The sequence below is a fragment of the Pleuronectes platessa genome, chromosome 16 (assembly GCF_947347685.1).
Source record: "Pleuronectes platessa chromosome 16, fPlePla1.1, whole genome shotgun sequence".
Classification (NCBI taxonomy): domain Eukaryota; kingdom Metazoa; phylum Chordata; class Actinopteri; order Pleuronectiformes; family Pleuronectidae; genus Pleuronectes; species Pleuronectes platessa.
In genome coordinates this window covers 11,368,960-11,512,415 of record NC_070641.1, presented here as the reverse complement: position 1 = coordinate 11,512,415, position 143,456 = coordinate 11,368,960, and the positions used below count along the sequence as shown (strand labels likewise).

Here is a 143,456-nt window from a genome sequence, read left to right as displayed (position 1 = left end):
ACATGTCGGCATCAGCTCGTTGACACCTGTACACATTCTGCACGCTCTGGTTCACTTCCCCCATTTCTCGACTTCACAGAGATCCAGAGCATTTTCTTATGTGTTTGATCAAATTTGTTTCAGACAATGTGAAGCTGTACATTTGTTCCCTCTCTAGTGTGATAAATGTGTTCGCAGCCCTAATGACTCCACTTGGTCTTTAGACTTCCCTCCCTCCCTGATAAATAATGTGTTAAGCTCATTGAGCATGCATGTGGTATTGCACTGCAATACATCAAACAACTGCATCTTCCAGTAGGTGTAAGCGTAGAGGTCCTCGCCTTATAATCTGTCTTTGCTTGTGTATTTCTGCATTTATTTTGTGCAGGTACATGTATTTTTACATTTAAGTGATTCTCTCGCAGTATTATTCCTGGCAGAGACGTGGGTGCGGCAGTTTGGCTCCCTCAGCTCCTTTTGGTTTGGCAGATGTGTTGGGAACCGGGGGGCTGGCTTGTGCTGCATTTCTCTCTCCTTCTTCTTCGTGCTGCCTGTGGGCACACTGGGATGCCAAAGGCCATCACGGTACAATATCAGCCCCACCTTCTAGATGGCAGCAGGAATGATGCACTGACGGCTGCAGAGCTGCAGTGAGAGGCTCCGGGGTTTGGCAGCAGGTCCCACTCCCTCCCACTTCCAAAAAACAAACAGTGATGGCAAGGACAACACAAATAGGACAGTCGCTGCCTGTCATAGAGACAGTTTATTATGCATCGACTCCCATGTATTGACGGATTATGACACAGTTGGCCCCCATCCCAAGCCACCCAGACTGTGGTTGTCTCTTTTGTCGACACTTTGCATCTGGCTTTAGTCATTGTGTGACTCTTTGTGGTTGTTTGCATCAAGTGGACGTTTAATGTGTGTGTTTAGTATTTTGAAAACTTTTGGTGGACATTGTGTGTCTCTTAGTTGACATTTTATGTAAATTGTAGTTATTTAGCTTCACTTTTTGGTCACTTTGCATTTCTCTCTGGTCATTTTGAATCTGCTTGTGGGTCTTTGGGGGTCACCTTCAGGGACACTTTACAGATCCTGAGTCTGTGCCCAGTTCTGTAATCTATACATGCAGGGATGTCATTTCTAAATATACAGTCAGAGTATAGGTATATGAAGATTAGTATCCATTAATAATTCTTTTTTTTAAACTTTTTTGTTCATAAACCTTTTTCATATTAAAAAAAATGGAGAACAAAATTAAAAAACAAACAAATATGAGGTCATTAGAAAAAGAATCGAAGCCAGTTTGCCTTATTCAAAACATTATCTCACAGGATAAATAGGATTATTACGAGTGCATCGTCTCACTCGATGTATAATAACATCATTTTCTCCCAATTCTTTCTGGAGACTCATAAAATACGTTCCAGTTCTTTGTTAGATGATAAGTGAGGCAGTTTCACCGGAGCCAGTGTTTGTGATGAACTTTGTGTTTGCTGCTGGAAACATCTTTAGAAGATAGATGTTTTAATTTTTTCTCAGTCCGTGAAGAATATATCCAAGACGCTCTACATATATTAAGACGTTTTAAAATAATTGTTAACAATTACTTCCAGAATGTGGGAAGAACTAATTAGGCATTTAAAGTGTTGTATCCCAAGTCAGGCCGGGTTCCGACAAAAATATTGAAATGATGTTTGGGTCAGGTTCACTGGTGTTGGCTGGGCTATTTACTTGATCTTTCTTACGCTGTAATTGGGGAAAACATCTGGCTCGAGTTGGTTGAAACACAAACAACAGAATTCCTGACTGGGCGGATTTTCTCCTAGGCTCGGACAGAAAGTCGCCTCTAGGCAGAGTCAAGCACATTCCAGCGTTTTCATGCTTCTGTTCGTGGAGTAATGAAGAAGCAAATGAGATTCCACATATTAGATTCCAACAGACGTATCTCCAGACCTGGCCGATGGTGTGTTTCCCAGGCATTCAGCCACATGTTGCTATGTTCATTAGTCTTTGACATGTTGTCTTTATTGTCCGTGTTCCATAATGTGATGCCATGTTCTAAATACCTTAAGTGCTTCCTAAGTTATAAGCATCAGTAAATGTAGGAATATATCCCGCTGGCGGCTGTGTTGCATTAGAATCCATTTATTTTTCATGAGACTGCTTCTCTGACCATCTGTGATTCCTGCTCAGGTTATATACATCGAATGTTTGAGCATTGGATCATCTCACTGATTTCCTCGGATATCAGACGTTTCACTGACACTCTGAAACAAAGCTTCAAATATTAATACCATCATGGAATTATGAATTCACCACATGCTCTGGGGGGGCGTTTGTATGTTTACTGGCTTCATTCAAAGACGTTCTGTTTCTCAGATGTGTAAAATGCTAGAAAGGAGGTTGCCGAGGCCACTGAGGACTTTGCCTTATTGCTTTCTAACTTCTCCGGTGTTGTCTTTGAAACTGCACGGCTGCTTACCTCTGCGACGTGCCAATGCAACTTGAGAGCGGTGAAAGATTTCAATTGGAATAGGAGATCTTTAAGCTTCGCCGGGAGAAGCAATCATTATTTGCTTGTATGTTGACATCGACCGTATGTGTTTATATATTGCGCTGTATGCAATAACATAACAATGGCAAAGTTATATCGCAGACTTTGGGAAGTAAGTGAATAGAGAAGAGATTAGATGTGAGGTATTTAATAAATGCTGAGTCTAAGCAAAGTCCAGCGCAAATTGACAAAGCCGTCGCGGCTCACCGGGTTACCATTGATGCTCCTGTTGTTTGTCACAGCACAGCGCCTGTTGTAATGTAAGCGTATAGATAATCAATGTCAAGTATGGCGATGAAATGTCGAGGACACAAAGACGTGGCGCCCTTGTAGTTCTGCATCCCCACTGAGCATGTGCACTCTGACTCACTCACACAGACAAGGGGAGAGAGACGGAGAGGAGTGTCTTCATTTGAAGTTCATCCCTCCTGCATTAGTAGTCTGCTCGAGTTGGGCGTGTGAGCTTGTTAACCACAATCTGTTGTTGCACTGTGTGGAAATGTGGTACGGGGGAGAGCGGTTTCAAGTCGGGCAGGAACTCAAAGAGACGTCTTTTTTTCCTCATAGCGATGCATAGGCTGTAAAAAAAACAGCATATTGGCATCAGCTCACTGGAAGGATTAGTTGATAGATATTGACCGATAACTTGTATTTCAAACGTAAATGTTACAGCAGCTTACACATGAGGATGTTTCTGGTTCTTCTATGACCCAATAGTGAATATCTCTTTTTTGGTTTTGGACTGTTCAAATAAAGCTGGATGATGATTTATTATTATTTAAGTAATTTCAAGCAAATTTTTTTCAATATTCTCTTAATCTGCAGCTACTGTTAGTTAAATATCTGTTCAGGACCAAATAGTGAATATCTCTTTTTGGGTTGGGGCTATTGGTCAGACAAAGTAGGATCAGCAACAGTTTTATCATTTAAGTAATTTTTAAGCAAAAGGGCCCCAAAACACCTTCTGCTTTAATATGATTTTTAGACCAAATAATTGATGTATAACATTATCAACAGATCAATCTCCACCACCAAGGGGGTTATGTTTTCATTTGTGTTTATTGTTAGCAGGATTGTGCAAAAACTGCTTTTTGCAAAAAATTCTTGAAAGGTTGTTGACAGGTGTGACATGACCCAAGGGAGAATGGTATTTATGAATGTGAAAATTTTGGTGCAGATCCAAATAAAAAATACAGATCTAGTGAATTCAAATGAGGTTTTATATGAGGTTGGGCCTGGGCAGAGTTATGTGCTCTACAGAGAGCTAGTTAATAATAGGGATGTCCCGATACAACTTTTTCACTTCCGATACGATACCGATATTGTAGCCTTGAGTATTGGCCGATACCGATATCAATACGATACGATATAGGCACAAATCATACATATATTTATTCCTTATTTTGTTGTGTGGAATGTTAGAAAAGGCTTGATAAAGTGATGTTACTGTTACTGATGTTGTAGTGATATAACAGAAAACAATAGTCAGCAACAGTAGGTATAGGAAAAACTGACCCATGTATTATTAACCAATTGGTTACATAAATTTTAACCTTCAACATAAGAGTATTACCTCAACAAATCCAATGAAAACAAAATGTTATATTTAAAGTGCAAAATAACCACTGGTTACCAACATCATTATACAATTGAATAGAATAAATTAAATTTTAAAGTGCAAACAATTCAAGTTCACTTCAGTTATTTTTCTACTGTCAGCATATGTTGGAAACAACTGTGGGCAGGGACAAAAACAACAAAAACTATAGGAATAATGTAGCGAGGTTCGAGGTGCTCCATTAAGCGTTTAAACCCGACATTACTCACCACCGACAGGGGCTGGTCATCAAGCACAATAAACTGGGCTATCTTTTCTGTTATGGCCATTGCCTTTTTGCTGTCCCGTGGTAGTTTGTCATAGCCTGGATGCCAGACGAATTTAGCCCCGCCCACAACAGATTTGGTCGGGCAGTTCGGTCTGGGGTCGCTCCATTGGGAAAAAATTATGGCCGGACTGGGCCAATCAGATTGTCAGGGCGGGCTTTATACGATGATTGACAGATGATCAACGGTGACGTAATCAACCACGTCACCAAAGTGCCCTCGGGTTGAATTCGTTTTCAACAAACATGCCTGCCGCTGGCGAGCTGAGATGTGTAGATGCTGCCATTGAGTCTGTTTTAGAAGACATCGACAGCGCATTCATTTTGAAAGAGGAACACAGAACGTGGAGGCGACGCCAGAGCACCGCGCTAATCCCTATCGCCCCGGCGCTTGGCTGTTCACAACGGACACTGAAGCGACGCTGAACCGCCGGGCAGCGCTAATAATATCACCCGTTGATCCAGTAGATCGCTGCACGGCTTTGTGCCGGTCACACCGGAGGCTGAAGCACCGCGCTGCGCCAAGGCTGCCTCGCGGTGCTTCAGCCTCCGGTGTGACCGGCACAAAGTTTTAACATGGGAGTGGATGGGAGCCAGCTGTTATTTAAGGCTTGGCGCTGCGCTGAAGCGTCCGGTGTGAACCCGGGTTAGTAAATAACTCACAATGCGTTGCTTAGCATACGTCACATACTACGTTGCTCTGATTGGTTGTAGGTCTATCCAATTGAGCGAAATACTTCCACACAGCCGACATCACTACACCTTGCTGCAGGCACACACGTTGTCGTTGTTGTGATCACGTGGGCTGTGCATGCTGGATCAGAGACGCTCTTCTTCCGCGGCCGGCACCAACGTTAATTAAGGGGCATTACCACCTACTGTGTTGGAGTGTGATCAAACCAGAGTCACCTATTATAGAAGTCCTGTAGCGGTAAATGGACAGCTTATATCGGAGCGCTTATATCGGAGTTTTTAGATTCAGTCCGATAAAATCCGATATTCACTTTTTTGGCTGATATCGGACTGATTTCCGATATCAATATCGGATCGGGACATCCCTAGTTAATAATGAATATAAGAACTAGTTGCTGCCAAACTGAAGATGTCACCTTAGGCTTCAGATCATTGTAATGGATGTTTGAAACAAATTATCAATCTAACAAATTAATTGGAAGCCAAATGAATAATGAAATTAATATTTAGCATTTCCCTTAGCAAGTCTGTTGACTATTTCTATCAGATGTTTTCACGTTTCCTCTTTTGTCCGACTAACGGTTCAAATGCTAAACATGTTAAATTTAAATCGCCCTCGTGCAGAAACTGGAACCAGTGAATGTTGTTTTTTTGGGACATTTTTACTTGATAAACGTCTAGAACAGTTTGTCCTCTGCCGATCGAGCAGACGTCTCAGCACTACTATACTTTTCCTCCATATTGGTGCAGATTTTTTTTCCTGAGCATTTTATTTTATGCTTGTGCCCCCGAGTGTGTGTGTGTGTGTGTGTGTGTGTGTGTGTGTGTGTGTGTGTGTGTGTGTGTGTGTGTGTGTGTGTGTGTGTGTGTGTGTGTGTGTGTGTGTGTGTGTGTGTGTGTGTGTGTGCATGTGTGTCCCCTCTTCTGCTGTTTGTGATAATGACAGCCGGCTGCGTTTGAATGATTCATAGCTGAATACTAATGAGACATGCTGCAGATGTCTCGGAGAAGCCAGGCTGTGCCCTTTAGGTGTCGCTCAGCCCTCGGGGAGGCTGGTCACCTGCACACGTCGCTCTCACGGTTTTCCAAACTCGAAGAAGCTCCACGCAAAATGCCAACTGATGCAGCAAGTTCTTAATTTCCTTTTTGTCCCAGGCTTGATTTAACCTTTCCCAACTTTGTGCATTGGTATGGTAATTTATGACACTTGGCACAATGCGTACAAGACTGAAAGCAATATGAGCGCCAGATTGAAATAGATTAATCATTTCTGCAGACGCTCCCCCCGATAGATGAGTTGTTTGGGGAGCGAGTACGAGAAGAACTTACAGAAGAAGGTCACGGGAGAAAGAACATCAGTATTGTGCAGCCGAGGGAAGCAACAGAGCTGTCTGATAACAACAGGCAGCGGTGGTGGTCTTCATCGCTCTCTTCCTCTCCTCATGTCTTCCTCGGTCTCGTTTTGTCTTCACGGTCAAATATACCTGAAGCTTCCTGAGCATAGCATGACTCGATATTGATTTCTCTTCACGGTGCTCTGTCGGTGGGTGTTTGACGCAGGAGTTCAGGGACACGCAGGGCTTCGGTGTTGCCCTTTTGTTCCCTGTTTTTGTTCCGTCCTATCCGTATACCACAAGAAAATTGCCCGACCTCATGTGTGCCGCCCGCCTGACAGGTTGTCCTCTGAACGCTGGCCCTCCCTGGTGTCACACGGGGGCCTGCGGGACTTTCCACTGGAGCCGCAGGACCCACTGAATTCTCAAAAGGGTTTCTAAAAGAAGAAATATCCCAGTTATTGATTCCAGAGCACCTTGGAATTCCATGTATGTTAAACACTTTGAAAATGCAAAATTTCCACAGTGCACTAATGGACGTGTAACTAGTTGTCGATACAGTGACTCAGGTAGAGACCGGAGCAGAGAAGGGATAATGTGCTGTTTACAGCCCTGAGCCCCGATGTGGAATCACTTCACTGTCAGAGCTTCAAGATGGAGGTGGTTGCGTGGAGCATATGTACATGCATATGCAGAAAAGCCCCATACTTTGTTTACACAGTGCTGATGCTTCGGATTTGTTTATGTCACTTTAGATTTTATGTTTCCTCCCAACGACATTATTATTATCATTATAACACTAATCATAATGATTGATTTTAAGGCATTGTACTTGTTTTTTAGCACAAGATTTATGGATTTTATTTCTTGCGACAAATAGTTGGTTGACAAATTTTGAGCATAGGTTCATCAATTGTCTTCTATACCCTCTGAGGATATATGAGTAAGTCCGTGATTGGAACACCTTGAACTTATAGGGACCGGGACCCTGTTATTAGTTAATGCATTGTATTAGGCTAAACGGCTAAATGTCGGCTAATAACAATAAATTACAGTACAGAAACTGATGTTTTTTCAGGAAATTTACAAATATTACTGTCATTATATTGTTTGTCCATTACGGGGCACAGACAAGTTCAAGTTTTAAAAAGAAAACATTTTAGTCAAACTATTAAACAGAATATTTCAGGGAACTTTATCAAAAAAGGGAGCGTTAAAAATGAATTACATTAAATGTGATTGAGCAGATCCAACTTGTCTTCGTGAGCAGGTATCAGCTCTTTTACTTTAATGTTAACATGTCATGTTTGCCCCTAAGAAATTATGACGAGTAATGACATTTTATTGGCTGACAGATTAGGCGATATTGAAAATAACCAGTGGCTCTATAGCCGAAGTGCTATTGCGGCTGATTTTTATGCTGATCTCATTGTTGGTCAACTCTCTTTACATTCTGCTAACTTTCCTTCAGCCTCTTTCTGAATTATTATCACACCTGTCATCCGTCGTAATGAATTCCAGTGACACAGACTCTGCAGACCACTTAAATGGAAGCTTCCCCAGAGCTCCTGTTGTAAATCACTCCAAGAGAAATTAAGAGACATGAGCTGTGACACGTTTTGTCTTTTCACGGCTGGTGTGTATTTCACCGTTTCTGGAGTTCTAGGGTCGACTGTTTACTCCCCAACTCTTTGCCCCCTAACCTCCCGCCAAGTTCGCACCTGTGCCTCTTCTCAGAGAGGCTCGTGTCTGTCTTTCACCGTCATTACCATCATCATCATCATCATCATCATCATCATCATCATCATTTTACTCTTCCCCCTCTGACACATATACACTTAAAATGGACTGCAGCTGCGAAAGTGACAATTTTGTGACTGATAGAACATAAGAGAGGCTTTAAGCATGAATTGGTCTGAAACTCCACTGTTTCCTCTCAAATATACGAATAGGCTCAGGGGTTATAGCTGTGTGTATTCATGTTTGCATATTTCTTTTGGGTTGTCTTTCTGTAGATCTGACACGAAGCTCTCACTGTAGCCATTTTGTGTGCGTGCGTGCTGTGCAGCATCATCGGCGCTAGGGATGTTTCAGCACTCATCTCTCTCTCTCTCTCTTTCTTATTCCCTGTCACTGGCCTCTGGAAATGTAATTCACTACGCACCACAATTTATGTCTCATGACACGAGACGTGTTTACTATCAATCTGGCGCGCCGGTCAAATCATTTCAGTCACATTGATTTTAATCACTTTCACCCGAGCATCTTTGGCACATTTCAACTTTCGTTTTCATCCCAGAGCTGTAGAAAAGAAGGTTTGTGGTTACATTACACCATCATCACTCTAATATCGATCTGCAGCTTTTCTTATTGAGGAACAGACAATGCTGCGCTATTATTATAACCAAGACATATTGAGGGGGACTGTCTGTGCCTCTGTGTGGTTCTGCGACTGAAGGAAATAATTAAATCTGTACTTTCTTCCTATCCGAGGCTGATGATGTGTGGAAAAGCAAAAAGTATGATTCATTATTCTCTGAGTCGCTTATTGCTGAAGATGCGGATGTGGTTCAGAAATGTTCTTCCCTCCAAACATATTCACCCTCAGATGGAACCATTAGCGTTTTCCATGATCTGCACGGTATCTGCTAAGTTTGTCATGACCCAACGCTCCAAATACGACGATTACTGTTTAAACTCTTGATAAATGAAACCCAGAGACACAGACTCTGATCACGGCCCTAATTACATTGATTTTAAACTTTGCTTCTCTGTTGCATTTTGCCCACTGGAGCTGAAGTCGTCCTCTCAAGAACATTCCTGCTCGCCACGGAGAGAGGGGATATAGATTTGTCCTGGCGGTTATCGGGCAATACGTCTATTCCTCTTGGCAGTTAGTGCCCATCGTCTGGTTTGTCCTGCTTCTTCTCACGCCCGCCAAAAATAACCAGATGTTTGTGTACTGCCTGCTCTGTGCACCAGGCCCCAGGCCTTTGGCTATCATTAGAAAAGTGGTTTTATCATCGCAGAAGAGTGTGTGTGTGTGTGTGTGTGTGTGTGTGTGTATTCTGAACGTGATCATATTGTCACAGAAAGCATTGTAAAATGTAGGTGTATCTACATTGAGTGTCTGGTTGGTATTTATCTCATTCTGTTTCGTCTGCTGTGTCACAGCAGATTACATCAACTCCATAAGATATGTTACATTCATATTTCTGATTTCCTGTGTACGGCTAAAGTCTGTTTACTTCTGCAACATAAATCAGAGTGAGAAGTAGCTTGTTGAACTGAGCATCTCCCCCCGATGTCACCCGTGCACAAACTGCGGACAATGGCGGTGCACATCTTTTGTGGGGCGGATCGGCTCTGAGTGAGTAATTCTGGTAGCACCTTGGGCCGCCGGCGCTGTCTCTGCAATCACGCTCCCACCGAGGGCGGCCTTTCATCTCGGGCCCTTTCACAGAAAACCTTTCAGACGAAGAAAGAGGAAGATGGAAAGTGGGAGATCAAGGGGAGGGAGAGAGAGAGTGCAGAGGAACGGAGAAGGGAAGTGCTCCTGCAGCCCCGAGTGCTCGTCTCCAATCTTGACTTTGAATAGACGCGCTGCTGATGAAGAGCGCAGATGTTGAAAGAATACTTAGTAGTGTGTGTGTGTGTTAAGAAGAGACCAAGTACTGTCAGTGAAGCTCTCCTATTGTGTGTGCTCACTATGTAAACTGGCAGCCGTCCGGTCCGGGCCTCAGCTTGGTTTTCCAACTCCAGTATCTCTTTTAACATACTCATCGAGGCGTGATGCTTCTGTGGGAAGGGGACGTTCTTTAGTCTCAATATAGTAGATTACAGTAGAGCACAATAAAGTACAGTACTGGGATGCGTCCCCTTAGTTGAGGAGGGTTGTGCGGGTCGAGCCGATGGAGAGAGGGTGTTTGCTGGCGATGCAGGGGGAGGAGATGTTTGACGACGACTACCAGGTGTTCCTACCTGATGGGCGGGCAGTCGGCCAGGTGCTGGTGCTGGGGCGCGGGCATCCTGCTGCAGGAGGTAAGCACGTCCAGCCACTGGGATCCGTTTCTTTGGCAAAGCCACCTTTTTAAAATCTATTACTCTGCAAAAGAAACCTCGATCTGCGCCAGAGCCTGCAGGTTTGATTTTCAGGCCGCTCTTGAAATGGCAATGTGGGGCTCAGGAAAATATGAAGTTTTTTTTTTGTTGCCCAGCCAAGAACTTTCTCCTTCCTTTGCCATCATCGGGTTTGTTCGTTTTTGCTTTGTGTAGCATTTATCTTAAACAAACAACTGGCAAGCTTTGTTGCCTCTCATAAATCATTTAGGCCTATACTTTGTCTGCCAAGCGGAGCCTGAGAGAACATTTCACAGAAGTGTGACACTTTTTTTTATTTTTGCTTTTGGATTCTCTTTGCTCCCGTGTTCATACCCCTCTCTGTCTCTGTTGTTGCTGTTTATTCTATGTGTGAATTTGGTGCGGTCTGTCGTGCTCTGGCAGCTTTTTCCACGTGTGCTACCGAGCTCATTTGATGTCCGGGAGCCTCTTTGTGAGGCTTGGACAGGAGCGAATGGAGTAGATGCTGTGATTGATCATCAGAGAAGGAATAGGACAGGGATGTGTGACTCCCAGTTTTACTCCCTTCAAATGCACTCTCTGTCTCCATCCCTCTCATTGGCCTGTGTTGTATAGGCACAGAGTCTAATTAGCCTATTCCATCCCATTCAAAACATTCAAAAGACTTTGAAGTGAATGGGCAAACTGGCTGGAGTACAGATATGAGGTGGGAAGATGAGAAAACGATCGTGTCTCAATCACAATGGCAAATTGAGTTAAAGTATGTAGGAAGGACGGAAACTTTTTTGAACTAAGTACATAGAAAATAGTCTTCCCATTTGAAATGAGAAAAGAAATGAACCAATTCACTTCATTCATTTTACTGGTTTGTTTACCAAAATAGAACTATGGTGGCAACAAAATGAAAGTTCTTGTCGTTATAACCTCTGAGGCGAAGACTACAAGCAATCCTGCAAACCTCTCCTGTTTTTTCCTCTGGAAGTTAATGCCATCTCGACTTCCTGCACTTCCTGCATAGTCTGAACTATTCACAATTTTTTTTGCTCATGTTCTACGACAGCCCTCACACCCGATATTTTGGTTCGGACTAAACTGACAGGTCTGAACCAAACAAGGTAAAGGTGTGAATCCCCTTAAGTCTCGCCTCAATTAGCATCCTCATTGTTTTGTAACGTTGCCTCAGTGAAATTGGAATGTGAATTAAACACACATAAAGCCACATGGTGAACATCTGCTGGAGTTTTTAACCACTATATTCTGCATAGACAGAGAAATGGTAATGACTTCCACCTCTGCGCCAAGACAATCAGACGCTGATAATTAGTTCTGCCACTATAGCACTCTCAATCAGGAGGAATCCTCTGCAGCTATGAGCTACAGTACAGGGTGTGTGTGTGTGTGTCCGACTGTGACTGTCGCAACCATTTTGTTAAATTATGATTATGACAGTCATTAATCCTGATTATCAGCCTTGATGATTAGAGGAAATTCATCCTGCACTTTGGTGGAGTACATCATCAACCTGAGATATTTTAAAATGAAATGATCTATTTCACAGTGAAACTGCATCGCTGAAAAGGTTGGTGTCAGACGGTCTCCCGGAGATGAGGTTTTCTCACTTTAACCGGTGTGACCATTTGTCCTATAGGATTGTAAAAACCTTGAATTTCTTGCAAACTATTGTCATGGTCTCAGACTCCATGTACACCTGGCATTAAAATGCATTTCCTATCCAGATTGTATCGTGATACGATTGTATCCTGATTACATTTACACCTGGAATTACTACCTGTCTCCAGTGGTCACATTGAGATGTGATTGGGATCTGACTGTTAGACTAATGTTTTGCATTTACACTTGGTCACACTTAGTCACAATGCATTCCTGGCGACCTCTGGAGGTGATTCGGCTGATCGGGTTACGGTTACTTGAGTCAGGTATCAACCGAAAACGCATTCTAATGCCTGGTGTAAATGGGGGTACATGGTGTAGACATAGCCTATTAATTAAGCAGCATGGAATACTTTTCAAAGTAGCTTTTGAAGAATGAATGCAACTAATGCTTAATTTTGCTGTCAGTCATCATCAGGGTGGCAGATTGAGAAATGTCCCTTTGTTTGTATAACAAAAGTGAAGCAGGGCTGAGCTAAATGAAAGAATGATATTTTGCTTCATTATAAAGAGGGGGAGAGAGAGGGGGGAGAGAGACAGTGGAAGGGATGGCAGGAGTGTGCATGATTGAGATAAGCCACGGAAACGTGGGGAGCCAGGCAGAAGTCCTCTCCCACATACTGGGATCCCAGAGATACCTCCCACTGAAACGGTGGAGCACACTGCAGTTGCATTGTCACGCAAGGACATATGAAGGACACAGAGGGAGGGAGAGAAAGAGAGAGGGAGAGAGGATAGCTACACCTCCGTGGCAGAGAGCATTCAAACTGAGAGGGAATGATACCACTGTGGCTCATGTCCTCCATCATACAAACCAATTATTACTGAGTTCAGAGGAGAAATTGAAAAGTAATACCAATCCTTTCTTTTCTTTTTTACAATCTTGAATAAAAGCACATAACACAGTACTATGGTTGGTGATGGATCGAAATTATAGGGTGAGGACCAAACCATCACATAAGAGGGCTCTGTCCTCTGCCTTGACGACAGACCCTTCACCGTGGCATAGTTCAACCTTTCTTCTAAATTGATAACCTGTAGTTATCTGAAGATATCAGAAAGTGGAACACTGTTTTAAGGCTCATTTATGCTGCCTGTACGAGATACGTACAGGCAGTAAGTTTGTTTTAAATGATGTATCTGTCACTGACCACATATTTCCATGTATCCTTTACTTTGGCATGGTTGTTAAGTAATATATCTACTAAAGGGCTGAGCTGAGTCGAGTTATGTACGTCATAAGAAAGAGGAGAAAGCGACTGTGTCTGGGTAGTTTCTTACCAACTTACAAAGTCTATCCTCAAAAATCTTTGGCATTACACTATTCTTCTTCCTCGTGTCTGATGGTCATCTCGCTTGATCTATTAGCTAAACTGCCCTCTATGATATTTCGTGGTACTGCTTTGTATAGTCTATTTCATCTGTATGCTTAATCTATCAGAGGCAGTACACATTTACAGACAAAAACTAAAGCAGTACGGATAGGGGGCTCTGTCTATATTCATAGGCAATTTATATGAGCCTCTCTAGGAGTTTATATCTGCCCAGACTTTGGTCAAATTCAAAGCATACTTTGTTGTGTCATTGTAGAATTGGTCTTTTTTATAATGTTCATGTTTTTAGCTGAATTGTGTATTTTGTAATCTTACTAATTAATGTGTGAGGCATTTGGGTAAGATCAATGGAAGACTCTTAACTGACTGCATGTGTGAGTGTGAATGGTCGTTTGTCTTATGGGAGCCCAGGGACATGCTGGCGACCTGTCCAGGGTGTAATCTGCCTCTTTCCCAATATCAGCTGAGATTGGCTCCAGCCCCCCCGTCCCCCTACCCTCAAAGGATGTAGATATAGATTATGGCTGGATGCTTAAATGTCAGGCCTTTATTTAACCTTTGTGTGCCCACCACCTGAGTGAATGTCTACCATGCATCTGTCATTACAGTACCAGGACAGATTAGATGTCTAAGGTTCAAATAAGAAAAATAATGTCAACATTTCTTTCTACTAAATCTCTTCAAAATATGGCGTCTTTGCGAACTATCAATTTCCTTTCTTCCTCTTTCTGCCGACCGTTCTATTTGTTGTCATTCCGTGCACTGCTCTCACTAGTTCTCTTCACCATGACTAAATTGTTAATCCCTGTAAAGTGGCCATTTGATGGTGAGATATCAGGGTCGTTGCCAAAATAACTGTTTCCTGCCACTATTTTTGGCAATGCTGCTGGTGCGGATTTAGGGAGAGAAGAGTCACTTCATCAGTCCAACACTTCCCCTTAAATGTCTAAACAGAAATATCTTGATGGCTATTGGCTGGATCACCGTTTTGGCACAGACAAACCTTGTCCGCAGGGGACACATAAAAACAAAACAAAAAATGCTGATTCCCTGACTTTTCCTCTATTTTATGTAGTTCTTACTGAAACATGTTGATGCACAGTGCAGTGAGGGATGTTTGTGGGATGTTAAATAGAAAGGAGAAGTTTGAATAACATTTCTGTAAAATTACAATGGCTTTATTTTTTCGAAGTTGTTTCGTTTTTATCTTATTTTAACTAAGTGCTTTCAAGAAAGTAAAATTCAAATGACGAATGTGATAACATTAGGATTGAGCTCCAAGCATCTTGGTGCCCCCGAGGCCTTGTATTGACACTGTACAGAGGGAAACACATTTTTATTCTGATAACATTTGGTATAATAATCCAAATGTTACAATTACATATATTCACAAATGTTCCCCACTTAAAATTACTTTCCATTTTCTTCTCTACTTTGTTATTACAGCCTCATGGCTATAGATTTTAGTCTCCTTATTTCTTCTTCTGTGTCCCATCCTCCTCCATCTCCTCTGCTCCTTCTCGCCTGCCTTGGTAACCGTATCTATGCAAGGAGATGTGGGCGGAGCCACAGGGGCTTTTCTCTGATTGGCTTATAGCGTTTGTCATTTTTTGATCAGGGGACACATTTGACCATTTGACTGTGGACCACAAAGTTCAGTTGTCGTTGCCTGGCGCACACTAGTAAGCAAGTTAACTAAGCTTCAGTGGCCTTTATTCTGTGGAGCTGTGCATGAATACGTCAACACCGCACCAGTGGGTATCGGCCTGATGAGCTGCTTGCTGCTGGTTGGCTTTGCACCTCAGTGAGACTTCGCCCCTGCAGTAGCACAGGTTGAAGCAGTGGCTAGACTGTGCCCTTGGCCTCTTCTCAACATTGTCTGGGAAGCGACCTGGGAGGATCGCTCCCATGGGCGATTGGGGCTGAGATATCCTCATCATCTTACTCCCTGTCCTTGTCCTCACAGAGTGAATTTGGGTCAGACCTTGCGTGACGGACATCCTGCCATTATCACCACTCAGACACAAAAAAGGGAAAGGCCAAGAGCTGTAAAGTGCTGGGGGGCGGTGGTTGGTTGAGAGCAAGAGGATAGAGTGCTTTCCTCCTGTTTTCCCTGCGGCGGGGCAACAGGATTGGACGTCCTTCCCATGGGTGTCTTGCCTCCCTTTGACACATTCTCACCCTGCCATCCTCCCTGAGAGTAGAGGAGAAGATTCAGGCATGCACACACATAATGATATCACAGTAGCAAATCAGGGTCGTCAGTATGAGGACGAGAGTAGGATGTCTTAGAGACTGCAGGCTCTCATTTGTCCAATTCTCACTTTAATATCTCTGACTTGTAGTCATTCTGTGATTCACTCAATGTGCTGTCATCATCGTGACGCTGAGATGACAAGGCCGTGCACCCCCACTCTATTTCCACACTGTCAACAGATGACAAGAGTCGTACTCAGAACTAGCCTCGCCTCTCCGTTTCCCTCACTGTTCATGTCATCTTCTTGTTTTTTTGGGTTCCTAAAATCTGTCTCTTTCACATCCACAAGTCTTTCTTTGGATTTCATTTCCATCTCTTTCAAACCATGTGAAACTCCTCGTCCTTTACCCATACCCCTGTCTCCTCTGTTCAGTCATTATTGACGCTCAGCACACACTGCATGCTCCCTAATTTGTTCTGCCAGTGACACTGATGTGTACTCAGGTAGAAGAGTTAAATAAAGTGAATGTGGAGACTTTCCTGTGACCTGAAAAATTGCAAGTTGATTTTACCTATTTCAAGTTCAAGGTGAAAACCCACATTTTGCCGTGGGCTTCCCTAGGGTTCCTCAATCGCAATGCTTGAATCTATCAGGTATCCATGCCGTGGCAATAGCAGCAGTAGTACATCCAATAACCTTAATTTCATGGCCTAATCAAGCAACAACTTCCTGGTTCAAAGGTTCTTGTTTTGAAATACCAGTTCTGTTAACGTTTTTTTCTGTGCACTCTGAGTTCCTCCCTCAGTCCATAGGCATGCAAATTAGGTTAACTGGAGACTCTAAGTTCCCCCTACTTTAGAGGACAGGTCGGACAGGTTCTGCCCAGATTGTAACCCGCTGTCGCCCAATGTCATTTGAGATTGGCTCCAGCCCTCTGCTACCTTAAAGGATAAGTAGTATAGATAATTGGTGGATGGATGGTTGACTTGTAATCCCCATCCTTGTTTGTTTAAAAGATGTTACATGGAATTTATGTCAAATCAAACAAATGCTCTTAAACAGTTTGGATACACTCAGGGTGTTAAAGTTTGAGGAGTCAAATGATTACCCTCCGTTCCAGAGCGAGGCTACAGCCGGGAGCAGGGTTTTAGGTAAAGGACAGGAGTTCCTCTCGGATCTGTCAGGCTTAAAGTAATAAATCCTCACATCTCTGGCTCGGATTACTTTTTTCGGTACCCACCTGTTAACAGGGGAATGGCTTGCTCAGCCGTTGAGGAATATCACACAAGGTTTCAGTTCTTGAACAAAATAATTAGAAGTGAAAAGATGATCAAAGTCATCATCAGACATGACATGCACATTAAGTCATAGTCATTTCTGAGACGGTAATTCTTTAAAGCCCCTGGGAAACAACAGATCTGAGAGGCTGAAATGGTGTCTTAAGAAAAACACAATGTCTAGTCTGATCATTGATTTAAGTTGTGGATCTGTGTGTGTGTGTGTGTGTGTGTGTGTGTGTGTGTGTGTGTGTGTGCGTGTGCGTGTGTGTGTGTGCTGAATAAGTCAAACTGTTCCATTTCCTCACAATATTAATGCTGCTCTGAAAGCTAATGCAGAATACTTCCTGCACCAGGATATTGCAGAGGCAACTTCTGCCTCAACTCTTATCTACCAATATACTGAGGCCCAGTGCCAAACATAATCTCCTCCTGCACAAATGAAAATCTGCACAGCTCACTGCATGGAGCTTATTGGGATCATTGTATGTAAGTTTAAATAATGTGTTAATAAAGCTATGGACACAGACCTGGAAATACAAAAACTATCATTGATTGGTCAAAACATATCTTTACTATAAAACCTTAACCAATGGCAATCAGCGAAAGATTTAAATATGAAGCACAAGTCACATGCAATAGATCCTGCCCATTTAACTCAGAAACAGGAATATAATATACGCAATAAAAATTATGTCTTCAGTATGAGCCTCAGAGAATGGGACCGTTAAGAAATATCATAGGTTTGACTAAAAAGACTAAAGCCCATTTAGATGATAAATAAAAATGATAAATCGCTTATTCCCTTATCTTATTATCTTCGCATTGTATAAACGTGCAATATCTAACTTTAGCCGCTAGGCGTCTCTCCATCAAAACCATGACACAAGACCAGGCTGGATGATGTAATAAGGGAGAGTGGGATCATGGGAGTTGTTTTCTTCTTGATTTCACTTGATGCGTTTGTGCTGTACTCGAAGAGCTTTGACGAAATGGCAATTACTAAATGCGATCTGCTATGTCACACGTTGCTTTCCCACAAGTTACAGCAGAAACAGAATCAATTTTGATTGAATCAAAAGGCGACCAGATTGTAATGACCCGTGACCAATACAATTGGGTATTTCCCTAGGTCTGAACATTGTTGGAAACATTTCGGTTAATATAAGATTAATCATTTTAAAAATAATTAATATATGGCTAGTAAATGGTTTTGTATTTATATAGCGCTTTTCTAGTCTTGATGACCACTCAAAGCGCTTTACAGTACAGTTTTACATTCACCCATTCACACACACATTCATACAGTGCATCTATTCGCAGCATATTCTTTGTTATTCTATGGGGGGGCATTCGGGGTTCAGCATCTTGCCCAAGGACACTTTGGCATGCAGATGGGTCAGACTGGGAATCGAACCACGGACCTTCAGGTTGGAGGACGACCACTCTACCCCTCAGCCACAGCCGCCCTAGTAGTAGTAGAATTGTTACATCTTATATCTTTAATTGCGTAGGACGTGGAAAACCCACACCGAACAGACCCAGGATATGCAAGGCATAACAAAATAAAAACTGTGTAGATAGCAGAGGGCACTGTAAAGGCTGAAATAAAAAAATGCAGAGCGTTTTGTCAGTGGAAGCTGATAATGTTTTGGATTTAGCTCATTTAGCTACAGGCAAAACTGCAGAACTGAAATGCCCCCTTTTTTTGTCAGTTCTTAATTGCAGGCTGCCCTCCTCTGCGGTGAGGCTATGCAGATTTCTCTCCCAGATGACTGGACTCGCAGCCAGCCACCAGCTGAAGGGACAGAAATCTCCTCCCACATCACTCATGACTTTTATGCTACGGCAGGCCTAACCTGCCAGCCCACGTGCATTTTGAATGCTTCATTTGAATGACAGCACATTAATAATTGTCAGACTCAAATTCATACTGAGGTGTCACATATACTTCCATATTGGGAAGGGTCCAGGGTGGAGAAAACACCACCTGCGTCCCAGAGTCAGACTTGTTGTCACAGCAGAGAGGACTTTTCCGACGGTTTGATGCTCGATCAGTTGGGGTTAGTTGTACTTTTAGGAATTCTATCATTTATTAACATAGACGTAATTCTCCTTCTGCCTTTTTCGGACATTTTACATATTTTTGTTAAGGTGTGTAGTGCAAAATATAATAATGATAAGAATAAAGATTTATGTTCATTGTGATCAAGTGGTAAAACGTGAAAGTATCTGATGTTAGTGCAGTGGCCCCTCTATACATGCTTGTTTGTTCTTGGCCTGTGGTGATGCTGGTTGCAGATTTCTTTCTGAAACTGTCATGATCGACTACGTCACGTTGATGAATCCCAGCCACCAGAGCTGGGACTCAAAATCTGTTTATTCAGTTTAATATTGAATGTATCCTTGGGCTATTAACAATAGACATGCCTGTTTCAGACAGACAGAGAGAGATTTCTTGAATTATTAGATATCCAAGCTCACTTTCATTTCCCACTAACATCTGATTCTTGATTATAGCTGTAATTAGTCTTTATCAGCAAAGATGTTGTCTCCTTCTGCAATTTTCTGATATTTGGAAGATTCTTGTTCAGTTGTTCTGTGAAATTAGACAAAAAATAATAGCATGGGTGAAGGATTGAGTAGAAGGAGAGGAGTAGGAGGAAAATCAGTTTCAAGACGACGATTGAAACAGGGATCGTTCCTAGACGACATTTTAAGAACAATACAATCAACACAATGTTAGTGTTGATAATTATCATTAAGCCATTGATTAAGAAATAGGATTAAAGAGCTGAATGTTTAACAGTTAATTTGAATATAGATCAGGCCGATGCTGATTGAGGTGACGGACATCTCTCGCTCTTCAGTTTCCGAATCCTTTTGAACACGCTCTCCTTGGTTGTCATATCTATTCGGTTTTCTGTTAAACAACGAATGCTTTTGCAAAAGTGCCTCATGCTTTGTCGACGCTGTGTGGGTGTTGATGGTTGACACAGACCTGAGAATGAAGAGCCCAAATAAAATTTCATCAAGAGCCCCCAGAAGGCCCGGGACTGCCCTGTTGAGTAGAGAGCCGAGCATTAACCCTCCAGTCCCCCTCCACGAAACACACGTTTCATGCCCCGCTCACAAAACAGAATGAACGGCACATTCCCGTTTCATTATCTCGTCCTCTCTCCCCTTGCACCCCTGTGATAACCTCACCCCTCTCTTATATGGTATTCCACATTTCTACACAAGGTATCAGCAGATACGGCAGCTCATTACTGGCGATATTTGAGCACGCTGTTTGATACAGAAGTCTCTAACTGCAGCCAATTAAATAGCCAATTAGTGGATTCATTAGCGATACAGTCTGTTTTTTCATCGCGCAGATTATCGGAGTCGACATCTGCGCAGACAAAGCCTGAGCGGAAACTTCACTTTTGCTGTGTAAAACTCTTGTCGGGTTGTGTTATTGTCAGCAGAACGTGTTTTCTTCCCCCCTCCAAGGACGTCTGGATCTGCTCTGATAAGGTTAAGTAGAAGAGTTAAAAAGCTGCTCGCTGAAGCCGTAAAGCCTCTTAAATAAAGAAGCGCTCATAATTTGCCACTCTGGCTTTATTAGTACAACAATGCAGCACATCGGCATCCGGGGGAAGCAGCGATGAATGTGTGTGAGTGTGACATAACAGAGCAGGAGAGGTGGATGGAAGGAGGGTAATGGAGAAGGACAGGCTTCAGACATACAGTACAAAGGAGCAAATGCATGTGACGGTGCACACAAACCCATGCACGGAAGCATTAGTTTGGATTTGTGCTCTGCCCCCCCCCCCCCCCCCCCCCCACCCCCCACCTCCTTTTCTGAGTAGTTGAGATTCCTGTCGTCATAGCAGCGGTTTGACGTAGTGGTCCTCCCCTGAATGTGATGGCTGCCAGAGCGCAGGGCAGAATGTTAAGATCCAGAGTATCACAAATTAACAGCTGAAAAGAGGGAGTGACAGAGTGTAGCCGTGGTCGGTGATGGAGCCCGCAGTTCAGTACCGCGTCGCCAGTAGCCGATCGATATGTCACATCGTCCTGTCCGGCTTCCTGTTGAAAGAGCCGCCCTACTCCCTTCGGATCTCCTTCAGACCTCACCGAGTCTCCGTGTCTCCGCTGCTGAATGCTAATTCCTGCACTGTGCCAGGGGCCCGTGTGCGCTCTCTAACGGCCATTAAAAGCTGCTTAGGACTTCACAGAACGCTGCACTCCATTTTTTTTTTCTTTTTCTCTCCAAGCCTCACCGATGCTAATTTGGATGAGAGTGTTTAGTGCTTTGTGCTCCAAAATCGACATGATTAATAAACCTAACTGCATCATTGGGGTTTTATGCGAGATTCAACTTCTTCTGACGCCCTCATCCCGGGCGACCATCCTCTGTGGCGTTTAGTGGGTTTTTGAAGGATGAAAACTGCCTCCGTCCTCATCACAGGACCGGGCGGTCATAGGGGACGGAGGATTGATGGATAGACCTTGAGAGGGCAGCTACACAGAACTGCTGACGTAGTGCAGCAGCATGATTAATGTAAAGCCCTGGTTATTTGGGAGCATATGTAACACTGATGTACTTCTTTAGTATTTTTGTATTGGATATGGTTATTTTTCTTAATACAGCATTTACCAATTTATTTATTATTGTTTATTTAAGCAGGCAAACATCATATATAGAAAAACACTTGACAGTTGGATTTAAAAAATACAATTTCCAGAGCAAACACTCTTAAATCTAACTGTTTGCTTGTCAGTTAACTTCCAGGGACTGAGGTGCATAAACAGCAGCTCATTTGAATTTTCTTCTTCTTTTCCACTTTGTGGGATATTTTTCAGAATTTTTTACATAGCAAACCGAACTTGTTCTCAATAATGTGTTTTGAGTCACAATAGGAATCTTTAATGCCTTAGTGGAGACATAAAATGTGAATCAAAAGTTGTGGTTGCTTTTCATACTGTATCATATGCTGGTTGCTCAGCTTCAGACAGAAAAAAAGCTCTAAAGAGGTTTATTGACACAGCACACACAAATCAATGTCTGGCCTCGTCCCTCACAACAACCAGAACCTGTCCAGAGCAAAAAAACCTTGTCAAAGACTGTTCTCACCTCAGCCACCACCTGATGACCCCCTGCCCTCAGACCACCAGCCTCCTCAACTGTTTCTTTCTTTCAAACTCTCAATCAATACATATCATTAACATTTTCACTACATTATATTTTAAACTGCAATAATTATGTGACCTCTGCAACAACGATTATGTGGACTATGCAAACTGCCCACTTACTTATCTATATTAGGTTGTTTTAACTATGTTATTTGTGGAATGTGTTCTTTTCATAGACATGTTTATAAAGACACATGACAGCTCCCCAAAAGTGAAGCCACAAGTCACAATCACCCCCTGGTGGCTGGCTTCAGTATATAGGTCATAGCACAAGACTCTCTCATGCGAGTGGATGGGACCTGGAGCAAATTAATAGGTCCAATCAGCAGTGCTACTCCTGGCAGATGCATGAAAGTAGAACAGTTTAAAAAGAACCACAGGATTTATAGTAAGATGGAAGAGGCATCTCCACTTCTGCCATCTTGCGGAGTCAGAGTCTGCACAGTAGCGATTAGGGGAGGGAGCCATGGGAGCGAGGTCCAACCTATATATATATATACCTACTCATATATTGCTAGTCAATGCAATTTTCATTGTATTATATAACTAATTTAAACCAAACTTGAACAAACATCAGTGAGATTTGAAATGCCTATCATAACAGAAACAATACAAGGACAATAATGACATTTTACTCTATTCTATTGTGAAAGTTGGTAATAATTGATACAGATGAGCCTGAAGAGTTTGAGGGACAGTGTGTTGGATGCAGAATTGTTTGTTGTTTCTGTGATACAGAATCAAATATTCTCCGAGAGCAGTGTTTGTGATTAACTTCCTCATGAAGACTCTTAAAATGACAAACTGAAGCAAAATGTGAAAGTCTAACGCTGCGCTCCCTCCTCACACAGATGGATTCTCTCAGTGATTTATCTAGAGTCAAATAATGCACTTCAGTTGTTTTCTTGCTTCTCGGAGAATAGGCCCCTCGGCTTAGAATGAGAGCGAGCAACAACAGGAATCTTCCGCATCTCTTTTTTTCTTTCTTCGTTTACTTTGTTGTGTGCCGTTGCGGAAGTCTTTTACTTAAGCGAGAGGAACAGGCTGATGGGAGTTTCCCTTCTGTGAGAGCAGAACAAACAGACAGCCTTGTGATTCACTCACATTGTACCATTCTACAAAGCTAACAGCCCAACATGGCTCCGCTGTCTGTTTTGAAGTCCTGGTGGACCGATCGCATCTAATGTTAATGTTAAACCTCAGCAGACGCTCGTCACTGACTGAGAAACTCACCCACACGATGACGAGCGCAGACTGACACGTTCGGCTGCCAGGAGAAATACAAAAGAAGTTGATTTTCATCTCGGCCTTTCAAAGCGGCTGACTCATTTCTGCCATGTCTGACTTGGGTCGTTTGTCATAAGGGTGCAGGAGCCAGGGCTGTGGTCCCCCTGATCCCATAACACTGAGTTATTGCAGCCCCAACAACATTGGATTACTGCAGTGTGGGCCACAGTACAGTCAACAGCACCTCTGAGAGGTACTGAGGGGAGGAACAAAACCCTTGATGCTGTCCGGGATGAGGAGAGATAAAAAACAGATTAGTGGAAAATATAGAAGAGGGACAGAGTCATAGAGAGTGTGCAGAGCCAAAAGAATGAGTGCTGATGTACAGGAGTCTGTGTATGAGTGTAAATGGCCCTACCCAGGGCAATAATATTGGTGTGTATGCGGGTACTTGGGTGTATGTGTGAACATCCGAGCAAAGGTTGTTCAGGGTCGCTGGCATTCATTCTCTTGTTCTGCCTCCAGTGGAGGATCAAAGATGGGCAAAAGTCCAGAGACACTGTGGTGTCTTCAGACTCTGTGAGCTGACCTCTCGCCACGTCAGCTCAGACACCCCAGGGACGCACAGAGCTGCAGTATTTTCTACACCGCTCACATCGTCAACGTAAAACACTCGTCTGTATATAAGGAAACTCCTTGTAATCCGTCTCCTTACAGACCGCTACGTCCCCATGACTCAAATCCATTGTGAGTGCGTCAGAGAGATTACCTAAATGATACTCAAGTGTCCTTCAATGAGTAAAAACTGAACAGCCCTGCCGATCTATTACTGTTAGCGTCATGATTAGCTCGCAGCCATTTACTCAGCAGATCCATCCATCCCCTCTCCCTCGGCTCTCTTCCGCCTTCGCCTCGCTGTCGAGCTCTTCTTCCATTTTGTCAGTTTTTTCTTTTTTTGCTGAGTCCAGTTCTTATCGGCTGAACGTTCTCTTCCAGCTTCCTCTTATCTGAGGCACAGCTCATCCCTGCGGGGTAGGGAGTTGTCCTGTGTGGCCAAACCCAGGGTATAATGAGACAGATGCCTCTTCCTCGAGCAGCCACCCTCTCGCGCGGAGATACCAGCTTCATCCTTCTCCCACCAGCTTTTTTTTTTTTTTTTATCCCGTGTAAATAAGATCTGGTCCAAAAGATTTGCTGTGCTGCAATGACAGTCTCCCTTTCTCTTTATCTCTCTGTATCCCTCACTCTGCCAAATGTCAAGATGTTAAGGACATAGACCTTGTTGAGCCTGAACTGCTCAGCGTTAATTAGCTGCAGTTCTTGGCGGCCGGCTTCATCTTCCCCTTCATAGCGAGACACCGGTCAACCTCACCCACGGCAATAGGTATTACTTCTCCACTTCTGAGCCGTCAGCTGATGCTGCCTCCACTTACAGTTTGTCCACCTGAATGAGGTGGTTTCACTTTGTGTACAATCAGACTTTGTAATCCAGAAGGCAATAAATCAATGTGTGTATGCATATAGCTTTCTTTGTTAAGGGTTTTCAGTAATACGATATGCTGTATTGATATACTAGATGCATACAGCTATACCATCAATATCTCTGGGTTTGTAAGGATGAGATAGGCTGTTAAAATAATTTAAGCTATTATTGTATACTTGAGATTTTTCATTTGTCGGTTAATTCACCTAATCAGCTAAAAACAGACATAATTGCTGCTATAGCACAACATGTATCGTAATTGTGTTTTATGTCCCCTATTTTATTCATATTCCCCCCTGTTACTTGCCGTGGTTCTGTTGCTGTCTTCACCAGGCCATCATCTATCTAATCTATTTTATAATTCCAGTCCGTAGTAGTCTTAGATGCGATACGTTAAATATTAATATAATGAACTTCACTACTACAAACTGATTCTCCAGTTTGAGGCTCTGCAAACTGAGTCGAGCTACACTTAACAGATGAACAGCTCTTTGTGCAGCAGTGGGGGTGCAGCTTCAGGTTTCTGTCCAGCTTGTTGCCGCTCAACTACTGCAGTCAACTTTTCAGAAAGAAAACTACAACCAGTATCACCACAGACCAAACAGCTCCTTCCAAATAGGCAGGGTTTAAAACAGGCACTGCACGTGTTAGTAAGTTACACAGAAACACATCACGATTAGCTATAGTTCTTTTAATACATGGCTAACACGGATTGTTGCTCTCCATCTGTTGCGCTGGTGGTTCAGGGTATGCTGTATGGTTTTGAGGACTAAGGTGTACATCAGAAATTTGAGTAGTTTTTAGGAACCTGCTATGTATGAAAACAAGCCAGTGCAAGTAGTCAGGTTGGAGGGACAGGGGACGTTTGAGGCTGAATTTAGACTCAAAACTTCTGGGTTAGTGCATAAAGTGGTCATGGATGGAGTGGGCCATGGGTCAGCCTTTTACCTGTCTGATAAACCTGGAATTAACCTAAATGGAAGCACCTTACATAGGACTGCTACCTTTAAGCTTTCCGCTCACACGTCACATTGGCGCCGCATCTCCTAGAGCACAAACACACCGAGGCTGAGAGGAAATGTGGAGGAAAAGGAGTCAAGCGGAGGCAAGATAGTGGGGAAGAAAACAATTGGAGGGAGATGGATGGAAATGGAAAGATGCAGGACTGCGATAAGCGAGGCTGCGTTCAAGAGCGGAGACGTAGCGAGCGCTCAGAGGCGGGCAGGTGGGACAGACGAGGGAGAAAAGGGATGTGGAGGGTAGGACAGTGGAAAGGACGGGAGAGTTGAATAAACACGGGGATGATTGAATGTGATGGAGGGAGGCGGAGACGGGCCCTGTTTTCCAGATGCCTCCCTTCTCAAGATAAAGGGAAGGAGGGAGCAGTCGTCCTCTCCGGGGAAATGTTTAGAAGAAGGAGAAAGGGGACGTGGGGAATAGCACGAGGGGGCAAACGGGGGGCAAGTCGAGTTCTATGGTAATACGTGCAGCAAAGAGCGGGGCCGTGTGTTCAATGGCGCAAGAGAGATGGACAGTGTATGTAGCCAATGCCCCATAACCAATTATGGCCTGTAATGGACAAATAATTTATTTGCTGATAGAGCATAATTGCACGTCAGAGGGTTTGACTGGTGGTAACTGAGCTAATAAATCTCAGATGATTTACTACAACCACACACACACACACACACACACACACACACACACTGGATCGTTTAATATTCACAAAAGAAGAGAGTGTTAAACTATCTGCTTCCTGTATCACAATTCCCTCTCTACTGGAACATTAAGTAAACCTGTGAGATGCTAATGCAATTAATGCCCGCTTGCTCTGTACACAGATCAGAATAATTAAAAGGTCAAAGAGGACACAGTCAGCCATTAATATCTCATCTGTACGTGTTTGTAGATGCTAAATTGCTCGGTGGGCAGAGGGTTGTTTTTCAAAGGTAAACGATACGCTGTTGTGTTTACTTGTTGTTTACTTGTCCTTGTGAGCCATTAGCTCACTGTGTTACCTTAACAACCTACTTTTTTCCCCCTGTCACTTATCGAGACACACACTCACACACACACACACACACACACACACACACACACACACACACACACACACACAAAGTACCGACATAGACAGCATAGGCACTCACCTGCACAGCACTGCAAAACAGGCATGTGCTTAGGCTGCTAAGATGTGCGTGTGAACTCTGGGGGGAGAAAAGCTGCACGTTCAGCAGTAGCCAAGCCCTATGTGGCCGTTGTTAACCTTGCAGCACTCAGCAGGTGCAGCCGGTGAAGTATCTGTGGGTGCTATCTCCACTACAGCAAATTTGTTGGGTGGGCCTTCGTCTCAGAATCACACACACACTTACACACAGACAGTTTTTATGACAGCCACTTTAATATGTGCCTTTAAATCATGCACGTACAGTAGCCGATGTGTGACCTCAGTCCAAACAGTCAATCAACATTTCTGCCACTTTTACAACATGTCAGTTTCTCCTGCACTTGCAGGGAGTGACGCTGAGCTTTTCAGAGTTCAGATGATTCTTTCCGTATTATAACAATAATTACTGGTTTTGATTCATTGGAATCCTCCCGTCTGGTTCATGCTGCTCATTAAAAGAACCATTACCCAACACACACCCAGTGGAAGTGATGGCATGGGGATTGGCAAAGGTGTATTCAATGCCTTGTTTGCATTCAGTCAGTGTGACAGATAAATAAATAAATAATCTTTATTTTTAGAGCACTTTTCAAAACAAATGGTTCAAAGTGCTTTACAAAGGCAGCATAAAAACAGACAGGTCATAAAACATCAGGTTCAGAAGAAACAGGCAAAATACCTTAGTTGATGAAATACAAGTGCTGTGTAAGATGCTCAGTAAAAGTTCTAAAGAAGCCAGTTCTAAAGAAAGTTACGACTGACCTGATCTCTCCAGGCAGGTTGTTCCAGAGCCTTGAGGCCCGGACTGCAAATAATCTGTCCCCTTAGTTTTTAGCCAGTGGCCTCCGGAACAGACAAGAGACCTCCAGCCGAGGATCTCAACGTGCATGCTGGTGTGTATGATTCTAAAAGGTCAGCGCTGTAGCAGGGGGCGAGGCCATTAAGGGCCTTGAAAGTGATCAGTCAAATCTTAAAATCAAGTGATCCTGTTTCTTAGTTCTGGTTCTGGTGTCAAGCAGACACCTTCCAATGTTGGATGTCAACTTTAATTTGTTCCTAAGGTTCGAGCTACTGCAATCGAAGTCTAGGGAAAGAAAAATAAGGAATCTTATTTAATCTAACTGCAATAATAAAGAATATGCTTTACCTCCCATCTTTTACATAGACATTGCATCAGAAATTATTCCAGCAAGAATATTCACATTAGGTGGGATTGCAAGACGGATTTGAACAGGGTTTGTCAGGGTTTGAGGTATGGTATATGTTTATGAAAAATCCACAGGTTAAGTGCTAATATATCACCCAGAGGCACCAGTCATTCAATAACATTTAGGTATTCTGTTTGAATATGATTAGGATAATTATAAAACTAGAACTGAAAATAGCCAATTAGCTTATGTAGCCTGTTTTCAAATTATGAAATAATAAATTCAGGGGTGATAAGCAATAATTATTTTCATAGTCTTTTAATCAGTCAACCGTTTTCCATTAAAAATATTATTGAATACTGAAACACATTTCTTCATGTCTGTTGACCTGCAGTTGTAAATCCAAAGATATGCTGTTTACCCAAGAGTTTAGTTTTCAGTCAATCACGGGATTAATTAAGAGGATAATTGTGCGGAATATGTAATGTTGCGATTTATATTTCAAACAATGCACAGTCTGACCAAACACACACAATAAGTCCCAGCTGAGCATTAATTCTAAATCATCTCTCACATCCAGAGAAACACACAAAGATTCTAGCTCCGTGCAGAGATTCCTTCCCTGCATGCACTGCTTTGTGTTCGAGGGGGGGGTCATCACCCTGACGGCTGCCTTGACCTCTCGCTGCTTCTCATGACGGCCTCTCAGGTGCAGATCCAGACTGGGTCTAACATGTTAATTAAACATCTCTGTGCCAGGAGAGCAGAGAGCAAAGGCTTCGCCTTCATCCACCTCTGATCTGAACCGTGGCGGCTGCACGGTTGACGTGGACCTCAGCTCAGGCCCAGTGGTGCTCATTAATGCATAAATCCTCTCGCTTCCCTCAGCCTGTGATTGGCTCGCTGTAACTGAGCCAGGAAGCACCCTGGGGGCATTATGTGTATATACACCACTTCGATGGGGCTCTTTTTATTAGAGCAGGGTTGTGACGCAGAGATTGGCGATCTTCTCTATTCCTGTGGGCATGCGAGGAGTGAGCTCTGCCGCTATAGATTTCAGAGATGGACGAAAATTAAATTTAAAGACTCTTACTCAGGGTTACTAAGAGAGGGGAGAGGCGGGGAGAGAGGTCGGGGGGGAGAAGTGGAGGCAGATGGAGGCGGAGGGGGAGGATGGGGGAAGTAGGCAGGGAGCGGAGGTGTTGCCGGGGCGACAGGAGAGAAGGATGAAGTGGGACGTGCCAGTGAAGCGTCAGTAATCTGCTGCTCTGGCTAGCTGACAGGACACACGCTCTTGCACACACACACACACACACACACACACACACACACACACAAATGGGTTTACACACACAAACACACTCCTGCTCGATCCATGGCCTCCAGCACACGACCAGTGCACGCAGGTCTGCAGTCAGTGGCCAGCAGGAGGTGGCCAGTCTGCAAGGTGTTTCAGGGCCACGAGGAGCCATGTTATCTCCTGTGAGCTTGGCACGACCACTCACATCGACATAATGAGGGGTATGGAGAGAGAGAGAGAGAGAGGAGTGAGCGAGACCGACAGTCAGGGACACACGATCAGACAGAGAGAAAGAGACAATGTTCAGAACTGGCAGGCGTACTTCTCTCTCTCTCTCTCTCTCTCTCTCTCTCTCTCTCTCTCTCTCTCTCTCTCTCTCTCTCTCTCTCTCTCTCTCTCTCTCTCTGTCTCTCCTTCTCTCTCTGCGTCCTCCGATACTCCTCCTCTCTCCCATCGCTTCCACTATACTTTTGTCCCTCCCTGCCATCCCACTCTTTGAATTTTGTAGTTTTGCTTTTTTGTTGCTTTTTTGCCAAACACAATTTTCGATCTAAGCCAGTGTTTCAGTGAAGTGGGGACAGCAGGCGGGGGATGAATGAGGAGCTGGGTCGAGGCATGGATTGACCCAGACGTGAAAAGGGCAAGGCGTAGAGGGCTGAAAGGAGCGCTAATGGAGGATACTGGGATACCCTCAGGTGGGAGCATCAGTGGTCCCCTCTCCTCGTCCTGTTTGTCCCGGTCTCCCTTGTTCTTCCTCTCTTTTTTTCTTCTGTCCCCCCCCTCTCACTTTGTTTCGGGGCGTCCTTTTTGTAGTTGGCACATTTGCTTGGATATTCGTGGTATTTAATCTTGATAACTTGCAGCGTTGAGGGGACTCTCTCTGGATGCTTGTGTGTGACAGTGTGTTTGTGTATTTGTGTGATTGCACTTATTGTCATGAGAGTCACGTAGCCCTGCTGTCTGCCTGTGCCTGCCTCCTGTATGTTCAAAGGCTGTGGAGCTCGGTGGCTCCTCCAGGACTCAAGCTGCGGCTGCTGCCGGTGCCTCACTCGTGACAAGCGTCTTCACAAACCCTGTCATGGCTTCCCGTGCGCCCTGTGGGACTTTTTAAGTCATTTGTAGCCAGTCAGTTTTAGTTTATTTGATTTCTATTGTTGCCTCTTCTGCTGCCACTCTGATTCATATGTGGATGCTCGCGAGAGGGACGTTTTCTTTTTGTTGCTGTTGGAGCTAATTTGGATTCAATGTTTGCCTCTTGCTATCCCTCATATATCGAGCATGTCTGTTTCCAGGGAGATGTCAGCGCGCCAAAATAAAAGCCCCCAGTCAATCAGCGTTGCCACTCCCTGTTCCAAATCTCTGAACCTCTGTCTCATATTCAGTGACAGTGTGCGGTCTGAGCAAACTAGTTGGACGATGTGAGCAGAGCAGCTGGGCCAGCTAGACTGGTTGTTCTTCATAATTATACCACTCTAATGAGCTCAGTGGCATTGCAGCTCTGTAACCACGAAGCTCACAGAGCGATAAGAACACTGACAACCAAGTGGGGGTTTCTCTCTCTAGATATTTGTTTAAGATGACCTACTCGCCGCCTTCGCTCTGACATAGCAAAATGACGGTAATGAGTGTGTGTATGTGTATTTTGTGTGTGTGTGCGTGTGTGTGTGCCTGTTTGCCCGTGTGCTAGAGTTCTCATTAGCCCAAAGTCTTTGGAGTCAATAGAGGCCAACACCTCTCCTCCCCACTTTTGTCTTTCGCTTCACAGCACACTGAATCGCAATTTAGGATGTGCACAAGTGAGAGAGAGAGTGCTGGTGTCTATATGTGCAGTGATCCCTGATGTACTACTTGGACTCTCTTGTGTTGTTGCTTCTTGAGAAGAATATTTCCCCCCTGTTAATTAGTCAAGGGAATCTCCAGAGTTTAAACCATTATTTATTCATCATGCCCTCAGTTCGATGTTATCATTGAATAGAGTGTGTGTGTGTGTGTGTGTGTGTGTGTGTGTGTGTGTGTGTGTGTGTGTGTGTGTGTGTGTGTGTGTGTGTGTGTGTGTGTGTGTGTGTGTGTGTGTGTGTGTGTGTGTGTGTGTGTGTGTGTGTGTGTGTGAGTGTGTGCGCACGTTTGGGATCAATGCCAGGAGGATGCGGGGTTCAGAAAGTCAGAGCATAATACACACAGACTCAGGTGTTCACTTTTAGCGAAGCAGCCGCGACAGAGATTAAAACACAGTGAACTTTTCCTGCATAAATGACTTTTCCACATTTACTTCTTCCAAACACACCTAAGCTGTTGTCTTCATAAAATGAGTTTAAAGGATTCGAGACAGCTGGAGATTCGGCAGTGGGAGATCAAAAGTGAGCGGCTGACATTTGCATTTGTCTTTATTCCTCACATCTGTTGAGCAGAGGCAGGCACTATGTGCGAGGTGATGGATCATAGCCAATATGGAGGTGTAGGTATACGTGTACGTGATGGAGGAAGCTTGTGTGGCTATCTTAATATAACACTACCTAGAAGTAAAAGCTTTTGTGTATATGAATCAGGATATTCAAAGTTAAATTTTCTGAGAGGACAATATGGATGCGAACCTTGAAGTGAGTGGGAATGTGTCAGTTGATAATCTTTTTCTTCAAGAAATCCCAGCTACATAACTTGGACATTTTTACAGTTTCCACCCATTTATTACAAAGTCCAGTTCACTAGTGGTGCATACATATGAAGTGGTAATGCTTTGCATGTATGAAGCCCTGGTTTCAATCCCTGTTATCTGCACTTTATTAAATCTTTGCCATTGTACCCCACTCATAAAGGGTCACTCTACATAAATATAGTCTGCAATGTGTTGGACAAAATTTGGGGGCCCGGAAGCTTTCTGGTTTCCATTTCCAATTTAACCAATCGAATTTGAGCAGGATTTGATCGTCTGCAGGTCCAAACAAAAGAAGCACAACACATTGATTGAAATGCATTTGGCTATTATCTGCATCCATATGCAAAAAGCTGTTGTCTGCACCTAAAACACCTTAAAAAAAGTATTGCTGTTTGTGTTTGATGTAGAAAAATGACCTTTGTGATATAAGAAAGTCGTCAGATGCATGAGTCCAACGTTTTCACCTTTATGTTTGTTTGGTATGTGTCACGTGACAATAACAGATTTCCACACAGAGAACTATAAAAGTATACATTTAGCAGCCAAGTGACTCAGCCGGAAAAACTGAGTCACACTCGTCTGGTATGTTTCAGAAGTAGCATTGCAGACTTTGTTGCACCAGAGCTGAGAGCATCGGAGTCGTGCCACTCTGTGTCTTGATTCAGTTAACAAGCTGTGAGTTGAGTCTGGGACTTTTAAACTAGGGATTTAAATCATCGGCTTTCAGGTTTCAGGCAGATTGACAGAATGGTCATGATTTTCTAGTGCCCAAGGATATATCTATAGACTGCACTCCATAGCGAAAAAGCCTGTATAGTTAAGAAAAGTGTATCGTACAGAAAAGCATCAAATTCTCACATCGGAGGAGCTGGAAATATTGAATGCTGCTGTCTCTGGTTATCGACTTTGCTCGCCCTTGCCTTTCTCCAGGCACGGGTTGAGCTTGGAGCTCGGGATCTTCCTTGTCACAGCCAGGGAGGAGAGAAGCGAGATGTGAGGGGGAAATTGGTCGTGAAGAGAGAGGAGATGATGAAGGGCTGTGGTGGCAGTATTTCTGAGAGTTCCCACTAACCTCTACTGTGATGGTTCCTCTTCATAGATTCTCTCTCTCCTGCATTGTCACAGCGACTGTGCGGATGAGAAACACATAGGATCTACATTAGCTGCAGCAATCTTCTTGAAAAATAGTTTTACCTCTGCTGCCGCATTTGGAGATGTTCCAATGGATGCACCGCACATTAAATCATATTAACAACATGAGATGCTTCACTGATCTTTATCAGGAAGCTCTTATCCGCTGCCTTCCCTCCACAAAGGACATCCGAGCTCAGTAAGAGACTCTCATGACTGAAGCTGATGACTCAGTGTCTTGTTCAAGGACATTTCAGCAGATTACATTAAACTCTATTCAGTTATAACTTCATTGTTGCACATAATCACACAGTGCATTCAAATGATACATTTGTAAAACAACCCATTAACATCAGACATCTCTAAGTATCACTAATAAGAATCTGTTGGTTGAAATGTTGTCGTTTGTAGCTGGTTTGAAAAACAAAGCGGATATTCATTGATTTTTATGGTCATGTGGGGAGTTCAACACAATGTGGAGGTTGTACTCTAATTTCATTGCGAGCATGAAAACTTTAAAATTGCAAGTTTGACCAGTGGTTGGTGCGAGATTCTCTCCATGCAACAGAACCGAACACACTGTCATCCAGGTTATTGTTATGTTTGCTATGAGGCAAAGGAAGGTTGTTATTCAAAAGCTTGCGCCACTTGCGTTAATAAAACACTAAATTTAATGTTTTATTAACGTTGTCTCAGTTTCCTTGTTCAGATTTAATGAATCTCTCAAATCAGGACCATACAAATCCATGTAGGGATCCCTGGTGCCACTGTCAAAACTAAACAGCCACACAGGACTAAAGCAAGGAGTCGTTCCTTCTCACTTCACAGGGAGTTTTGTCTTTCTCCATAGGAGTAAGAAAAATAGGAAAAAAAATGTTGTGAATTTGCTAAACATAAATGTCAGAAATAGAACAGGGAATTGAGAGAATTTAGAATTGACATACCTGCTGTAACAGATTTATTTGCCCCTTGGAAGCAGAACACAGACACATCCTGATTTCTGTGTTGATGTGGCAAACGTGTTAACAAACCGTTGTTTATTTACACATGTGAGGGATGACGGATGTACTGTAAGCCCGATTTTCACTCTCCGTCAACTCTGTTGTTGTCTCTACCAAGTCCTGAGGGAAATATCTGCTAAATGCTCAGCTACATTCACCAGCTGGCATGTTGCTTGGTGCTGAGCAGTGGGTTTACTGCTGTGACCAAACACGAGGATATGAGGGCGGTGAGAGTGAACCATAAGTGAGCAGAAAGTCTGTCAGGCTGAGGAGAGCCCGATTCAGGCGAGAACTGTAAAGGTTCATTTATATATTGCCTCTGCCTCTGAGGAGGGTCATGTTGACATTTGCGTTTGTTTTTCAGTCTGTTTCTTTGCAGGATTACACAAAAACATTTGGTTTATCAGAGTTGGTGAAAGGATGCAGTGTCGGGTCAGGAAAGAACTCCTAACATTTTAATGCAGATCCCGATCAAGGTGTTCTCGTTTTCATTTTGTAGGTGTATATATATTTATGTGTTCACATTATGTCTCTATGGATTCTATCACTTGGGGAAGTCCGATATCACTAGAGGGAGGTGGCACTGACGAGAGACCAGATCAGACAGAATCATTAAACCAGTCATTAGTAATGATCACTCCAGTTTAAAGCAGCCTGGGCTGAGCTATTTGCACACCGCTTCAGGTTGTGATTGAGCCATAGCTCTGTGCCTCGTTCATTCACTCCCCGGGCCCAGCGACAGCTTTATGTCCCAGTGATCCACTGGTTAGTGGGGTGAAAGGTCAGAGGTTAGCAACAGGTCTCCTCAGAGACAGAGGTTTTTGGAGGATCCACGCTGATGCTAAGAGGAGTCGCGATCTGTGGAGCTTGAAATAGGTTGTGTTCGGTGGGTGATGAGGCCGAGGCCAAGCTGTAGCTAGAGGTGCCATCTACAGATGGGGGGAAAAAAAGAATGGAGCATTTGCACACATCTGCTCCGAACTGGCTGCAGGGTGAGAGGAACAGCAGGTCATAACCAGATGTCTGCTGCATGAATAATTACAGGTCGTCAGAGTGTTGCATTTCAGGCAACTGTATAGAAAGGCTGCAATTAAGAGCAGAGCGAGTCGAAGAGAGACAAAGGAGTTGGAGAACATGCCGTGAGTGACTGACAAGCTTTGAAGCTTGTCAAGCTGGGAACTTGAAATATCTCAAAGGCGTCCAGTGAAGCATGAAGAGATCTGCAGTCAGAACTCGGAGGGAAGTGAAAAGGCGACCAAAAAGAAGCCGGGACGGAGAGATTGGAGAGAGGGTTATTGCTTTTGAAATTTTAAAAACAGAAATGTGTAAAGACAGTGGCTTCTAAAGCATCAGATAAAGGTCAGGTTTGTGTAAGTGCCAGGTAGATATGAGCAAGATTCCGGACAGCGTAAAGAGGCTGTGAGAGACGGTTGATCTTTAGGGCCGCTGACTGATGAAGTACTTCCTTGCTTTTGGGAGACCCCGTCTGTTTGTCTCTCTGGAGTTCTCCGGTGAGATTTATGTCCTGCCGTCAAATCGTAGACACCCTCCTGTCAAACACTCGCTCCAAAGACTGTTTATAACCAAACCACTACTCACAAGCACTAATCCGTCTACGGGTTTCAAATGGGTTTAATGGGACACCTTGCAAACTCAGATTTCCTCCCTACCATCGCTCACCCAGCCCATGGCCCCAAAGCCCAAGTCTTCCTCAATTCTTTGCTTTGTTTTATTTGCGTATGTATAAACCACCTCCTGACCCTGTTCTGCTCACTCTTCATCCTCCCTCTTCTCTTGGTTTGCAGGCCTGTACACCACTACAGATCCATTTGTGTCCTCTTCACCAACCCCTCTCTGCCAGCCTCTGTCTTCCCAGTTTTGTCCGTGGCTTTCAGTTATCTTTACTTAGCTTCACTCGCTCTCTGTCGCTTCCATTGTCTCTCGGTCTCCCCTCCCTGTCAGTCCCCATCTCTTTTCTGCCTCTCAGCTAGTTGTGAGTCAGTGCTACTGCTTACTGGATTAGCCACGGGCCCGCTCTGCCAAGTGCTCTTGGGCTGTGGGGCAGAACACTTAACCACTGTCAGATTTTCGTTTCATTGAGCCAGCAGGTGACAGAATAAAAGAGGCGCAACAATTACTAAAATAGAGACATGTCTTGACGTCTGTATTAATATTTTATGTTGCTCTATTCCAACTTTTTTCTGGGGCTGGGTCTCCACAGGAGCCCTGCCTAAGCCCCGGAAGGAGTGATATCCAATCTGTGTGGATGTGTCCAGAGAGACAGATTTCCCAAGGGCGTGATTGGCAGCGTGAGAACTGAAGGAAAGCATCCAGTAAAACAGCCCTCAGGACTCATCGTGAAATGTCAAATTTACTTTCGGAAATGTTACTCGGTGCTGTGAGTGTCAGGGATTTGGGAACGTTAGCAATTGCACACCAGTGCCCGCCGGCTATTGATCCCATTGTACAATGTGTCTAAAATATAGTCAGAGCACAATGCACCTTTAGTGATAGGAACATTGTGCTACGCTTTTGACTAATTATTTTTGTTTTGCTTCTCGCTCCCAATGTCAGCTGGGATTGGCTCCAGCCCCTCTGCATGATTAAAAAGCAATACTAAAATAAAGAAACACAAGTTCATGTGAACTTTTTCTGTTTGGCTTGATTGATCTTGAATGCAGCCTCCAAACAGAAGTGTCGATGTGGCAGCAGCAACATTCACTAATCTTCGTCCTGCTGCAGTAAGCCATTTGAGAATGAGCTGAGACATTGAGGTTAGTCCGGAAGGAGACACAAACCTTTTGCTGCTGTTTTTCTAACTTTCACCAACTAAAGCTGTAGCCACGAATAATACTTTATTTTTTTTAACGCATCTCAACACATTATTTTCCATTTAACAAGCCCGACCTGCGGTTTGTTAACACTCCCCTGCGGGTGAAAACAGAGTGGACGTCTGTTTGGTTGTTGTTTATCACACCAGGGTTGTCAGGGGGGGTTGTCTCTGTTGTTTTTGTTGTTGCAGTGGGCGCCGTGTTGTGTTGGCGGTGACAGCTTGTTAACGTCTAACTCGTCATCTTCTCCTCCTCTTGCTCGTGCCAACTGGCTGTTCTTCCTGCGTTCACCTGCAGCACATCGCCACAATAAACCCACGCATCCATCTGTACGGATCCGTGCCCATCTGTGCCCCCCCCCCCCCCCCTCCCTTCCCTCCGCAACCCAACCCAAATGAGACGGTCCGAACACGAGCGGGCCCGGTTAGTACGGGAAATGGTGAGGGAAAGAGGCATGAAAAGGAGGGTTCAGGGGAGGATAAGAACACAGTGTTGCTTTAAGAAGCAAGAGAATGATGCCTTTAATGCGTGTGCACAAAGATCAATGGGAAAATCCTGCCTTCAAACATAGTCAGACACACGTGATGTGGCATACATTACTGCACGGCCATTAGTGTGTGGGCTAATGTGGTGCATTGCACAGCCAATCAATCGAGAGGGAAGTGATGGATAAGCCGGATCTGCGCAAAAAAACTATTTCCATGAGTCAAGTAGGGTCAAGATTACAGTTTGTAGAAAGGCTTTTCACAAGCCCAAGGACATGGAATAATGATGCAGATTGCAGAAAATGCAACATTATCATAACACAACTCTGTAAGTGAATACAAATTAACGCAATTAGCAAATATTCATCACGGGGGACGCCTTCCAGTTGCCCTCTAAACAATCCTCGCTGCTGTGTGAATACTGACATGAAATGTGTAAAAAGTGTCCACAAAGATTCTGGCACCGTGAATTATTACAACTAGTTCAGTGGTTGTTCTAAAATAAAAATGCAAGCCCCACATACCAGGCGTCATAAGACACCTAAACATTGCTGTTGCAGTACTGATACATTTGCCTGTCATGAATATGCAGTAACCTAATGTAAAACCGGCTACAATATAAATAAGAACTGTGGCTCAACAAATAAAGCCTGTTAAATCAATGGTTCTCCTCCTGCTTCAGTTCTTTAAAATCATCCATCCAGGAGAACCGAACAGAAATTAACATTTTACTGTAAGTTGTGACCTAAATTCCTTAATCAAAATCTTTTCTCTTCAGGGAGAGCAGTTAAATAAGTCTATTTTTATAGCGAATGGTACTTTACCTACGTGTGCAGACGGAGATGTTAATAGGCTTCCTTTTCACATAAAGCTCTTTTCTATCGTTTTATTTCAATTAATTATTATTTCTTTATACCGAACAACAGCATCACACAATTTTTCTCTATACAGCAATTTGCTCTCAATAATATCCTATAATCCGTATTAGAAAATAAAAGCTAAGTCAACCATGCAAGGTAAAGATTCTTTCACCGGGGGATGACTCAGTTTAAGATCTTTCTAATGAGCTGCTGTTCAGCTACATTCAGTCGAATCATCTCTTATTTACATCTGACGTTCAGAGATTCCCGACCCGTATCAGCACTAATGACCAAACCTGATGTGAGATTATGAGCTCTCGGGTTTATTCATGAAACCTGCAGCCCTGCCATAAACAAAACTCCTAGAAAATGTACATTATTGAATCCTTGTGCACCATATTTCTCACAGTAAATGTATTATACAACAAATAGCCAAAGTACGGCTTCTGTGGCGGCACATCCAGAAGGTTCTGGTTTCGACCAGGGCTTTCTTTGTGGAGTTGGCATGTTCTCGAAGTGTCTGCTTGGGATCCTCCCGTAAACTTCCTCCCACACTCAATCTACAAATTATTGACTCTTAATGTGAATAGTTGTTGTTGCCTCTATGTTTGGCACAGTGATATCCAGGGTGTACACCGCCTCTAGCTCAATGTCAGCTGGGATTGACTCCAGCTCCCCCTGTGACCCTCAAAGGAATAGCTGTAAAAATCTGTTTTCAGTGGCTGGCGCTCTAAAGAGAGTCATATCCTGTAAAGTAGAAAGTAAAGTTGGACTTTTTGTCCCCTCCTGTGTGACAGAGACAAAGAGGCAGGCAGCAGAGGGTGACGGGAGAAGGGAGGCAGAAGGTGGGGCTGCTGTTTTTTTGCGGAGACCCTCCCTGCAACACGCTTTGTGATGCCCCCCTGGGAAATAGTGAAACAGGCAATTACTCTAACATCCCACTAGGGACTGCTGTGTGCCGCTGATCGGCCCGCTCACTCCTGGATCACAAACAGGCTCGACAAAAGCCCTTTCTTAACAGGCTCAGTGCCGGGGGGGTTTCATCCCTGATTTGTGCACAATTTTTACTTAGCATCATAGCAAAAGAAGATGGCACCTTTTGTATTTGTGACAATGTTTCAACATATGATTTTTCTGATCTCTCTGTCAGATCTCTATCGCAAAAAGAAAATGATTGCAAAACACGATGTGAAGATGAAAGAGTTGAGTTGAATTTGGAGGTTGGAACTTCACAGGCTTCCGCACCGAAAGCCATTTCCTGCAAGGCAGCCACAGGAACCCTCTGATCCTCTATTTGTGTTTTCTCCTTTCTCTTTCCTCTGATGCCACTTGACAGAGAGCAGAGTTTGCAGGGTGACACATGACTATCGGCATCAAAACACAGATCTGAGTCATGTTGACTCGACAACTTGTAATCTGTTCTGCCCTGCCTGTGCCACATCTGTCACCGTTTGTGTCAAACGTGTGTATACGCCTGTGTATATTTGTGTGTGTTGGGGGGGGGGGGGGGGGGGGGGGGGGGTTGCTTGCTAACTGCTGCTTGTAAAACAGCTGACCCATTGCCAAGGCAACCGATCTGCAGTGACAGTCGCTGTCAGGCTCATCTCGGCTAATGTTATGATTGATCCCTTCTTATTTCCTATTCAGTTTTTTGAAGGTATTTTTTGCCTCTTGCTCTTTTCCAATTAAACTGTCAGGCTAATTCCAATCGAAGAGGAAAATTATTCTGATGATTTGACTCTGCGTATCATTAATGCACCAGGTCACAGACAAGAGGATACAGCCTCTTTTCTGACGGGCCTCGAGAACCTGCAGGGAAAGCAGTGCAACAATAATTTGCTATTTGGAAAATAATGGACTATTTTCCAGAGCACCTGACGCTGACATTTGCGTTCTCACCTACGGCCCCTCCGGATTAAATTTCCGTAACCTTTGGACAGGTCCTCTGCTTTGTGTTTCGTGTTTCCAGGGCCTCAGCTGGTGCTGCATAGTTTGAAGCTCTAATCACCTGGTGCCCAGCTCCCTCGGCAGCCCGGCCTTCCCACCACATCTGTCACCAAGGAACATACCACCTGTGTGGTTTAATAGCCTCTCTGCATGCCTGCACACTTCAGCGGAAGCTACCATACTGTACTTCACTGTCAAATATCAAATCAAGCAAACTGAGTCCATTAAGTGATGTTGCTGAAATGCATCTAAACTCTGTGCCAGGCGCTCCCTCCCTTTATTTTCAGCGCCAGATGAACTCCCTCATTTCTCTCAGTCGCTTCCGTTTGCCTCGTGCAGCTGAATATGCATCCTCTCCTCAACATCCCCCCTTGTCTTTTATTTTTTTCGACACCTCTCCACCGCTCCTGCCTGTCTGCTCCGGTAGATCATTTAATCAAGTGATGTAAGTCAGGGGTTTTCAAATTGGGTGAATGTGAGCCTCCCCTTAGAGTAGGTAAGGACAGCCGAGCCTCCCCTCAAAAAAAATGAATCCCGTCCGCCTGACCTAACCCACACACGCCTCTTCAGTAAATGCCATCTTTTGTGTGTTCCAGGCAATGATGATTTTCAATAACTAATCAAATGTAATGTTGAAGACATTTTATTTCCACAACTTTTTTAAAAGTGCATTCATAAACGATTCTTTGCAACCGCAAATCATTTCCAACTTCATGCAGGCCTAATTGAGGCTACTTTTAAAATTAGGCCTATCCACAAGTCAACAAAACATGCTTAACATGTGTAATCGGCGCCAAAGCTACAACCAACGACATCCGACGGCTGAAATCGGTGCTGTGTGACCGGGCTTTAAGCGCACATTTGAAGGAGATGCACATCGTCTCGAAAAGAATCTGCACAATGGACAACTCTCTGATCAATGAACGACAACGGCATATTATCAGATCGAACAGATTCACATATTTTCATGAAATTTGTTAACGATTTCAGCCACGTACAACCTCAAATTTAAACAACAAAAAAAATGCGTCAAATTCACATCATTTGCGCTACGAGCGGCATCAACCCTATGGCCCACCCAATTCATGGATTCAAGACAACACAACATTGACTTTCAATTGAATCGTCCATATCAGTGGGAACAATGAGGTCTCGCTTTTGATGCACAGAGGTGTTCGATGCGGGGCTGCAGTGCAGAGAGAAATATACACAAGTCGTCCTCCACCTGCAGCCTTGATCTGTATTTGTTTTTAATCACGGTCAGTGTGGAAAACCCACACACACACAAGTACGTGGAGGTAAAGGGGATTAAGACTTCCATAGCCCTATTGGAGATCTGGGGGAACTCGCTCTCCACAGACAACCAGAAACGCATTCAAGATCATTTTTCCTACGTTTTTTGCTGGGTCCTGTCTCCTCCCTTAATGCTGACTCCTGTTGACTTGGGACAGGGAAACGATGCATTTTAAAACTAATACAAGCACGCACAATTATCGATATCACTAGAGCTGCATACAGATGTGTATTTTGTTTTTGCGAGTGTCTCGTGTCGCGCCTCCCCTTTGGCTCTTTGGCGCCCCCCAGGGGAGGCGCGCCTCACCTATTGAAAACCACTGATGTAAGTGATAAATGAATTTCAGTTTGGAATGCAATTCACCACTTTGATTGATAACCCGTTGCCTGCGCCCAACCAATCTGACAACAGATGTGTTCCTGTGGGAGGGTCGCTTGTTAGGGTGGCCGGTTGGCTCCGTCTGATGCAGGAATGGAATCATGCTAATGCTTCAGGTGGCTGCCAAGGGGGCGGGCAACAAATACGTGTAAGAACCGTCCTGGTAATCCCGCCCTGTAGAAGGAGAAGTAACTATACCAGCGCTGCTCCACCAGCAGCCGAGATCCTCTTATTTAACCGGCAACGATGACAAGATTTACTGCAAATTGCTCCTCATTACACGATCATTAGGAAACCTTAGGCTCCCAGTCTGAGCAGCGCGAATCGTGTTTTGGCTTTCACTTAACTCAAATGATATTAGAACAGTAATGATCTTGTTAAGGGTGTTCTTTTAACAACAACAACAAAAGCAGCAACACGACAACAACAAAACAATGCTGAAGATGCTCTCTGCAAATACCTTGCGTTTCTACTGGAGAAGTGTGTTTTTACGTTGCCAGTCAACAGGGCTTCATTTTATTCAGTGATTCATAGCTAAATTTCAGTGAAGTCATTAGTGTTGGCAGTCAGCCTTTTAACATTAAATGAGCAATTTCATTAGTGTTTGGTCTGTTCAGTCTCAGAGTTCAGCTGTTATTGGAGGAGGAGAGGGACAGACAAAGTGTTTCTTTCAGTTTTTTATTTCTCAAACAGCTCTTGTTGTAATTTATTTAATCCGTTACCCCTTTACGATAGTGGCAGCACTACAAGATGATTTCTTTCCCCTCGCCCACTTGAGAGAAAACACTTATCAGTCTAACATTCTGTACACGAGTCGTGATGTTACATTTTCATTATTTCACACTTCTCATTATGTGTCTGCCGGTTGTTCCTCCGGGAGCTTTTTAAGAGATTAAGAGCTTGAAACTTGGTCCCTGCGATATCTTTTTAAATATGTCAGCCTGGATCTCTCACAGCACAACATCCAGAGTGGAAGTTTTGACAGCTGCGGTTTCCCCGACCATCAGTGCTGGCAACATGCCTGCAGAAGGTTGTTGTGTAATCAGCCCGATTCTGTGAGCGCGGGGGAGCAGAGAAACGGACAGAGGCTGTGACCTGTCCAGAGGCAGCTTAATGAACCTGCAGAACGTGATGGACAGTAACAAGAAGCGGACTGCACAAGTATAATGGGTTTGCTGGTTTTCTACAACAAATGTAGTCCCATTGTTTTCCATTTCACTAACAATTGATTGATCTTGAGTAAATTGGTTGCCCACATTACAAACAAAATACCTACTTTTACCTAAAGGTGCTTTTTGGAGGTTGTTAAGAGTTTCTGTTTACATTCAGTTTTACTCACACTCACATTATGCATCATCCAGGTCTGACTAACCTCTAACTCATTAAGTTTACTTGGCAGCAGTCGACTTCCCTGCATTTCTTTCTGGTTCTTGCTCTGCCGGTAGTTAAGTGAAATAATGTGAATCTGTTGGAAGAAAGATGTTTCTTGTCACTCTTATGGTTGTATGTACATCCATTGTTTCATTGTTCTACTAGTCATCAAAAACTCTACACAGTCCTTTAAAGATATAATATGTACATTAAAAAGACTAACATCAACTAGATCGCTCCTTTGTTATATATTACATGGATAAACCTTTGTCACATTACCTCATACGTGGACATGAATTGTGCCTGAGTCACATCCAGTACCCTAATGGTGGTAAAGACAACAACTCCCATGATCGCACACTGCTTCATGACGTCATCAAACTAAGTCTTTTGTTATTTTGATTGAGAGACCCTCTTGGGGCCAAAGTTGCATATTGTACGTTTTTAAATCTGTGTATAGAAGCTATACAAATACAAGCTGAGAGAAACACTGACCGGACATGAACTAAAAGTGTCTAGCAGGCTCTATAGAGTTACAGACCCTCTTTTACTGGTGTTGCCCCCTCCTTGGTAACAACCCTGCACATCTCAGGAAGCTGACGCTCGGTGATCTTCTCTTTAAGTCGTCAGATTTCATTTGTCGATTAAGATACTCCAAAATTTCACTCCATCGGTGAAATTTCAGTTAGTGAACGCTTTGCACGATTTGTTTGTGTGTGTGTTTGTGTCTGTGTGTGTGTGTGTGTGTGTGTGTGTGTGGCTGTGTGTGTGTGTGTGTGTGTGTGTGTGTGTTAGTGTGTGTGTGTGTGTGTGTGTGTTTGTGTGTGTGTGTGTGTGTGTGTGTGTGTGTGTGTGTGTGTGTGCGTGCGTGCTCTGGTGTTAATAACACAGGGCCTATGGGACAGATAATGACCTATGAAACCTGAGAGATTTAATATAGAGTCCTTGGGAGTTGTCACGGGAGGATGTCTATTATCAGTGACCTCCACCTGAGTGGTTTTCAAACTGCTTTTTATCTCTCACTTAACTGTAGCTCCCCCTGTCTGTCAGCCAGGGCGGTGCAGAATAGTAGCTGGAATTCCTTTTCTCAATGTCTGCCCATTTTCTTTGAAGTGGCAGCGCTTTTCATGTGTGTCAAGAATCCCTTGAGAGAGATGTGTGGCGACATGTGAGCGAATGGACAGTCGCTGATTGGCTGAGAGTTTGCTTCCACCTGCTGCAGCCGCCACAGTTGACCTGTTTTCACAATAGAGTCACGTCCAACCCCTGAGGAAAGTCTGGCTCTTCCAGCCTTGATTTGATACCGCTCCCTTTCCACAGCCTCATTGACTTGTTTGCTTTTATGCAATGATATTTGTATTTGCTACTTTTTTTGTGTTTTGCGTTTAAAGCTTTCATACTGTAAATGGAGAAAAAAATCATTACATTTTCATATTTGTCAGCGGTTCAAAATACAGCACTAAGTATTTTCAAATTAAGACATATCTCATAGAAAGAAACTTGGCTGGTGGTTGTAGGATTTCAGCGTGTTCGTTTAAGGATATGAAAAGTCGGTTGGATGGTTCCGCTGGTGACTCGGTTCCCCAGCGTTTCTCCACCATCACTCTCCTCTTTCATGCCTTGTTTTGTTGCTGCTTTCATCACTTGGCTCTGCGGCTCAGCAGCGTGCTGCGTTGCACTGCTCTGATGAATCCATTAGCTTAGATCAGCATGAAGCTACATCGGGCCCTATCTCGTATTAGACGTAGTACCTCCGACAGCTACAGGATAAGCTGAACGTGTGTAGATGGATTTTTGTTTCTCTCTCTGTGGCTGCAGATTGTTGCTTCTGTCTGTGAATAATTATGCGTGAAAGAGGCTACAAGTCCAGTTTGGGCTTTTCTGCTGGCGCTTGTAGATTTGAAGTAGCGGAAGGTGAATTAAGGTTTATCAAATGTGGTCTGAAGTACCCTCCTGTTTCTGCTCTTCCTTGCTTCATTTCACTTTGCACACAGGAGGTCCTCACTGGATTCACTACACTGCAGAAAAAAGGGCAATGGTGTAGAGTGAGAGGCACTTAAAGTACACCTTGATCTGCTGCCTTGACACTAATATCTTACCGGCACTAGAGGCTTTTCTGTAACTGACACTGTGCTCTGATGTGGACAAGGTTCGGCAGGTAGAGACACATCCAGCAGGGATCATTAACATATCAGATTAATGATAGTAATAATTGCAGTAATAATCATAGACCCCGCCTCTTGCAGCAGTAGCACTCACTGGTGAAGACTTTTACTTTTAATACTTTGAGTATATTTAAAATAAAGTACTTACTTACTTTAACTCAAGTATAAAAGTTAATGTGGTACATTTTCTTCATTGTACAGGTATTTTTGTAAAGGATCAGATGTTGTACTAGATTCATGGTTATACCCACGTTCCAGTTTTAGCTTTGCTTCAATCTGTTTTCCTTCTTGTCAGAGAGCCACTGGTTTCGTGTCTTGTGTGAATGCACTGAGAAAACACGGAAACCTACTTTTCATCACAAATCCATCATAAGGAAAAATCGGCTTTCATTTTTGTCACCGTTTTTTTTGTTGTGCTGCCTTATAACATTGTTCACACTGATGGATTACCTTTGTCAAACAACAGTCAGGTCTTTGAAAATTGCTTTCTATTAAAATAATTTGAAATGGCAGCAGGGATTTGATGTAATTTGTGTTAAATAATGATGTAAAAAATACCGGTGGTGTTTTCTAGAATAAATGAATGCTAATTCATACTCCGCTGCCTCTCCCTCTACACGGTGCTGTTAAGGCCCTTTGACGGAGGCTTCCTCCACCTGTGACTATACCCGCTGCACCCTGTGGAGATCTGAGGTCCAGGCTCCACTGACAGAGGGAGGTGCGGCTCTTTGATGTAGCTCCGTCTGGAGGCAGCCGTGGAGCCTCCGCGCTTTCCAAACATCCTGTTTTCCCATCCACCGCCTCTTTAAACTCCATTAGCTGGGCAACGTCTCCATCCAGCCTCTCATTCGAGGTAGCATCTGCCTCCCCGGTGAGCAGGTCTGATGTTACAAGGTGTGTTTGGAGAGTGTCTTCCTCTCCCGTCGCACTACGGCTATGCGGACCGACCTGCTTTAACAAAAGGCTGTAATTAAGAGGCTCTCTCCCCTTCTGCAGCTATTCCACAAACAGACAGGCTGCTTTTACCAGGATGACAAGTGCCTGCCACCCTCACCCGCCTCACCCCCCTTCCCGCCTGCCGCTGCCACATTTACACATCATCTCTCGAATTCATCCTCCAGTTGAAAACACACGCACATTTGTCGTGCTCAGATTCAGAAAGCCCCCAGAGATGTTACGCTGGAGCCGTAGCACGCTCTAATTGTCTGAGTATGTGCCTTTGTGTATAAGCAGGTGCTTTTCTGCCTCCGCAGTATTCTCCTGCAATTTTTTAACTTGGCTGCCTTCATAGTATTCCCCAGCGTTGCCCCGGGGAAACAAAGTTTGTCGGTGGGAGGTTTTGTGGGTGGGGGAGAGACAGATTAAAGATAGACAGAGGAGAGCGATAGGTGAAAAGATGGGCGCGCCACTTGTTGTTGTGCATGCTTCAAATGATCGAGGGGGTGTTGCAGCTGTCTGTCAGTCTTAAAGGTACGAGTCTTGTGATTGTCTCAGCCGGTTACGTCCGGCAGCTCAGACGCGCACGCTGACCTTCTCCTGATGGCTCACCGCCCACCCACCAATTTCACCCCTTTTAACCCTCCTCCACCGGCCCAGCGGTGCCTCTGAGCTTTTCGAGATTACCTTAATGGAGAGAAAAAAGGTGAAATGCACATGCCTGCTGGGTTGTGTGTCTTTCTTACCCAGAGCCTCATCGTTTAAAGTGTGTAGCGGCGAGTGAGATCCCTGAAAAAGCGAGATCAGAGAGGAGGAAACAAAAGTTCCTGTTTTCAAGTTCAAAGCCCCTTTCGCTGGCTCTTCGCTTAAATCCAAATTTTTCTGCTTTGGTGTAACTTCGGGAGTCGATTTCAAGGTCTGTGTGACGGCTCGCAGTTATAACGACGAGAATCACTTTTCAGAACCTTGTCCCTTTTGAAGGATTAGTGTTATGTTCAAATAAACGGCTTTGGAATAAATATGAATTGAACACATTGGATATATTCTTCCTTTAATAAGAAGCATTACGTACGAGTATCGTGTAACCTTGCATATAATAAAAAAAATATGGAATTTGCTCAGTACTGAATAATAAAAAGTGAATTGGTTCATTTCCCTATAACGTTGTGAACCAGGTGGTTCTTGAGTTGTGACCTTCAGGGTGTTTAGAGGCCTGATTGGTGCTTTTTTTTTAAGGTTATATTTAGCGGCACCGTGCCCCTCTCCCTTTCTAGTTGTTTGTTTTAACTGTTCCCATTGGGGCGTATAGACTTACAATCGCCAGGAGCTGTAGGCCCGCCTGATTGGCTTATTTCCTGTTGCCTGCAGCCCTAACAGACATGCCAGATTTGCAGTTTGCTATTTTCTACCTTGTTCTTCCCCATTTTTTTTTTACACCCTCTTCCCTCTTTCTTGTCTGGTTGATATTCAGCTGGCCTGTCCTTCCTGTGCTGTCACAGCTGGCAACCCAAAAGGAGGCCTGCCGTGCTTGCGGTAAATTGGGTTGGGTATCAGAGGGAATAGTTCACCTTGCCTCCCCCAACCATCTGCATAACAACAGAGGTTCTGGTGAGGAGCCTGCACCATCATGAACCGGGTGGGGAAAACAGGCTGAACTGCACCCAAGTAAAGCGTCAAAGTGTTTGAAGTAGCTGTGAAATAATATGTGGCTTTTAAAAACTCCATAGCTCTTTGCATGTGTGCAGTCTGCAGCTTCCTTATCAGCTTCTCTTATACCCTCCACTCTGTGTGACCCACTTGTTAATACGCCCCCAAAATATGAAGCTCCTCCACCTTCCTCTTCCAAATCCTTCCAAGAAACGCCTCTCCCTGAGTTGAACGTCCAGCTCAGCAGGTGACTGTCTGGATATAAGTAAAGTGCGCACTTCAGCATTTGGCTGTGGTGATAGAGAATATAATTATACATGTGAGTTGATAGGTAGCTGGGCGAACACCTCACGTACTGAAATTACAGACATACTGTATATAAATAAATCGCTGAAGATGGAGGAGACTGGGTGACTCAAAGCTAAAGTTGGGTAGAATATGGCTCAGTGAAGTGCAGGAAAGGAGAATGAAAATTGATAACGTTTTATGAAATACTAAATAAAATCTGTGGGTCAAACTTTGCTGATGGAAGCACAAATATGCCCAGAAAAAGACCAAACTGTTCAATCAGGCTGCTCTGTTGTTTTTCCTCTTTTTTCTTTTCTTTGCAGTATCTTTTTCTCCGAGCAGGTTATTTCTCCTCCAGATTGTCTTGTCTAATCTCCCGGTGCATGCCCTCCGCTTGCAGAGCTCCTCTTTTTATTCACTCAGGTTAATGCTCTTGAGTCGGCTCTCTGTCTTGACGCTGCAGCCCGGGCCTCATTGGTTGATCTCGCAGATCTTATCGACTCTGATTGCGGCTTCCCGTTGTCATTCACGACCTCCTATTATTCAGTGGAGCAACGGGCTGCCACCTTTTTTCCTGCAGGCTGGGAGTCTTTGTTGCGGTTTGGCGCGCTGCCGACCGCGACCTGCTGGCAAACGCTGCTTCCTCGTGATAAAGGGGTTCACCAGGAATGCCCCCCCCCCCATCGAGGTCCTTTTAAGGCGGTTTAAATGACACTGGTGTCGCAGGGACTGGCGCAGATTGTTTTGGCTCCCACAGTTGTTGTCTGCCAGTTTATATGAGCTGACAAAAGTAATGATGAATAACGTCTTCCCATTTATTTTGTGTTCTAATTCTCTCCTGCCCACGCAACTTTTTTCTCCTGCTTTGTTTTAGATGCTTTGTGTACAGCTTTGCAAAGAGCATTCACAAATTGTAGTTTGGAAAGTTTTGGGGATGTACTCCAAACCAATGGCTCTAAGAGACATTTTAACACAACCAAGTTCATTTCTTTTGGGGTGCATTTTAACTTCTGTCAGGACTTTCTTAAATATAGAACCAGAAATGTTGCAGTGGAAGCATATAGCCTAACCAGCTTTTCGCTGTCGTTTATGATTCTCAGTCACAATAACAAGCCGTAGTACATAGGCCCAGCTTTGCCAGCCATTGTAATGGGGCCCTCGAGTCAGGTTCTTGTCAGCTGATGCACAATAAGCCGCAGCCTAATGAAGTGTAAACCAGAGATCTAGGGAGGCTGCGAGGGGGCCAGATGAAAATAGCCGGTGGCCTCGGTGTTGCAGCGATACACTGCAGCTCGATGGTAATGCTATTAGCCGGGAAGTCAGTCCACTGCGTCTGACCCCCGTGCAGTTTATCAGCACTTCGTAACGTCGTGGATGCAAGGGGCAGGGTGCTGAAGCAGCTGATCACACTTGAGTGCGGTATCTGTGTGTGAATGAGCACAGAGTGCGGAGTGGGGTTCGCGACTGAGGCGCGGTGTGAGCGCAGCTGCATCGGTGTCCTGATCGCAGACCCGCTGCCCTCGACAGGCTTCCTCTGTGTTGAGGTTTGTCCACCGGGGAGCGGTGTAGCCTCCGTCTGGCCCGCTTCCTCCTCTCTTCCCTTGCTTTCATTAGCAGTCCATGTGTTGCTCCTGGCCGGAGGAGCTGGCTGCTCGCTCTCTCAGCTCATCTTAACGAGCCTGTAATGTACAGATGGTCCGCTCCATTCGGTCCTATTAAGCCTCGGTCCTTTTCATTCTTTTAGTGTTAAATCTCTCAATTGATTATTTTTTTTTTCTACCTGCATTTTAGTCTGTGGTTTATTAGGAGATGAGGATTAAATGTTGTTTTGATTTTAGGAAGCATTCCCTGTGTAAAAATGCATGATAATAATCATCTGCCATTCCTCAGGTTATTGTGACACTATTAGCATTCATAGCCAACCATCTCTCCAACCCTTATGAATACATTATAATGCATATATAATGCATTGACTAATTGTTATTCAGAGAAAGTGCTATGATTTCAACATAGTACTTTTCTGATGTCATGTGACAATGTTCTGGTGTGTTTGCTCCCACGTCTGTGCACAAACACACAAATTAACCCTTGGCATGTTTCTCTTCTAGCCAACGCCAGGGCCTGTTATCCTAAGCAAGGTAACTCACGGGCGAATGGCTCCCTGCTCTTTTAAAACACTTTACATCCATTCGTTTTTTTTTGTTTTTTTTTGTCTCCAGTCTCATATTTTTTGTGTGTAACCATACTGTCTCATCCCCGGCTGTCTCCCCCTTTATTTTCCTGCGTGCTCTCCACCTCAGGCTGTGTTGTTTGTCAGGTGCAGCACTGATAGAAAGGCCAGGGGCTGTCAGATTGATGCCTCTCCTTAGAAACGGACAGCAGAATCTTTCACCTCCACAGACGCGAGACAGTGAGAATATGTAAAAGAAAAAACGGTGTCAGCGGACGGAGGACAATCTCAGCTGGAAGGACGGGAGTGAGTGTGTGAGAGAACGAGGGCAGAAATGAAAGCAGTGCTCCATATTGTTCCCACCTGACTTTCAGCTGCTCAATTTTCAGTATTTCGTTTCCACGGAAAGCAATAAAAGCCACTTAGAATGACAAGCAGGCATATCACAAAGGAATATCCAGCAAAACAAATTCAGTTTGAGCCTCTTCCTCTGATCTATTGCAGAAGCATTTCACTTTTCTCATTTTTCCTCCCTTTAGAACTTGAATCAATAACTTTGCAGGGAAACGCTCCATCCTGCTGGCAAATAGTCTAACATCCCATCCCATGTTCTCTCTCTGTCTCTCTCCGCTTTCCTGTCTCCTCTGTGCCTTAATGTTCCCTCTCTCCTCCTGCTCTCCTCTCTCCTTCTGCTTCATTTGTTTCCACCTGTGTGTGCCTGCCCGGTGTGTCTGTACGTATGTCTCCACCCTGAACTCTTTCTGCATGCTTGTGTGGGTGGCGATTCACTTCCTTCTCGCCACTCTACCCCTGCCTTCCTTCTTTCCGCCCTACCATCCTTTCTTTCCCTTATCCTCCCTTCTTGTCTTCTGTCCTTGTCACTTCAGATCCCGAGCGTGGTGGCAGTCACATGATCTCGACAGATGACTTGGAATATCCACGGGAGTACCGGACGCTGGGGAACAGCACCCGGCGCTTCTCCAATGTGGGCCTGGTGCACACGTCGGAGCACCGGCACACCGTCAGCGCGGCCCAGAGCCTGGAGGCCCTGACCAACCTGCACAAGGCCGACATGGAGCGCAAGAGGGACGCCTTCATGGACCACCTGAAGAGCAAGTACCAGCAGCAGCAGCAGCAGCTGCAGCATCCGCACCACAGCCCGCACCACAACCCGCCCTCGCCATCACCCTCCCACGCCAGCATGAGGGGCACGTCGGCGGAGCGCGCTGCACGTGAGCAGGTAAGCAGTCCATCCCCCTCATGAGGATTTGTCACTGCTAAGCAAATTTGTGTTTGCCTACATGAGGTAAACATTAGGTCATTGTGAAATGAATGTTCATTCATTTACTTTTGTGTTTATTGAGATTTCTCCCCACTATACTGGCTCTTTAATAGACATTTTCCACAGGTCAAAAAACCCACTAGCATCTGGCTTTCGTCTGCGATGCAAATTATTCCAAAATGCGTTCACTGCCGGGTCAAGTGACTTTTATCGGCTTCCACTCCGTGATGGCAACATGTCATATGCACTAACTTGGCAACACAGTGAGGGAGCCCTAACCCAACCAAAACCAATACTTAACCCCAGAACAGTCCATTAAATGTGGGTCACAAAGTGAGGACTGGCCAAATTGTCCACACTTTACCAAAACGTCTTCACTCCGTAGGTTGTAGGCTCAAAATGCTCCTCACAAAGATACCTGTACAAGAGCACACACACACACACACACTCTGAACATACTGTTCTGTACAAAAATTCGTGTTCAGTGTGTGAGCACTGCTGCTGTGTGTATTTAATAGGGTAAATTCAATGTAATGACGTGACAGAAAAACGCATCAGGGTGACGTGAGAGAGAATGAAAGGTAGTAGAGAGAGAGGGAGAGAGAGAGGGTGGGTGAAAGACAGGTGGAGTCCGTAGTTGCCGTGGCAACCTATCCCATATATGGCAAGAGGGGATATCGCATTGCAAAGGTCAGGGTGTGTGGAGACGGAGGAATTGTACAATAATGAAGACAGAGAGCAGAGAGGAATAACGAGTTGAAGGAAAGATAGTAAAAAAAAAAAAAAAAAGCAGCAGGAGCAGCAGCTGGAATAGTGACAGCCTAAAGGTGACAGGGCATTTTCGCCGCACGGGGGGAGGAGGAAGCAGGAGAAGCCCAGGAACCCTGTCATCCCGTGGATGTGCAGAGCGTGGACGGAGAGCACGGAGGGACGGGGGGGGAGGAGGAGCTGTAGAGGAGCAGAGCAGCCAGTCAAACAGTCCGCTGCTCAATTAGCCAGCACCAGCAGGAGCCAGGCACCCATCTGCGAAGGAGTTAATCGGCTGGTGTTGTAATGAATTAAATAAAGAGTTTCCGCCGCATGTGCTACTGGAGAGAGAGAGAGAGAGCGCGAGACAGAGAGAGAGGGAGGGAGATTGACTGAGGTAAAGGGAGGGAGGGTGAGAGAAGCCGAGGGAGGGAGAGACGGGCAAAAACGCGATGAGGAGTTGCTGCACCTGACGGACAGCCTGGGATGACTGGATGAGTGGTGGACAGGCACAGGTGCACTGCAGGTGAGACAGGACTGGAAGCTGGAGACTGTTGTAGTATTTGTGTGTGTGTGTGTGTGTGTGTGTGTGTGTGTGTGTGTGTGTGAGTGTGCGTGTGTCTGTGTGTGTGTGTGTGTGTGTGTGTGTAAGGGGAGGGGGATAACGATGTGCAGGTTGGGATTAGATTCCACGCCTCTTGTGTTTGTTGTGGTTGTTGTGGTGACGGCGTGCATACGCTCAGGAGACGCAGAAGCCCCGGGTCGAGACGATGGCTGAGTGGACGACACGGTCAAGAGCACACGAGCCTCTGTTCACTGTGCAGACCCCCGTGTGGCTGTTTTCTCTTTTTTAAAACAGAGAGACAAAGGCTGCGGAAACGTTGAGCCACCGAACTGGACCGGCGGAGTGTGGAGGATGGAGGAGGGGGGCGGGGGTGCAGAGGGGATGACGACATGACGACATGAGAGAGAGAGAGAGAGAGAGAGAGAGAGACGGGGGTGTGGAGGAGGGGTGGTGTGAGTGCAGTCTGCTTTACATGCCGGTCAGGTAATGCAGCGCTCCACTCTGCGAGGCTACGTCCTTCTGTGGCAAACTCCACTGAGTGCACACATACAAACACACATGCCTCTGTGTAAATCTACACAGGGGCGTGTTTACTTAGTTAGGGACTCGTTTACCCCCCCCCCACACACAGTTTAATCTGACATCTCAAACAGACATCAGCTATTCTGCCTCCCCGGGACTGGTGGCATATTTATTTCAACGGCAGGTTAAAATGGCAAGATATACATTGGAGCCGAGCAGCAGAGCCTCAGTCAAGAGCATCACGCGTCACCAGGGATTAGTGTGATAACGAGCGACAGGATATAATTATAATTTCCACGCAGAAGACATGCTATAATTGCAGCGATGTTTGCCAGGATGGATAAACGTTACAGGGGAATGAAATCTCCCTCCATCTCCAGTTGGCTCTCGCTCCCTCCCAGAGCAAGTGTTTTCCAACTCAAAGTCCAAGTTCAGTGTGTCCGCCTCCCTCAGCGGGGGGGTGGCAACGGTTACATTAACACAAGGCGTTAGAATGAATGTGTTTACTTTACCTGCAGAGCTGCGAGCGAGCCTCATTACAGCAACCAAACTGAGAAACACTGGCGGCGACGGACACTCGACACCACAAATCACTTCTGCTCCATTACAGCCCTCAGAGTCATTTAGGTTTGTGGGAACAGTAAAATCATTAACATTGTCTGAGCGATTATTTATGACGCGCCAGTGGTGCCCCTTAGCCGCCGTCGGGCTGAGCAGATCGGGGGGGCTGCGGTGAATGAGTGACTGACACACGATGAGGTGGCCGAGGCCGGAACGAATCCGAAGTGAAGAGACCTCATGTTTTATCTCAGGCCTGACAGTGACCTAGTTTACCCACGGCCTCTCCCCCCCGAGTCTGAAAGAGAAGCAGCTTCTTGACCGCTTCCCCTCAGTGTACTCGTGAATGTTTTATAGCCTCAGATCTCTCACTGTCCTGAAAAGCACCGTTGTTTAAGGGGTTATTGCTTAATGCCTTTTTCTGATAAGACAGATAAGGTTTTTTTTTTCAGTGCATAATGGAGCATTTAGTTCTTCAGACATTGGAGATGCATGAAAAATGACTGGGAGTTAAAAAATGCATACAGAGCCACTAGCTAGAGGAAAGATGCTCTCTTCAGAATCAGGAGGAGACATTTGTTGGTTCAGTAGAATTATTGAGACCCAGACCTGATTCCCAAACATCAATAAATAATAAATAAATCAATAAAGAGTGAGTATTTGCAGAATATCAGATTATCCAACCTAACTATTGATATCCAAACCTAGGCCAACATCCTGACACAGACAAGAAGTCAGCTCATCATTTTTAACTTACGTGGGTGGTTGATTGTTGAGCTGTGTTTTGCAAGCTGCTGTATGAAAAGTCTCCACCCGACTTTTCGGTCATTCTTTGGAACCAAATGTAGCCACAACCAATGACCTCTTCGACATGGTGTCAATTCGTCTGAAGTCGATGTTCAGGCTCATAGCAGACTCCTCTAGGTTCGGTGAGTTCAAAGCTATGAAAACACCCAGGTAGTCCGTCCCTCCTGCTGTTGAAAATATTGGATTATTCCTGGAAATGTTTTGAGCTGTCGAATTCCTCCTTGTGAATTTAACAGCGATGATTGTCCAACCACTGACAGAGGAGAGCAATGGACCAATGAGTCCAGAGTCAGTGTTTTATGCATAGCCTTCTAGGACTATTATTATTAAAAATGTTGAATATGGCGTACAGATGTATTGAGAGAAAATGTAAGAATGGGCTCAGGACTAAATTAAGGAACATTAGGTGAAAGATTAGATTACGACAGGGTACCAATCACAGAGAATGCCGCCTCTGATGCTTGTGTTCACTGAAATAATCTTTGCTTTTGTTGAGACAGTATTAAAATGGAAGGCCCATAATGAAAAAACGATCAGCTATCATAAATCAAACCTACCCATCACTTCTTTTTTTGGATCTCTGTGACAGGAAACTAATGCGGGTGCGGCACAGCCACAGCTGAATGGACTGAAAATTGCCTGCAGATAAGAATAAGAACTAGAATAAGAGTTTGGATTAGAATTAAAATTCATGAACTCTGCCCAATCTCTCTTTAAAAAAAAAATTCCATGTCATTTTGAGGAATTCCTGGGCCATCAGTGGGTTGGCCTGGTTTGGCCTGTGAGGAATTAGGTTTTAATGGAAAGCTCACTTCCTGTCTGAGGCCAGAGCCAGCATGCGAGCACCTTTTCATACATGGCAGGAGGAAGGGCAACTGGACAGATGAGATATATGGCATGTGCTGCTGGAAATAAGCAGGCGAGGTTGAGACGAAAAAGAGCACGGCAGGTAAATCCAGAGTGAAAGAGACAGGAGAGCGAGGAGGAGACGGCTGTGGTGGAGAAGTCTGGGAGAGAGGCCAATGTTGCAACAACAGAGTGGGCTGCCGTTTAATTCAATTTAACACTTTTACTTTCCTCCCCTTCTCCAGCTACAGCCAACGGTGCAGTTTTGTTTCAGTTGCGTCGCAACCTGATGCCTGTAAAACACAGCCAGCAGCGGCATTAACGCCGATCACTCTTCAGTGATTATGGTCGTAGTTTAGAAAGCTGAGTTAAGGCTCATATATGCTGTGCTACCCACATACTTTCAGGCATCTTTTGCGTTGTTGTGGTCGTTAAGCAATAGGTCCAACGGAGGGCAGTGCAGAGTCTAGAGTTTCTAACTAACTCGAAAAGTCACTCGAGTTAAAATAGTTCTGCCATTACTGCCATGAAATCTCTTCCTCATGTCCTATAGTTGTCTCCCTTAAACTCTTGGCTATACTGCCCCAGACGATTTCTGGTGGTACTAAAAGTGGAGGAGGTTGTGATAAAGTGGCTGTGTGTCCATGTGACTAAACAAAGTAACGACGTTTACGTTGCCAACGACGGTGGAGGAGGTTGTGATGTCAACTTCTTAAGAAAGAAGCAAAAGCAGCTGTTTGTCCCTTTGCCCTGTAGTTTCTGACCAACTCACAAAATCTGTTGACATTTCTTCCTCGTGTCCGACAGTCAACTCGCTTGAACTATTGGGTGAACTCTACATGATTTCTGGTGGCATTGCTGATTCGCTTGTACGCGGACAGAAGGCTTTGTCAGTGTTGATGAACGTATCTAACATTGAGCATAAATTAGCTGTCAACGGAATTAATGAGTTTTATAAATAGTTTGTAAAAGAAGAAGCATGTTAATTGCTTTATTGTGGCGTATTCATTGGTTTTCTAGGTCCAGCATCTGCAGTCAGCTTCCACCTCTTCTTCAGTCCAGCGTATTCAATGCATATTTTTGAATTCTTAATTTTTAGCTGAAAACTAGATAAAGCCTTTATTGGAGACTTAAATATCTAACTCTTCTCTTTTCTGTCTGTTTCCGTCTCCCCCTTTTGTCCTTCATGAATCTCCACAGCAACAGCCCAACTACTGGAGCTTTAAGGTCAGTGCTGTGTGTCCCCGTGTGTTTGTCTTTCTTCCTGTCCTCTGTGTGTCTGTCTGTGTGTGACACTGTGGTGTGTGTCGGGTTGCGGCGGCATGAGGTGTCATGGGTGGCGACAGCTTAAACTCCTCCAGCTCCATTTAATCTGCAGCAGAAGACGACTCTCTTAGGATTTATGATACCTCCGTCAGCTAGCATTAGTGGCTCGAGAAGTCATGTGACCTTGCAGATATATTACTCAGACTCCCTGAGACATGAAGGAATCAGACGTGTCACTGAGGCAATATTGAGACAAAGCTTTGACGTGCAGAAATACTTGAGCCATGGCTAGAGCTGCTGAATAGGTTTTATCCACAGACTGTCGAGGGGAAAAACCGGTTGTCTCTAAAAGGCCCGCTTCAAGGTGCATTGAAAGTTTATATCTCTTCTTCTGTATTTGCAATCTGAGTTTAGCCTGTTTGTCAACTGGTATACATATTGTCTGTGTGTGTGTCTGTGTGTGTGGCTGTGTGTGTGTGAGAGAAAGAGAGAGAGAGAGAGAGGAAAGAGCCTCTGGCTTATCTGTGGCGTAGTCTTCCCTAAATCTCATGCTCACAATATCATTTGGACAGGGTGGAAATGTTACCGATATCAATAGCCATATGCCCTGACCCATGGGGAAGGCTAAGCAATTCATCGCTCGCTCCCACAAGTACTTTAACCTCAAACCGGAGTGATATGAAATGGAATTTAGAGCCTCGTCTGTCACGTAAATCTATTACACAACCAAACCATTTCAAACTCCGAAGGGCTTTCAGGTGGGCTGCGAAACGTAGTGACTATTTGTGAGTGTAAAGTGAAGCTTTAAAGACAGTGTTTTAAGAAAGAACTTACAAAAGATAGAACATATGAACTGCTTTTTTTTCCATTATTGTTTGGCCTGCAGGTTATTTCATATCTTAATATCTGGTTCTTGCCCGACAAACTCACAACGGTTCAGTTCACAATATTACTGATGTAGAGAAAAACAGCAAATCTGCTCAATTTAGAGGCTTGAAACAGAGAACGATGATTTGAAATTGCTTAGAAATACAATTATTAACAATAGCTGTGTGTTAGCGTCATCACCACACAGCAGAAGTTAGAATTTCTATCTCATCACAAGATGCTGCAGTGGTAATCAAATGTAAAGCCTAACAAATCAGAAAAACCTTCTAGTTGTCGACTTATTTATGACATACAGGAGGGGAAGAATCACCTTTTCTGCAAGAAAAGGTGATTCAGCAGATTCAGCAGATTCAGCAGCAAGACAAGTTTTTAAAAAGGTGGGAATGTTGAATTAGAAACATTACAACTGTACGACCATCAATTTGATAATATATACGTTTTGTTTTTAGTTTGCAATGCTAGGCCTAATTACAAGTTTGCACTGTTTGGCCCTGATGCTTGTTTTGGCTTCTGTTTTTCTGATCTTATCTGGATGGAGATATTTTGCAAAACAAAGGTTGTGATGGAAAATATCTGTCCCTAAAAGTATCTGCAGTAGTGGAGACGAGGCCTTAGCTTTCACTATAAGTCCTGTAAGATTGTTTTCATTGTTTATTTGGACCATGGAAAAAAAACAACGAAAAAAGATTTAAAAAATGTGTAAAACAACCAAAATGCTTAAAGCAACTATACAGATATAAAGCCGTCTTACTGAAGATGTAATATGTTGATACCCTTTAATGTTGACATCTCATCCTCCTCTGAAAGCTTCCGAAGGTCACATCCTACTCTCTCATCCCAGCACCTCTAATTCCAACTCAATCCGAAGAAGTAAACATCTTATCAGATACTAATGTGCTAAATAAAGACTTTATGACATCAATTATCGGTGTAAGGCGTGAAACTACACACAGTTAAATGTATCTAAAAATCTGTTTTCGTCATTTCTTTGTGCCTCGTGTTTTTCTGTTCTCTAAAGAGACACATGGCAGCAATCTCAGCCATCATCTGCCCGCAGTAAGCGCACGCCATTTTGCTCCCTCTACTTCTGAGCGCAGCGATTGCCTCGACACACAATTCGCAGCAATTTGGCAAGGCAATTTGTTCCATGCATTGATGACTCCCGGTATTACAAAGAAACAGGATTCGAGGAGTGCTGGAGGTTGAGGCGGTTGCAAGTCCCGGCTGATGATTGGCCTGAGAGTTGAGGGAAATGGAGAAAATAATGATAGTGGAGGGGAGAGCAAGTAGAGACAAATGGACATGAGAGATGGATTGATCCAGGGAGCTTCTCTCTTACTATTTTGTCAAATAGAGAGGGAGGAAATGCAGACTCAAAATGCTTGAATGCAACAGCCCAAGCGAGTTACCTGGATGCGGCTTTGGCCTCTGCCGCTGGAGCTCACACGATGACATAAATCAGCTCAGCGAGAATTGGATGCAAGCTTTGGAAGCTGTGGGAGAGGACGAATGAGTGACAGGGGATAACAAGTGACGGGAGGATGACAGACGACTGGAGGCAAAGACAGACACAAGCTTTTGAGGAAAAGAAAGATATAACCAGGAAGAGAAATGACAGAAAGAGCGGAAGGAAAGACAATGGAAGAGATGCAGATGAGGTGTGAGGATTGTGAATTTAACCATTTAACACCTGTCACCATTTTAAACCCTGGAGCCATAGACTTCATTGTCACTTTACGCATCTCAAGCTGGGTTTGACATTTCACATCACTTAACAGGAGGAATAATGCACTCGGGGACACGATTAGAAAGAAAAGCCTCACAGCGACCAGCAAGCGATTAGAAAGTAGAGCGTATGCCCAACCATCATGTGATGGGCCAACCTCTGGACTTTCAGATTTACCGATTACCAAACTGTGATAGTTACAGACGCTTTTGTTTGCTTTAGCAGTATAATTCATCCATATTTGCTCACTTGTATGTAAAAGACTTTTTGGGGTCATTTTCTCATTGACCTCTCTAGGAACTGACTTATTTTTGTTTCCAGTTAAGTCGCCCTCTGCTGGTCATTCAAAAGAAGTTTCAGGCAATGTCGCATTGGCTTCACTTTCCAGAACAGGACTCTACTACGTCTATTTTTATGTACAATCCATGATTATTGTCAAGTTGTGTTAACTTACAACAGATTTCAATCTGTTTTTGTATCTGGTTGAAAACCTCTGACTCTCATGGTCATGCTGGATCAATGAATCAGCCGCAACAGAGGTGCTCACGCTGAATGTAAATATGGAACATTGATCAGACATCCTCAACTATATAGTCAAGAGATAGCAAGGCAGCATTTACTGTGTCATTTACTTCGAACAGAAAGTTAGACGAAAGTAAGACTCCTCATGTCCTATACAATGTTAGCCAAAAACTATTTTTAGTTGACTACAGCTTATAAGAGGATGTTGTCAAAGCAGTCATGACAGAAATTGCAAGACAGCCACAATTTATAACTCTACATTTTAATCCAATTGTATGACAGGCAGTTCATTGGCTCCTTATTAAATTACATCAAACAACCTGTCTAGCAGATTTGATGAACCATACTGTCTCGTTACAGTATTCTTTCTGCTGTTATCTTGAGTGTAGTTTTTTATTAGTACTCCCTTTGTTGAAATCGAGCTGAAAAACACAAGCAAATATAGAAAGTTAATATGTCTGTAGACTAAGTTAGACTACACTGAAGTGGAGTTTGATGAGATTTCCACCCCCAGATAATAAAAACATACTGTATACCAGATTTACCATTACTTCCTTGACCTTAAACAGAACAGTTTGTGTGTTTGTGTGTGTGTGTGTGTGTGTGTGTGTGTGTGTGTGTGTGTGTGTGTGTTTGCGTGTATGCACCCATGCTTGTGTGTACAAACACACCAAACAGGAACATATATGGTGGGAGGTTGTATTGAGTTTGTAGCCTGAGGTCTGTTGTCAGGCCGCCGCGCCCCGCTTTCCTCTCCATTCGCTTATGCTCCGCGTAAGATCATCCTATTCCCTTCTGTTCCGCCATGTCTTTATAAAAGTGTAGAGTTCTCAACAGTAATTGAGTGTTGTTGAAAAAGTCTGGATCGCTCTCAAAGTAAAGGTTGAGGTGGAGGGAGGGCGGCAGGTGGAGGGGAGTGTAAAAATCAGAGGGAGGTAGAACCAGTTTCCCTCGATAGGAATCTGTGAACACCTCCCTTACACTTGCATGTCTCGCAGGGCCAGATGCATGACCAGATGGTGTATTCACATATATTTACAATGCAAAACTTCTGCAGGGAGATATCTTCGGTTTGGTCACTTAAGCCACCAATATGGGAGTCGGTGTTTGGTACCGGCTGTAACAAGGCAAGCTGACTAAGAGCATAACAGCTTCAGTGAGCTCACACATGTTCATACATCAGGGTTTCATCATAGCAGTTATTGTTATTCAGTCAATTTTCCCCACACATCTTTTTTTTCCTGCTTCTTTTTCCACTACTTAAGAAATAAAAAGATCTGACATTGTGATAAGGGAGCTCTGTAATGCAGCACCACATTCTCAGTTCCATTTTCCTTTTCATAGGATTCTCCAACTAAGTAGAGTGACTCATTGAAATGAGTTGTGTTTTTTTTCTCTGAGAAGTTTCATAAAGAAACTGACGGTTGTCGCTGACTAGGCCAAATACATTTGAGTAATTGGGTTGGGCTCAGACAGGTTGTGTTACACTGTAACACTGTTTCTGTTCCAAGCTGTGAATAGATTTGTTAATTTCAAGAGTCAAATGTCATATCCAAACTTTTTTAACTTTCACACCTTTTTATTATCATTATGAAAATTTTGTCTAGTAAACTATCTAGATATTTGACTTTTTGTATGTGAAATATGAGGCTATCCTTGGCAAACCTAGCTTATCTTAGCTTAGCATAAAGACTGGAAACATCCTATTCATTCACAAGGAGGAGGCTATGACCTATACTGCAGCTAGCCACTAGTGGGCGATCGAGGCACTTTGGCTTCATTTATGGTCATACAGATCTTGGGTTACTTCCTGGATCTATGAAGCTATGAAATTTGTGTTACCTTCTCACAGAGGCTCACTGTTTCAATATGTTTCCAGTCTTAAGTGCTCAGCGAATCTAACCAGTTGCTGGTGTCAAATTATTCCTTTAAATATGAAGTCTCTTTTCTGAGCTGAAACTAAACTACTGGATTCCAAACAAATAACATTGTTGAACACAGGTCCTACTAAATACTGTTTGTATATTTTTCACACAGAATTTGCCCCAAACATCCTTCATATCTTGCTGCAGCTTCCCAAAATATGACACAATGCAGTACATGCTGCTCCGCTGCGGTGCTGTTGACTTGTTGTTCAGTGCGGTCACACTTTAGATAAATGACCCTATTACAGAACGGGGTGGGTGTTATCTGTCAGGATCACTGTGCCTGTGTGCTCAGACAGCAACCACTATCATTGAACATGGCCACGACCATTCAGGGCCTGTTAGTGTGACCGCTCAGATATTCTGTATAAAAGGGTTTTTCCAGTTGTCAGAGCTGAGGGTTTATTATTTCCTCTCATGAACACACAAGCAGTAGTAAAGCTGCTGATTCGATAGTGGTCATGTGTTGGTCTTTTGGTTACTGTTTACTGTAATGCGGCAACAATTAATTGATTAAGTAGTTGACTAATGTTTAATCAGGAACATTCATCATTTAGCTCATTGATAAATGAGTTACACGATTGAAACATGAACTACAAGAGTGCATGGCTGGAATATTGTATATATTATGAATTTATTTATTTAGATTTATTTAGTTTTGGACAAATTGGACCATGCATTTCTCTACAAAATGTCATGGCTATCCAGACGTGGTTGAGATATTTCAGTCTGGGCCACAGTGCTGGATACACAGCCCAGAGCTGTATGCTACCACAGCATTTGTAGTGTTTCTCTGATTTGCAACAAAGCTACCAAAATACCCTTCGGCCAGAAAAAAAAATTTAAATGCAAAAATTGTTGAACTTCTTTCTTAAAATTATATTGATTAATTGGTTGATAAATAAAATAAAAAAAGAGGCAAAAGCTATCTCCTGTAGCCCCAGTTTACTGCATGGCCTCCTGGCTTATTACCCAACTAACACAATTAGAGGTAGATCAGACAGTGTGTTTTGTTTTAGTGTTGTGTGTTTATGAATGAAGTCAAACATCTCACTGCTGTGAGTCAGTCACGTTAATTAAGCACCACATTACTGGAAGTCACAGTGTATCCATGCTGTGCTTTGAGTCATGCAGGGGAGAGGAGGACATCCTTGGAAAGAGGGAAAAAATAACTGTTAGTGGTGCAAAGGAAGAGGAGGGAGCCACAGCTACTGTACTACGGCTGAGGCTGTGTCTGCCATCCAAACAATCAGCAGACAGCATTCTGAGAGCTCATTACAGGAGGCTCTGAGCTGGAGGAGATGCTGCAGCAGTGGGGGGATCAGGGAGCCAGTTCAGCGAGCTCAGCTCCAGCTGCACTAACAGTCTTTCAGTGAGAGACGCCTGGGCACAGGCCAGCGGGATAAACCCACAGTGACAGCCCAGGATTTGCATGAGCGTCTCCTCCCACCCCACAAGCATCGTTTAAAGTTGGTAGCTGCACGGGGACAAGAGTTTGGACGGGGGCATGTGGGAGGTGTGCGGTGTCTTAACTTATGCTAAGCCGGAGCACAGTTTCCGGCTTAATTGTGCTCCTCACCCCACTGTAGGTGAGTCATGAAAGCTGATGCCCTGGAGGGCTGTGCCATTTGAGTACAACTATATTGTGCTATTCTCCTGCAGCATTCAACTGATGGCAGATACTGTGACGCTGGTAATTCTTAGAGAATGACTGGTTGCTAGACTATTGTCGAGGTGTCGTTAATCTCTTTACGTGGTTCATTGTGTGGAGTCTCATTGTGTGTTCGCTGTCTCTTTTCCGGTTGGTGTTACTCCATCGGGCCCGTCCAATCCATTCTCTCCGCCTTGATTTCACCTCTCAGTGGATGATGGTGCGTCTCCGTGTGTCTTCTCCCGCAGAGCCGCAGTCCCCGGCATTCCCAGTCTACCCAGTCTGGGCTCGCCGACCAGGCCGCCAAGCTCTCCTTCGCCTCAGCCGAATCCTTGGAGACCATGTCGGAGGCCGACATCCCCGTCGGGTTCAACCGGATGAACCGTTTCCGCCAGAGCCTGCCACTGTCCCGCTCGGCCAGCCAGAATAAGCTGCGATCTCCAGGTTAAGATCTGAGGAGCTGCTGGCCGGTTCTGTCACAACATGCTGGTCGAACACGAAGCAGATTTTAGGCTGTCTGTTCACTCCCTATAGCTGGGGATGTGAACCGCTGTGCTTACAGGGAACGCAAGGAAGTTATACTCTCACTTCATTTAGTGTAGCAGCATAGGTTTAGTATCACTGCTGGAGAGAAGTCAGTCCTCACTCTACAGAACACCAAGTATAACAAATTCAGACGGGATTCCCATTTCATTCAGACCAGAAAACCTTTTTTTAAATGAAGCCTGTGCAGGTTTGTGGGCTGCAAAGTTTTCAATATTTCTCTAGGGATTATCACAGCATAGCCTATACTATATTATTCAGGTAGTTATTTTACTGACTGCTTATTTAAAAAAATATTATTAATAATACGCTGTTACAGTGCCTTACAAAGAAGTAATAACAGCAGACAGACAGATACGATTAGGCAGAAATTGGATTATTTAGCGCAAATATTTGACAGCATCACTGCTCACCTGCGTTGATCACAAACAGTGAAACAGTTCACGTCTACACAACAGACTCAAGAACAGGTTAACTACATGAGGGCCTTCGGAGAGTAGAGAGGATTAGCGTCAGGCAGTCTAGACTCATAAAGACCAAGGTGCTGTGGTATATCAGACAGGGTGAGATGAATAAAGAAGTGGCCGTAAAGCGGCAGTGACTGATGAGGGATGTTCAGACCGAGGAGTTCAGGCAGAGGTAGAAGAGCAGAGCCTCCACTCCATGTCTCTATATACTAACAACCTGTCTTTGTTTTCTTCTCTCCCCTAACTCGTCTGCAGAAACTCTCTTATTTTGCTTGACTTTTAATCACTGGTCTTTTGCTTTGTTTGTTCTTTTTGTTTGTCCCACGGTGTATGAAGATGAATTTGCAGGTTAGTCAGGCGTCAGACTCGTCTTTTCCTATAAAACCAAGGGTTGCAGAACCATTTTCAATGAAGTATGGCTGCTTAGGGCTCTCTGTTTCTATTTGAATATTAAAACGTTTTATTTCAAAAAGTAGAACAAACAATTCAACCTGCCTCAAACTGTGAATCCTGGTACCTTACCAGTTTTTTTAATTCTCACCCAGTTTCCACATTCAGAAAAAAGAGACCTGATGTTTACAGTGTCAGTGAATATTCATCTGATGATAAAAATCATTGTCTTGAGCTCATATACCAAGAGGCAGAACATTTTGGATCACGACGTAACTTGCAGAATCTCAACACATGCTTTGACAGAATAGCTTTTTCTAGATTTATAGGAAAAGACATCACTGTCTGACCCGTCGTCTCCTCTCTGTCACTCTCACTCAGGCGTGCTGTTCCTGCAGTACGGGGACGAGACGCGCCGCGTGCACATCACCCACGAGCTGAGCAGCCTGGACACGCTGCACGCCCTCATCGTCCACATGTTCCCCCAGAAGCTGACCGCGGGCATGCTGAAGTCCTCCAACACGGCCATCCTGATCAAGGACGAGGCGCGCAACGTCTTCTACGAGCTCGAGGACGTGCGGGACATCCAGGACCGCAGCATCATTAAGATTTACCGCAAAGAGCCCATCTACGCCTCCTACCCCGCCGCGGCGCACCTGGCCAATGGAGATCTGAGGGTGAGGAGGAGGGGGTTGGGGGGGAAAGGGGAGACTGGTGGCAAAAGTGCTGGGTTGTTGAAGAGAAAAATACGATATAATCTCCTACATCTCTTCATGGTTAACAATATGTCAGTGAGAACTCCAGTAATGGTAATATTCTGCCTCAACGATAAAAATGAGCATTGCACTTCTTTGTAAAGGTAATAGTGTTTTTTTTTTTTGTATGTTCCAGTGGTAACTTTGACAGGCTGCATCTGTGTATATGGGTTCATAATTTAACTGGTATTCCTCCTGGAAATGTATTTTTCTTATCTTTAAGTAGCCCATCTGTTGCTGCGCACATGCCAAAGAACAATGTTCCTCTGTGAAATGAGCATATTTCAACATCCGAAGCTATTTCTGCTCCAGTGAAGATCAAGGAAGCCGGAGGGAAATCTTTTTTTATTTATTTTTTTATTTCATACAAAACCCTGCCTTCCATCTGTACTATTCACACTGTACTGAGAACACAACTGCTATTAACGATGCAAAAAGGCAGTGAAAACAACAATTATGCATCTGTATAATGTGTGTGTGTGTGTGTTTAGTGTGTTTATGCACGCTCACATACATTTTTGTGCTTCTGTATAAAGGCACAGCTGACAAATATCCTTAAACTGTCATCCACTCATTGATTAACCCTCAAAATACGCCATCAAGAAATCATACAGGCATGTTTTTGAGACAACACTTTTATGGGTAAAACCGAGAATCCTGAGTTAGCATCTTTCACGTTAAGTGTGTGATGCACAATCTGTCTCTTATTTACAACTGTTGGAGACAAACCCAGGCTCCATCTTAACAAGCGTCTTGCCATTAATCTACTCTTTGAGCTTGTTGTGTGTCTCGTATTGTCTTGTGCAGCAAGTCACGGTTTCAAGCTCCGTGTCATCTGTTCCCTAGCTTGTTTAAGTTGTGCCCACACAGTGCAAATCAGGCCATCTCCTATAGCTTTGAATATATGTTTATGAATTTATCCATGGGCAGACGTGCACAAATTCTTTTGTCACGCTTCAATATTTCCTGCGTTACACACAGCGTGTCAAGGTTAGCTGGAATGCTGAGAACCATATGAAAGGAAGAAAAAACAGGCATGAGTTAAGAAACAAAAGTAGTAACGTGACGAGGGGAAAGCGGAGAATTTGCATTTTAAAAGCAGCAGATATGATAAAAAACCACAGCAGGCGTAAATCCACAGCAGGAAAAAACGAGGCGGGTTGAGAAATGCATCAGGACATATTTAATGATGTTATGTTGCTGTGCAAAGACAGGCAGATAGAGACAAATAAAACAAAATGGAAAATGGTAGACCTATGTATATTTGCCCGAGTTAGAAACAAGTCATCAATCTGCTGAAAATATAAAAAAAAGTATTTATTGATCTTTGAAAAGTTTATATTTTCGCCCAGACAGTTTTCCTTTTTTTTTAAAGTCTAAATGTTTTATGGACTTAATTATGCCATCGGATAAATAATTGGTCTCTCGCAAAATGTGTCTTCTTCCATTGGCGTCTGTAGATTTTGACAGTCTGTCCGGTGTCAGTCAGATCAAAGTCATGCTCGAGCCAAACTGACAAATGGTGAACACTCTTGTGCAAGTCTCCATGGTAACTCTCAGCCCTGCTTGTTCCTTTCAGAGGGAGATGGTGTACTCCTCTCGCGACTCCTCCCCAACCCGCCGCATCAACACCCTCCCCTCCTCTTCGGCCTCAGCCTCTTCTGGCTCTCCGTCCCGCTCACGCCTCTCCTACAGCGGCGGCCGCCCTCCGTCCTTCACCGGGTCCCATTCCCAGCACGAACAGGCCCGACACCCCCACCATCCCTCAGCCGGCCATGGTGCCAATGTAGGCCTGTCTCCTTCCCCCAGCGCCATCCTGGAGCGCCGTGACGTCAAGCCCGATGAGGAGGTTTCTGCTAAAAACATGGCGCTAATGAAGAGTGAGGGGCTGTACGCAGATCCCTACAGCTTGGTGCACGAGGGCCGCCTCAGCATCGCTTCCACTCAGTCTTTAGCTGCCATCGGAGACCCCTTTAGCTTCCCTGTTACCAGTGGCCTGTACCGCCGTGGCTCTGTGCGCTCCCTCAGCACCTACTCAGCTGCAGGTCTTCAGGGGGATATGGACGACTCCCTCTACAAACCTGGTGGTTCTCTCTATTCTGACACATACTCCTCAGCCACTCTGGGGATGGGCTTTCGCATGCCGCCCTCATCGCCACAGAAGATCCCTGACATGCAGCTAAGGGAAAGGGAATCGTACTCCGGCTCGCCCAGCAGAGCCTCACCTGTCAGGCAGTCGTTTCGCAAGGACTCAACCTCTTCCTCCGTGTTTGTGGATAGCCCAAAGTCGAGGCCCAGCTCCGGCTCAGAGCCTCTGTGCCTGACAGCCGGGCCTGGAGAGGGCGGCAGGGCCACGCCGGGCTTCGGTTCTGTCTGGACAAGACGCAGACATTAGCAGGTCAGTTTTAGTCTGGGTGGTGAGTTTCATGAGGTATGTTGTACTGTTTAAGGAGGGTTTTGAAAATCCTCCTATGTGTTATGGAGTCCTACACAGTACTGTCCTCTAAAATCAAAAATTATACTGATTATTTCACATATTATATTGGTGTTCAGTCTATGTTCTTAAGTTTTAAGTGATGTTATGTATTTTTAAAGGACAAGGAGATGAAACCACAAAGACGATAGCTGGTTTTTAATCTAATGAGTTTTTCAGTTACCTCTTCATTTGAGCGTTACATTGTTGTACAAGTGTCGCTTTTTCTCTCGTAGGGATCATCGTCTGGAGCGTATGGAGGCCATGGAGAAGCAGATAGCCAGCCTGACCGGCCTGGTCCAGAGTGTGCTGACCAGAGCACCAGACAGTGACAGCACGTAAGACTCTCTAGCCCATTGAGCACAGCCCATTGACCCTCTAAAACTCACAGACACCCGTCGGCTCAGACACATAGGCAGCCTTATTGACAGGAACAGCAGCTCGCTATTATTCGAGCCATTATCAGCTCCATAGCAGTGAAGTGGTACATTACTTTGTATGAGTACAACAAGTTCTCAGCACTAAACATTAACTGCAGTGCACGGGCACTATTGATTTATCTATAGATATATGTGAGACAGCTGAGTTCCTTTATTTAAACTGAACACCGGTATCATGGCCCACATGAACACAATAGGGGCTCATTAACAAGAACTAACTTGTTAATGGGATCAGTCTGATAGCATCCAGTCGTCGTGCTGTTAGCGTTAGCACCGTAATTGCCTTGCCCTGTGGCCGTTGATCCTCAGATGCGGCCTGCTGCGTCTCTGCATGATGGCGGGCTGCCCTCCGGACCAAGGGACGGAGTTCTCACGGCCATTACCTTTTTCTTCCAGCGAGAAGACCGAAACCAACAGCGACGGCTCCGCCACTGGAAGTGAGTACAGCAGCGTGATCGAGACCCGTGCACCATACCGGTCCTAACACTGTGCGGTCGATCCCTTCACTGAACTATTTCTTTTTCCAACTGACAATGAACAGATATGTACAAGGGGCGATGAATACATAGAGGCTGTAACGGTGATCTCCTGCGTTTAAGATTGAATTCAACTTGAGAGCGGTGTCATAGTGGAAGTGGGGGGGGGGGGGGTGTTAACTAATAGCTGTAATGATAATGTGACGCAGACTGACAGGTAACTCACTGATTGGTCAGTTTAGAGTGCATCATCAGCACTGCATGTAGGGAAATCTGATTCTGGTGAGTGACAGCAAATCACGCAGCACATTAATAATGCTTATGTGTATATTAAGACTGTCCAGTGTCACTGAAAGCTAACAAAGAAATTAGATAAGCATTATTAGTGTCATTAGATTATAATGTCAAATTGGTTGAGACAAGATGAATAGATGACGTAGATTCTGCTGCAGTACAATGGGAATGGGGGGGGGGGGGGGGGGGTCGCTGTGGGATCTAGGACTGAAACGAACCAACATTTTTATCATTGGATACATTTTACCACAACTCCAAGATTTCCATGCATGAAAAGAAGCTGAACACAATAAAAATGTGTTACTAAGAAAAATGACCGAAATATTTGTTTTGATCAAAGTAATACTGATAATCCTAACTTTATCATATAGTAGTTTTTTAAACAAATTTACAAATTGCTGAACATGAAACAGCACAACAATGAAAGAAATAGGAGAAAAAAATGACTGAATAAATAAAACACATTGAAATAACTGAAATGAATCATCATAACTGCCAGAAAATAAATACAACCAAGTAAAAGTATCAGAATCAATTCTAACATAAAAAGCCCAGTCACCTTTGTTTTTTTAACCGAGACTTAGAGACAGATAACAGACATTTGCTTGAGGATCTCAGGCAGCGTGTTTGCTCTCAGGGGTAGAGCAGCTCCAAGATATAGGGGGTGTCAAACCATGCAGGGCCTAAAAAGTGATTAAAGTAAATGGAGGCTGATTAATTCCCAGTCGAGTGACTTAATAGTCGCAGCTCCAGTAGGATCAGGTTCTTTTGAATGGATTTAATAAAGAGCCAAAGTGCAGAGAAGCCCAGCCAGACACACCGGCGTTTGATTGACAGCTCTCCCACCAGCTCAAACCAATTGAACCGAACGGCTCAGGTGTGAAATCGTCCTTAAACGCCGACCAAAGACTTGAACATCTTCATACATTTCTTATTCTCTTTTTTTTCTGCTTCTGTTTCACTTTGTCTTTTCTCTATTCAAGTTGAGGAGGTTCGTTTCTAAATGATGCAGATAACAACCAAGAGACGGCCGGTTGAATCCCCTTTATTGAATTTTTCTAAAGATACAGGCCATTGCAAATCTTGCCCTTGCCTAGAAAAGGCTCGTGAGTATTATCCCACTAGGTCTAATGTGAAAAAATTTGTGTTAATTTCACTTTTTATTTGCTCAGGGTGGAGAAGAACTTTTATTCAGCACAAATACAAAATTCGTAAGGGAAATGTTTGCGAAGCTCAGTGAAGACACTGTTAAAGGTGTTAAACAAACAAAGCAGAGGAGTGTAAACTTCACCTCCTTGGCGAGGATATAAGACGCATCGCGTTAAAGGAGTTGAAAGGTTTCCCTTTTGACTCTTGAGACTCAGATGTAATTCTTATAAAACGTGTTATTTAACTCACAAAACAAACATCTTTCTGGGTAGCATATTTAAAATACAGACGGAAAAACATTTCAACCCCTAATTTCATTGCTTTATCATTCCCTACATCCCTGTTTCTGTCTTCCTCTCTTCTACCCTGTGTTCAGATTAGCCGACTGTATGTCTGGCCCTAACAAACCTTCGCTGTGGCCAGACCTTCACACTGCCTGTGCAAGGAAACAGTTATTTTTAAAGCTTTTCTTCAAAATTGATCCAATGCCAAAAAGGCTTAAGCCATCATCAGAGTAATTTCTCTGCTGCAGTCAATAAAAAACGCTCTCCAGGATCACCGCTCTGTAAATATGAACTTTTAAGACTTTCCTCTTCCCTTTTTTGTCTCTCCCTGTTTCTCACTCTCTCATTCATTTCTCGATAACGGGCTCGTTCTCTCTATATTCCAGCTGGACGGCTGAAGAAGAAAGGTAGTTGCCATCTCTTTCTCTTATCACCCCTTTTTTTTTTGGTTTCTCCTATCAGACATCTCCCTGCCCTGTGTATGGGTGTGTGGTGTTTCTGGGTAGCTGGCGGTGTCTTTCCTCACGTTCTCCTCCCGGTTGGTTTTCACCGAGCGCGGCCCCCCCCCCCCCCCTCGTTCTTACTCTGTCTCGACTGTTTGAACTCCTACTTGGTTTTTCCTTTGAGGGTTGTTTCTGTCTCGCACTTCTGATATAAATGTGTGTGTGTGAGAGTGTGTGTGTGAGAATAGCTGGGGAGTCAAAGGCCATACTCACAAAGCCTTGATAAGAGCATGGTTATCCCCCTGTGTGTCACTATTGAATAGAAGAATTGCACTTGTATATAGGTTACTAATAGCATGAGCTCATGTTTTTCCTGGTGAGCTATTCAAGTTTTGTGAGTATGGTGCTTCCGTTGCTTTCACGCACCCACACTGTATTTGCTTGTGTGCGCCCAAATTTCCTGTTTTTGTACATTTCTCTGGGCGTGTACTCTGTGTGTGTGTGTTGTTGTTGTTGTTTGCACTGTGTGTCAAGCGGGCTGATTGCAAATCTCCCCGGAGCGCAGCCCCGCAAACGAACCAATTTGTTTCCCCGACGACCTCCCAGTGACCCACCGTGTCCTACTCTGTGATTTGCAGCTCACACACCATCGGGACCGCTTGCTCTGATGCCGCCGCCACCCTCCATCTCAACCCAGGTGAACAGCGTCGGCCGCTTGCAGATGCAGCTCCACCTGCACGGCCTGCAGCAAAACGCCAGCGACCTGCGCAAACAGCTCGGCCAGCTGCGCAAGACACAGGTACATACCGCCCACTGTGAAAAAAAAAAACATTTGACTGATGTTTCTTTAAGAGTGTGCACTCCCATTTGAGGACAAATCATTGAATTATTCACCATTACCATTGTCTAGCCAAGCAGATACTTTGAAATATTCCTTATAGTCAATCTCCTTTCCCCTGCCATGCAAATAGTTAAACCTCTTTTAATATAGTTTTAAAATCAAAGGTCGGCTTTTATAAACACTGGGGCAAACAGCGATTTTTGAACACAGAGGTCATGCTAGGATTGCTTTTATTATTAAGTGTGTATTTGAATTCTGGCCTGACCAGCGACTCCGGTATAGATTAAATATACTAAGCCATTTTTCACAATTTATGTTCATACAGTTAAAAAGGCAGAAGCTCAATTCAAAGCAGATATCATAGTATGAGCAGCAGAACATAACAGATATAACCAGTAAGGATGATTATCATGCATGTTAAATGTAAAAGCGTAGTCACATGTTCATTCATCCTGTATGTTCTCTTTCCATATGTTTATTCTTGACTGGGGAATACTGTCAGTGTCTCGGTGCATTGGGCCGATAATCTGCTTTCCTGCCTCCACCCCAATCAAATATAAGCAATTAGAATTTCATCTGTGGTGCTCAAAGCCGAGAAAATATATATATATAAAAATAAAAAATATGTAAAACTTAAATGGCACTCAGTAGAGCGCATCCCTCTGCGAAGGCTCAGCAGTCCCCTTATGAAAGCACATTTAAATTCATTAGATCTGGATTTTCATTTGGATCTGCACCAATCATAAATGGTAGTCCCCTAAACATGCCAGATTTTTTTTTTTTTTCATCAAGATCCATGAATTATTCTCCGAGAAATCAGGGAAAATGGGGGAAAAGATTCTCAGGACTTTAAAGAAAGTGGGGGAAAAAAAGCTGGATCTGTCCCCTGTTCTGGATCCGCACCCAAATTGAATGGCTTCTTCCCCGACGCATACCACATCCTTCCACTAAGTTTCATGCATCAGTTCAGCAGTTACTTCAGTAGTGTAATCCTACAACTCAGTACAAATAAACGCTGATGAAAACATATCTCCATGTTATTATCTCCTTGGCGGACGTAATAACAAAAAACAACAGCAACATATCTTCCCCCTTGTTTAACATTCCACAGACGTGTGTGCAGTTGTCATCAGCTACTTTTTTACCGAAAGACCTGCTGCCTGTGTAAAGTGTTTACAGCTTGTACAGTGGATTATTCAAACAGCATTTGTGTGTTCAGAGGATTTCATACATTTTCTGTGAATCAAGATTGCATGAGCCTTAGAGTTCGGAATCTGTATGAACACAACATAAGAATGTGTCTTTTCAGGGTCCCTCCTAACTCACTACAGAAGATCATGCATTTTGTCCACAGATTGATCCAAAGCTAAATCAGTCTATGATATTTCTTATTTTCCTCAGGTACACACTGTCCAGTGTTGCAACGCGCACACATACATGCGGGAACAGCATCTTTTGATCTTTACATCAAATACGGCACCTACAGTAAATAACACCTGCGGGTTGACATCTCTGCGCTGCCTGACACATTGAGGGCATTGAACCTTGTGGGGATTAATAATGAAATACAAAGATAAAAGCTTGGTTTGCATCGTGTAGCATTCTACAGAAATACAGAATGTCACGAAGAATGTGGAAACAGATGAAAAGCCACAAGGAAGGGTTAAAAAAAATAAAAGTGGCGATGAGGTGCTTATTTATTCCATTTATCCGTGATGCAAGCGGTGCCATGGTTACCGGAGGAGGAGTCGGGGAGAGATGTGGAGTTAAATGCTTTCAGAGGCACGGGAGAGGATTCACTGCATACCCGCAGAAGGGGGGGGGGGGGGTTAAAAAAAAAGGCAGAGTAACAGCAGCAGTGACAGATCATCGGTGTGCCGTGCTTTTATTTTGTTCCATGACAGCAGTCACAGGAGCCTCTTGAACCGGCTAGGCGGTGAGAGCCGGCGTGTTGCCGCGCCCACAGAGCACTCCCTGCTGTTCACCTGTCTGTTTGCCCAAGTGTGACCTCTGCACCCGGTGGCCAGCGCCTTCAATTTTGCATGCAGCTACTGAATTATACAGATGCGGGAGAAACAGGCACCTGAGGGAGGGACACTAATTCCATCCAGATTTTGTTTTGAATTCTATCTATTTTTTTTAGATAAATAATTTGTACGATATCATATTGTAACCCCGGCTTCACCACCAGCAGTGTGACGCTAGGGTAATTTTCAACGTAAGCAATATTGTTGTCGTGCCTCACTTCCTGGAACATGAGGCGGATCAATTATTCATTTTTCTTGCTTACCAGGTGCTTTCATCTTCGGGAGTTGTATTACATCCACTCGTCGTGTAGAGTATTCCATTCATAACACAGAGCTGCTCGGTGCTGCTGTCACGGAGCAGCCTTCATTCACCTCGGGGCGTCCCGGCTTCCTTTGTGAAGGGAAATACTATACGCACCGTTCACATTTACAAACGCATCCCGGAGTTAACTACCTGCTTTAGTGCCTGCGAGAACAAGGCGATCAGTAGGAAGGGTTAAGTCCCGAGCAATGGCTGCAGTCGCACAAAGCAGCGATGGCATGAGGCCTCAGTTTGCCCTCTCAAGGAAGAGGCAGGATAAAATGTGCAGTCGGGGTGAATCACTGAGGTGTGTTTTGTAAAGCTTCTTGTCCCGTTGTTATGCTGAGATGGCAGCAACAAGCTTTTCTCCTCGAGGCCACTGAGGCTAACGGTGATACAAGTCATTTCCAAACTAGAATGGCCCTCAGTGGAGCACATACCGCCGCCAAGGCCCACTAGTCCCTTTATGAAACCATATTTTAATTCACTAGATCCACGTTTTTATTTGGAGCTGCACCAGATTGCACACATTCATGAATATCACCCCTCTAGATGAGCCTGATTTTTATTTCATCAAGACCAATGAATTATTCATCGGAGAAATCAACAAAAGTTTGTAAAATCACCATATCTCGCAATGTTAAATACATTATAAATAGAAAATCCTGGGTCCCCCCCTGATCTGGATCTGCACCAAAATGTAAACTGATCTTCTCTGGTGCATGCCCAACCCCTCCAGGCAGACGAAAACAAGTACATTACCTCCTTGTTGGAGGTAATGTACTTGGAGTCTATAGCGCCCCCTGCTGACACAACAAATATAAAAGTTACCTGTAATATGTGTGTGTGTGTGTGTGTGTGTGTGTGTGTGTGTGTGTGCGTGCAGGTGGAGAACCAGGCTTCGGTGAAAACTCTGCTGAAGCGGACAGAAGCGGAGCTGAACGTGCGCGTTGCTGACGCCTTAAGAAAACAGGAGGATCCTCTGCAGAGACAGCGCCTCCTGGTGGAGGAGGAGAGACTCAAGTACCTCAACGAGGAGGAGCTCATCATTCAGCAGCTCCAGTCAGTAACAGAAAAAAACTATCAGAAGACACCTCATGAAATTTGTCTTTGAAATCAAAATTGTAGGAACGAAAAGAAAACGTGTCTTCAGTTGCTCTGCAAAACCACAGAGGGATTCTCAGGTTCGGTGTTTAATATAAAAACTGACAGTTATATGGTTTCAGATGAGGTTTGATCAGGTATTGAATAATTGCTTTTAACATGACAAAGTTCATATCTGTTTTATAATGAGACGACTTACAGGGTGATGCAACGGTAGGATGAAATGTAATTAAGCCCGGCATAGAGCAAGATGCTTATTAAGATCTGAAATATGAGATGGTCCAGCAACTAATTGAAGTCACCGCAAACTCAGAGCAGAGAGCTACCTTGAGATTTAATAATCAGATAACGCGCCCGCCGACTCATATGTGGAAATGCTCGCCGCAGTAATGATTCCTGGATCTGACCGTGAGCGTCTCAAATCGTTCCCGAATCTCACTCCGAGCTGCATTTTGATCACAGACTAATTGGTTGCTCTGTCGGATGATCCCTGCTAATCAGCGTCGGTTATTCAGTCGGGCTAATGGCCAATTTATTTTTGGTTAATTATACATATAGCTTTGATTTCACACATAACTCCAGGCAGATTTATTTCACTTCAAGTCCGAACAGAGCAGACACACTCAATATTAGTTTTTTTTCCCGCTTTTTATCTCAGTTGTTGCATTGAGAGGCGGTGGACTAGTGGCAGAAAGTTGGACTATGGGCAGAGAATCCAGCAGTGGTCTTTGGTTCGACTCCACGGAGTGACAACACAAAAACATACCTGGACGGACAACACCTGAATCTGTTCCCCACTGTCTAAGTGGCTACCCCACCCCACTGTCTAAGTGCTCCTGAGCAAGGCACCTTACTCCCCCAACACCTGCTCCCTGGGCGCTGTGCATGGCTGCCCACTGCTCTGTGTGTCCTCCTGTGTTCACCAGATGGGACAAAAGCAGAGAACAAATTTCACCGCCATTTGCATGCTTGATGTGTGTGGGACCAATAAATGTATCTTCTTCTTCTTCATGAAACTTTTAAACACCAGTCTGTACTCCTCCAGTTCAGCTGTTAATCTAGCTGCCAGTTAAACGAGGCACAGTTTATTGGCAGGAGTTTTTTCAAACCCAAATTCTGAGATGAATAATGAGTAATGTAATAAAGCATCCCTGGTGTTCAGCCTTCTGTCTGTTCCATCCCAGCGACCTGGAGAAGTCGGTGGAGGAGATCCAGAAGGAGTCATCCGTCAACCACAAGCTTGTGACAGTGCAGGAGCTGGAGGAGAAGGCCACCCTTCTGAGGAAACTGGGAGAGACGCTCACAGAACTGAAAAGTGAGTCACGATTTTACATTCTGTGCTCGGGGAGAAAACAAAACAAAACACCAGTCCTTTACTCAGGCAGACAGTTTGGAATAATCCACTAATTAGTCACCAAGGCCCTGATTATCATTCAGTCACCCACTGTCAGTCTGTCAAACATTTAGTCTCCGATTGCTCGGTTTGTTCACTGTCTTAATGAACTCCCAGGCCATTTACAGTACCCCCAAACTGGTTTTGGGCTGGTGACTACATTAAAACGCTCTCATTGGCTTTGACAAGTAGAATTTGTCTTTTTACACGCTTCCTCTTGCAGATCAGTTCCCGGGCCTGCAGAGTAAGATGCGTGTGGTGCTCAGGGTAGAAGTGGAGGCCGTCAAATTCCTGAAAGAGGAGCCGCACAGACTGGACGCCCTGTTAAAACGCTGCAAGAGCGTAACCGACACCCTCGCCACCATGCGCAAGTATGAACACTTCATCAGCACCTGTTTTACCTTTGCATCCCATTAAAGAGAGAGAGTGTGTGTGTGTGTGTGTGTGTGTGTGTGTGTGTGTGTGTGTGTGTGTGTGTGTGTGGGTGTGTGGGTGTGTGTGTGTGTGTGTTGAATACTGAACTGTCCATAGAGTTTTTGAAGTTTTCGCAAAAATGTCTTAAAATGACGAGACCTATATTTTGTTTTGACTAAGATATCCCTAATGGCCAAAGATACATGATAACGTTTTCGCCTCTTTACATGTGAGTCAGCAAAACATCGTGGATTTTTCATAACACAGGTGAACAGACAGATTTTGGTCCAAGGTGATGGATTAGCAGCTGTTGTTGATTCAGGTCAAAGATTTCCACTATAACGTTTTTATTCTTTCTCAGCCAAAGCTCTAAACCGACCAGGGACTGAGAAATGCTTTAAAATCATGTGTGTAGAAAAAAGTGCTTTATTGGACCTGATATCAATGACATTAAGATAAAGGTTCTTTTCAGTCACATGAATTCCAGCTTTCTAATGATATGATGAGTGTGGACTTAAAAAATCTGCCCTTTAGCATCGCCTGTTTCCATATCCAACTTGGTCTTGTGTTAAAGCACAAAAAGCCTCTGGTTCAATTCACCTCATTGATAAAAAGAGCTTAACTCAATTAGGTTTTCTTTCCCTTCATCATTGTTGCAAACAGCAAGTTGGACATTTTCCAGTGTTGGTGTGAGTCCAAGTTTCCCTGTGTTTTTTTTGGGCGTTCAGCAAAATTTTGGTTTGAAAAATTTGAATAACCCATGACCTGATTAATGAATTCCTCCTCCTCTGCCTTTTGCCAGACAAGCGAATGAGGGGGTGTGGAAGAAGCAGGAGGACTTCTCCAGTTCCTCATCGAAGCACAACGACGACCTGCGAAAGTTTCCAGACTTCGACATTCCCACTAGCCCCGCCCTCACCATGAATGACCTTGGGGGAGGCAACAGCCTGGCCAACTGGAGCCCCCACTCCAGCTTCAGCCGAAGCCACGGGAACCCGTCCGGCCCTCACAAGGACAGTTATCCTCCTGTGCCCCACAAGGGCAGAGCCCTGGAGGAGCTGGAGCGCCGCGCTGCTGCGGACAAAGCTTTGTCCGTAGAGGTCCGACTGGTAGGAACGACTTCTGCTGTTTTTCCCAACCATACACGACCAGCATTACAAATCATGTCAAGTGTTTAGATCCGTCCCTCCACCCCACAGGCAGCAGAGCGGGATTGGGAAGAGAAGCGGGCCAGCCTGACCCAGTACAGTGCTCAGGACATCAACCGGCTGTTGGAGGAGACCCAGGCTGAATTATTGAAGGCGATTCCAGATCTGGACTTTGCTGCCAAGCACATTAAACCCTCCTCAAGCACAACTTCCTCCCAGAACCCTCAGAGTGGGACGGCCACCCCAGAGCACCGCGTCAGCAAACCCCAGCACAAGCTTTCTGGGAAGGAGGGGTCCCGGCGTGGCTCTGGTACGACGCACCATTCAGTTCCTCACTTGGCAACATTTTCATGCAGAGATAAAATTCCATCTTGAAATTTTGTCAACTTTTCTAAAGCTAAGAAGTGTGTCTAAACTAATCCAATTAGCTTCATCTTATTTTTACCAGCGGTGCATGTCATCAAATCCTGTTTAGAACATGAAACGAAATATAAGTAGATGTGAAATATTGGAGATTCAGTATGATTTTTAGGCATGTTAGTTACTTTTATAAATGCACAGAGTCCCTCCACGTTGCATTCAGAATGAAGTAAAGAGTTATACATGATTTTAAATGCCATATATATCTGATATCTAAACGTATGTGAGGGCTGCTCCTTCCTCAACTCGCCCGTGTGACGTCTTGTTTCAGACGAACTCACGGTGCCTCGATATCGCACAGAGAAACCCTCCAAGTCTCCTCCTCCCCCACCACCGAGACGCAGCTTCCCGACCTCTCCAGGCCTGATCACCCGCATCGGAGAGCCCCTCACTGTTGGGAAAAGTATAAAGGTAGATTTGACTGATTTCAGTACATGTGCTGTAGGAGTCAAAAGCCTTTTAATGCTATAAGGATCTTTCTCAGAGCTACGCTTCCACAGATATTAGACCAGCTGATGGGAGCTGTTGCTTCGTAGAATTAATGAACGTTCTCGTTGGATCTTGTCAGTAACATGTTCAGGTTGTAACTTTTGGAAGCTTTGTTTCTTATGATTACAGAAGTCTGAATCTGACGAGACTGAAGGCCAGAAGCCTCATACAAAGCTGCGGAGGACCGTGTCTGAAAACCCTCGTCCTGCATCGACACCCCCCACACTGGCCTCCGGGGACAGGGAGGAAGGGGAGGAGGAGAGAATTGCTGCCGAATTGGAGGTAAACAAATACGTTGCCCGCGCATTTTGATCATATCCTCGACACACCGGTGTGTTCAATGGTTGGCGCTCCTTTTTTTGTGTAATTATATGTGTTACTTCCACAATCTGCCACTGGCTTTTAAGCGTGCACACATTTGCAGAATGTGTGTGCAGACATGCTCACCGTCCTCACCACATGTTCAAGCAGCAGGTGCCGGATGTCCCCCTGCCCTGTGGCGGTGGGAGAGCCCAAAGATCACATACTGCTCAGTCACACACATCATCACCCAGGGCTCACAGATCACAGCCAGACAGATGGACCCTCATGGCTGCTTAGACTGGGTGTGACATGGCCCGCCTGAAATGTGATGGAACAAAGAGTCATCGGCAACTGTTCTTTTCATTATTTAGAGGCTGTTGTGTTTTTATCATGTATAATTACAGCTTTTAAACCTCCCCCTTTCCCGCCCCCAGCTGTTTGAGAGAGTCCCACTCAGGCTCACAGTGCCCCCTCCCCATCCCCTGCCTGTTAGCCCTCGCAGCAGGAAAAGCGAACCCCCCCGCAGACTGGACCTGTGGCACTCTCGGGTCCCGGGCACCGAGGTAACACCCCGGGTGCTGTGGATTAAACCTCAGTCTGTTTCTTTTAACCTCTTCTAACACACATAGGAACCTCCAGCCACTGCTCAACCTCCGCACACATCCGCTCATGCAGTGCTCTCATCTCTTTAACCTCAATTCAACACAGCAGATGTTATTGCTCACCACTGGCTCTCTTCCTGTGCAGAGTACATCAGAGCGGAGGCAGATTTTCACTCCAATTTAGCATTTATTCATTTGCATAATGTGGCTGGTTTTGAGACTCGATAGTGTTTTTAATTTCGTACTTTGAGAATTTGTACGTACACGAGGAATCCAAGAGAAAAACGCACTAACACTCGTAAGCATCTGGCTCTTGTGTGCAGGGGGGCTGGAAACAATCGACATTCACTCTGGGGTTAAATTACTCTGCAGTAGACAGGTTATTATTGGCTCTGACTCTGTAGTGATGAAAACATGACTAAGTGAAAGCGCTAAATTCAAAAAAACATCTTTATTTGTGAAACCGCATTATTTTCTTCCCAGAGTGCAAGATGAGACATGGGCAAGACAGCGAGGTTTCTGACACGGTGGTTTCCAGCACATTCGTGACATCAAACATGGCTCACCTGGTGAAAACAAATCGGAAATGTGAATTCCTATATTGGCAAGTAGAAAGGTGTTATTTAAAAACCAACGTATACCCGCTAATTTTGGTGTCACTGGTGTTAGGTAGACTGAGTTTATTTCCTCTGCTCTATGTTGCTGGACGGGTCGCCCACACAAATTTGTTGTGCTGGAAATACAGCTGTCTATGTTGATGAACTAAAAACCCTCCATAGACAGAAGACCTGCAGAGTCCTGCACGGTGCCGGAAGAAACCAATCCTGTACACACAAGCCTACTCGCACATTTAAAAAGTGTGCGTTCTCTACTGCGTGTTTACAATTCTCGCTGATGTCGTTTTGTTTGTAACAGCCATTTACGTTAATGGGAAATTATCGAGGAACACATAACACACAATGAGATTACCAGCTCCTCTCTTTCCCCCCTTTTGCTTGTCTTATTGTGCAGTGTTTGTCAGTCTCGCTTGAATCCGTTGGAGCTAAAACTAATTAAATTTGTTTGACTTTAAAGCTCAAGTGCTTTCCTCATTTATAGGGAAGTCTCTTGTCTCCGGTCCCTCACATCGTGTTGACAGACACAGCTTCGCCCACTGGCTCGGAGGATCCCGTCAGCGATTTGGCAAACAGCTCTGTGGAAGAGAGTCCGTCACGAGATTTGATAGGTCATATCTACAAGGCGCACATTTCAAAGGACCGGGATAAAAGGGATATGGAATTAAAACAGGAGCTCGCCCTGCTGTTGATGGAGCTGGAGGTGAGGGCGGTGTCTTCTCTTGAGGCCCAGGAGCTCATCAACACTACTGGAAAAGTTATAAAGACTCTGACAATCTCACCACAGAAAAAAGAAGTCTCTGAGGTTCCGCTGGGAGAGCGACCTCTCCTAGTTCTCTTCACGGAGGAACAAACAGTCAGAGAGGCCTACACGCTGCTGTACTCCCTTCTGGAGTCGACCAAGCCTGTTCCCAAACCCAGAGTCAAATCTTCCCTGGGTTCAGTCAGACAGAGCTCTCTGGCGGAGGCTCTGAAAAGAGGGATGGAGACAGGGGACAGGAGGCTGACGCTTCACAACACAGAAACTGAGATGATTCCTGAAGTACAGCCGGGGTTAGTAAACAGTTCTCTTGAGTCCAATAGCGCGAGTTACAGTCGGACGAGGACAACAGAAGAGGTCCGACGCAGCACCTACAAGAGGCTGGACAGCTTGGAGGAGACCATTCGAGAGCTGGAGAACACCTTGATAGAGTTCGGCGGCCATCCCTCTGCAGAGCAGCTCTACGCTGAGACCACTCCAGCTCAGACGACCTCAGAGACCAAGAGGCCTCCGGTTCCACCCAAGCCGACATCTTTGAACGCAGCATCGACCCAGGTTTATTGCTCTCACCTACTGTGCCGACTCCTGCTTTAAAGCAGCATGCCGTATTTTCTCTCTTCACTTATTCCCTCTGGGTGGTTGTTGGGACTTTGAAGCCTCTGATGTCTGCTCCCTGATTAAGTCGACCCCAAATTGTGTTTGTAATTGAAAATATGCGGAAGGGGCAGACAACAGACTTCCTCGCTTCTCGTCTGTGCTGTGATTAGTGCTGCAGCTGTTGTCCTGCAGGGCCGAGGAGTTGTTCATTGTTTCTTCATTGATCTGTACTGGCACTTTTTTCACCCTGTAAACTTTGCCTATCTAACCTTTTGTTACACCACACAGGGAATAGGAAAGTTGCAGAGATAATACAAACATTTCTATTTTCTTCCTTTACTTCCTCCTTTTTCTTCCTCTAGGTTCTTCTCATTGTTTTGCCTTGAATTCAAATCTTTCCCTCTATGCATGGGACTATGGATGTGGGACTGCTGTTGTGCTGTGTATAAACAAACATAAATGCATATTTGATGTACTACGTTTCACCAAAAGCTACGTGGCGGTTTGTGTTTCCAGACCTCAGAAAAACATTTAAGGGAAAGACCTCAAAAAGGTTGATCAGGAGACATATGATATTTTTTCAGTTTTTTGTGAATGCAAAAGTTCTGCAAAGGGCTGTTGACAAATCAGAGATGCTGGACAATCATAAAAGAGTGGACGAGCTGGCCAATCAGTGGGCTTTATTGGGAGGGGGCCTTGAAGAGACAGGAGCTAAAACCAAGTGTTTCAACCAGAGGCTGAAAGGAGGAGTTGCAGCAATGGGACAATATGAGGAATGTGTTTTCTGAACATTAGGGCATGTAAACCTTTAAAGATAACAACCCAAATTAAACTTATTAATCTGATTATGAGTATGATATGTCTTCCTTAAAAGAAAGGTCAACTAAATATCGCAAGCAACTTCTTCTTAAGTCCTGACTCCAGGATTAGTAAAACCTTCATTAGAACATTTGTCTGTTACACCAAAGCCAAAATCACTTCCGATACACTTCCTGTTAATATCGACCGACTACATGTTTAACTCTATTACCAGACATTGCGAGTAGCCTCCTTTCAACTCACTCCAGCAGCCTGAAACTCAACTAAAGAGCGGTGATAATCAAAATTGCATTGCCATCTCAGCTGCCACTTTGCTGAGGTGTCCTGACAGCCAGCGTAGAAGTGTCCCCCGTTGCTCCCACTCATGGCAGGGCGGCTACACTTGACAGTCCCACTGTCACGGTGCGTTTCAGCCCTCTGATGTCGAGGCAGGGAGCATTCCCACGGGCCCTGGATGAGGATTACAGGGTCTTGACACATAATTTCATCACCCCAACTTCCACCGCGTTCATCATTTCTACATGACCCCTCGTCCCGCTCTTGTTCGACATTTACTTGCGCACTCGCCAAATTCACACTGACAAGTGATCCACTATCAAGTCCCATTGCTGTTCAGTTTTTAATCAGGACAGTTGAATGAGGATTCATCCATCAACGATTAAGTTCAGCGTATATATTTTGAAATTCTACATTACCATAGCAAGGAAAAACTAGTAATTTTAGACTAGTACAGTTAATCTTTTATTAGTTTTCCTTTCAGCTAATGTCTGTGTGCAGAGGAGGCACAGCTGGATGGAAAGTTGACTGAATGTCTGTTTGTTTTTGTGCGTATTAGAGTCAGTTGACAGAGTAACTCAGCGGGAAAGATCATTAAGCACACTGCCTCTCAGATCCTGCGGTGAGGCTAGGCTACGCAATGTCAGTTTTGATGCTGCGTTCCTCTATTCTTCACTTTGTCATTTTCTACTGATTGATGCTGAAACCCTGTGAAGGGGACAGTTCAGTTTTATATCGGCCGATCCCAGCAAAACGTCATTGGTCTCAGGGGAGAGACTCGCTTGCCGGGATCAGGCAATCAGGAGTTTATGTGTTCGTTTGGCATAAACCAGAGCCGCTGAAGAGGAGAAATGAGATGTACTACCATGTACTGTGTTTCCACGCTCTGATTCACACTCTCTCTCCTCCTCGCCTCAGGGAGGGAATGTCTCCAGCGTCGGTAAAGTTCTCCACACCTCGGCTACCTCCAAGCTGAAGCACCTGCAGCAGAACAGCACAGACAAGACTAAAGGCAGCAAAAGAGAGGACTTCCTGAAGATCCAGGGCCAGCAGCAGGTATCATCTTTAACATTGTTTGGGACAGTGGGTGTAGATGGGACAGTACGGTACTTTCTGGATAATATCGGTTGCCTTTTGTGATAGTGCCAGCCCAGGCCAGAGCCATTATTTCTAGAAAGCTTGCACATATTAGGGAAGTGGAAAATCACAAAAATGAAGATAATCATCATTATATAGACAATTCACATCGATGTGGTCTCAGTCTGCAATCAGGGCAAATAGAGGTAATGACCCATGTCTGTTATAAATCAAGACAGATGGGACGGTGAGCTCTTCGGCTGTGCAACGATATTAAAAACATTTTTCACATAAACCATATAATAGGTGGGTTTGATGACCTTGTTCGTCATATCCACACAACTTCAGCAAACTTTCAACATTTAAGAAAGTGTGCCGACCCAGTGGCCGACCCACCCCACTGTAACTCACACACATTATAAAGACTTTACCATGTCTCTTTAGCACAAAAGCACAAATGCAAATCCACCAAACTCGTTAACCCACAATTATCAGAATATGTTTAATTATGTGTAATATTCAAGACATAAGCTTGACATTTTTCATAATTATAAATTAATACTTGAATTAATTCATCTTAATTAATTAATACTATAAAAACGGTATTAATGAGCATTACCATAATGCCAGTCGTAAACATAAAGTCAAATAGTAAATTCTTTGATGGTGAAATCACATTATTCAACAGTTGGTTATCATGAATCTTGGAACAGATCAACAGGCTGAGGAGTTGGACGCTTCAATTACCTAAACAGGCTTTATTTATAGTATATTAAATGTTATTTATATTTAATTAAATAATAATAAATAAAATAAACTATATATACACAGACAACATGACCGCTCCCTCAAAGTGAAGCCAAACGATCCCGATCTCCCCCTGGTGGCTATCTATGTATAGATCATAAACACCAAAGTACATGTAAAATAGTAATGATAATGGTGCACATCTTAAATTTGGTTTTATTGGACTTAAAAATGTTGACCGTGGCCTGTTTGTGATTAGGATATCAGCCTGTCCATGCAGAACATTGTGTTTAATTCCTGGCGGAAAGTCAGACATTAATTTATAAACATGCGTTCTTATACATTTGCCTGATAGCTGACTCTGAAATCCTTTTTTTGTAACGTTTAATTTGAGTGCTTGAACGTAGGCAAAGACTGGACATAAGGATGGGTGATGGTCTCCAGGGCCCAGGAAATTGAACTGTTGAAGCATGTCAGTCCAGTAAAGCCAAAGGAAGATATGTGCACCATGCCCGGGCAGAGGGGGGGAAAAAGGCATAATGTCAACATAATTTAAAATATAACAGGAGCAATGAAGTGCACCTAAATCTCCATACTGCTCAGAATGTGACAGACCATTCCCACACAAATTCATTTTTAGAGATTGCAGGGACATAAATGTGTTGGGCACAGAGAGAGATTTGAGAGATGGAGGGAATAATGAAGCTTTCATCGCCTCCGACCGGGAGAAGATAGGAAGGAATCTCTGCAGCGCTGTGTGATAATCGCCCCTCGAGTCGGTGGCAATCACTGATTATTCAATATGAAGTGGACAGTTAGCTTTCACCGTCATTAAGTCGTTTCCTCGTTTCCTCTTCTTTATGTCTACTTCCTCCTTCCGCTTTCTGCACTTTGCAATTTTACACACACTGCCCCTTTCTCCTTTTCACTCCCCCAGTCAGAGTCTTTTATTCCCTGTGATTTGAAAGCAGAATGGATTCTCACACTTGTCCAATGGGAGTAAAACTAATCCCGTTATTGTAGTGTGACAGTCGCACACGGCAAACACTCCTCGTCATCAGAGTTGTTGAAAACAGACACAGTGAAAAGACGCCGCTTGTGTGGAAGTGCCGGCCTCAAAGGGACTGGACACTCGAAACTAATAGTTTGCGTGTGAAGGCGATGCCACGCCGTCTGGGGTGGGAACATAACTGCAACTGCATGACAAATCACAACAGTGACCGAAACCAAGAGAATCCACAGTGAGCTGTCTTCACAATGTGCCAATAGCTGAGATTTGACTGAGCATTTTGAAGTTTGGAGTGCAGCGAGCTGCTGAGAGATCAAACTGTCAATTAAAATTCAAATGTGTACAGGGCAACATAAAGTTCAATAATGAATAAAAAGTCACATGAATAAATTCGGTAAAGCAAATAAATTAAGCTTTAGGAATCAACTAAATCATTCAAACTGACTGTATTATCATTATTGTCATTCTAAAATCATTTGTTAAAGGAAATGTTTAACATATTAATGTATGGAATTAATTTATTTAATAGTATATTTTTTTGTTTCTAAAAGCCCTTTTTTTTCAATGGTCTATTATTGTTTCATATTATTTTGCATCATAAACAAACCTATATATTTAATACTTGTACATTTTATTTTATACTATGCCTCACAGCTGATAACATCCCCCTGTCTCTTAAGCAGATATCCCTTATCTTGTGTTAGTCAGAATACAAATAATGTCAAAATAATTGTGAATCTACTCTCTAGCTGCAAATAAACCTAGACACTGAAAATAACTTTTAATTATGCCACCTAAATAACTAAGAGGTTGTGAGTCAGTGTAATAATTATTTAAGCAAGTTGTTGTTTTTATACTTTTTTACACATTTTATTCATGTGATTATTTATTTTATAATGTCTACTTTATTTATTTGAATGTGAAAACTCCAGTCCAGTAACACAGGCTCAGTGGAAAGCAACAGCACACATATTTTGAAATCCTGTTGAAACGAGGCTGAGAATCGAGTGTTGTGTTGTTGTTTTCCACAAGCTGTTACATTTGTAATGGCGTCAAATCTTTTCTTCTTTTTTTGTTGGGGGGGGCGGGTGCTGGCGCCTTCAATGTCAAACCAAGAGAACAGCACAGATCCTGACAATTCTGTTTACAGATGGATGAAGCAAATTCTGTCTCCTGAATAGTTTTAAATTCAGCATGAAAAACATGCAGATTTCCTGTAGTTCATCTCATCAAATTATCCGGGGCGGCTGGCTCATTTGCATACAGCCAATTAGAAACTTTTGTCAACTCTACGTTCACTTCAGCCACAGTTTTATTTTTTTTATTTTATTTATCTCATCACTGACTTCAGACATCTGACCTTTCTGATGAAGAATCCTAATTATTGCAACTAAGAAATAAGATGTGATACATTCTGCAACTAAAAATAAAAGCCGGCTATTTTTGAAGAAAACATTTGTGCAGAATCTGTCAGGTTCAATCAGTCTTCATCCAGCGTCTGTTTTTGTAGGATCCACAGATTGATTTATATTTTTTATTATTGAGATATAACCACAAAATGATTCCAATATGAGGCAGTTACTTCCCCTCACCCATGCTGACCACGTTTTGACTGATACTGTTGTTCTGACAATCAGACATGCCCACCGTGGGTGACATCTCTACTCGGCCCTCAGCTAAAGGTAAAGATGACTCTTCTCTTAAACCTTCCCCGGACACTGCTTCCTAAACCTAACCCCAAACTTTCATCCTCCTTCCAGCTCCTGTTGGTGTTTCAGTTCTCTTTTGTCTCCTCCAAACAAATGATCATTTACATTTCTAGGGCGTTTTGTGTGGGGGGTCCGATCTCAGGGAATGAGCATGTGGTCCCAGTTGTCGTCCCGCCCCCAGCTAATACATTAGTTGATCTGAATATATATAAATTCTTTTAAAAATTAAGAAGAGAGTCAGAGAGAGAGACCAGGAACAGTTGTGTAAGCGATTAAGCTCTGACAGACTGATTGTTATAATGAAAACATAATAAAAATGACAATTATAGATGTAATGGTGCTGTTAATGAAGTCTAATAATGTTAAAGAGGCACCAGATAAGATTAGTGGTAATAATATGTATAGTGAATAATAATAATAATAATAGTTCCTGCAGCTCTGGACTCAGGGTTACCCGCAGTATGAGAGAGAGAGAGAGAGAGAGAGAGAGAGAGAGATGGAGGGGGGGGGGGGGCAGGAACAGTTGTGTAACCATCATGTTCGAGTGGTCGTCATATTGAAAATAATGATACTTACAGATGTAATGGTGTTATTGATAATAGCAGCACCAGTTAATAGTAGTGGGAATGATAATGCTAACAATAATAATAATAATAGCCGAGTCAGATCTGGATCCTGAAGCTCTGGAGTCGCAGATACCTTTAATTAATGTTGACGTGTTGAGGATCAGGTTTGTTGTTAGATTGGACTCTGATGGTATCTATCTGTGTTAATTACGGGTGTTAAAATAAACAGAGCCTCTCTGATGGCGCTCTGTGCCGCCGAGCCCGCACTGTCGGTTCACCGGAGCTTCACTGAGAGGCATTAGAGCATTTCAGGCATGAGGATACTTCAAATCAATGTACCGGATAGGAACAGACAGTTCAAAACCACAATTTCTCCCCATTCGTTTGGCACAGATCAAGGAGGGCACGACAATGTGAATCACTTTCACGCCACCAAACCTCATTTCATTTTCCTGTTTGGCCTCTTATTACGTCTGGCGGCAAGGCGGCCTAATTAAAGGTGCTGGGCATGAGGTAAAGGTTGTGAAAAGCCTGTCCTGCGAGGCAGACTTTTTGGCAGGAAGCTCTGAGAGATGAAGAGCGTCTGCCGTTTTGCCGCATCCTCACACCAGAATAAACGTGTCGGCCGGGCTTGAGAGGGGTTCCTCGAGCAGAAGGAGCGGCTCTGGGGATGGTTGGCACAGCAATGCTCTGGAACTGCTACAGAGCAGGTGAAAACCTCCCAGCAGCACCGGTCGAGACTATAGAACACCTGCTCTCCTCTCATACAGGACTAATCCTCATTATCCCTCATACAAACATTATTTAAACTTTCTTTGCAGAAGAAAAACATTTTCCTGTTTCGGCTTTTGGAGAAAACATCAGTAAAACTTGACCTTAACATTACGTGTAAAATTGACTCGCTCTTTTCTAAACTGTGTGGTACATTTAGCTTTCTTTGTTCCCGGCAAATAAAAACATACACGCTGCTTCTGTCAGATTCCACTTAGCTCCACCTGTAAAAGAGAGAGACACACATGCTGTGAATGTGTTACCCTCAAGTTTCATATGTCGGAACAGTGCTACCTACTGGCCGATTCCAGCATTACATGAAGGGACTGAAGGGGAGGTGCTTTGTGTGTCCATCCGAGTATTTTGCATTGTTTTTAATGAGGGGACAATCATTAAAAAACAATTGCCAAAATAAAGATGGTCAACGGTGTGGTTTGCGGTTGACCACCTTCATGACAAAAGTTGTGTTGAAAGGTCTGGTCACCATGTGTAGATCTCACATCACACATGCTGATATCAACCCGAATAACGATCTCCTGTGTTTGTCTCTTGTTCTGTTTCCACCTCTCCCTCACCCTTCCAACCCTTTACCCCCCCCCCACTACCTGTCTCCTCTTGACACTTGTTCCTGCGGCACGACCTCACCCAACCCTTCGCCCTGCGTGAAACCCCTGCCTCGCCCTGCATTTCCTGGATCGCCCACCCATTGCAAACCGTGACCCTGCAGCAGTGAGCCACCTCTCCGGGTCCGGCCTCTTCAGTCTCCTTCTTCTCATGTTCACCCCGACGACACATCTCCATCCGCCTCCTTATTACTTTTTTAGCGCCCTTCACATCTGAAGTGTTTTCTAAAATCTACACTGGTTCCCAGTCTGTGTACATTTGTGGATGAGTGCGAGTGTATGTGCTAGTGCAAGCATGCATGCACGGGCATGTTTGACTGTAATGGTAAGGGAAGGAGCCTGAAGGGGACAGTGCCCAGCCACAACTGTTTGTAAGACTTACATTTTTCATGGTTTCCCCTTTTGATCCCTAAAAAAACACCATCTCTTTACATTCCGACCCTCCCACCTCCTGTGTCCTGTGTCCCTGCTCTACCTGAAGGCCTTGGAGACCAACAGAACCAGCGGCAGTATTGAACCATACATCTCTGGCACCAAAACGGGCATTCTCTCAAGCCGAGTGCCCTCTCCTTCATCAGCGTTAACCCCTGGCCAGAGGAAGCACCCCCAGGAGAGGGCGCTACCGGCCCTGAAAGCCTCCTCCAGTCAAGCCAAGGCGCTGCTGGCAAGCCTGACCGCTGCCGGCTTGAGCGCCGAGGCCCTGCTCCTCTCTTCCGCCCTCCGTCATCACCGGCTTCTGCGCGAGCAGCGAGCCTCCTCCCTGCCTCTCCCCAGCAGCCGGTCCTCTTCCCCTACTCCTGATGCCTCCCCCGCCTCCTCTTCCTCACCCACCACCCCTACTCCATCCCTGTCTTCCTCCTCTCCCGCCCCTCCGAGTTCCCTCACCCTCCCCTCTGGGGATCTCAAGCCCAGCGGTCGTAGCCTTGACAGCTGCAGCCTCGACGAGGAGGAGGTTTGCAGCGAGCCTGTGAAAAAGGACCTCAACCCCGGCAACTCTCTGTGAGGAAGAGGAGGATGAAGACACAGGGGAACGCATTTCAACATCGTCATGAACCAAAAACATTTTAAATTTTTTTTTTTATTCTTCCTTGTCTCTACTTTTGTCTGCAGTTTGCAGAGTCATCATATTTCCATGGAAAGAACTACCATCCTGTAAATGGAGTCACTCTCTTCCTCCCTCTGATCTGGCTCCCCAGTTTCTCTGAAGTTCTCCCACACACTCATACTGCCAGTTTCCCAGCTCAAGAGCGCACGAGCGGCCCTCCCCTCCCACCAGCTGCCTGCTATAAGCTGATGTGGTCTGGATGAGTTAACTGACAGCACCGATCTCATACATACCCTCACTCAGTGGGTCGTTAGTGGAGTAGATATATAATATCTGTGACTTTTATCATAGAAAATAGATCGCAATAATCACAAAGTGAGTCCTGTAGTCGTGTGTGTCCTGGATAATATTACTCTCACTAAACTGCATCACAGCAGAACGTGAGCCCGCTCAGAAAAAAAAAGAAGAAAAAAATCTAAAGTAGGTCGAGGTGATGGTTGTGGTTTTAAGCTGTTATTCGTTCAAAGGGCACTTGTTGCTTTTTCTTGCATCACACGTGTTTTACATTCTGAACTGGTGCTACATTTTCCCCTCTGTTTGTAAACACTGCGTGAAGAGTTTACATGACTGTCCCTGACCTTTGACCTGCGCTTTGTTGCAAGTGTACACAGCACTGTCTGCATAAGGAATTCACGTCACAGTATCTATATGCAGATATTCCCTAGGAAAGTATGGAATTAATTCTGAAAACACTATACCTACAAAAGCACACTGGAGGGAGCAGTCCTATTATAGCACACGTCTATTTAAAAATGGAACAAACATGCACAGACACACAAACAGATGGGAAAAATGCAAATCATGTAAACAAATCTTCATACGGATGTTATATACAAATGTTGAATCTCTGTGTGTGTGTGTGTGTACGAGCTAGTGAATTATGACAATCAGGATGTTCCCACTGTAGCATCTCACAGGTTGCTATGGCATTTTTAGCACCTGACATCACCAAACCATCCCAAAGACTCAAGCACACCCAGCTGCGGATAACACACACACATTCTGTCACACGTGCACGTGTAGAGCCAAGCTGTTCGCAGAAGCACAGACTCTGCTAGTTGATATTTGTCCTTATTTCTGTTCCAGGATACTTTGGGTGATGATTCATCTTTAGTCTCATCTGTTGAAAGGAGCATTCTGGTTAAAATATGGAACGTGATTTCCCCCTCCAAGGAATCGGATGTGCTGTGTTTTCGCCCCTTGTTTAGAATTTTTTACATTTTCAATTTGCCGAACCTTATTGAGAAGAAGCTTCTTTATACAAGCACAAAATGTATCTTTACTCTAGTGAATCGATGACTCCTGACATCATCTCAACCCTTGGGTAGTCTTTGAAAGATTAATCAGCACATATTTAGAAACTCAAGATGCAACACGACTCTGAGAGGAGAATATAGAATACTAAATCGAGCACAGTTTCCTCTCACACACATTTCTTACCCTAATTTTCACTTATTGCATCTGGTTGATCCCGACGAGCACAAAGCCACAAGGGCGAGAGACAGAAATACATTCCCGCACATTGAAGATACTGAACATTAGATTTACACGATGTTTCCGTGGCCTCGATTGGTTTTTATTACCGGCATGTTCAAACATGAAACACTTATGAATGTCCGGCCCTCTGACTTCCTCAGCGACAGAACCATAAAGCTCCTCATAGGTCTGTCAGCGTGACCCCTGCACAAGGAACCACTTTGATGCTGCCTGGCCTGTGTTGTCGCTTCGTGCCGAGGTCGAACCGACAGTCGTAGACAAAGTGGTTGTTCTTTTGGACTGTGTCAAATCGATTCTTTGTGGCATTGAGATTCAAGCATGTGCAAAGGGGCTCATGTCAAAGAGTAGGCAGGGTGAGGAGAGAGGATTAGTGGGGAGACATGTGTCGGAAGGCTACTTTAATAAGGGTGGCTTTGAGTTGCCGTCTCCATCGAGGGCGCTCGTGACATAAAGGACCCAAAGAGATGAGAGGAAGGGCTTGACAGTGAGGGAGCCATTAAGCGGCTGTGCGTTCCCTGCCCCCCTTTCCCTTTGCCTCGTCTTTGGTGCGGGGCATCTGTGAGATAAAAACCACTCGGTTGAGGTTGCGCTTGGACAAGGTTTGATGAGCCTCAGTTATGAACAGTGCAATATGTAATTAGCACTCTTACAAGTTTACCAAGACAGTGCTTTTACCGTTTGGGAAACCCCCCTGCCTGTTTTTCTCTAGAAGGACCTGTACCAGTGTTTCTGTTTTCCCAGTGCCTCTGAGATTTTGTTCTTGCCAGAAGTCCTCCGTTGATCTTGTGTGACAGTATTAGATCGACAGCAATGACAGAATAACACTTTTACCCAAAGAAGAGGCTGCCAAAAAAAAAAAGGGCTAACCCCCATTTTTTTTCCCTGCAGCATAAAGAGAAACCGCACTCGCAATGCAGAGTCTGTCAGGTTGCAGCGGTGACATGTGACCAAAACACTCCCTCAGATCTGTCAAAGTGCAAAAAACTGCGAGCCCACAGCGCAGCGAATTAAGCCGCACCCTGGGCGCTCTGCAGCTCTGCCAGGCGGGTTCGAGCCCTGGGCACCGTATTGAGTGAAGTCAAATGAAAGAAATTCACTCACTCATGCTGTTCCACTCTCAAATCCATAACTTTTTCCGAGTTGAATTTGCTGCATTGGCGTCTGGAGAGCGTTGGGGAGGAAGTGTTCATGCTTGACCGCTTTTCCCTAAGTGACATCTGAGATGAAACCCTCCGAGATTCGCGTGACGTCGCCCTCTGGAATGATTTCTGTTTATTTCATTTTTTTTTTTTTCCAAGACAAGTGTTGCTGTGATTTCAACATGGCTGAGCGCTTAGAGGGCATGTTGTGGAGACCCCTGGCAATCAGAAAAAACTATTGCAAACTTGAAATCAAACCTAGGAGAAATATACATATATAAATATATCTAAGTGCGATGTTTGTGTATGATATTATAATTGTGAAGAAAAGTGTGATATATATATAGGCCTAGATTAAATTATATACTGTAAAATGTCATCATCTCTTCGGTTTTATATATTAGTGACCATTTTGTACAGATGTTTTTTTTTTCTTTTTTAACTCATTGTAAGAGATAATAACATTTCACACTGAGATTATTTATTCATATGCAGAACATTTTTATATTTGTTTAAAAATATCTGTATAGACAAGAGTTAGCCTCTGTAATATACACTGAAGTTCTTTTTTTTTTTTATTCTAGGCTTTTCTTTATAAACACTGACTTTAATGTAATTTTTCATTTATGAAAAGCCTGTCCCTGAAAACACTTGTCCAGCTCGTCTGCACCTTCGCCTCCTGATGTGAAGGGTAACATTGAGGTGTCAGTGGCTGGACCAGTGCCTGTGCTTCGGGGCTTATTTTGCTACTATCTTTTAATTTCGGGGGTTTGTTTGGAGTATCTGTGGTTTTTCTTTTTCTCTCACCCCATGTTGTGTTTGTGGTTTGGCTGGCATTAGTGATAGTGGAGATGGTCAGATATTGTCACAACTACTGTGAGAGAAGAGTCAATTCGCCTGAAGGCTTCATTCAGAGCCTTGCTGCTTTGACGTTAAGGAGTTTTAAAAAGGCTTACATTTTCCATGTTTGCATGTGAACAGGAACAGTAGCAGTGTGGAAAGCGTTCAGAGGCAACACGCTCTGAATCATCACAACAGGTGGGAGTGGCTGACGTCGCTTATTATCTGCTCCAGTTGTTGCACCGAGTGGCTTTAAGTAGCAGTCGAGCGGAAAACACAAGCTTTGTTTAAAAACCACCACGACGGATCAAAAAGGGAATAACATCTGTCCGCCTGTATGGGGTGTTTCTCAAATCTGAGGCAGAGCGAGGAAAAGCGCATTGAGATTCACCTGACTTTAAATATCGCAACAGGCAGCACACGCCATATTGAAATATAACGTACCTGTGATGATGTCCTCCAGAGCGCCGTCCTTCCCTTCGCGGACCTGCGGCTTCACCTGTCTTTTCTTCAGCTCTGCTATCAGGTCCATCTGGGGCATCTTGGGCATCATAGGCCCCTGGGGGAAATTATATTATATTAAAGACATTACAGTTTCAAATTTATAATTATCTCTTCCTTTGCCATTGTATTATTTTTTTTTATATATATATAATGAACCTACATTCTATAGTATGTAAATGAGGTTTTTACATGAATGTGTGGATGTTCCAAAATCTTGGCATCGAAAAAGCAGAGAAAAACTAAATTGACTTGTAAATAGGCCGAGTCATTCCTAGCGAGTTCAACAAATTGTTATGTCCAAAAGAAGATGTTTTATGAATAAACTATGACGATGGGTACAAAGTTATATACAAAACAATGCATGTATAGTTTCAAGCAATCGCACGGTGCAGTTGAAAAAATGTTGTCTCCATGTTTTCTCAAAAGGAAATGAGAACGAGAGGAAGAGGAAGGTGGTTGTCTATGTTAGAGGTTTACAAACATGAAGAATGACGACATTATTCTGGTATCTGTGATGCGGGCATGTTCAGTCTTACTGTGATGTTATGTGGTGGTGATGACGATGAAGATGATGATGATGAAGATGATGACGATAGAGTGCTGAATGTTTAAGAGTTTGAAAAGCTGGAACGCAACCCAATCCACAAAAGAGTGATTCTCCCATTTGTAGAGTAGTGTGACATAAGAACAAGAATAACACAGAAAATAGATCTATAATATAATGATATATAAATTTAAAAGCCTACTGATACTGGAGATACTAATTTATCAGTGTGGATGCCATGATATTCTGTGAGATGTGTGTGTTTTTCCTGTGAGAAGACGGCAGGCAGTTGAACCTGCCTTCTTTTGTACATAACTTGCTGTGATTGTGTGTCCAATAAAGTGCAGCTCTCTTGTACAGTGCTGGCATCTGTGTTTGCTTTACACTGACTTCAGAAACGATCTCATCTTCGGCTTCAGATCATGTGGATACAAACTGGATGTTGCATATGTTCCTTTCATACACCCATAATCTATACCACTTATACATTTGAGGGTTGTGGGGGGGGGCTGCTTATTCCCAGCTGACATTGAATGAGAGGTGGGATACAACCAGGTCTCCATTCGAACACATATGGTCAATTCAGAGTCTCCAATTAAAACCTAACCCGTATCTTCATGTCTATGGATTAATGGAGGAACGCCCAACAAAAAGCCTTCAGTGACACCAGGAATCGAACCAGAAACCTGCTGTCTTTGAGGTAAAGTGCTAACCGCCGCATATGAGAAAATACAAATACAGTTTCAGCAATTTAAAACACATTTAAAAAGTCACAATGTTCTTTTTATTTAGAAAGATATGAGGCATTACATTTTCATTGCCTGTTGCATTAAAATACCAAATAGTTCCAACTCTATTTACAGAACAAATACACTAAATGTTGCAAAAAACACATGCAATTTTGCCAATTAGATATTCGGATATAACTGTATATGCAGAGCACTAAAGTGCATCTCTTTTGTACAGAGTTTGCTTCACACTGTAGCCATAAACTGTGGAGGTGGCATTTGAGAAAATGCAAATACAGAATCAGTGGTCGGTGGTTTTTAACCAAGATGTAGAAACAAGGACACTGACTGTTGCATTTATGTTTTTATTTACAGGACCAATTCACTAAAGAATTGGCAAAAATTCAAGATGCTATTTTGCGCACATATTTATTAAAAGTGTATATGCAGAACACTTTAAAATGCAGCTCTCTTGTACAGTGGTGATGTCTGAGTTTGCGGTAGAAATTATTGCATCTTTATTAGCATTAGAGAATGTAAATGGAAACTGAATGTTGCAGATGAAAATGTCCAAATACAGAATCATGGTTATAACAAGTTTAATTTTAAAATACAGTCATGGATTTTTCGTTAGACAGGAAACATCTCAGGAAGATTTTGTAAGACTTGGAATCAGACTGCTGCACTAAAAAATATCAAAAAGTTCCAACATAACTCTATTTACAGAACAAATGGTCATAAGACATGATGCAACTTTGATATAAATGTATATACAGAACTGTTAAAACATTGTTATTTTTTCTGTATGCTTGACTGGGATTCCAGGTACATTTCCTATAAGTCAGATAGGCTTAAATCCGATTTGGCTCAAGTGTCCTGACGCTGCGTTGGGCGTCGAACATCTGTCCGCCTGTATGGGGTGTTTCTCAAATCTGAGGCAGAGCGAGGAAAAGCGCATTGAGATTCACCTGACTTTAAATATCGCAACAGGCAGCACACGCCATATTGAAATATAACGTACCTGTGATGATGTCCTCCAGAGCGCCGTCCTTCCCTTCGCGGACCTGCGGCTTCACCTGTCTTTTCTTCAGCTCTGCTATCAGGTCCATCTGGGGCATCTTGGGCATCATAGGCCCCTGGGGGAAATTATATTATATTAAAGACATTACAGTTTCAAATTTATGATGCATAATTCTTCAACACTGATCCTCAAATCTCTTACCTTTTGCATCCCTGCCTTGTTTGGAGATGGCGATTCCTTTTCCTCACTGCTCTCAGTCTCCATTTTCTTTTTCTGCTGGATATCTTGCTGCGCTGTCTGTGTTTAATCCAGAGGCAAAACCAATTCAATTTCAAATTTCAAATCTCACCACGTCGGATAAAAATCACAAACCCGGCAAAAGTGCTCACCTTGTAGGCTTTTATGAGACGTACGAACGTCGGGAAAAACATGGAAGGCTGCGTGGTTTTGGGGTTCTCTCCGAAATACTCCACCACGGAGCCGTAAGCCTCCTGGAGAGAATGCATGTGTGTGAGCACGTGATACGATGCTGTTCAGGGTTGTGTGTAAGTTCGATGAGAGCTATGGGCTAACCTGGGCTGTCTTGCTGTCTTTGATCAAAGACTCCAGCTGCTCACAGTTTGTCTTGATGAATTCCTTCAACACGGGGCTGTCATCCTGCACCAGGAACTCCTTCTTGGTCATCTCCATTCCTCGTTCTAACGAGCGGATATCCTGAAGAATGCCGTCGAGGGAAACTGGCAAAGAAAGAGGAATCAGTTTAGCACCGTTGCAGATTTTCTATATAAACCAGCTCTATAACCCGAGTGTGTCTTTGTGTACCAAGCGCTGCCTTGTCTGGAAAGTGTAGCTCGGTGTGGAAGTTAGCCAAGTCGGGGTATTTATCCTGGATGATGTTGGTGATGAAATGCAGCAGCGTCTGCGAGCGGTCCGTCGACTTGGTCTCCAACAGCTGAGAAGCACATTATTGAAAATGTTGGTTGTCGAGGTCATCTTGAAATGAGAAAAAGTTAATCTAGGGACAGAATCCACTCACAAGGTCCAGACTCTGCAGCCGGAAACCGTACACCCCACCTCTCTTACTGCTGTTCATATAGTTACCGAAGGCGAGGACGATCTGAGGGGGAAACACACGAGATGACTTATTCGAACCCCGCACATTTGGAAACCACATCAGTACATACGTCTTTTACTTACTTCTAAAATCTTTTTCAGCTTCAATGAAGACTTGATGGACATGGATGCAGAAATGATGGAGTTTAGTTGCTGTGGACCACAGAAAAAAAATACACAAAATCAACACATCTGGTTAAAATCTCAAGTCTGTTCTAAACCAAAGCCGCAGCACTTTTGACAAACTGACCGGCTGCAGGCGCTTGACAGTGTCCGGGAAATTTCCCATGAACGTGAGGGTTTTTATCCGCTGGCTCAGACGAGGAATCTTCCCAAAGCGCAACATAAACTGGTCCTCGTTGGCCAGTTCCTCCAGCGGGCGGCCGTCCTTCTCGTAGTTAACCAGCAGCTTCATCTCAAAGTCTGACGGTATGAAGTGCTCGAGCAATTCCAGGAAGTCTATGGACAGAGTCTCCTGGTCGTACCTGTGCAAAACAGTAACACCACATCAGCTAGAGGGTAAGAGAAAGAGCGATGAAGAGGATATGAATCTGTTTAGTGAAGATATTTTCAAAAAGAGGAATGTACGTCTCGATGGCGGTGCAGATTTTGTCTGGAGTCATTCCTCCCTTGCGTAACGTGATTGCCAGATTCTTGGCCTTGTTGACCTCAAGCAGGGACGTCTTGCTGGGGGCCTTCTTGATCGACTTCTTCTTCACATTGGACAAGTCTGTCGGATTAGTCTGGGCCCGAGTCTTGAACATTTCCTCAAACATGTCCATGTTCAGCTCCTGATGTCGACACAAGAAGAGACAGAGAAAATCATTTCAATGTCTCATCTCAAACTGAAAGTAGGAAAAGGAGAATGGAGGATGCTTTTTCTTACCTCTAAGACCTGCTCATCATCTATTTCATTGAAGACCGTCCCCAACACCTGGTTCGGTTTTAAGGGCTGCCAGTTTAATAGAGGCATTCTGCACTTGGTCTGAATGGTCTTCTTGCTCTTTAACCCTGAGGAAACAGGAGAAGATCTGATTAAATAAAGATTTTTTTCTCATTGTTTGCTTCCAACTCGGGAGGGTTTCTTTCTCTTTTCAGATTCTTCCTCCAAACCCCTTACCAAATTGAGCGTCTGGAGCTCCGGGAGGAGGCGGGGCTCCACCACCAGGCGGGGGAGGTGGAGGTGCGCCTCCAGCACCAGGTGGCGGAGGTGGAGGTGGTGGTCCAGAACCAGGTGGGGGAGGCGGGGGTGGTGGTCCAGAACCAGGTGGGGGAGGCGGGGGTGGCGGGGGTGGCGGGGGTGGCGGTCCAACACCAGGTGGTGGAGGTGGGGGTGGTGGTCCAGCACCAGGTGGGGGAGGAGCTGGAGGAGGCGAGGCAAACTGCGGAAGAGGAGGTGCTGGTGGAGGAGAGGAAGGAAGGCCGGACACTGGGAGGGCTGAGTCGACTGAGTCACTGGGCTGAGAGACTGGGATGTGCTCGGGGGGTTGGACGTATTCGACCACAGTGACGGGCACCACCTGGATGTCCAGACCTCCTGAGGCGCTGCGCCCCAGTCGGATCAGGCCCTTCTCCTGCAGCTCGTGGACCTTCTCCTCCAGCTCTGAGAGGGTCTGAGGGGTGGAGGAGCTCCGACGCTCCCTGTCTTTCTCCCTCTCGCGGTCCAGCTCTCGCTCTCTTTCTCTCTGCTGCAGACCACTGACCTGGGAACAGGACTCCCGCAGGCTTTCCTGTAAGATATGAACAATGTACTGCAGCTCCACAAAGAGCGTATAATGCACTGTCTGTCTTCAGGCTTTATAAGAGATAATGTACAAATTATAAACATCTGATAGTTGAGTGTGTTGGCATGTCAACATTTACTAATTAGCACAAAACACTACATATAGCTGAGGCTGAATGAAATGCAATTTATTTTGAATATTGCTAAAATATAATTACCTTGTGGTGGAACGCCAATAGTTCATAACATCCCATACTATGAGAAATTCCATTTTAAACAAAAAAATCCCTCTGACGGTGGCGCTAGAGTGAAATCCCTGGGATCATTCACCCTCTTGGACTTGATGGATGTAGCGACACTCATTAATCCATCAAATAGCCATTGTAATGTTTCAGCCTGGGCATGCTGCTAAAGATGATTCAATTTTTCCTTTCAAATTACAATTATTCAAATAAAGTGAATTGCCACTCTTTTGGCCTCATTATAACTAATCGCTGTGCTTTGGTTGGCTAATGAGTCTTATTAAACACTGTTCATGTCAGGGAGCAGCACTTACTTTGAGCAGCTCCGTCTCTTTGGTCGCCTGCATGAGCTGCGTCTCTAGTTCAGATAATCGGCCTGTCGCCTGATCCTCGATCTCCTGGAGCCGAGTACTCAGCTGCAACACAACGCACAACAACACCAATTTAACATCACAACATCAGGAGTCCGAAGTCCCTCTGGTTGTAAGAGCTGGCTGCTGACCTGGACGTTGTGTTCCTGCAGCTCGTCCACATGCTCCAGAACCCCTCCCCTGCTCTCAGCGTCCTCCAGCAGGGCGCCCACATCCAACACGTTGTCCAGGTAGGCCTGGATCTGGACCTGCAGCTTCTCGCTCTCGGTTTGCCTCAGACTCTAATGCACAAAGACATTTAACGAGTGACTTATTATACGAATACACCAACTTATATTAAGTATCATTAAGAATAGATTCCTGCACGTTTACAGTCATAATATACATATTTACAGGGTATACTTCATATTGTTCAATGGTGTGAACACGCAACAGCCACATGCTGACATGTCAAAGTGTTACAAAGCGACGTTTTCATAAAATGCAAGTAATTCACCATCTTGCTCTGTTTTTGGTCTCCACCAGCTACTGAGGGACATATTCAGCATATTCATTTGGTGCTGATCAGGTTGTGTCATTGTCACAGCCTCCATGTATTTAACTATTATACTTGGGGTTAACCGAGGTTGCTGTTTTGGTTCGGGTTGCTTTCACTCTTTTTTGGAAGTTATCCGCAACTTTGCTTTTATAGATTTCCCCTTTTGTTCTATTTATTTCTTGGCCCATTTCCCTCCTTTTGTTAAATCATTCATCTTCATAATAAACAACTTTTACATTAACCAACATCTGGTTTTATTTAGCTTCCCCTATCCCTCATGAGTTGTATCAGTCAGCATAACATTGTTGTTATACAACTGCGCCTGCAGCAGCTTTAATCACATTGTCCTTGTTGGTAAACAATAGGTTACGCTGACCACTTTTAACAAATACTCACCTCCAGATATTTGTCCAATCCATGGTGAGTGAACTCGTACTGCAGATGCACACGGAAGTTCATGTTCTCCACCGAATGGACCACGATGTTGATGAACTGCATGCACGCCACCTGGAGACAGACACAGTGGACAGTTACATCTCAGCTACACCTGCAACTCAGCAGCCAGGAAATAACCTGTGTAGACTTTACCATGAAGTCAATGTTGCAGTCGTCGTTGATGAAGTACTCCATGAGCTTCTCAAAGCGGTTCCTCTCCTTGCTCACCTGAGAAAAAGACATAAACTGATCTGAATATGCATTTTAATTGTTGCCCACACGGGGGAGTAGGGGACAATACATGCTAAATAAATTATTGTTATTAGGCTTCATCAGTCAGCTTAAACCTGTACATTCTTAGCTCCGCACCAGATTTAGCGTTTCACCCACAGACAGGCATGACTGTTTTACTTGTGCTAAAATTATGACCACAGTGCACGTGAGGGGTAGAGTGTGTCAGTTCCAGGGTGAGTAATGGAAGAAGGGAAGTTTGAGACAAAAGGTCGGACTAAATGAATAACAGTCAAGTGATGCCACATATCTGGGTGAGGTCATATTACTGATACATTTTTAAAAAGTCTGTTCACCTCTTTGAAGTTGTCAAAAGCAGAGAGAATGATGTCGTGTCCTCCTCTGACGAGACACACGGCCGCCAGCAGCTCCAGGACGAGGGCTTTGGTTCTGTCGCAGCACAGGAGAGTGATGCTGAGAACTCCGGATACAGAGATAGAACACACACGCACGTTGACCGACACACAGACGCACTCACCTGGGATTCCTGCTGTTGAGACTGAGGGTGATCTCGTTGACGCAGCGGGGGTGAGTCATCACCTGGTTGAAACCAGACTGAATACGAAGTGGGAAGTGAAAAGAGAGATGATTTGGTTAAAGATTCAGAGAAAGAGGAAAAACTAGTCTGAAAATGACAAAGGTTAAATGTCTGTAAAGTGAAATAGACATGGCAAAAGTGGAATTATGACAATCCCCTCCCAGTTCTTGTAAGTATGAAGTAAGTATGTTCAGACTCTACCTGGTAGTTCATGATGGCTCGCAAGCACATTATGCACACATGCACATCATCTCTCTGGTTGGACGAATGGGACTTTTTGTTCATTTTGTTCACCAGAGTGGAGCTGATTCTGTGGATCACAAATTGCACACATGATTTGACACTTGTCACTCTCCGTGCAGGAAGTTGGAAGTTAGATACAGAACCTGCAAAAACAGGTAATCATAACACGACTTCCGCCAGAGTTTGGAAGTCGTGTTATGATTGTTGTTGTCTCGAATTTAAGAGGAACGTATAGAGAGCATAGAGTGGGATAAAGACATATTGATTTAGTTAAGTTTGTTTCATATTTCATATACTTTATTTCACACCACTTCATTTGATTTTTTGTCGAACATCCAAGCACAATTCCGGATTCCAGAGGGTGCACATTTAAGTAATTCGTTGTTTACTGTTAGCTCTATAGCTACACAGCATATGGTTTGAATAATTGTTGCTTTTTCAAGACAAATTGTAATATTTATTTTTTAATAGACTACTGGTAGGACTTCAGGGGCCAATCAGATTTCAGCTAGAGCCAGTGAGCCCTGGATCTGCCCCGGTCATTACCCTACCAGGATTACAACTGTATGAGATGTGAGTTCCTCTTTAATAAGATTCATGATGTGAAGGGCGCTATATTTACAAATGTGTGAGTGCCGGGGACTGTGTACAGCAAAGAAGTCTTCTTACCTCACAGTCAGCGCTCGGGCAGCTCTGGTCATCCCATGTGAATGGGAGACGCTGGAGCTCTTGGTCAAATCTTCCATGGACCTCTCTGCTGGCTTTCCTCTGTCCGACAGGGTGCCGCCATTTTCAACGCTCTCCACGTCGAACCTACAGAGGAACAGAAACCCAGAATAAATCGTGATAAATAAAAAAAATTATCTGCATTGGATTCTGAGCCTGCTGGTACTCACGAGGCGTCACTTTGAGCATGAGACAGATACTCCACCAGGACACCCAGACCATTGTTCTGCTCGTCAAGAAACTCTTCGGCCCATCTACACAAAAAGACCCAAAGCAGAAGAAAGATAATGAATTACATTTCTCAGATTCCGCGCTGAGATTGGATGTAAAGCAAGACGATGTAACATTTGAAAAATGAAATAAAATAATACTTCTTTTACTAATTAAATGTTTAAATCACAAGAAATAAAACCATTAGCACATGTTGCTCTTTAATGTTTATTTTTGATAAAATAATCAAACTAAAAAAAACTACAAAGTACTAAGGTGTGTAAAAATACAAAATGTTTACTAAAAGATGACATATAAAGATGAAAAATCTAAAAAGAATTAAAATTATATATATTTCTGGACAAGACAAAAATTAATATAAATATAAATCATCAACATAATCAACATTTTTATTTCAATAACAGTTTTCTAAACAAGTTTTAAAGGTTGCAACCGGGTCAACCAAACCTCAGGTCATATCAAATCGTCACAAACATTAAGTAGGATCCGTCTAAACTCAACAAACTCACCCAATGTGATTGGTGCGGAGTGAAATCTCCAAATCCTTAAGAACCTGAGTTGCATCTTGGATCCTTTTCTTCAGCTAAAGAAGCAGAACATGTGAGAGTTAAGACACCATTGTAGAACACTAGAGCTGTGTTATACATGAGAAAGGAGGATGATGCTTCTCTCTGACCCTGCGGGACACGCCTCCCTGATCCTGGTAGAAGCTCCTGATCTTGGTCAGGTACGTGGATGGGGGACTCTTCACCTGGAAACGCTCCTGAGAAAGAAATATTAACACAGAACTGAGTCGAAAAGTTACTTTTGACAGTGAGTTTTAACAACAACTCAAAATTCATGACAGGTAGTCACTGGAAACACTTGTGGGTGCACAGTTATTATTGGCTCTGTGAATACAAGTGCTACAAATCGCTCTGTCTCCATGCCAATGGCACTATTATCACACGCCACCACAGAAGCTGTGGTGCACGCTTTTCTCACTGCGCTCTGCTCTTTATCACATATCCACGCTGTTGAGCTACTTTGTATCAACACTTCCACAGTCAAGGTTCCAGTATAAGGATGCTGGATTCATGAAACCAACACATTATCATTTATCAGCACAAACATTCTTACCTGATCGCAGACCAGCTCCCACTTCTTGTCATTGTCATATTGACTCAGTAGCTGCAGTTTATCTGGAGGCAGGTTCATGTAGCTCTGAGAGAGAAAGAGAAAGAAGGGACAGTTTCAACTGATCAGGAATCTGAAGTACTTCAACTTTATTTTCTGGTACTCCTTTTACTCTAATTAATAAATGAGCAATAATCTGTCATTTCTACCCCATTGCATTGTCACAAAGCATTTATTAATCAATATAACTGATCCAATCAGAGCAGGCAGGTAACGCTAGACCCCGCCTCCTGCAGCCGCATCATCGCTGGTGATGAAGAAGCAGCTGAAATGGATTCAGAGGCCGAGACCAAATTGGTGTAGTAGACCTTTGCATTAGGGACTCATTTACTTGAGCGCATTCGTGTTTTTATTTGTTGAGTAAAATGTTGGCGAACTTTATATGATTCTGAGTAAAAGTATATCACATATTTCATAATCTAACGACCCCTGTGGTATTTTCTTCATCCTTCCTGCTCATGCAACGATATTAAAGTTTTCAAATAACCACAACAGCACTTTCAGTGTAAAACAAGAGGGCGTTCAGTACCCGCCGGAAATACGGATGACTCAGTGTTTACATGAGTGTATTGATGGTTGCCAGTGGGTACCATGTACGTCAGAATACAAATAAATATTCAACTAATGTTAGAGCCTTTGAGTGTGTGTGTGATGATCAAATGTCAAATGTTATCCTGGAATACAACCTTTACTAAAGATTAAATAAAAGCATGTGTATAAAATTTAGAAAGGGCAACACCACTTAAAACCATTTATATTTATTGATTGGTTTCATTCCTTTTTTATTAATATCAAAGTTAAAATATTTACCATTGCAGTTGCTTATATAGACTATTAACTGGAGATTAAACTATTATCTTCCCCTTATTACAGTTCTCAGAACTGTATGGAGGGTTTTACACATATGAAGAACCACACCCATTACACACTCTTTTCTTCTCAACATCTAAGGAGGTGGCACGTTAGTAACCTCACAGTTTCCATTTTAGTTGTTACCTTCAACTTACAGTAAACTGTTTGACTCCTGGAAGAAAAAGGTTATCTCCCTCATTCAAATGGCTTTAAGAACTAAATCATTTGATGTGGTTCTCAAATGGGGGTCCGCAGACCCCTGGGGCTCACACTGGGGATCTGTGAAAACCAAAGCTGCGTTTTGACTGCAGTAACTTTCCCATTGAACAATAAGGAAGCTTTGCAGGAACTATTTCTGTTTCCACCGCAGGGACCAGGGTGTAATCTGGGTAAAACTAATTTACCCCTGAAAAAAAGTACAGGGTCTGGTGTGTTTTCCTTGTTCGCACGTTAAATGAATAGTTACATTTTTTATTTTATTCATAACCACATTATCTCATCTTCCACTGGGAGTTGACCTTAATTCTCCCAGTGTGCAGATAGAAGCGGTGGTTTGCATTTTTTTTTTTTAGTGGTGATAAAAGGAAACAGCTTGTTGCTTTTCTGCTGAGGAGCCGAGAGCTGAGAGCTTCATCTTTGGCGGGGCAGGGGAGGGGTCACACTTTGGGTTTCAAGGTACAACACCTAGTAAGCAAAGCGAGAAAGGTTCCCTCTTTGCGTAAGTTCACTCGAATGAAGACGAGAGGCCATTTCTCATTTTTCTTGTCGAGATAATTATGTGTACTTTAACTGCTTAATTCTACAACTTGAAAAATAAACATTCTCTCTATGAAAGTACCGAATGATATAGTTTGCCAAAAAGAGGAAGTGACATCGTTATTTCCAGGAGAAGTCAACTTATGTTAAAAAATGACACATACATTTTAAAATAAAGACACTGTTTGTGTATAATGTGCACATGCGTACTATTGTCAGCTCTTATTATTACTCTCCTTGGTAACTTCCTGGGTAATTTAACGGGGATATCTGGATGGATGTTGGTATTTTAGAAATGTGTGATGTCTTTTCAGGTCATTTTTAAGGCTATAAAAGATGTATGTCTTTCTTCATCGTAGTTCCAATAAAAAACACACATGTCATAAGAAGAAGAGCCATGTTTGTTTCCTGTAAAAATGACAACTAAATTTCTCGGCTATACTAAGAAACATGCAGTTACTAGTCTGTTAATTTTGTGCTTCACTCGACTCAGTTCAAGCTCTGATTTGGAAAAACGTTCGAACTTGACCCTTCAATACTCAGTGATGCAACACTTTTATGCAGCGTCATAAAAGATGAGATTGAATGTTTTGCTGTCGGTGTTTCCACATGTGAGCAGAGAGCACAGCCGAAGCCGTGGGGTCATTGAAGCTCATTAAGGAGTCAAAGCTGAGGGAGAGTGTATAAAGACCGACTGAGCCAAACTCTGTGTTGATGTTTCACTGCTGCACTGAGTCAACACAGACTCACAGTTTATAGTCCTGTTGCTCTTAATCTCGCTTTTGGAACACAACACATAAAAACCAGATCTTCACCTTGAGTGGAATTCTTCTGTAGTAAATTAAAGACATAAAAACTAATCAAAGATTTATGTGCTTCACTCTCCCTCCAACTTAATCACTGTTTTGTTGCCTTGTGCTTTATGATGTCTCGAATACTTCAAGGTATTTGTTGTGAGGCTCTGTGTTTTCCTGCTTGTTGTAAGACTGTTGAAAGGGTGGTGAAACAGTTGCTTTCCGGTCTTATGCTCTCACTCATGTTTACGTGTTGCTCAACTTCCCCTTTATGCCCAGCTGCCTGTGCATTCACTGATCACCCTGTTCCTGCTCTGAAATCTTTAAAACAAACAACCAAGGACAGTGGTGGTGAAAACTTTCAAACGTTTGTTTCCCTGTACCCACCAGACAAATGGAACTCTAGATTGACAACAAATGAGAAAAGGCAGACATCATATTTAGTCTGTATTCATTTAAAATAGAATTGTTTTCTGGCAGAGTGAATGTTACAAACAGGTCTTCAAACACTCAATACTTTGACAACTTTAAATAACAGACAACAAAATGGATATGGTTTGTTATTTCTGTGCCTCCCGCTTAATTCTCCCAGCTTCCACTTCAAAACCAAGTCAGCATAGGTAACACACAAAGTGCATAATCTCTGTGTTTTTGTGTGCGCCCTCGTGTCTCCCGTGCAGCCACACTCACCAGGACCACGTTGAAGCGCTCCTCCAGCTCCTCCTCTGGGGGCATTGGCAGTTTGGGGGGAGCCGGCTGCTTCTTCTGCAAAGTTGGCGTGGGGTCACTCATCCCTGAACCTGAACCGACTGAGTTCTTGGCCTCACGGCCCTCAGCCTGTTCCTGCTCCAAGGCCCCTGTGGCCGCATTCCCCATCACTAATCTCCAAAGGTAATCCAGTGGGAAAGCTTTACACAAACTCCTTCTCCTGAGAAATCAGTGAATTCCGGAAAAAAAAAGTGGTCACTCCAAGTTACTCGAACAAGCAGGCCTAAAACAAACCAAGTCCTTGGGTCTTGAGTGAGAAGAACATCAAGCCGCTGGCCTACTGCCTCCTCGTTGGTATTGAGGATAGGGTGGGAGATGAGAGAAGGTGCTTCGTCCTCATGTCTATCCTCTCATCAACCTGTCACTCTGTCTACTATTGAGAAGAGGGTAACAAGCGATATCTCTACTCACTTGTTCTCTACGCTACTTGACAGAGAGCTGCTCTGGTGAGAGGGCTGCATGCGTGAGAGGAAGGAGTGAGGTCTGTGACACACTAAGTGACACAGACAGAAACCGCAGAAGCGCAAAAGCAGAAGAGTGACTTCCTGTGCCTGACAGCAACCGAACCTGGGGTGGAGGACAGGGTGCACCTAACATTTTAACTGTTAGGTGTCCTGTGCACGCAGTAGGTGGATGATGATCATGGTTATGATGAGGATAATGATTATGATGATCAGGTAAATTTGGAGTGAAACAAAGCAGGAAGAGGATTGACACATGCTAATCAAGCAGTTGAAGATATAAAATGAAGCACAGGAAACTTCCCTTCTCTTTACCATGAGTCCACTTGCATCACAGTGGATCCATTCATTCCACTGAAGCCGGATTATTTTACATGGAGCTGGGGTCACATTTGTTTAGGCCATTTCCCTTCCAGTGAGGCCAGCATGTTTGTGGCAGTCAGATCAGGTGTAGAAGCACAGTGACAGGGTGGAGATGATTGCCTGACAGCGCCCCTCTGTGTTGTAAACCTAGTACTGCATGTAGGGCTCTTGCATTTGTGGCCTCGAGTATATTGCATTCAGGGTGTTTTAAATCAGGGCTGTGGACATGGATGATATGAGAAGAATTGGGAAGATGTACATTCATAAATAGAAACTTATACTAGTTATATGTGACATTTATGAAATATCTGACTTTTAAGTGACACATCACAGAAACATTTATTAGACATTTTCTCCTGTTATTTCATTGACTGAACTTGCATCAATCAATCAAAAAAATGTGGCTGGGTGAATCTGCCCAAAATGTAATTGAGACCACATTTTCTCAGTTCAGTTGATATCAACAAGTGTCAATAAATATATTTACAAGAAATACAACTTTAAAGCCTTTTGCTATGAGTGAAGGTTGGGATTTTAAACTCTTTATATTATATCCAGTACATTATATATAGTATACTACGGTGAAATGATATCCATTCGTATAAATGTGTATACTCATATTTATATTGTATAACATACCCATCTGTATACTTCTAACAGTCAATGTATCATATCATCTTATCTCATCTTATCTTATCTTATCTTATCTTATCTCATTCAATCATTCAAACCAAGCATGTGTTGCACCTTCTCACTGCCTTGTACAATCACTAAGCATTATATAAATGTATAAGGAGCATTTGGCATAATATCAATTATATTAAAAAAAAATATTTGTGTTATTTTACAAATTGGTATTTTTAGTCGTATTTGGTATTGAGACTTAACTTAAGTGAAGGATGTAAATATTTCTCTCATCACAGAGAGGAGTTCCCTTTTCTCAACTTTCCCCAAGTGTGAGGAGCTGGAATTTACTAGGTGCCCTTGAAGGCAGCAAGGCTATCGGTAATATAAGCACTATAAAGATGACGGACCCGAACGTGTCTCCTGAAGACCACTGGAGAGTAAGACACGTTCACCAGCACTTTCTGTCGACATGACTCGTACCACTGTTGTGTGACGACAGCGACAAGTGACAACGGGTGTTTTGCCCGAAAGTTGACGTTTGTTTCTGGGGGGGCAGAGCTGCGTTAGCTCCGCGGCTAGCGTTAGCTTGTTGTTCAGCTGTTAGCGGTTAGCTAGCCAGTCAAAGTAAACAAAACACCCTGAGAGGGGAACTCGTCTGGTCCATTTACAGCTTGTGTGTTCGGGGGGTGGTCGGGGGGGGCTATGTCTCCGTTCACCGAGCACACGATGATCAGTGTTTTCATGTTGTTTCCTCATTTTAACAGCTCATGCAGGATACAGATATATTGAAGAAGTAACATGTAGAGGTGTTATTCAGCTTGAATAGTTAAACATTAAATTCAAAAGCAGGTGTCTCACATGTCTATTCGAAGTGATCATGTAAATCTGCACGTTTGGGATATGAAATGAAATCCACAGCTTTATTATTGCTTATCTTACACACTCTCTTTTAGAGAATAATATGGTTGAGCTGTCATGTCTAAATGGAGAAAGTGAAACCTTTTAGTCTTTGTTAAACAATGAAAATAGATTTAATTTCCAAATGACATACAACCCTTAACCCTTACACTTGAAAGCATTGACGAAAACTACCTAACTTTGGAAACCAGAAATTCATATGAAAGTGCAGACTTATTGCATGTTATGTAGCATGTAGTTTTGTTGGCTATTTTCAAAGTTAGTGCTGACTGCAATTCAACTGGTTTGAAACATTGATTCATTTGTAATTAGGATTAGGAGATAACTTGGTATCATAAGTACTGATTGAAGCTTTTCACAAGGTGATGTCTGTCCATCATATCTATCATATTACTTTTTGTCACATGTAATCTTCTCGTCTCCGATATGTAAAATAAAGAAACATTAACAAAGCTGTTGACCTTAACTTACAAAGTCTATTTTAAAGGGTTATATTTAATACGGCTTTCTTTTGGTGTAGTTCTTGTTTGATTTTGAGAGGATTAAACCTTTAGTCGCTGTCAAAAACTCTAATCATATAGCAGGTCTAAGTAATGAAATATAACGCATTGTGTTTTACCCCCTGGCAGCATTGATGGAAACTGTTCCGATCTTGAGAAACCACAAATTGCAGTTATTATTGTGCTTCGATGCCCTAGATCCAACATTGCACCTGTGATTGAAGTCGTAATATGTTCCAGCCATTTACCCATGAATCAGTACCAATCAGAGCAATGCTCGGTCGGGGGTTTAGTCAGTTCATCAGACCAGCTAGCTACTGGTTTATTGTCAGTGAATTTAGGGCAGCACAATTCTCCTCTCATGGTTCCACCTCTATTCTCCCTTTTTTTTCCATCTTCTGTTATCTGGTGATGGCGCAGCAGACAGACAGTGCCTTCAGCGACGGTGGCTTTGACCCCAGTGAGTATTCACTCTGTTTGTATCCTGTATTTTGACATTTTATTCGATATTTGAACTGTTACTGTGACCTTGTGTTTCTGCTGTTTCGAGATTATTTGGTTAATCTAGTTCTGGCCTCTTTTTCTTTTGTCCTGTCTTGGTTTGTAGGTTTCTTCACTGAAACAGCCAGAAAGGTTACCGGGGTGTCCAGGGCCAACAGCATTGGCTCGACAAGTGCCTCTTCAGTACCAAACACAGGTAATGTGGCTGTAACAGCAGCGATTTGTCATTGTGGTTTAAAAAAGAATTGGTTCTACATCAAGATTGTGATGTAAATGCTTGCTCACCAACATCTCACGCTGAATCATCTCTCTAAAATGTGTGTACTGTTTAATATAAAAAAAATGTATTTCTTAAAATATATATTTTTTTCTGATTGGATGTTGATTCCTTCATAGAAAAAGTTCCCATATGAGTGAATAGCAAGAAACTCTACTCGACTAGAAAAGCTAAATATAAATGCAGACCATTTACTGATGGTACAATTACTCTAGTTAAATGGACTCTGAGGCTGCTTGTTTCACTTTGCTTCCTGCTTCTAATGAAAGGAAAAACCTGTTCTGCTACTAATTGCTGTTACATTGTTGTCAAGATAATTCCCCTTGTGTCTGGGAAATGACTGACCTTGCTGCCAGAAAAATGTAAAAAAAAAAATTGACATTATTATTATTATGAAAAGCTATTTCAGCATTTGTCCGTACGCCACAGACGGAGGTCAGAGCCATTCAAAGCTGCAGTAGGTGGGATCGCCGGATACGTAGTTGATCGTTTAGTCTCCTAAGGAGGACAGTGAATACTAATATTTTGAGATGGAAGGTCTCTTTTTCTTTAGCCTCTCCCATCAGACAAGCACGGGCAGAGGCACACACTTCATACTGCGAGCCAGCCCAGGCATGTGTCTACTCACGTTGCTTCATTGTATGAATAATGAACAAAATAGATGTTATGTGATACAGACATCTGCTGCACTTAACATAACTGGACAAATAACAAATCACTCAAAACGTGTTTACTGGAAAAAAAAATCTGTTAATTTACATTTAGTAGATATCTCACTCTGAATTGCAGTGCGATGATGGAGTATGTCGAAAGACCAGATGAACACTTAGTTCTCCATGATGACGCTGTTCAGCATTGTTCTTGTTTGTCCACTGTCACCATGGAGATAATCTCTTTGGAGTCATAGTCCATTGCATGGGATGTGCAGGACTTTTCACAAAGTAGATGTAGTGTATTTTGAAGAAGTTCGACCTTCCCACAATCCACAGGTTCCTGAATTTGAAAAGTAATACCACCTATGCACAGTTGTTTCCAGATGGTATTCAGAACCAGCCTTAAAGGGGACATATTATGCCCATTTTATGCCCACAGTTGATATGGTTCCTTGGGTTCTTAATGAAATGTCTGTAGCATATCTTGGTCAAAATACCACAAGGATCATTTAAAACAGCACCTTTTTACCCTGTCTAAAACAGCCCTCCTCAGATTGACCTGTTTTGAGTGCCCCGCCCCCCTCACCCCCGGTGAGCCTGGCTGAGAGAGCCCCAGCTCCCCAGCGCAACCCCACAGTGGGAGCTTGAGCTGGCACAGCAGCGGCATCCTTTCACACTTTTGAGTCAACGTTTAGAGGTGTCCCGGGGGTCCCTTGTTTATGCGGCTACTTAAATGTCTGACGGGTAGCAGCAGCGAGCTATCGCGAGCTAACGCTAGACGGTCTCCACCGGCCCGGTTAGCTCGCTCGTCCAAGGCCATGTAGCGAGACTCCCTACATGGGCATGGTGTGACTATGACGTTTATTTCGGTCGTAATCCCATTCGACGCAATCTAGCGTATCGTTTCTGACATAGAGGAACCACAACAAATCTTGGGAGTTGTTTTTTTCCAGAGTTTATGGGACGGTAGAAATGCCAGATACCCAAATTAATGTGTAGAAGCACTACAAAAGTGGAATTTTTCATAATATGTCCCCTTTAAGTATACCACCTTTAGGCTAGAATGTGACAATCCATAGCTTATCTGATCTGAGATTTGTTCATTGTTTTTGAACAGATGATGAAGATAGTGACTACAGACATGAGCCGTCATATAAGGACTCGTATAAAGATCGACGGAGACACGCGCACTCCCAGGCTGAGCAGAAGCGTAGGGACGCTATCAAGGTAAAGCCACAGTACCTTGAAGCTGATCTCTGCGACCTATTTGAAGTCTTGAGTTGTGTGATTTTTAAACTTGATATCCCTGACTTTCTTTTTGAAAAAAAACTTTAGAAAGGTTATGATGACCTCCAGGCAATAGTTCCAACCTGTCAGCAGCAGTCTGACTTTGCAGTGGGAGCACAGAAAATCAGCAAAGCAACCGTCCTGCAGAAAAGTAAGATGTGATGTTGTCTTATTGGATGAAGTTATGGGTAGTTAATACATCATTAGACAATTGTCTCCATCAGTTCAGAGTTTTTCTGTCAAACTTAGCATTATTACCAAGTTGTTATTTAAAACCCCATATCACAAAAAACGGCAGTGTTACCAGTTTATTTCTCACTCCAGTCATTTGTCATAATCTACATGCATGCTGCTTTTAGCCTCTAATCACAAATACAGTTTGACAGGCTCATTAAGATATATATGCATGTCTGGTTTTCCTTCACAAGGAGAAATAGAAGGGGGAATTCTATTTGGTGGAGGGATAAGACCGAGGTAGATGAAAACTTGTTGAATTGTACGTGAGTTTTTGTGCAACGAATAAGACCCTGACTGATGCATTTCTTTACTTTGTTTCTCAGCAATTGACTACATCCATTTTCTTCATAAAGAAAAGAAGAAGCAAGAGGAGGAAGTTAATGTATTAAGGAAAGAAGTGATGGCGTTGAAGATCATGAAAACGTGAGAAAGCTGCTTGCGGGCGCCACAATCTTTCACACAGATGCACGATATATATATATTTTTTGGCAAACTAATGCATCCCTACTTCAAGGCAAAAACCCTGAAATGATATCTGCTTCATTTGAATTCCGAAGTCTTGAATGTTCTGCATCCAGACAGATGAAAAGATGGATTTTTAAAAGAAATGCTGTGCCCGCACAAAAAGAGAACTCTCTCGAGTGAGAAATGCTTTGATAGGAGCCCTTACACAGCACAAATAAAGTTACTATCAGATCTGAGAAATACGAGGAATTGCCGTCGACTAAAAGCTGTAAATGCTGCATTTCTTATCTGTTACATTTGCTGTGGAGGATTACTGTTTCATCCAGTGTATGAAGAGAATAGATCAAGCTAATCCTCTTTTTTTTAACAGCTGTAACCATAAGGGCGCTCTAACACCGACCTTGTTTGGTCCAGACTTTCCAGTTTATTTGTAAACAAACGTAACAATTGCGAAAGGTCCCTCGGGACCACGGATCAAACAAATGATTGTTAAGATTGTCTTTTTTTGTAAGTTGAGACAGAATCTAATAAGAGAAGAAGCAGGAACAGCATCAGACGATAGAATGTTTGAGCTATGAAGGCTTTCATTTGGCACATTCAAAAAATTGTCGAGTACTGTGGCTGAAGTTGGTGATGCTGGTAGAGATACTCTTATGATATTGCAGTGGTAAATTAACGAAGGGAGCTGGTTCCTTCAAACGGAAAGACGGATTTTTTTTACCTGACAACATGCTGAGGTCGGACACGCGCCTGTCGACCAACCAATCAGTACAAAGTATAGGTGGACACAGCCCACCTAGGAGATGAAATGAAATATAAACAAAGACATTTCAGACGTCTTTCAGTCAAAAGTAATTGTCTTCTCTAATAGGAACTACGAGCACATAGTGACGGCCCACCAGAACCACCCACAGCAGGGAGAAGATCAGGTGTCGGACCAGGTCAAGTTCAACATTTTTCAGAGCATCATGGATTCTCTGTTCGTGTCTTTCAACAACTGTGTGTCGGTGAACAGCTTCCAGGAGCTCTCCGCCTGTGTTTTCAGCTGGATCGAGGAGCACTGCAAGCCACAGGTACGGAAACAGGAGTCATTGTATCGCAGATCAGGTCAAATACTGGGCTGTCATGATTTAAGATTATCTAAGTCAATGGAATTCACATTACAGATATTGGCAGAGCATCTATGCCAAGTTTGAATTCAGTTCTTTGACAGAATATCTTCTTCTTTTGCATGATCATGAATAACACTTGGAGATGTTATCAAAGGTGGTCAAAGAGGGTTTATGTGATCATAGATGGCTCCCCTGTTCCTTGAATGTATTAAATTATTGTATCATATCAAAATATAAAATGTCACTTGCCCTGCTATGGTTTTAAGTCTGCCTCTTTCGTATATAATGAACACGTGACGACACAAGCACACAGTTACTGCATCACAACAGAAAGAATTGGAAATGTTAACAGAAATATATTATCAAATCAGTATATACATTTTTTTATTTAAATATTCTGATTATCATCACTATACAGGTAAATCCCAACACCTCTATTTGCTCTGTTTATGTTCAGATAATCATGCCTTTGTGCTTCCTCGGCTCTCTCCCAGACGCTGAGGGAGTTTGTGGTCGGAGTGCTCCGGCAGCTCAGCGGTCAGCTGTATTGAAACCTCTGGACTCATCTCCCAGTTCGTGGGACTTGTTCCGGCCTCTCAGGGTGGACACTGCTGTCAGCCTCGGGGCCACAGCACAGCATTTACACTCACTTCAGCTCATCGGTGACTGCCTGGCTGCATTAGAATTACCTCAACACCCACTGTGGGCACAGATGGAAAAGCTGCATTGGCTTGTTTGAGATAACATTCTGAAAGTGTACATACACAGAGAGCCTCGGCCTCATCCGCCTCAGCTGACGATTCATTTTTCTTACTGTGGTTTTGCTACGAAACGCATGAGGAAACAGAGCTCAGGGGTCAAAACAAATGTAAGTCTGCAAACGAATGTGTCGTGTTGAATGCATTAAGCCTTTAGTTTAGTTTTTTGCAGTAGCTGCCTGAGTAAACCTCCCTCTGTGTCCCAACAAGCACAAGTTTGTAGTTTCATGCTGAACCAAAGGGCTCCTCTCAGCCACACCACTCCTGAACCACAGCAGGCCATGGAGAATACTCCACCACTACTGTTCTACTGCAGGGTGACCGTCACCTCTCCTAACCGAGCTCTCAGGCTGTTTTCAGATTTCTAGCTTTAGTGACACAGACTGTGAAGTTTTTATCAAAGCGGCTGTGACGAGCCGACAGAGATGCTGAGATGGCATGGGTGGCCGGCGTTCCAGTTTGACTGGGGATCAGGGCAACTGGTGATTTGTGGTCTTAATTCCAGATTTTGTCGGACGCAGACTCGTCATTTTCACAAAGCGCCTGTGTCAAAGTGCGGTGATATAGTGACGGCCTCGTTGAAATAAAAATCAAGCCCAAAAAACATCATAAGTTAATGGAATGTGTACGTGTCAACATCACGTTGAGACAATAATATAAATCATGGGTAAAAAAATAAACAAAGTGTTACAAATTTTAACGGGATTGGAAATGACATGGCGATGTGTATTATTCATAACTCCCTGTGCCTTCTATGAACAATGAGCCTTTAGTTTGTGAAGCCTGTTATTAAGTATGCAGCACTTCACCGGGTTGTTTTGTGAATATGACGAATCTGCAACCAACCAGCAACAACTGGAATACAGCCAACAAATCACCAGTTGCCATGATCCCCAGTTAAACTGGTTTGTAATGAGGCAGCATTCAGGTCTGAACTGTATATCATTGTTTATATTCAGTTTATGGACTTTGACGATAATTGCGTTACACAGCACATTGTGAACAGATCCTGTTCATTGACACGCAGTTATCCAGTTGCAGTTGTACATGTTTTGTTTTATTCTGAAGAGGATTTTTAATTACAAAGTGTTGATTTTACAGTTTTTATCCTGAATCATAAGAAAGTTCTGTTGTTTTCATACAAACATTGTAAATGCTGTTTATTGTCGGTGACAGTGGCTTTTGTGCTGAGTAACAGTAGAAACTATGTGATAGCATTTGTCCGTGATTAGAAAAGCTTTTATATTTTACTATTCAGGACTGTTAACACCAGTCACAGGTTCCAGGAGAGATCCTGAACAGTCCAAACATAGATCTACAGACAATCTGCAACGAATGGAAACAGTTGATTTCTAAGATGACAAATCAGATTTTTAAATAGTTTTGTTTCTGTAGTTACTTTTCTGTTGTTTCTTTATTCACAGGGAAACAGATCTCTGGTGGTTTTCTTTCAGTAGTTGTACAAAAGCCATTTACACTCACAGGTGACTTCATGAGGTTTGCCTTTGGAATCAATCATGATTCAATACACCAGCTCTGCCTTTGCTTACAATAATAATGTCAAGTAATTGTGATGATACTATCAAGAAGTAATGATATAAATAAATGATTATTGTTGAGGTTGTAGTTGGAAGTGGTGTTGAACTGAGTTTGAGGTGTTTTTACTTTACAGGTTTAAACAGAACACAGTCCAGTGCAACACCATAACCACTATGAGTTAAAATAATCTGACAGGCCCGTCGCCTGAAATTCAATTAAGCTGCAACCAATTCTACACACTCAGATTTCAGTCCATATAAATATGATTTATTTTCCAGCAAAATCCATTAACTATTCCCTGAGAGATTGGCAAAAATCTCAAAAGAATTTAAAGATAAGGGAAAAGAAAACTCATGGATCTGCCCCTTTGTCTGGATCGAAGTTCTGTGGAATATTTTCTGTAGTTTTAAACATAATCCTGCTGATAAACAGACTGTGGTGAAAATACAACCTCCTTGTAAAGACTTTTTATATTGGATGACATTAGATTTTACAAGTGCACCCAATAGATTGGCCACCCCGTGTATATGACAATTGAGAGTGTTTTTAACCTGTAAATAAAAAAAAGTATCTGCGCAAAATACATTTTGAAAATAAAGTGAGCAGGTAAACAGTGGCCTCAGTCTCTGCAGCTGATGACCCCGAAAAAACCTCCAGTGTTTTTAAGAAAACTGAGAAAACCATGAGTTTGATTGTGTTGTAAGAAATTCTCAGCATCAAATGTTCATGTTGTGAAAATAAAATAACTTTACCATATGTGCCCCAACACTGAATGAAAAACAGCACAAAGGGAAAAATGGAATGTGAATAACCGTCAATGTTTAATAAAATATGGGCTTTTCTTTTAACAGTTTTCTAAACACATGGCAGAAACAACAACAAACATAAGAACAAAGAATATAATAGTGAATGAAGTAATTGCCATTTTCATTCTAGACATGTAGGGCATCCCTGAGTGCTGTAACGACAATACATAGTGTATAAATATTCTATAAAAAAGCTGTTGTTCCAGTAGCCTTTTATCAACCTGTATAATTTGTTCAAAAGAAAGGCTTTAAATAAAATGTGCCGTGGCCCAGGTTGTTCTGACGTGTAATCTAAAGGCTTATGATGAAGGAGCAGAACAAGCTTCTCTCAAGTACTCGGAACAACCACCTTGTTGTCCTCGTCCGTCTCGACTCCGACTTCATCCTGTAAGAGAAGCACCAGGTTGTTCCTTAGTGAAGAAGAAGAAATGCTGCCACAGAAACCAAACATCTAGGGTTGTCACAAACGTAAGAAACTTTTTATGAGCTGCTTTCACTCACTAGGAACTCCTTCTTGCTCTTAGGATATCCCTCCAGGATCGAATTTATCATGTCGGAAGCCTTAAAGAGAAACACACAGAGTTCAAAACTTAACAATGAGAATGACAACAGATGTTTTCAGATCTAAAAAGCTCCCTTATAATTGTGTTTCCCTACTGCTTGTACTACTAGGAACAAAATGTAGATTTTTTGTTTCAATATTTATAAAATGTAATATTTAAAATGTGACAGTACAAGAGCCACAGTTGTAGAACATATAATGTGGCACCTATTTAAAAACCTACTCAAAATGTACATTTAGGCCAGCAACTAACTTTTTGCTATTAATATGCAGATGTTTCTTGGTTAATGGTTTAGTTTGAATGAAAATGACATGCACAATTTCTCAGAGGCCACGCTGATTTCTTCAACACACTTATCAAATTCAAGAAGCTAGAAGCAGAACATGTTTGTGACATTACCAATCGCTTCCTCTTTTTCCACTCTTTCACGTAAACTGTCCGCTCTTTGTAAACCTGTGAATTAAAATATTACGAGGTTATCGTAAATTCAATATAAAAGATAGAGGAGTAGCTTCCTGGGATAGTGTGCTGGAACTAGAAAATGCACTCGGCACCTTCTCTTTCTCTTCAGGTGTGACGTGATTCGTCGCCGTCTTTATCTTCTCCAGGCGCGCTCTGTACCCAGAACACTCTGCTTTCAGCTCTTGGATCTCTGACTTCATTTCCTCTGCTGTCAGGGAGCTGTTGAGCTCCTTTAGCTCTGTTATCACAGATTTCACACAAGGTTACACAACATCCCGGCTCAAAGAGATAAAGCACCACAAAAACGTTCTTCCTTACAGTTGGACTTCTGCAAAACATTGCTTACACTTGTGTATCAAACTACAACATCCTGTAGCCTAAAACAGTACAAAGTGCTAATATTATGGTACTGAGATGACTCCAAGAAATCATGCACCACGCTCGAGGGTACTCCACCTGCATCTAACTGTTTGCAGCTCTGCGTGAGGGACTGAGCCTCTGCAGCGAGCTCCGAGATCTGACTGTCCATCCCCTTCAGGTCTGTGTCGCTCACATCTGTGAACTGGGCCTGTAGAGAGGGACGGCAGACAGCTTCAACCAGGGCACACATGAATCGTGATAAAAAAACGTTTGTGCACGTTACGTTGAGCCCCACATGGCCAAAGGAAAACAGATGAACACACTAACCTGATCCGCAAAATATATCTTTTGCTTGCCATATGTTTTCTCCTTTATCTTGCCCTCGAGAGCCAGTAGCTCCATGGCTTTGACCACTGCCTGGTGAAATCAGAAAGACACAATCATTTAGTCATTCCAACATGCACGCACACACACACACATCAGTGCCTCTTACAGATGCATTTTGAACTCACAGTTTTGCCCAACCCGTGCTGCTTTTGTAGATTACAGAAGACATCCTGGGCGCTGTATGGCCGGTTCTTCTCATTCAAATAGGCGAGTATTACCGGTGCACCTGTGGATGACAAGCAGGACGATGTGATCATATAATAATAATAATAAACTTTATTTGTATAGCACCTTTCATACAAGAAATGCAGATCTACAGAAATAAATACATACAAATGTATTTACCTACGAGCAAATACACAGACACATTAATGTGATGCATGATAGAATAAAAAGTAAAAACAATAATGCAGGAATCGTAATAATTGATGTTTGAAAGAAGATACTAACTACTCTGAAAACATAAACCAAGTAACAAATGTTATGTACTCTACCATAAACACATTTAGGTGCTTGTTTGTAAAATACACAGATATAAAGTTTCACATTGTTTGGACAATAGTGACCCCTTGTGACTGTTGCATTGTGGGAAACATTGGCCAAATTGCAGCCAGCCATCTGCTTCAGGATCAGTTTGTTGCCCACTGATCTCACAGCATCGAAATCCCAGTACAAAAGTCTGGAGATTATTTTTCAGTGAATATAAAGTCATCTTCGATCCAATGGAACCAGTAACAGGTTGTTGTTACATTCAGGAGAGATGTACCATAAAAGGTGGGCGTATCTTCACGGGAACGTTAGAGAGCTCTGAGACCAGTTAGCTTGTCTTGCTACCAGGCTACGTAGCTAACGTTAGTGGTTAGCTTCTGGGCTAAGCTTTGTAACACATCAGCTGACATGTGGTTCTCTCGCTGCGGGTGAGTCCGAGTCTCCCACTCTGATAAAACGACAACTCTTCACTCACCGTTTTCTTTTTTACTCATCTTCACCTCGTCCGTGTTCAGCTTCACCAACCGAGTCTCCCGCGAAATGTGCGTCACGGAAAAGATCGTTTTTGTGGTAGGATGCGTCACTCAAGTTGAAATCACCCTGATGGGTCAAGTCAGCCGCTGATCTAGTTTTAGAAAAAAAAAATGTAATGTAGATCAAGTGTTATCTTGAGAAATCATGATTTCAATTGTTTATTTGCATTTTTTTTATTATTTGGCGACTTCAATACTTTTTTCGCGAGGTTTACGATATTCGGAAAAAAAGAGCAGAGTGAGAGCTCTAATCTTTTATGTTGTCTCAGATGAAGTCAGTACAGCTCGTTAAGCTTAAAAACATATAATATACAGTATTATATTAATGCATATTCTATATAGTAAATTAACTACTCATTTTGGAAATAAAATACAAACTAAAACCATCCTCATAATGGTGTATGTATATATGGTCATATATATTTGACCATAGGAAAATTAATGACTTATTTAGACTTATTTTATTTTAAATAAATGGATCTGGGCCAATGTGTGTGTGTTAGAACATTCAATTTGTTCAGCACTTAAACCACAGCTGGGATTCACCCCAGACAGACCCTAACCGATATTCTCAAATATTCATATGTGGTGGAGGATTTGGTCAGTGTTCTAAAGTTTCGGAGACTTTACTACGAAGACTTTGCCGAGTTCAGTCATTAATCAGACACTTTGGAATAGACTGGAGATTGTTGTCACATTGCACCAAAGACCAGAGGTAATTGCAAACATTTTATTCAACATGATTTGCACATCAAAACATATCAAAACCAGATACAGAGAAGAACATACAACCACTATGCACATCAAACTGACAACAGGTATCTCATTGAGGAGGTGACTATTCAGAGAGCAGCAACTTTCTCGGTAACTGAGGTGATCAAACAAACTGATATCCTCCTCCTCCTCATTTTTATTTAGCATCAAAATCCCAGCGATGTCCTATCAGTGCACTTTTCTACATCACTTTCATGATTGTGGATCCAGCTCTCGCAGGTACAGCTTGTCTTCTCTAAATATCACAACGAAAGCGAGCAATGTGTCTCCCAGCATTTTTACACTCTTTCAAATATTATATCTTAACGGAAGCTTGTGTGTTTGACCTGCAGTGTCCATTGAAAGATTATGACACACAGATATAGTTTGCCAATCGAGTAGAGATCTGGCTGGTCAGCCCACAAAGCCAATAATACTTGGCTTTGTAAAATATCCACCGTTAGAATAATATTAGACATTTCTCTTTAAAATGTTCAGCATGACTGTCACCTACAAGAAAATCTAAGATGATAAAAACAAAGAAATGTGTTTGAATATCTCTTCTGAAAAAGAAACCAAGTTGAGGGCTCGTTCAAGATATTAAACAAGAACACAATGTTTTACTGAGCTGTATTAAAGGTCAGGGAAATTAACTTATTCAAATAAAAATATATTTATCTCACCCGGGGAAAAAAATAAGGAACTTCAAATGCTCCACTAGGTCAGAGATCTTAAGACGAATGTGACTTTTAAAGTAACAAAATAAGCAACAACTGATCATATATGAATATTTCTTCAGCATAAAACCACAAAGAAAAGTAACTGAAACTTTGATTTGAACATTATTCATCTTCTTAATAGAGGAGAATATCTGTTCGAATCCTCAAGTCTTTGGAAAAGAAATTAAATTCTTCTCTGCTTACCTGTAACATCGAATCACTTCTAACAGATCATAGCCTCATGTCAGTTGAATGGACAGAGAATGAACATCTACAGAGATATAAACTGTTTTTTTGGACTAAATGTCACGGAAAAAGCAGGGACTGATTTATCCATCTCAAATATTTGACTCACTTAAAGGCAAAACATGGAAATGCTGTTTCATGTTGGCGTTTAATCAACATGGCTCAGCTCAACCAACAGGAATGTCATGTTTGGTCCCATGTTAAATAGCCCTGTATATCTAGACCTTCCTGTAGAAAAGATTCATGGGAAATGTTGATCTTCATTTGATGTCGATAATAAAAACCCTCTTAACTGCAACATGGCTCATTAATGCTGGTTTATTTATAGTCTGTTTTTTTTGTAGCTGCATTTCCTATTGCTCAGCCTACAAAGTATACGTTGTTTTTTCTGGATGATCAGGGTTTAAAAGTAGAGGAGAAAGTTTGAAAAAATAAAATACTTCACAGTGATAAACTGATGCCAATCAGAAGCAGGTCTGCTGGAATCTATCATCACATTCACAGCTCATCAACATGCACACACAAACACACATACGTACATTCGCAAACTACTGTGGTTTACCCAGCAGGCTAGATAAGAAGTTAGACCCCTGGCTCTCTCCCCGTCTACTACCCCCTGCTCCACCAGTGGGATCCATCTGGTTCAGTTCAGACTGATCCAGCATTTCAAAGTCCTCTCCGTCCATGTCTGTGTCCAGCTCGGAGCTGGACTGCTTGCGGTAGCTCCGCTGGGCTCTGGCCTTGGGAGGGCCTTCTCTGCGCTGGGCAGCATGAGGCCGGGGCTGCAGTGCCCCGGCTATCGCCGCCTGGATCATGTTGCTGGCGATGATTCCTGCCAAGTCACCAGTGAAATCAGAGGCAGGTGGCAGGCCGCTGAGAGAAAGCTCTTCATCCAGATCCTCCTGGTCCGAGTCCAGATGAGCATCCAGCACTGAAGCCCGATGGCTAGCTAGCCCGGATAGAGCCAGGCTAGGTAACCCGATGCTGGTGTCGTCGTCGTCATCCATCAGAGTGGCATCGGGGTTTATGGAGGGGAAGTCCTGGAGGTCTGCAGCAAAGGATTCCTCATTATCACTGTGTCTGTCAAAGTCTGAACAAAATACAGAAAGGGACAAGGTCAGAGAAAAGCACAAACCAGAAAACAATGAAAAGAAAATCTACCGTGTTTGCACACTTACCCTCAGAGCCCTCTGTGAGTGGGGTCTGACCACGTGATAGATTAAATGTTCCATTCTCGGTGTAGGACATCTCAGCGTCAGAGTGCTCAGAGTCTGTCAGCGCAAGCTCCTTTGCAACAACAGCATCATCAAACTATAAGAGACAACAGATTTTAAGTGTTAAATATTTTAAGGTTGTGTGCTCCATTTTTCTTTTTAGATGTTAGTCACAACCTTAACAAAAACTTTAACTTGACGTTTTTGGCTCTGTTAAGAGAAGATTTGGAAAACTTTCTGTACGACATCATTATTTTCTCTCCGTTTGCTCGAACACTCTTTTTAGGCTTCATCACCCACAGACCGGGCAAAAATAAACATAACAGACACAGCATATTATGTGAAGTTCCAAACCTCAACAGGAAGCAGCTTAGATGAGCTACTGTAAATAACCCTCACAGAATACACAGCCGTAGCTATGTAGTCCATGGTTAATTTCCCATCTCACACTTTCCCACAGCAAGAGTCTGCATTAATTCAGCCGCCTTATGTTTCCAACTGTTTTCATTGTCTCATTGAATTGACAATGGAGAACTCACTTTGAAACTCTTTAAACAGAAGAAAGGCGTGAACGATCAAACAAGATGAGACTTGTCTCTACACATATTGTGTTGAACCGTGCATAAGTTAGTGAAAGTGAACATAAGATCAGAGGGGCCAAAAGTTCAGCACATTGCCATAGCAACTGTGAGAGCACAATGTCAAGTGAACCTTTCAGGCATGTTTTAAATTCCAAAGGAAAACAAAATCAACGACAAACTGATATTTATGAGTATGTTCAATTTGGTGCAAATAAAAATAAAAATCTGGTTCTAGTGAATTTAAATTTGGTTTCATAGGGGGACTGTTGGACCTTGGTGGAAGTATGTGACACTCTAGTTGAAACATTGAGAGACTTACTGTTGGGCAGAAAGCAGCCAACTCCTCTTCACTGTCGCTGGCTTCACCTGAACCACGGATCGGCCTCCGCAGAACTGTAGAACAATATTCAACTTTAAATATATCAAGAGTTAAGTCTTTGTATCTTATATGTCATTTAACTTGTGTGATATAACAACACATTTATTTGTTGATGGTGTCTATGATAGCTTTTTACTTAAATTTGCATTGTCAGTTAAGCATGCAGAAAGTTTACCTAACTAAAAGTTGAACTTGCTGACACCGTAATAAAATTTGATGTACTACTTACACTGATTATCAATAGGCTTTGACATCATGTATCCAGTGCCGCTGAAATCCAGCCGCTGCAGGACTGGCTCCAGCTTCACCCACACATACTGAAAAACCCTGTGATAGGCTGCCAGAGGGGCCAGGAGAGTAGATAACACTAGAGGAGAAAAGCACAAATAGATTAGTCATCAAGGAGAAAGAGGTAATTCTGTTGTGTTGTGTACGGTATGCGATAAGAAGAAATTGTGGTTTCTTCTGTTTTTTAGAGTTCCAGTTTCAGGTACTCTGCTCAGAGTAGATAGACACGAACATGACTGTGTAGAGATAGACCGAGTGAAACAGAGGCAGCAGCAGGGAGTTAACATTTCAGACGTCACAGCTGAGGGCCTTGGCAGGTCTCTACTCCCAAACTCTGCAGCCTACACTGGTTGGAGTTTAGGAGATTAGCCTGCCTTCAGCTTGACCTCCTTAGCATTCTGTCTGGCTCCATTCCCTCCTTCACTCCTGCTCTGTGTCTCATCCTGGCTTTAATCACCTCATGGACTAGGCCCTGGTACTGAGGCACCACAGATCTGGTTTCACCACCCATGCATTTTTAATAGAAACAGTCAGACTTAGTTTCCCTGTCATTGCGGTCATTGTGAGGGGTCTGGGTCTTTATTTAGGGCAGGTTAAACTCCTGGGACTCACAGGCAGAGTAGGAAAGCACCAAGCCAGGAATGTATTGGCCAACCACAGCCAGACAGGTGAACACTCCACAGGTCAGGATGCAAAACTGACGGAGCAACAAAACACATAGGGAATTACGACAGCAACTATAATACAGGTTGACTATGGTGCATGTATTAATTTCTTACATTTCATATGGAATGAGGTTGTCTGGATACCTTGTGTGGCCCTTACCTTGCCAGGGTTGTGTCGTTTGTACTGAACCACATTGGACTTGAGAACTGTTCCGCTGACCCAGGCCTCAGCAATATGGTGGCACAATTCAGGCACACTGATGATGCCAGGCTGCACCAGACCCCAGCTGGACAAATAAACAAATCAATTTTAGTGGTCCTCTTATTGTATCATTCATTCTTTAAGAATAACAGCCAGTGATAAACTGTGCCTAAAGTAACAAACCTCTCATTTTCTGATTCCTCCACGTTTTGGACTGTTGAGAGAGAAAAAAACATTCATCACTTTGAGAAACACTATGTACCCTGTAACAACCGTGTGCAGTATAACAGGTTTTATGATTATATTTTTTTACATTTCTGCTTCATTAGATAGCGATAGTAGAGACAGAGGAAGTGAAAGGGGAGACAGGGGATGACATGTATGGCATCTGTAAAGACAAAGCCTTGTTTGTAGCATGTGCTCAACCAGTTGAGCTATGGGCTTCCCATTGGCTTGGACATATTATGTTCATTTAGCCTTCTGTTCTCTCATCTACAGTATCCTCAGGACTTCGCTCAGTACCAGTTCAAAAACATATTAACTGCTCCTTGTGTAATACGAACCACTTGTAAAGTCCATGGCGCAGGACTGCATACCTATTCTGATAACAGAAGTACATTTGAAGCAATGAAGTAAAAACAGGGGAATAATCTAAGATACAATTTACAAAAGAAAGATGAGGCAGTCCAGGGGTAAAATTTTATGAATTACAAGAACGTGTCAGACTTTCTAGCACGTACCTCTTATTTCTGGCCAGATCTTGTTTTTCCAGGTATCAACACTGATAACCACAGCCAGACCAAAAGCAAGCAGGAACAGGAGGCGCAATGAGGTCAAGGCGAAGAACCTGAAGGGCAACAAAACACATGACGACAGTAGATCCCATTAATGTTTCCCCAGGACACAACGTTATATAATTCAAAAAACCTAGTGGAGGATTGATAAAACTATAAAACCCCTAAAAGATGATCTATTCTTTCCCATACTCAGAACTGATAAAGAGGAACCTATCCATCCCTTTTCTGATGTGTGCTAAAGCGCTCGAAAATTTGGTATTTAAAAAGGATGAGAATACAACATTTCTTCTTAAACAGTAGTGGCACTGTTGTTATATAAAAGCTTCAGTCTGTACTTCTAGATTAAAATATAACACAGGAGTTGTTCAGGCAACTTCATTTCACTGCCTTGGACCGATTCCGTAAGTGTTGCTCCAGTTTCTGATCACAAGACTTCAACATTTGTTGACCACAACAATTTTATAGGATTCTGCCAATCAGCAGTTAGAGATTAACCCAACAAAGAATTTGTTGGCACAATGGTGTGAATAAGTATTTGGGGGTAGCAGTGCAATTAGTAGCTACAGATAATAAGGTCATTGTTGAACTAGTAAATACGAGGGGGTGTGTGTACACTTGAACTAAAGTACAAAAACAATAGAACAGACTGTCAACTGATACTGAATCTCTACAGCTCCTTCTGAAGATGCAGTTAGTGGTGTGTAAGCATTGGATTTCAAAATTGTATTGGGCCCATTTGTCACTCCTGCTTGTTCAAGCTGGACATCATCAATGACATACTGTCTGAGAGGTTTTCTATACTCCCGCCCCATCTCCAAGTGATGACGCATCATTATAGTACATTAATTGATTTTTTTGGGCAGGAACTGGCCTTCGCTACTTAATGTGTTCAAGACTACAAGTAAATGGGAGACAGTTTGCACGGTTTGAAAGCAGAAAGTAATTCAAAGCAGAATGCCTGAACACCAGAAGCAGGCCAGCCAGTCCATCTTTCCCTCATTTGGATGCCAGGTCAGTGATTCTTGTCATTCAAAAATATTAAAATTTACCCAAAACTACCGCCAAATTTACCCAGTCTTCCTCATTAATTCTTGATTTCTTCTGTACTTGATTAACTATGAATCTATGTTATAACTGAGTGAATATATACCAAAATATTTTAAAGATATATTGTAAATCTAATTATTCATAACAATACTCAATAGTAACCGTAACAGCAATAGTAATTTCAGAGGAACATTTTGTACTCTAAACTTAACTGTAATAGTTTTAATGCCATAGCAACTCATTTATATATATATAAACATACGATAAGATTATAAAATAAAATACACATAGAGATTGAACTAAAAACCAACAAACGGTTGTTCAAATGTAATATCAGTGATAATGTACTTATAGTATAATTCAACACTCTGAATAGACCCATTTTGCATGATGACTTCTTAAACTATTGATATTTAAATCATATATTGATTCTAATAATTGTAATGTACTTTACTTACATAATTTTAATATATTATACTTGCAATAGTGCTCTATTTCCAGTCATTTGATAAAAACACAATATGTAACATACTAATATATGTATAGATTTACTGCTATTCACCGATATGCGCTGTATCAAAGCCCCTAACAAGTAGACACCCAAAGAGACTCTCACTTCTGCAGTGACCAGACATGGACTCGTGAATCTCTCACAGACACGAGCCTGCGCAATGAGACACGTGCAGTGCATTAAACAGCCACCTCACTGTTTCAATATCAAGGAGCCGGTTCAGTGGAGAGAAACGTTGGAGTTAAGCTAGATGCATCTGTGGAGTGAGTCTATAAATAGAGCCACCAGCCAGCCATCTGTCTAGTCTTCAACTGACAGGTGAAGCGTTAGCATTGTGTACAAGCACCAGCTGCTCTCAGTCAAGTTGGCCTTTAGTCTGTACTGTGTGAATGCATGTTACATTAACACAAATGTAAACAAGTCTGCAATCAAATCACAAACTCACCAGAACACAATGTTGACCGCGGTGTAGAGGAGCACACACTGGAGAGGTCTCTCCCACACCAGGACGGACTGCAGGTAGGTCAGCACGGGCTCGTAGGGCCCAAGCCTGGACTGAAGAGCGGCTTTGACAGCCCGTACCTGGCCGTCTCTCTCGCTGGAGCATGGGCGGCTTCGAAGGCAGACACTAGACCCCTGTATGTCGGAGCTGTCCTCCATGGATGCGCCTTCCAGTGTCCCAGTGTGAGCCATCTTAAAACAAGCAAAGCCTGTGGAGTAGGAACGTTAGAGTGATCGATGAGGACTTGACAGGAAACAGGTAGAGAGCGGCAGCACGGCTCAACACACCGGCTAACAGATATCCGCTAACGGATTTAGGCTAGCAGCTAGCAGCGCCAGTTGACCCAGCGAGTGAGCGACTACAGCGGAACACCAAGCTGTGTTACAAACACACAAGCTACCGTGCCTACTGCGGAAATGTGTTTAAAAAAGACTGACACTCACTATTTAGTCATTTTTGCAGAAATGAAGCGCTCTCCTCGGGAACAGGACAATATGGCGCAACCTGTTTTTCTCAAAGAGCAGCGATCCAATGAGAATCCGCACGAGCCCCCCGTGTGATGCTGCGTTCAAGTGCGATAGGAATATTAGAGTTTTGTTTACTTTGAAGCGCCTCGTGGACAAATAAACTATTCAACGCTCAGGTTGAAATGTTCGTGTTTCTATTTACTTGTTTTTTTTATATAGCTTTGAAGGTGCCTGGTGAGGGCGAAATAAACAACAATAACCAATAAACATTGAAATGTCAAACACAAATCGGTTTGTTGTGAAAATTAACCAAGTACGCACCCTCAAATATTTTGCCCAACAATTCTGAGGTGTACTTAATCTTGAGTATTTCCATTTTCTGCTTCAGATATTTATTCATTTTACTATATTATATTGCTTTTATTTATTCAAAAGGGGCAATGTACATTACAAACGTAATAATAAGGAGACAGAGAACAAACAACTAGGCGCAAAATGCCGAGAGGGCGGCACAAGAGACTGATTTATCATGACGTGACACATGCAATGTAAAACAATGCAGTAACGTCACCGGATCATCCTCTAACCACGGGACGCACCGGAGCTAGAAGCGCCTCCTTTCCTCGCCCATGTTAAATACTTGGGCTCTTCGCACCGGTAGCGTAGTGCCGGGAAGACCCGGGAAGCCTTGCGGCCACACACACACAAGCACATCATCTCCTCTGTGTGTGTGTGTGGGGGGGGGGGAGTGGCGGCTACAGGCTTGTACAGCATCATTTACCCCTGAACCAGCGCGGAGAAATGCGCTCCCTGGGCCACAGGGACGAGCCAGCCCCACGCCACTACGCTGCCATGCGTGGAACCAGGACACCAGTGGACACAGGAGCTGGGTCAGGCTGTCGTGTTGGCTACTTCCATCAACTATTCATTGCACAATATCTAATACTATGTCAATTTGAAAACAAAAATGAGACATAACCATTTAAAATTAAATATAAAAAATTAAATTAAATTAAATTTTCTACTTTACTACATATATTTTACAGCCTTACTTTTATATTTTGGGATTTTAGATACTGGATGATTTAACATGCCTTAAAAACCTATTGTTAGAGAATAACTGTTGCTTGTTTCCATGTGATGCTGGCCTCTGCTGCCCTTGTTTGGTTTGTGCAGCTTGTGATTAACAAATTGCCCTTGAAGGATAAAATATATTTTCTTTTATGGACAACTTTAGTTAATCACAAGCTGCGCAAACCAAGCAAGAGCAGCCTCAGGACATCACATGGAAACAAGTTAAAGCTAAACTAGGAAATTTAGAGGGGGACAGAGAGACAGCTCACCTTCAAAGTAAAAGTTCAGGAGGCCGGAGGTTTGATTTGAATAATGATTAATGAGTGACCCTTACTCCTTGTGCTAGTTGATGGGAACAATGTGTCATTTATTTGATTAACGAATATAAACTAGAAGGTTTTGCATGAATTTTCAGAATTATATTAAATTAAATGTGTCCCACACTGTGATTCTTGTAAATCTAACAATAGGTTTTTAAAGCATGTTAAATCATCCAGTATCTAAAATCCAAAAATATCAAAGTAAGTAAGGCTGTCAAATATGTAGTAAAGGTTTTCTCTGAAATGTGTATCAAAAGCATAATAGAATGACACAGACACACACACACACACACAATAATTTTTCCATCTTCTTAGTGTGCTTTGTTTCTCCTGGGAACGAGCAGGCGGTGTGGCCTATTCGGTAGAGTGGTCGTACTCCAACCAGAAGGTGTCCGTGTCAGTTCCCAATCTTCCCCAACTGCCCTCCGAAGTTACTTAACCCCTACAATTTCCATGATTTCAACCAACTATTCATTGCACAATATCTTAAAAAAAAAAATCCTGGGCAGGATGTGCGCAGACAGCTTCTGCGCAGGATGTGCGCAGTGGGCTTCTGCGCAGGATTAATTTAATAATTTTTTTTTATATTTAACTTGTTAATATATACTTTATATATATTCTTTTTATATATTTTTTAATTGAAATAGGGTTGGATATTGTGCAGTGAATACCTACAGGTGTCTGTCAATGCCTGTCAGTGCTCGGGCCCTAATTAATCAAATAGTGTGACATTTTTATCCCGCCCTCAGTCCATCACATTGATTCAGATTAAAATATCTCCAAAGATTTTCGACATCATGGGAGGACATTTTCTCGAGACATTCATGACAGATGTATTCGTCCCCATGAAGCATTGACATATGTATGCTGAAAAAGGAATATGCAAATGTCAGCAGGATGGTCTTCTGTATAATTTGGCACAGACCACTGACAGTATGGTAAAGACATTCACACTAACAGGTGATGTCTGTGCTGTCTGGTTGAAATTTCAATATCTTTCATGACAAAATCCTTCATAACTAATCAGCAGTAATTGTACAGAAGTATTTGTCCCTTTAAGTAGCTGAAGGAGATCACACTTCATATTCTGGAAACCAGTTATTGACCCTGTGGATCATGTTATTTAAAGCAGAACATAATAGGAAAATGAGGGACCTCATAAACGGCTCAACTCAGGATCACATGTTAATATTACGAGGATAATATTAAATTTACTCAAAAATAAAAATGCAAGTTTATTAGGTGCACAAGTGCAATGCCATGTAATCGGATACAATCTCCCTGCACAATTTTGGTAAGAATTTGAGCATGTTAAAGCCCTCAAAAATTCAATTCATGTGCCTGAAAAATAATAATAATATTCTTTACAATTTGAATAGGGCCTCACTGTCTGTCAGTGCCTGTCAGTGCTCGTACCCTAATAATAACAATAGTATATATATATAATACAAATAAATAAAGGGAAAAAAGAGTCACAATACTCTTTAGATACAATCTTCAAATCAAACAATATCGACATGATTGTTTATTGAAATTTTTTATTAATATTTATTCATTTTTCTCATGTACCAACAGTTTATATTTATTTTATTTGATTGTATTGCCTTTCTTTTATATATTTGTATTATCTAGTCTACCTACTTCTGACGTGCTGTAACAACTGGATTTTAACGGTTTATGGATCAATACATTTTTATCTTATCTTATCTTAAAAAGTAACAAGCGGCTCTACATACACCGACACAGTAGGTGGCGCTGTGCACTTTTAACCCCAGTTTGTTCCTTCTAAGCGGGAAGGAGCGGGCAGCGTCTCACTCAGCGGTCTGGTCCCCTTGTATCTTTTAGCTAGCCAGCAGCTAGCAGGCTAGCTAAACCAGGAGCTGAACCAAGGACCAAACATGCCTCGGGAAATCATAACGCTTCAGCTGGGACAGTGTGGAAACCAGAGTACGTGGAAGACGCACTTAACGTTAAGATCCTCCATCTTCTAGCCAGTGTCCTGTGTTCACCAGAGTCAGCTAGCGGAGATGATCTGTTAGTTACCATCAAGACAAGCTAAGCTCAAACAACAACTAACTCCACTACAGTCAGTAAAACCGAGCTAACCTGTGGCTAGTGGGATTTCATTGCATACAATACCGTATAATGCATGTTGATGTTAGCTACCAGTCGTAGTTTACTGTTTGTTATTGAACTTATAAGGTCAGCAATAGTTGATTAGAATGCCCCAAATGTTAAGTTGATGCCAGCCTTGCTCCTTCTTCCGTTACAGTCGGGTTTGAGTTCTGGAAGCAGCTGTGTGGAGAACATGGCATCAGTCCAGAGGGGATTGTCGAGGAGTTTGCGACTGAGGGCACCGACAGAAAGGACGTGTTCTTCTATCAGGTAACTAGAGCAGGGGGTTCTCAGCTGTCTCCTCTTTCCTCTCTCATCTAAAGGACGTGTCTGTCCTCAGAGCTGCTCCTCATTGGATGTCTCCTGTCCTCACCATGCGGAGGAAACTCAGCAACATCAACAGATCACACAGTAAACCAGTTAGTGGCCCAAGTCACGAGTACAGGAGGAGACATTGTTGATCTCTATTGTGATTTTTAACATTAAGTTCCGATTTGATCATTGCACGGACAATCTATTGTGCTGGTGTTGCTCAAAGTGCTCAGTGAGTGTATATACAGCGCAGTCTATTGATTATTGTGTGCAGCCAAGGTTGTTCATCACTAGGTGGCGCACTTGTAGTATCAAATGATGTGGGAACACAGCTTTCCTTCAGACAGCCCAGTTCCACCAGCTCACCTCTGGTTTTTGTGAAACTCCACAGGCCGACGATGAGCACTACATCCCCCGTGCTGTGCTCCTGGACCTGGAGCCCAGGGTGATCCACTCCATCCTCAACTCCCCCTACGCAAACCTTTACAACCCAGAGAACATCTACCTCTCTGAGCATGGAGGAGGTGCCGGCAACAACTGGGCCAGTGGATATTCCCAGGTGATCACTGGATGTTACCCTGTTTCTCTCGTAAACCTCAACTTATTATGAAAATAGAGACATAACTTGATAGACCTGTGATGCTTTTTTCCTTTAGGGCAAAAAAATCCAAGAGGACATCTTTGACATCATTGACCGCGAGGCAGATGGCAGTGACAGTTTGGAGGCAAGTTGATCCTTTATCATACACTGACTGGGCTGGGGGGGGGGAGAGATCAGAGCTGTGGCTGTGTGGATTTTTTAAACAAAGTAAGATGTGTGTGTTTAGAAATATTACCCGGTACAGTTAACTACCCCCCCCTCATTTCACACAAGAACAACTTCCTACTGAGTTTGTATCTCAAGTATTCAAGAAACTAGCAAAGTGTTGTTTATAGTGAATGTCCTGGGCACAGGCCGGTAATTTCTTGTGGTCATTTTTCGATCACTTTGTACTTGTTTTTTTATCACTTGTTGTGACCACTTATCTCCTTTTGGACATTTTGTATCTCTGTAGTCGTTGTCAGAATCTGTTAGTAACATTTAGCAGGTTTTTCTCAGAAGGCAGCACCTCAAGTGGCCTGCTGACCCGTTGGGGCCCTGAGCCTGTAACAAATTGGCCTGTTCTGTAATGCATCCCTGGTTTGATTAGTATCACTGGACCTTGTCTTGGATACTCTTTTGACTTTGTTGTAAAGCTCCATGTAGAAAGGAGTGATTTGATAGAAGCAGCATGTTCAAATGGTGTCAGAGCCTGTCATCTTGAAACCAGCCAAATTCCAGCCATCCCTCATTATTATTCTTAGCCTCTCTTTTTTATTTTTTTCCTTGGTGGACTTTCTTCAGCTGCCAGCCTCCCATAAAATAACACTCACATTTCCCCTCTAAGGTCTGCAATTTCTGTAACTCATTCACATTATGACCCCACATTATTATTTAGTGTGTGCACTCATGTGTGCATTGGATAGGAAGGTGGGCAGGGTTGCCGCGAGCATGTGTATGTTGGCAGGGTGTGGCATGTAGAATGTCTGGTGATAATAGCCGGGCGAGTGTAGAAGGCAGGTATTACAGGGCTGTCTTGGGGGGTATAAGGGAGCCCAATTGTGAGGTGGGGCTGCCCTCCCATTTATATAACTGCTGAGGAAGAGAGGCATTTGGTCACCCACACACTTTCAGCCCTCAGCATCAGTGGAATTTACAGTGAGTTTTTAAACTCACACGTGGCACATGCTGTGGATCTGAACAGCGAGTAACGAGTAACACTTTGTCTTTGCAGGGATTTGTCTTGTGCCATTCCATTGCTGGGGGGACAGGCTCTGGGTTGGGATCCTATCTGCTGGAGAAACTCAATGACAGGTTCACAAACACACATGCAGCTTAGTCACTTACATTTTCTAGAAATCTGGTGTGTGTTTATGTTTATATATATATATATATTGTTTTATGATCCCCAGGTACCCAAAGAAGCTGGTGCAGACATACTCTGTTTTCCCAAACCAGGATGAGATGAGTGACGTGGTTGTTCAGCCGTACAACTCGCTGCTGACGCTGAAGAGGCTCACCCAGAATGCAGACTGCGTGGTGAGCAGTAGCACTTGTGAAGGGGTGTTGTGTAATCAAATTGCTCCCTTTGCTTCATAATGCTGCCATGGGACTAAAACAAATCCACAAGATGACATAAACATGACTGTGTTCTGAATCAAAAGCTAACTGGTTAGCTTTTGATTTTACCACTTGAGTCAAACCAAAGGTCAAATCCAACAGAGACGCCAAACTGTTCCACAATCAGTGAGCTGAGACAGGAAACAAAATAATTTTATTAAGAGAGGTGGTCAGTCAAATTACCAATAACGTCATGATGTGATGTCAGACCGTTAAATACATTTGGCTTCACGTGCTCTGACAAAATGTCAGGGGTCAAACCGCTGCATACACTTGCGAGTACACATGTCAAACAGTGTTAGGACATCAAACGTTTATTAAAAGCATGAATAGAGCTTGATTTAAGTCTCACAGACCTGTTATGCAGTGTTGTCAGTGAGCCTGAGAACATTTTATTGACAAGAGCCACTTCTACACTGGTCAAGTTGTAACCAGGCAGTTGGATGTGGATATTTAGCCTTTAAAGGAGAACTCCACCCAAATAATCATAAACATGAAGGCTGAGATTGTTCCCTCTCCACTTATGAAAGGGATTTGGTAATTTGACTGCCCAGCTGTCCTTCCTATCATGATCCACTTAAAGCATTGGTGTGTTTAACCGTGCCCTGAAACAAGCTTTGATACAGTTTAGTCATTTTATGTCTGCAACACTGAAAACGGCGCAAATAATTTTGTAAAGAATATGAGTCAAGATTTGACTTTTATCGAGCGGTTCGTTGAACTGCTACTTATTTAAGGCGCTGCTGTGCTTGTGTAGCTGTGACTATTAAAGAGGCAAATTGCTGTGCCGGCCCTGACGCATCGCAAATCGAACTTATTCAATCCCATTCTGAAATCAGTGATTGTATTAGTCTGAGATACTCTGACAGTCTAATGGGGTTTCCTCTCTAATACCTACTTCCTCCAGGGTCTTGCATAAGCCCCTCATGTGTGTTAAATTAGCTGGAAAACTAATAGAATCTGCCCAAGAATTGGTCCCCCTGTTGCAGCTGTACAGTGCGTCTCTTATGTTCAGCTCTCCTAACAACAGCACACTGTGTAGCTTCTTTAAAAGGTTCCTTGACTGCGTCATTACTCCGATACCCTATCGCTCTTTCTCTAACTTCGTAGCAGTGTATCGACTTTCACCCATGTTGTTTTGCTGGAGGGGATCTATTCCTCCAATTTTCTCTAAGGTTGTCTAATAATTACTCTGTGGGCTTGTGTGTCAGGTGGTGTTGGATAACACGGCTCTAAATCGCATCGCCACAGACAGACTGCGTATCCAGAACCCCTCATTCTCCCAAATCAATCAGCTGGTGAGTGAAACGTGTCATCCTGTCAGTGGTCAGGTTTTAGTTTTCGCTCTAGTGTGAATTCAACTCAACTGCCAGGGCATGTTGTCTTTGTTCAGAATACAAACTGTGCGAGACACACCTCGCTCACTACAAAAAATTACGAGATTCACAAACTAGTTTGGCGAGTCAGTTGCATGTCAGACTGGATTTCAGCTTTCTTAGGAATGAGTGGCACATCGTTGCACTTTCCAAATGATACGTCAACTTTTCAGTGTTTGAAAAGAGCAACGCACTCTCCTTCAGTGTTGAGTGAAATAGACAGTGTGTATATAATTTCATATAATTGTTTATATCAAATTAAAATTGTATATACATTATAAGTGTTTATATATTATAATTATACAGCTATATAAATATTATAATTTTTTTCAAAGTGTGACATTTATTTCAGATGAAGTAGCTTAGGGTGCTGTTCGCCTGTACTTTATTGTAAAGAGACTTTTTTTCTATTACTTCATGATATAGACATTGTGATAAAACTGAATTGGATTAACCCGATTCGTGCAATCCAGATTTTGTCTTATTTTGAAGCTCTAACCACTTATTTTAAAAGCTCTGTGTCTAATTGAACCTTCATACACGCAGGTTTCCACCATCATGTCTGCAAGCACAACCACCCTGCGCTACCCAGGCTACATGAACAACGACCTCATTGGCCTGATTGCATCCCTCATCCCCACACCCCGCCTCCACTTCCTTATGACTGGTTACACACCACTCACTACTGACCAGTCGGTGAGTTGTGGTCAGACCACTGAGAGAAATTAAATAAAACTGAGGAACATTTGTTTACTCACACCCAGTGCAAGGTTAAACCACTGTCAGTCGATCGAAAGTCTTCTTGCTATCGGCATTTACTATTCGAAATACTGAGAAGCCGGCTTTTTACTCTCCCCCCTGTACCTCAGGTTGCTAGTGTGAGGAAAACCACAGTGCTGGATGTGATGAGGAGGCTTCTGCAACCCAAGAATGTGATGGTGTCCACCGGAAGAGAGAGGCAGCCAAACCACTGCTACATTGCCATCCTTAACATCATCCAGGGAGAGGTCGACCCCACACAGGTATGCGTTTGTTTGTTTGTGTAGGAAGTGTAAATAATAACTAGGGATGCCCCGATATGGAAATTCTTGGCCGATACCGATGTTTAAAACAACAATCTAGCGATAAGCGATACCGATGTTTGTTTATTTAGTTTTTGTTGTTATTCATTCACCCTTTTGTGCCGGGAAAATAATTAAATCATTATTTAAAAAGCACTATTTGAAATTATTTCAGCCCTTTATAACTCTTATCTTTTAATGAGCACAAATTCAATCAGATTTAGCAGGGCAAATTCAATCAGCGGATGGGGACCCCCCCCCCAAAAAACTTGAGACAGGCGGTGTGGAGAGGAGGGCGGCGGGGCGCCTGCTCCCCCAGCCGCGGCACGTGCTCAGCGGTTTTACCACAAATACCAATGAACATCGGCCAATGTCATCGGTGAAAGTCAAGTTTATCACCGATGCACCAATGTCAGTAAACGAGGCGAATATCGGCCGCTACCGTTTTTTGGGTGATACATCACTAATAATAACCTTATGTGTTACACATCTCTCAACATGTCTGTACAGCATTTAATCCTATTTGAACTGACTCTGCCGCAGGTGCATAAAAGCCTCCAAAGAATCCGAGAACGCAAACTTGCGAGCTTCATCCCCTGGGGTCCCGCCAGCATCCAGGTGGCGTTGTCCAGGAAGTCCCCCTACCTGCCTTCGGCCCACCGAGTCAGTGGTCTGATGATGGCCAACCACACAAGCATTTCCTCCGTAAGTGCTTATCTCAGTTGTGACATCAGCCTGTTCAGCTACATTTCCCTCCCGTGTTTATTTATACAACACAGATCTGTGTGTGTTTGGAATGTTCATTATTAATCATTCAACTGTTACTGGCAATGCGAATTTTGACAGGTTTGTACTGTCAGCTAAAGTGAGTGGGTATTCTCTGCTGGGGGTCTTATAGTTAACAGACCATACACAAGACTATATCTGTAACTAACTAATGGATCGCCATTGAGGCAGGATTTCTCCCTGTCTGTCTATGATACATTAAATGAAAAGTGTGTGGGCGGGAAGTTATCATGAATTTATTCGTGAAATGTGAATTTACAGTTTCTCTGTGTATGCTGCTAACTGCAATTGTAAATATTACATTCTAAAAATTATTGTATTCATATTTTCCATAATGTATCACTTAAACAGATCTACATTTTAATCATGTGTGAAATGCATCTTCCTAAAGAGTGAAGTTGAGCTGCTGCAGCAGCAGTTCTAGGGGAATTCCACACAAATTAAGTTTGCGCTTTTTATGCTGCCAAACATGACCTTTACTTGAAAATTGACATTTTATTTTTGCTGGTTTAAGAAACTGTGAAGCAATAAAATGTTGTGACTTTGTTGAAATAATATTCATAGTCACATTACAGTGCCTGGATTATACTTTTTTTTTAAATACTTCAGATCTAAATAAAAGTAAGGATAATTTACAGTCATCTTTGGAAGTTACAGTGAAGGTTTCATTTTCATTTTTTGTAACAGAAGTAAAAATAAAAAACCTAGTCAAAAGGAAAGTGTGTTTCTAAAGAAGTCAGGACATGGACCTGAAATCCAACCCTTTTCCTGGTGCTAGTTGTGATGTGCTCTCCGTTTGTTTCCCACAGCTGTTTGAGCGGACGTGCCGGCAGTATGACAAACTGCGTAAGCGTGAGGCCTTCCTGGAGCAGTTCCGCAAAGAGGACATATTCAAGGACAACTTTGACGAGCTGGATAACTCCCGTGAAGTCGTCCAGCAGCTGATAGACGAGTACAGCGCAGCCACGCGGCCCGACTACATTTGCTGGGGCTCACAAGACCAGTGAATGGACTTACAGGTGTTGAGTCTCATCCCCAACTCCTCAATGAACACGCGCTCTTAGTTTATCTCACTCCATTCATCTCCCTTATACACACACACACATGTCCTGAAATAAAAACATTTTACTTAAGCTGCTTCTCTTCGAAAAAATATTCATCAGCTTTTTGCAGCATGTTATATATATGATTTGTTGTGCGTTGAACATTCACGCATCCACAGGTTGCAGACTGAGGGATGATCGGTAACAGCCACTGTCATTAAAACCAACCAAAAGTTAAAAGGCTAAGTTCGGAAATGTAGTTTAAATAAGTAAATAGTCTTGTGAAGTAAAAGGATGAGCGCTTCTTCTCTGCAATTCTGTGCAGTGAGCATAAATGTTTTCTACAAAATCTATTTGATAGTTGTTTCCTTTTCTATTTCTTTGCCTTTGTTTCAGCAATTTAAGAACCTGTTGCCTTGTTTTGTTCTATTTCTTACATGAACTCTAGCAGAGCTGAGTTACAGGACAATGTCCACAGACTATAAAGTGACTGCCTTCAGTAATTGGGAGTAGGACTGGCTGGAGGCACGATGGTTAATGTCGGTTCTTGTATCCCAGACATTTAAAATGGTGCTTTGTCTCATATTTGTGCTGCTGATACCCTCATTTGTCACCACTGTACATGACCTGTAAGAATTAAGCTGAACTTGTGTTTAGGCCAGAAAGTGTGTAAACATATCTGCTATGTTCACAGCATTTACATTTTTAACAGCAAGTGTCACCCAGAGTAAAGGGAATTAAGTTTGTACAGATGACCATGTCTGTGTACAGGGCTGGACCTCACTGTAATGATTCATCTCTATGCCTGTAAATAAACTTAAAATAATATCTGGCTCACCGACTGTCTCTGTTTCCTGTCGATGAATTTACTCTCCCTTGTTGCTTTGCTTCTTGGACCTGCTGAATATAAAAACATTGTTTTTGATGTAACCACACAGGGTCATGTTACTTTTATTAAATACACAAATTAAATAGCATTTTCTCCCTCACCGGGAGCTGATGTGTCCTGATGCCCATTCAACGAACTCTGTTAAGGCTCATTGCCACAGGGGTACGTAAAGGCACTTAGCAACGCTTGCTCAACCTGCTATTGTTTTTAACCAGAAAAGCTTGGAAGGGGGGGGGGGGATACTCCCAGGTCTGGCGCCAAACTTGGGCCTTTTATCAAAACGTTTCTTTGTGAAACAATAGTCTTACACTGCTTCACTAGCTGAGGCACAAGAAAGGCACATTTTCTGAAAATGAAATGGAGGAAATGAGCTGTGAGTCTGAACAATGGTACCGAACACTGAATATGGTAAAATGGTGCTGTTTTTTATTAATTACATACAGTATTTATAGTTTTTATTGCACTTCCAAGTTGGTTAAAAACAAACAATAGTGCAATTAACTATACACACATTACATAAAAAGGTACCGTGCAGCGTACAAACAAGCGTAATATAAAGCAACAACATCCGCAGTTTGATTTTTTTTTCTCCTTTTCCTTCTCGTACATGTAGCTCAGAGCTGCCTGCAGCTGCAGTAAAAAAGAAGCACAGAGAGAGAGAGGGCTATGACTCATCAAGGTAGTCCATATTGAGAACTCTTAGTTTTGTCGCTGGTTATCGCATGGGGTTGTTTTGCAGAAAAACAGAAAAATCCTCTTTACAAAGCCAATTATTGTTCTCAAGAGTCCTAAAGGGTTATCTACAGTAATATAAAGGTGTATACAACAGGAGGGTTTAATATTCTAAGATATTCAGGTGTAAAAAAAAAATATATCAAAAGGGGGATTTGTCTGCTTTGGGATTATTAAATGTTATAAAAGCTTATTAAAAATATCTTTGGTCCATGCTCAAACTCATGCCTTGGTGAAACAAAATAACTAAAAAAGGTGAACACAAAGGAGCTACACAGGAGTTACACATCTGATCATATGGAGGGGAACCAAAGGCATTCATGGCTCTGATCGGTTGAAACCCAATATCAAAATGCACCTGGGTCTGCATTTAAGACATAAAAGACAGTAAAAAAAAAAAAAGGCACATAAATAATACTACAAAAGCACCTATGGCATGAGTAGAAGGTTTCTGTTTAAATAGCAGGGGACAGATGGGGGCACTGCATGATAAATATGAAATAATCCACAGCTCTGAATGGGGCCTTTCTGTGTGGTCTGGGTTCGATGTCTTCAATGATTAATACATTGTAAAAATAACAATAATAAACAGTGAAGCACCTGTTATTGTCAGCGGAGCGGAGCTGCATTAGAATAGCAACTGACACAAGCTAAGATTGATCCAATCAGTCAAGTGTTAACCAAGTTCGGTGTCGAGGATTACAGCCAAGACGAGCAGCACGACAAAGGACACATCAGAGCATTTGGTGGAAACAAAAAAACAGAACAGAAACCAAACGGCTTCAAAATGCTTTGGTTTCTGTGAATCAACGATCCCAGATCCTGAACGTGTCGTCCAGGGAAGGAGTTTCTTCGTCAAAAGCACCCGCAACTGAAAATCTCATCGGTAAGAGTCTCTAAATGGACCCGGCGGCCAAAAATGACTTGGCTACAGAGTTCAACATCTGCTTCTGGTTCCAAGTTCACATGGCTCACCGCATCAACAGTTCCAGGTAATGCAAGCCCGGCTGGGATCTTATGAAAACTAACTGTCTCTGATGAACATGTCGGCGTACAGGCACGTGAGAAAGTGAGTCTGTGTGGGTGAGGGAGTGAGAGCCGGAGGCGGGAGGGTTTGTCACCGAGCGTTCTCAAAACTGGTTCAGCGGCACACGGGGGGGGGGGGGGGGACTGCCTTCTAGGAAAGTTAACACAAATATGGCACACTGTGAGCCATGACTTCGTGAAGGGGAGGACCACAGCTAATTGCTACCACAAGTTCAAAGTTAGCTGTCTCTCCCTGACGTAGCAACTAACGTCTCACATTGTCGAGGTTGGGTTGGGGGAGGGGGGTGTTGCCATTTGGGGTATAAGAGGTGGTTGCGTGACAGGATGGGGTGGATGTGTGTGTGTGTGTGTGTGTGTGG

General features: G+C 43.2%; 6 protein-coding genes across 7 annotated transcripts; 3 read left to right on the top strand and 3 right to left on the bottom strand.

Annotated features, from left to right (window-relative positions):
* The first annotated feature begins 51,579 nt into the window (after positions 1-51,579).
* srcin1a (SRC kinase signaling inhibitor 1a) lies at positions 51,580-91,301 on the top strand. Its single transcript, XM_053444201.1, is given in 23 exon segments — positions 51,580-51,916; positions 54,187-54,191; positions 57,197-57,223; positions 64,223-64,418; positions 65,321-65,332; positions 65,756-66,051; positions 67,709-68,496; positions 68,498-68,527; positions 68,839-68,940; positions 69,352-69,479; positions 71,632-71,652; positions 72,327-72,487; positions 75,744-75,919; positions 77,146-77,276; positions 77,578-77,725; positions 78,571-78,877; positions 78,968-79,226; positions 79,608-79,747; positions 79,955-80,107; positions 80,563-80,691; positions 81,829-82,659; positions 84,715-84,852; positions 90,780-91,301. Coding segments are annotated over 23 exon segments (5,037 nt in total).
* A 5,387-nt stretch (positions 91,302-96,688) lies between these two features.
* On the bottom strand, positions 96,689-108,991 carry fmnl1a (formin-like 1a). Its single transcript, XM_053443279.1, has 25 exons — positions 108,396-108,991; positions 105,247-105,330; positions 104,804-104,890; positions 104,637-104,710; positions 104,067-104,150; positions 103,840-103,983; positions 103,129-103,237; positions 102,868-102,944; positions 102,686-102,779; positions 102,252-102,326; positions 102,060-102,170; positions 101,257-101,406; positions 101,069-101,170; positions 99,910-100,519; positions 99,676-99,800; positions 99,378-99,580; positions 99,040-99,274; positions 98,874-98,942; positions 98,713-98,793; positions 98,499-98,628; positions 98,250-98,413; positions 98,066-98,167; positions 97,878-97,973; positions 97,677-97,791; positions 96,689-97,587 (listed from the first exon to the last, which is right to left on the bottom strand). Exons 1-25 carry the CDS (start codon positions 108,579-108,581, stop codon positions 97,523-97,525), a joined length of 3,372 nt encoding a protein of 1,123 aa, XP_053299254.1. The 5' UTR covers positions 108,582-108,991; the 3' UTR covers positions 96,689-97,522.
* A 1,262-nt stretch (positions 108,992-110,253) lies between these two features.
* mlx (MAX dimerization protein MLX) lies at positions 110,254-118,251 on the top strand. Of its 2 annotated transcripts, none has more exons than XM_053443305.1 (8): positions 110,254-110,361; positions 111,766-111,802; positions 111,950-112,039; positions 113,891-114,000; positions 114,109-114,211; positions 114,621-114,720; positions 115,634-115,835; positions 116,369-118,251. In XM_053443305.1, exons 1-8 carry the CDS (start codon positions 110,323-110,325, stop codon positions 116,423-116,425), a joined length of 738 nt encoding a protein of 245 aa, XP_053299280.1. In that variant the 5' UTR covers positions 110,254-110,322; the 3' UTR covers positions 116,426-118,251. The 2 variants fall into 2 exon arrangements, with proteins under 2 accessions (XP_053299280.1, XP_053299279.1); XM_053443304.1 differs by having other exon boundaries at positions 110,277-110,361; positions 111,763-111,802.
* psmc3ip (PSMC3 interacting protein) lies at positions 117,734-121,841 on the bottom strand. The gene is made up of 8 exons (XM_053443306.1): positions 121,714-121,841; positions 120,875-120,975; positions 120,690-120,779; positions 120,459-120,570; positions 120,095-120,240; positions 119,940-119,993; positions 119,479-119,538; positions 117,734-119,362 (listed from the first exon to the last, which is right to left on the bottom strand). Exons 1-8 carry the CDS (start codon positions 121,730-121,732, stop codon positions 119,306-119,308), a joined length of 639 nt encoding a protein of 212 aa, XP_053299281.1. The 5' UTR covers positions 121,733-121,841; the 3' UTR covers positions 117,734-119,305.
* Positions 121,842-122,487: 646 nt separating this feature from the next.
* Positions 122,488-130,244, bottom strand: retreg3 (reticulophagy regulator family member 3). Its single transcript, XM_053443302.1, has 10 exons — positions 130,119-130,244; positions 129,619-129,883; positions 127,559-127,665; positions 127,002-127,032; positions 126,777-126,903; positions 126,564-126,648; positions 125,893-126,030; positions 125,604-125,677; positions 124,668-124,800; positions 122,488-124,579 (listed from the first exon to the last, which is right to left on the bottom strand). The coding sequence occupies exons 2-10, from the start codon at positions 129,864-129,866 to the stop codon at positions 124,038-124,040; spliced, it is 1,485 nt and encodes a 494-aa protein (XP_053299277.1). The 5' UTR covers positions 129,867-129,883; positions 130,119-130,244; the 3' UTR covers positions 122,488-124,037.
* Positions 130,245-133,312: 3,068 nt separating this feature from the next.
* tubg1 (tubulin, gamma 1) lies at positions 133,313-141,257 on the top strand. The gene is made up of 11 exons (XM_053443647.1): positions 133,313-133,483; positions 133,809-133,921; positions 134,355-134,522; positions 134,620-134,688; positions 135,778-135,857; positions 135,956-136,082; positions 137,375-137,461; positions 138,086-138,235; positions 138,409-138,561; positions 139,144-139,305; positions 140,196-141,257. The coding sequence occupies exons 1-11, from the start codon at positions 133,435-133,437 to the stop codon at positions 140,391-140,393; spliced, it is 1,356 nt and encodes a 451-aa protein (XP_053299622.1). The 5' UTR covers positions 133,313-133,434; the 3' UTR covers positions 140,394-141,257.
* The last annotated feature ends 2,199 nt before the right edge of the window (positions 141,258-143,456 follow it).

What these genes read in the sequence shown, in the direction of transcription:
- retreg3 (XM_053443302.1), bottom strand. Translation starts at nt 129,866, where the DNA reads ATGGCTCACACTGGGACACTGGAAGGCGCATCCATGGAGGACAGCTCC. An exon ending in AACGACACAACCCTGGCAAG is followed by an intron (nt 126,649 to 126,776) that starts GTAAGGGCCACA and finishes TTGCTCCGTCAG; the next exon opens with TTTTGCATCCTGACCTGTGG. An exon ending in ACTCACAGAGGGCTCTGAGG is followed by an intron (nt 124,580 to 124,667) that starts GTAAGTGTGCAA and finishes TATTTTGTTCAG; the next exon opens with ACTTTGACAGACACAGTGAT.
- fmnl1a (XM_053443279.1), bottom strand. Translation starts at nt 108,581, where the DNA reads ATGGGGAATGCGGCCACAGGGGCCTTGGAGCAGGAACAGGCTGAGGGC. An exon ending in GGCTGCAGAGTCTGGACCTT is followed by an intron (nt 98,629 to 98,712) that starts GTGAGTGGATTC and finishes TGTGCTTCTCAG; the next exon opens with CTGTTGGAGACCAAGTCGAC. An exon ending in AAGACAGCAAGACAGCCCAG is followed by an intron (nt 98,168 to 98,249) that starts GTTAGCCCATAG and finishes CATTCTCTCCAG; the next exon opens with GAGGCTTACGGCTCCGTGGT.
- mlx (XM_053443304.1), top strand. Translation starts at nt 110,323, where the DNA reads ATGACGGACCCGAACGTGTCTCCTGAAGACCACTGGAGA. An exon ending in CTCCTGAAGACCACTGGAGA is followed by an intron (nt 110,362 to 111,762) that starts GTAAGACACGTT and finishes GTGATGGCGCAG; the next exon opens with CAGACAGACAGTGCCTTCAG. An exon ending in AGGAGCACTGCAAGCCACAG is followed by an intron (nt 115,836 to 116,368) that starts GTACGGAAACAG and finishes GCTCTCTCCCAG; the next exon opens with ACGCTGAGGGAGTTTGTGGT.
- psmc3ip (XM_053443306.1), bottom strand. An exon ending in AGCACGGGTTGGGCAAAACT is followed by an intron (nt 120,780 to 120,874) that starts GTGAGTTCAAAA and finishes TGATTTCACCAG; the next exon opens with GCAGTGGTCAAAGCCATGGA. An exon ending in GGAAAAAGAGGAAGCGATTG is followed by an intron (nt 119,539 to 119,939) that starts GTAATGTCACAA and finishes TTTCTCTTTAAG; the next exon opens with GCTTCCGACATGATAAATTC.
- tubg1 (XM_053443647.1), top strand. Translation starts at nt 133,435, where the DNA reads ATGCCTCGGGAAATCATAACGCTTCAGCTGGGACAGTGTGGAAACCAG. An exon ending in TCTCCCAAATCAATCAGCTG is followed by an intron (nt 137,462 to 138,085) that starts GTGAGTGAAACG and finishes TCATACACGCAG; the next exon opens with GTTTCCACCATCATGTCTGC. An exon ending in GAGAGGTCGACCCCACACAG is followed by an intron (nt 138,562 to 139,143) that starts GTATGCGTTTGT and finishes ACTCTGCCGCAG; the next exon opens with GTGCATAAAAGCCTCCAAAG.